Here is a 144,179-nt window from a genome sequence, read left to right as displayed (position 1 = left end):
ATAGATGTGGGCGAAACGCCAGGAGAGAATGCTTCTGGGACATGGTCAGACAGCCCGGAAAACACACAGCAACCCTATTATTATTATTATTATTATTAATTATTAATTATTATTATTATTCCTCACAACCTCTGAGGATGCCTGCCATAGATGTGGGCGAAACGTCAGGAGAGAATGCTTCTGGAACACGGCCAGACAGCCCGGAAAACACACAACAACCCTATTATTATTATTATTATTATTATTATTATTATTATTATTCCTCACAACCTCTGAGGATGCCTGCCATAGATGTGGGCGAAACGCCAGGAGAGAATGCTTCTGGAACACGGCCAGACAGACCCGGAAAACACACAACAACCCTATTATTATTAATTATTATTATTATTCCTCACAACCTCTGAGGATGCCTGCCATAGATGTGGGCGAAACGTCAGGAGAGAATGCTTCTGGGACATGGCCAGACAGCCCGGAAAACATAAAACAACCCTATTATTATTATTATTATTATTATTATTATTATTATTATTATTATTATTATTCCTCACAACCTCTGAGGATGCCTGCCATAGATGTGGGCGAAACGTCAGGAGAGAATGCTTCTGGGACATGGCCAGACAGCCCGGAAAACATAAAACAACCCTATTATTATTATTATTATTATTATTATTATTATTATTATTATTATTATTATTATTATTATTCCTCACAACCTCTGAGGATGCCTGCCATAGATGTGGGCGAAACGTCAGGAGAGAATGCTTCTGGGACATGGCCAGACAGCCCGGAAAACATAAAACAACCCTATTATTATTATTATTATTATTATTATTATTATTATTATTATTATTATTATTATTATTCCTCACAACCTCTGAGGATGCCTGCCATAGATGTGGGCGAAACGTCAGGAGAGAATGCTTCTGGGACATGGCCAGACAGACCCGGAAAACACACAACAACCCTATTATTATTATTATTATTATTATTATTATTATTATTATTATTATTATTATTATTATTCCTCACAACCTCTGAGGATGCCTGCCATAGATGTGGGCGAAACGTCAGGAGAGAATGCTTCTGGAACATGGCCAGACAGCCCGGAAAACGCACCGCAACCCTGGAATTCTTTCCATTCCCCAACAAGGGAGTTTCCATCCGTGTGTTGGAACATGAGAGGAAGACATTGGGGACCAGAGTTCGGGTCTCCCCTAGACCTTGGCTACATACTTCAGGGGTTGGGTGGCCATCTGTGGGAAGGCTTTGATGGTGTTTCCATGGGGTTGGACTAGATGACCCTTGGGGTCCCCACTAGGGTTCTATGACTCTCATTCCAGCCGGATGGAGGGGCCAGTCCTTTTTATTGGACGGAATATCACACAAAGGAAAGAGAAGGAAACGCACCTCAGGGGACCCCAGTGGGTCCGGGTGGAGCCCCCTCCCCATCTTTGCGACCGCACGGACCAAGCCCCCTCCCTTGGAACACTCACAAAGAAGTCAGAAATCTTGTTGTCCGAACTGTGCCCGAGTGTCCGGAAGGTGTCCTTTTGGGGCACGGATCGGGGCCCATGCCAGCCAGGGCCGGACCCCCACCCCCCAAGGGCCCAACCAAGGGGGAGGGAGGGTCTCCAAGTTTGGTCCTGAGGAGGCAGAGGCAGAGTCCAGAGACCCCATCTCCCCCCATCCCCAGCTCTGGTGGAGTCTCCTCAAGGGGCGGGATGGTCATCTGTTGGGAGGGCTCTGGTGGTGGCGCAATGGGGTCGGACTGGACCGCCCTGGGAACAGACGAGAAGAGACAAAGCTCCACGGGGGAGAAAACGGCGAGAAAACGACACCTGTCCAGGTGAAGCTCCAATAAGCTCCAAGTCTCATGTTTAGTTGGGAAGATATGAGAAGAGATGAAGAAGCTCCACTGGGAAAAAACGGTGAAAAAGCTACACCTGTCCAGGTGACGCTCCAATAGCACCTGGTCAAGTCACCAAAGGGTTGCCGGGGAGGAAGTCCTGAGTTCGAGGCCAATGCAGCTCCAGGGACAGAAAGGCGTGTCCTCTCTGATACCGGAGATAAGGTCATCCAGAGGTTGGATGGCCATCTGTTAGGACGGTTTCGATGGTGGCAGAATGGGGTTGGACTGAGCGGCCTTGTAGTCTAGCACAGAAGATACTGAGCCCAGCCGGGGCCTCTGGCGGGTGTAGAATATCCCAGTTGGCAAGAGGAGGCCGTTCTGTGCCAGCCAGAATACCAGAATATTCTCTGCAGCCCATTTATATAGGGGCTCTCACATACCAATGGGTAACTGAGGTTTTACGGCTGGCCCGTCCAAGACACACGCTGGTAGATTCCAACAGGTTTTATTGTACAGAATACCAGAACCTTCTCTTTGGCCCATTTATATAGGGGCTCTCACATACCAGAGGGTCATTGAGGTTTTATGGCTGGCCCGTCCAAGACACACGCTGGTAGATTCCAACAGGTTTTATTGTACAGAATACCAGAACCTTCTCTTTGGCCCATTTATATAGGGGCTCTCACATACCAGAGGGTCATTGAGGTTTTATGGCTGGCCCGTCCAAGACACACGCTGGTAGATTCCAACAGGTTTTATTGTACAGAATACCAGAACCTTCTCTTTGGCCCATTTATATAGGGGCTCTCACATACCAGAGGGTCATTGAGGTTTTATGGCTGGCCCGTCCAAGACACACGCTGGTAGATTCCAACAGGTTTTATTGTACAGAATACCAGAACCTTCTCTTTGGCCCATTTATATAGGGGCTCTCACATACCAGAGGGTCATTGAGGTTTTACGGCTGGCCCGTCCAAGACACACGCTGGTAGATTCCAACAGGTTTTATTGTATAGAATACCAGAACCTTCTCTTTGGCCCATTTATATAGGGGCTCTCACATACCAGAGGGTCATTGAGGTTTTATGGCTGGCCCGTCCAAGACACACGCTGGTAGATTCCAACAGGTTTTATTGTACAGAATACCAGAATCTTCTCTGTAGCCCATTTATTTAGGGGCTCTCACATACCAGAGGGTCATTGAGGTTTTATGGCTGGCCTGTTTTATGGCTGTGTCTGGAGATGTCAAGATCGGAGATCATGACACAAAGGTCTCGTTATTGGCTGATGTCCACCCCTCGGCGTTGGCTGACGTCCACCCCATCGTCCACTGGCCAGAGAGAGACCCCTTGCGGTTCAGTGTGTCCCAGATGTGCGGCGCGGGAAGGAGTCCAAAGCTGCTCTTTGTTGGCCTACAACTCAAGGATGCTGGGAGTTGTAGTCCCGAAACAGCAAGTTCTGGCTCCGTCCCCGCTCGGGTTGCAGGGACAGAATTCAGGGTGTTGCATCTTTTCTGCTCAACGGTCAGCAGCGGTGTCAGTGTGTGTCCTGAGAGAGGGGCACCGGGCCCAAGGTGCGGCTCAGACGCTGGTCCGGCACGTGGTGGTGGGCGCTGGCGGGGGGGCTCCTTTCCCGGCCGAGCTGCTGACCCATCGGTAGCACTGGGTGACGCTCCGAGCCTTGGCCTGGGCGCCGCAGCGGGTGCAGTAGACGATGCCCAGGGCCAGCATGATGACCAGGAAGACGCAGAGCGGCACCAGCAGGGTGACCAGGAGCCAGCGGTCATCCCGCCTCTGCTCGGCGACTAGGGTCGGACTCGGCGGCGGCGGCGGGGTCGGCGTGGCCGGCAGCACCCGCATCCTCCAAACCGCACCGTTCTCGACATCGGGTAAACCGGTCGAGAGCAGTGGAGGTTGAGTTGTTTTCTCAGGAGTGGTCGGGACTGGGCTGGACTGGGATTGAGTGGGATCGGGAGTGTGAGTGGGGTTGTGATTAGTAGTGGCCACAGGGCTGGATTGGGGGGTCCATTCGAGCTCCGCATCGGGGGGCTCTGTGTCCGGCACCATTCGCGGCACCACTCGAGGATCCGGCGCCGAAGACGAGGCGTCCTCTTCGTAATCTTTGACGTCTCGGAAAACCGAGAAAGATTCCGACGCGGCCCAGCGGTCGTCTAAGAAGTCCCGCTCGGGGGGCCAGCCGTGCCCGAAAGGCTGGAAGTAGCCCCCGCCGGCGCCTTCCGGGCGGCTCTCAGCGGTGGCCAAAGCCGGCAGATTGGCCACCAAGAGGCAGCTGATGCCGTCGGCGTCCAGCTCGTATCCCTCGGTGCAATAGCACTCGAACCCACCCACGTAGTTGACGCACATCTGTTGGCAGACACCCGGGAACTGGCACTCGTCCGTGTCCGCGCACTGGCCGGGATCCTCCTCGGAAGGGCCGAAGCCCAGGTGGCAACGGCACAGGAAAGAGCCCTCGGTGTTCTCGCATTGATGTTCGCAAGGCACGTCGGCACATTCGTCAACGTCCAAACAGTCGCGGTGATCGTCACTGGGCTCATAACCAGCGGGACACTGGCAGTGCTGGCTGCCGTCCGGCGAGGCCTGGCACCCGAACGGACAAGGACACGGGTCGTGGTCCGAGGAGGACTCGGCGCAGGAGTGGCCGTCGGGGAGGAGGTAGTAGCCGTCGTGGCATTCGCAGGAGTAGCCTCCGTCTACTCCGTCGTCGTCGGCTTCGTCCAGGCAGAGCTGTTGGCAGCCGCCGTTGTCTCCTTCGCAACCGCCGGGCGTCGGGAATCGGGCGCTCTGCTCCGGGCACGGGAGCCCCGCCGTCTCGGACCACGACACCGAGCCGTCCTCTTTCTCGAGGCAGAGCAGCGAGGCCACCGACGGCCCCGAGGGATCCGTCCCGGCACAGACGACGGCCGCCACCGTCCCAAAGGGCACGAAGGTCAAGCCGGGGCCGGAGGGGCCGAACGGGGTGCTGTAACTGACGGCACGGAGACCCCGGACATCGTCGAGACCCTGGACATCGCCGGACACCCCGTCGAGTCCGGGGCACATCCCGCGGAAGGCGAAGCGGCAAAGGAAGCCGTCCACCGGCACCGTGCAGGACCCCTCGATCCACTCCAGGTCCACGTCGTCCAGCACCACGCACCGAGGAGCCGAGCAGCCCGCGGCGTTGCTTCCGACGGCGGACGAGGCCCAGTTGGTGTAACCGGTGTCCTGGTCGCCGGTGGTCCAGGCGAAGCCCCTGAGTGGGCGCTGGGGGTGGCACTGCCGGGGGGGCCGCTGCAGGCCGATCCAGAACAAGCGCCGGGGCCGCTCCGTCAGGGGCTCAGCCTGGCTCCGGAGCAGATGCCCCACCTGGGAGGCCTCCTGGTCCCGCTTGAGGGTGGCCAGGTTGCCCCCCAGCTCCCGGCAGCTGCGCCAGGCCTCCAGGAAGGTCCTGCGCTGGAAGTAGACCGCAAAGCAGGCCTCGGCGCTGCAGGAGGCGTGGGGCGGGGGGGGCTCCACGGCAGAGACCCCCGGGCCGAGCAGCAAGAGCAGCCCCAGGAGCATGGCTGGGCCGGTCCTCCTCTGCACCGTCCCTGCAGCCGTCCGTCTGGGCCGGGAGAGGCCTCTCCACCCTTCCCTTCACCCGGGGAGGAGCGGCCCTTCCCCGCCTTCTGCCCTTCTAAGGACTCGCGCTGGGCCTCTGCCAAGGGGCTTCCGAGGGGAGGAGGAGGAGGAGGAGGAGGAGGAAGAAAGGATGGAGCCAGATGCAGGACCAGCCCCCTCCTCCAGCCCATCCCTCCTGCTCTGTTTCGCTTCCACAGAGGCTGCATAGCCGTCTGTCAGGAGGGCTTGGATTGTGTCCTGCCGAAAGGGATCTCTCCCAACTCTGAGTCCATGGCGCAATGGGTTAAACCAGGGGTCCCCAAACTATGTCCCGCGGGCCACATGCAGCCCATCGAAGCCATTTATCCGGCCCTCACAGCACAAAGGCAGAAGGGGGTTGGGCTAAATGGCCCAAGGGGTCTCTTAATAATAATAATAATAATAATAATAATAATAATAATGAATTGAACTTCAAAGACTCTGGCAGAAACCAGTGCAGGTGGTCCCGGTGGTGATGGGCACACTGGGTGCCGTGCCAAAAGATCTCAGCCGGCATTTGGAAACAATAGACATGGACAAAATTACGATCTGCCAACTGCAAAAGGCCACCCGACTGGGATCTGTGCGCATCATCCGAAAATACATCACACAGTCCTAGACACTTGGGAAGTGTTCGACTTGTGGTTTTGTGATACGAAATCCAGCATATCTGTCTTGTTTGCTGTGTCATAATAATAATAATAATAATAATAATAATATATCACACAGTCCTAGACACTTGGGAAGTGTTCGACTTGTGGTTTTGTGATACGAAATCCAGCATATCTGTCTTGTTTGCTGTGTCATAATAATAATAATAATAATAATAATAATAATACATCACACAGTCCTAGACACTTGGGAAGTGTTCGACTTGTGATTTTGTGATACGAAATCCAGCATATCTATCTTGTTTGCTGTGTCATACAACGTCGTTGTGTCAATAATAATAATAATAATAATAATAATAATAATAATAATAATAAGTTTATTTGTATCCCGCCTCCATCTCCCCCGAAGGGGACTCGGGGCGGCTTACAGCAAAATCAAAATACAAACAATGATAAAATATAAAACATCTCTTCCAACTATTATTATTATTATTATTATTATTATTATTATGATTATTATTATTATTATTGCACATATTAAAATTTCATTTTTGTTGGCCGGCCAGAATCCTAAAATAACACACAAAACAGCCCTTTTCCTATTCAAAGCCACACAACTGAGAATTGCATATCTGGAATCAATTGGGGTAAACTGTGCAGGTGATGCAGATATTTGACCTGAACGGGGTCTTCTTAACAGCTTGTTTATTTTCACTTCTTTCTTTACCGCGGGTTGTATGTTGTATGTATGTCTATGTGTTAAATGTTTTGATACGGCCGATGGGCTAATCAATAAAACGTGATTTGATTATTATTGCAAACAAGATAGACATGCTGGATTTCGTGTCACAAGTCGCACACTTCCCAAGTGTCTAGGACTGTGTGATTTATTATTATTATTATTATTATTATTATTATTATTATTATTATTATTATTATTATTATTATTATGACACAGCAAACAAGATAGATATGCTGGATTTCGTATCACAAAATCACAAGTCGAACACTTCCCAAGCGTTTAGGACTGTGTGAAGTCAAAAATCAGAAGTTCCTCAAAGCACAGCAGACAAAAAAACCAGTACAAGAAAACCGCACTACAAACTAGAGCTGACAGCTGGCACAACAAAACATTGCATGGAAAGTTCCTTGACAAAATTGAAGGAAAAGCTGATAAGGAGAAGACCTGATTATCATTATTATTATTATTATAAGTATGACACAGGAAACAAGATAGATATGCTGGATTTTGTATCACAAAATCCCAAGTCGAACACTTCCCAAGTGTCTAGGACTGTGTGATGTATTATTATTATTATTATTATTATTATTATTATTATTATTATTATTATTATTAATATGACACAGCAAATGAGATAGATATGCTGGATTTCATATCACAAAATCCCAAGTCGAACACTTCCCAAGTGTCTAGGACTGTTTGATGTATTTTTGGATGATGCACACAGATCCCAGTAGGGTGGCCTTTTGCAGTTGGCAGATGGTGATTTTGTCAATGTCTATTGTTTCCAAATTATATTATTATTATTATTATTATTATTATTATTATTATTATTATTATTATTATTATTATTATTATTATTATTGCAAACAAGATAGACATGCTGGATTTCGTATCACAAAATCCCAAGTCGGACACTTCCCAAGTGTCTAGGACTGTGTGATGTATTTTCGGATGATGCTTGCAGATCCCAGTAGGGTGGCCTTTTGCAGTTGACAGATCGTAATTTTGTTTCCAAATGCCGGATGAGATCTCTTGGCACGGCACCCAGTGTGCCCATCACCACTGGGACCACCTGCACTGGTTTCTGCCAGAGTCTTTGCAGTTCCATCTTGAGGTCCTGAGAGCGGCTGAGTTTTTCCTGTTGTTTTTCGTCAATGCGACTGTCACCTGGGATGGCGACATCAATGATCCAAACCTTGTTCTTTTCCACAACTGTGATGTCTGGTGTGTTGTGTTCCAGAACTTTGTCAGTCTGGTTTCGGAAGTCCCACAGTATCTTTGTCTGCTCATTTTCCAAGACTTTTGCAGGTTTGTGATCCCACCAGTTCTTTGCTGCTGGGAGGTGGGACTTGAGGCATAAGTTCCAATGGATCATTTGGGCCACAGAGTTGTGCCTCTGTTTGTAGTCTGTCTGTGCAATTTTCAGATTGGGTGGCCTCTGGGGGTCTCTTCTGACGATGGGAATCGGACGAGATGGAGCGGAGAGGGAGAGGCGGCCAGGAAATAAGTGGAATTCTTTCTGTGTGGGAAAACGGCAGGGAGACCTGGGAGAGCCTCCTTGTCTGGGCCTTGAAGCAATTAATGCCGGAGCGGAGCACTGAGGCACGGCTCTTCCTGGCCGTGGGGCCCCGCCAGCCTCCACCATGTGTTGGATCCACTGACAGATCGCTGGATGATAGGCCTCGCTGTACGTTCAAGGGTCCCAAACATCGAGTTGTAGTTTGCTGTGATGTCCTGGGAGTTGTAGTTTGTTGTGGTGTCCTGGGAGTTGTAGTTTGCTGTGGTGTCCTGGGAGTTGTAGTTTGTTGTGGTGTCCTGGGAGTTGTAGTTAACTGCGGTGTCCTGGGAGTTGTAGTTTGTTGTGGTGTCCTGGGAGTTGTAGTTAACTGCGGTGTCCTGGGAGTTGTAGTTTGTTGTGGTGTCCTGGGAGTTGTAGTTTGCTGTGGTGTCCTGGGAGTTGTAGTTTGTTGTGGTGTCCTGGGAGTTGTAGTTAACTGCGGTGTCCTGGGAGTTGTAGTTTGTTGTGGTGTCCTGGGAGTTGTAGTTTGTTGTGGTGTCCTGGGAGTTGTAGTTAACTGCGGTGTCCTGGGAGTTGTAGTTTGTTGTGGTGTCCTGGGAGTTGTAGTTAACTGCGGTGTCCTGGGAGTTGTAGTTTGTTGTGGTGTCCTGGGAGTTGTAGTTAACTGCGGTGTCCTGGGAGTTGTAATTTGTTGTGGTGTCCTGTGAGTTGTAGTTTGCTATGGCGTCCTGGGAGTTGTAGTTTGTTGTGGTGTCCTGTGAGTTGTAGTTTGCTATGGTGTCCTGTGAGTTGTAGTTTGCTGTGGTGTCCTGGGAGTTGTAGTTTGCTATGGCGTCCTGGGAGTTGCAGTTTGCTGTGGTGTCCTGCGAGTTGTAGTTTGCTGTGGTGTCCTGGGAGTTGTAGTTAACTGCGGTGTCCTGGGAGTTGCAGTTTGCTGTGGTGTCCTGGGAGTTTGCTGTGGTGTCCTGGGAGTTTGCTGTTGTGTCCTGGGAGTTGTTGTGGTTGGCTGGCTGTGGTGTCCCGGGAGTTGTAGTTTGCTATGGTGTCCTGGGAGTTGTAGTTTGTTGTGGTGTCCTGGGAGTTGTAGTTAACTGCGGTGTCCTGGGAGTTGTAGTTTGCTGTGGTGTCCTGGGAGTTGTAGTTTGTTGTGGTGTCCTGGGAGTTGTAGTTAACTGCGATGTCCTGTGAGTTGTAGTTTGCTATGGTGTCCTGGGAGTTGCCGTTTGCTGTTGTGTCCTGGGAGTTGTAGTTAACTGCGGTGTCCTGGGAGTTGTAGTTTGTTGTGGTGTCCTGGGAGTTGTAGTTAACTGCGGTGTCCTGGGAGTTGTAGTTTGCTCTGGTGTCCTGGGAGTTGTAGTTAACTGCGGTGTCCTGGGAGTTGTAGTTTGCTCTGGTGTCCTGGGAGTTGTAGTTTGCTCTGGTGTCCTGGGAGTTGTTGTGGTTGGCTGGCTGTGGTGTCCCGGGAGTTGTAGTTTGCTGTTGTGTCCTGGGAGTTGTTGTGGTTGGCTGGCTGTGGTGTCCCGGGAGTTGTAGTTTGCTATGGTGTCCTGGGAGTTGTAGTTTGCGATGGGAGTCCTGAGAGTTGCAGTTTGCTGTTGTGTCCTGGGAGTTGTTGTGGTTGGCTGGCTGTGGTGTCCCGAGAGCTGTAGTTTGCTCTGGTGTCCTGGGTGTGCTGGGAGTTGAAGTTTTGCAAGGACTTTGCGATGGAGAAACCCGCTGCTCCTTGAAAGGCCTGCCTTTGAGTCCCCAAAGCGCAAATATTGCTAATATTGTGTATTTTTTTGGAATAACATCACCGAAGCCGGTGTTTCGAAGAGGCGTGAATAAGCGCAGAGGCAGGACAGGGGTCCCAGGGGTTTGGAGGGATGAGGTTATGGGTTCAGAGAACAACTCCGGGAGGTTCGGGAACAAATGGTTTTCTTCTTTTTCTCTTTCTTTCTTTCTTTCTTTCTTTCTTTCTTTCCTTCCTTCCCGCCCTGTGACTTCTTGGGTTCTGCACGATTCTTGCTCCGGTTTGCATCCTGTTTCTCCAGGGAGTTTTGTAGCTCAAGAGCTAGAAACCTTCTGATCTCTTGCTGGTCTTGCTGGTTTTTCATAAGGATTTTTTTGGCAGGAAATTCCTAACCGTTTGACATCATCATGGACCTTGGTCATCTAAATTCTCGGGAGACCCGACCGAAGCAGACCCTTGGGGTCAATGGGATTGACCTGCAAGTTGGATCCAATGGATCTCACAACAGTTAAATGCACAGATGTCTATGATATACAGCAAAACAAAACAAAAGAAAAAGGAAAACGGGGTTGTTGTATGTCTTTCGGGCTGTGTGGCCATGTTGCAGAAGCATTCTCTCCTGACGTTTCGCCCACATCTATGGCAGGCATCCTCAGAGGTTGTGAGGTGTGTTGTCGAAGGCTTTCATGGCCAGGATCACAGGGTTGTTGTGTGTCTTTCGGGCTGTGTGGCCATGTTGCAGAAGCATTCTCTCCTGACGTTTCGCCCACATCTATGGCAGGCATCCTCAGAGGTTGTGAGGTATATATCTCCATGTTCCAGAAGCATTCTCTCCTGACGTTTCGCCCACATCTATGGCAGGCATCCCCAGAGGTTGTGAGGCATGGGAAAGTATGGTATATAATATAATATATATAATATATTATTATATATATTATATAATTATATTATTATATTATTATGTATTATATTATATATAATATATATGATATATATTATATATAATATAATACAAAAGGCCACCCTACTGGGATCTGGGCGCATCATCCGAAAATACATCACACAGTCCTAGACACTTGGGAAGTGTTTGACTTGTGATTTTGTGATACGAAATCCAGCATATCTATCTTGTTTGCTGTGTCATACAATAATAATAACAATAACAATAATAATAATAATAATAATAATAATAATAATAATAATAATTATATATTATTATTATTATTATTATTATTATTATTATTATTATTATTATTAATAATAATAATAATAATAATAATACATCACACAGTCCTAGACACTTGGGAAGTGTTTGACTTGTGATTTTGTGATACGAAATCCAGCATATCTATCTTGTTTGCTGTGTCATACAATAATAATAACAATAACAATAATAATAATAATAATAATAATAATAATTATTATTATTATATATTATTATTATTATTATTATTATTAATAATAATAATAATAATAATAATAATAATAATACATCACACAGTCCTAGACACTTGGGAAGTGTTCGACTTGTGATTTTGTGATACGAAATCCAACATATCTATCTTGTTTGCTGTGTCATACAATAATAACAATAATAATAATAATAATAATAATAATAATAATAATAATAATAATAATAATACATCACACAGTCCTAGAGACTTGGGAAGTGTTTGACTTGTGATTTTGTGATACGAAATCCAGCATATCTATCTTGTTTGCTGTGTCATAATAAAATAATAATAATAATAATACATCACACAGTCCTAGACACTTGGGAAGTGTTCGACTTGTGATTTTGTGATACGAAATCCAACATATCTATCTTGTTTGCTGTGTCATAATAATAATGATAATAATAATAATAATAATAATAATAATAATAATACGCATCATCCGACAATACATCACACAGTTGGCCACCTTTGCAAAATCACGTATTTGGGGGCGAGAGGAGGCCAGGAAATGCGCATTGTTTTGTCTCAGGGGTGGTCTGGGTGGTCTGGGTGCCGAGTGCGAATGTGGGATTTCTGGAGGGGGCTTTGGAAGGGGAGGTGGTCTGGAAGCAGGACGAGGCCCCCGTTCCGCCCACAATCTCCTGGAATGTTCCTCTGCTGAGTTTGCAGAATTCTTTGGAAAGTCAAGCTGAGATCAAGATGCTTATCGGCGTTGAATGCGGTCAGCGTTGTTTCTTTCAACAAAAGGAGAACATCCCACAGGAGACCCCTTTTTGCTAAGGACAAGGACATCAGGCTGGATAATAAGGGTTACGTCTTGTTCAATTTGCAAAGGCACTAACGACAACAAGGGCCCTTCCCATGTTAGATAGTGTGCACATTTAACCAAGGCTGTATGTCCTATATTTCATATATTTATAGCAGAAAGTAACACATTTATTTATATTATAATAAAGTTATTTGACTTTTTCCATCTGAACACAAAGGAGATCAAAGCCCTTTGAACATCTCATGGGACTACCTGCGCCTGTCTCCCAACACATGGGGATGCTGGATCTCGTGGTTCTCCCCCATGGTGAATCCCACATGTCCTATCAATTTTATTTTATTTTAATTATTCTTCTTATTATTATACTTTATGATATCTTGCCCTTATAAAAGAAACACCTCATGGGACTACCTGCGCCTGTCTCCCAACACATGGGGATGCTGGATCTCGTGGTTCTCCCCCATGGTGAATCCCACATGTCCTATCAATTTTATTTTATTTTAATTATTCTTCTTATTATTATACTTTATGATATCTTGCCCTTATAAAAGAAACACCTCATGGGACTACCTGCGCCTGTCTCTCAACATATGGGGATGCTGGATCTCGTGGTTCTCCCCCATGGTGAATCCCACATGTCCTATCAATTTTATTTTATTTTAATTATTCTTCTTATTATTATACTTTATGATATCTTGCCCTTATAAAAGAAACACCTCATGGGACTACCTGCGCCTGTCTCCCAACACATGGGGATGCTGGATCTCGTGGTTCTCCCCCATGGTGAATCCCACATGTCCTATCAATTTTATTTTATTTTAATTCTTCTTCTTATTATTATACTTTATGATATCTTGCCCTTATAAAAGAAACACCTCATGGGACTACCTGCGCCTGTCTCCCAACATATGGGGATGCTGGATCTCGTGGTTCTCCCCCATGGTGAATCCCACATGTCCTATCAATTTTATTTTATTTTAATTATTCTTCTTATTATTATACTTTATGATATCTTGCCCTTATAAAAGAAACACCTCATGGGACTACCTGCGCCTGTCTCCCAACACATGGGGATGCTGGATCTCGTGGTTCTCCCCCATGGTGAATCCCACATGTCCTATCAATTTTATTTAATTTTAATTATTCTTCTTATTATTATACTTTATGATATCTTGCCCTTATAAAAGAAACACCTCATGGGACTGCCTACGCCTGTCTCCCAACACATGGGGATGCTGGATCTCGTGGTTCTCCCCCATGGTGAATCCCACATGTCCTATCAATTTTATTTAATTTTAATTATTCTTATTATTATACTTTATGATATCTTGCCCTTATAAAAGAAGCACGGATGTGAACTTTTGACCAGCACACAATCCTGACCTGAGCACCACCAGGTTGCCCCAGGCTATGTACTACCGGTATGGATTAATCATCTATAATAATCATCATCATCATCTAGAAAATAAAACAACGGACTTCTTCTCAAACCTCCCAAAGGTGACCCTTCTCCTCCCATTGGCTTTTTTCACCATACAGATCAAACAAAGATATGGGATATGGGATCGTGTGGACATTGTCTATCTCTGCATTTCAGAATGATCCATAGATCTTCTTCTTCTTCTTCTTCTTCTTCTTATTATTATTATTATTATTATTATTATTATTATTTTATGACACAGCAAACAAGATAGACATGCTGGATTTCGTATCACAAAATCACAAGTCAAACACTTCCCAAGTGTCTAGGAATGTGTGATGTATTTTCGGATGATGCTGCAGATCCCAGTCGGGTGGCCTTTTGCAGTTGGCAGATCGTGATTTTGTCAATGTCTATTGTTTCCAAATGCCCGCTGAGATCTTTTGGCACGGCACCCAGTGTGCCCATCACCACCGGGACCACTTGTACTGGTTTCTGCCAGAGTCGTCTTATTATTATTATTATTATTATTATTATTAATTTGTTACCCCCAGTGGCACAGCAAGTTAAACCACTGAGCTGCTGAATTTCCTGACCAAAAGGTCGGTGGTTCTAATCCAAGGAGCAGAGTGAGCTCCCACTGTCAGCCCCAGCTCCTGCCAACCTAGCAGTTCGAAAACATGCAAATGCGAGTAGATGAATAGGTACTGCTCCGGCGGGAAGGTAACGGCATTCCGTGTAGTCATGCCCGTGGCCACATGACCTTGGAGGTGTCTACAGACAATAATAATAATAATAATAATAATAATAATAATGTTATTTTTATATCCCGCTCCCATCATCCTGATTAATGATTGAGCCAAGCGATGGAAAAATCTTGAACTATTTCAAATTAAAATATGCCACGAATTTATTTTTGGAGAGACAGATGGAAAAATAAATAGGTGAAAGTGAGGGAAAGATATGAGGTTGTCTAAGAAACAGAAACATGCAAACATTTTATGGAAAGAACTGCCTGTTATAATAATAAATAGAAGGTGGAATCCTTCCAGAAAGACAATCCTTTTCTCTCTCTCTCTGGAATCAGGGATTTGGGCTGAAATGGAAATACCGCCCTCTGGCGACACAAGAATTACTGTATTATTTATAATAAAATATATTTTATTAGTATAATATATAGTATTGATATAGTTACTGTATATACTCGAGAATAAGCCTCGTTTTTCAGCCCTTTTTTAGGACTGAAAAAAACCCTCCTCAGCTTATACTCGGGTGAGGGTCCTGGTTGGCTTATATTCAGGTCGGCTTATACTCAAGTATATATGGTATATTTATTATTTTTCTCTATTATTATTGGTATTGTTACATTTATTATTTTACTCTGTTAATTATTATTATTACATTTATTATTTTACTCTGTTATTATTGTTAGTATTACATTTATTTTACTCCATTTTATTATTATTATTACATTTATTATTTTACTCTATTAATTATTATTATTACATTTATTATTTTACTCTGTTATTGTTAGTATTACATTTATTTTACTCCATTTTTATTATTATTATTACATTTATTATTTTACTCTATTAATTATTATTATTACATTTATTATTTTACTCTGTTATTATTGTTAGTATTACATTTATTTTACTCCATTTTTATTATTATTATTACATTTATTATTTTACTCTATTATTATTATTATTACATTTATTATTTTACTCTGTTATTATTGTTAGTATTACATTTATTTTACTCCATTTTTATTATTATTATTACATTTATTATTTTACTCTATTTATTATTATTATTACATTTATTATTTTACTCTATTATTATTGTTAGTAATACATTTATTTCACTCTATTTTATTATTATTATTACATTTATTATTTTACTCTATTATTACATTTATCATTTTCCTGCATTTATTATTACATTTATTATTTTACTCTATTGTTGTTACTTTTAATTTTACTCTACCTTTATTATTATTATTACATTTATTATTTTACTTCATTTATTATTATTATTACATTTACTATTTTACTCTATTATTGTTGTTACTTTTACATTTATTTCACTCTATTTTTATTATTAATAATACATTTATTATTTTACTCTATTATTACATTTATTATTTTACTGCATTTATTATTATTATTACATTTATTATTTTACTCTATTTATTATTATTACATTTATTATTTTACTCTATTATTATTGTTAGTATTACATTTATTTCACTCTATTTTATTATTATTATTACATTTATTATTTTACTCTATTATTACATTTATCATTTTCCTGCATTTATTATTACATTTATTATTTTACTCTATTGTTGTTACTTTTAATTTTACTCTATCTTTATTATTATTATTACATTTATTATTTTACTTCATTTATTATTATTATTACATTTACTATTTTAATCTATTATTGTTGCTACTTTTACATTGATTTTACTCTATTTTTATTATTATTATTACATTTATTATTTTACTGCATTTATTATTATTACATTTATTATTTCACTCTATTATTATTAAAAGGATACATAAGCACATTTACATTGAAGAAGATGAGAATAATTATTTAATCAGAGTTGGACACTCATATCTTAAATTACAGTTTGATGTAAAGATTCAAAAACATTTAAACTACTGAGGCTTCAATTAATGTAATTTCATTGGTATCTCGGCTTATACTGGGGTCAATGTTTTCCCAGTTTTTTTGTGGTAAAATTAGGTGCCTCGGCTTATATTTGGGTCGGCTTATACTCGAGTATATACGGTAATGTAATTTTATTGGTATCTCGGCTTATACTGGAGTCAATGTTTTCCCAGTTTTTTTGTGGTAAAATTAGGTGCCTTGCCTTATATTCAGGTCGGCTTATACTTGAGTATATACGGTAATGTAATTTTATTGGTATCTCGGCTTATACTGGAGTCAATGTTTTCCCAGTTCTTTTCGTGATAAAATTAGGTGCCTTGGCTTATATTCGGGTCGGCTTATACTCGAGTATATACGGTAATGTAATTTTATTGGCATCTCGGCTTATACTGGAGTCAATGTTTTCCCAGTTCTTTTCGTGGTAAAATTAGGTGCCTTGGCTTATATTCAGGTCGGCTTATACTTGAGTATATACGGTAATGTAATTTTATTGGTATCTCGGCTTATACTGGAGTCAATGTTTTCCCAGTTTTTTTGTGGTAAAATTAGGTGCCTTGCCTTATATTCAGGTCGGCTTATACTTGAGTATATACGGTAATGTAATTTTATTGGTATCTCGGCTTATACTGGAGTCAATGTTTTCCCAGTTCTTTTCGTGATAAAATTAGGTGCCTTGGCTTATATTCGGGTCGGCTTATACTCGAGTATATACGGTAATGTAATTTTATTGGCATCTCGGCTTATACTGGAGTCAATGTTTTCCCAGTTCTTTTCGTGGTAAAATTAGGTGCCTTGGCTTATATTTGGGTCGGCTTATACTCGAGTATATACAGTAATTTTATTGGTTTCTCGGCTTATACTGGAGTCAATGTTTTCCCAGTTCTTTTCGTGGTAAAATTAGGTGCCTTGGCTTATATTCGGGTCGGCTTATACTCGAGTATATACAGTAATTTTATTGGTTTCTCGGCTTATACTGGAGTCAATGTTTTCCCAGTTATTTTCGTGGTAAAATTAGGTGCCTTGGCTTATATTCAGGTCGGTTTATACTTGAGTATATACGGTAATGTAATTTTATTGGCATCTCGGCTTATACTGGAGTCAATGTTTTCCCAGTTCTTTTCGTGGTAAAATTAGGTGCCTTGGCTTATATTCGGGTCGGCTTATACTCGAGTATATACAGTAATTTTATTGGTTTCTCGGCTTATACTGGAGTCAATGTTTTCCCAGTTCTTTTCGTGGTAAAATTAGGTGCCTTGGCTTATATTCAGGTCGGTTTATACTTGAGTATATACGGTAATGTAATTTTATTGGCATCTCGGCTTATACTGGAGTCAATGTTTTCCCAGTTCTTTTCGTGGTAAAATTAGGTGCCTTGGCTTATATTCGGGTCGGCTTATACTCGACTATATACAGTAATTTTATTGGTTTCTCGGCTTATACTGGAGTCAATGTTTTCCCAGTTCTTTTCGTGGTAAAATTAGGTGCCTTGGCTTATATTCAGGTCGGTTTATACTTGAGTATATACGGTAATGTAATTTTATTGGCATCTCGGCTTATACTGGAGTCAATGTTTTCCCAGTTCTTTTCGTGGTAAAATTAGGTGCCTTGGCTTATATTCGGGTCGGCTTATACTCGAGTATACATAGGTTAGCTGATCGTTCATGCCAGCTTTCATATCATAACATAATGATGACTTCCAACTTTAGTTTAATAGTAATAATAATGGAATTATTTTGATGATGATGATGGAGTCTCCTTCTCTGGAGGTTTCTAAGCAGAGGCTGGATGGCCATTTGTCAGGAGGGATTTGATTGTATCCTATGAGGAAGGAACGGGGTTGGACTGGATGTCCTTTGGGGTCTCTTCCAGCTCTAGGATCCCGATGTGCACTCATTCCTTTCCGTTTCAAAGCCGTTCCTTTAGAGGGCAGCAGAGCCTAATTTTTTGACATTTGTTCTTCCTTTGGTTGAAGAACAAACTATTTATTTATTCATGTATTTATTTATTTTATATACCGCTCTTCTCCCTCAAGGGGAGAATTAGATGCCACATATAATACAAAATGTAGTAAAACCAGTCATAAAACAATGTATTGTTATATATAACTATACATTACCTGCCTCTCCTTGAGGCTCAAAGTGGTGTATTATTATTATTATTATTATTATTATTATTATTATTATTATGACACAGCAAACAAGATAGATATGCTGGATTTCATATCACAAAATCACAAGTCGAACACTTCCCAAGTGTCTAGGACTGTGTGATGTATTATTATTATTATTATTATTATTATTATTATTATTATTATTATTATTATTATTATTATTATTATTATTATTATGACACAGCAAACAAGATAGACATGCTGGATTTCGTATCACAAAACCACAAGTCGAACACTTCCCAAGTGTCTAGGACTGTGTGATGTATTATTATTATTATTGTTGTTGTTGTTGTCGTTGTTATTATTATGACACAGCGAACAAGACAGATAAGCTGGATTTCGTGTCACAAAATCACAAGTCAAACACTTCCCAAGTGTCTAGGACTGTGTGATGTATTATTATTATTATTATTATTATTATTATTATTATTATGACACAGCAAACAAGATAGACATGCTGGATTTCGTATCACAAAACCACAAGTCGAACACTTCCCAAGTGTCTAGGACTGTGTGATGTATTATTATTATTATTATTATTATTATTATTATTATTATTATTATTATTATGACACAGCAAACAAGACAGATAAGCTGGATTTCGTGTCACAAAATCACAAGTCAAACACTTCCCAAGTGTCTAGGACTGTGTGATGTATTATTATTATTGTTGTTGTTGTTGTTATGACACAGCAAACAAGATAGATATGCTTGATTTCGTTTCACAAAATCACAACTCGAACACTTCCCAAGCGTTTAGGACTGTGTTGTGTGTTGTTGTTGTTATTATTATTATTATTATTATTTAAATAATAATCATTTAAAGCTGCAGACAATGCAATTGCTGTTGCCCGCTTTTGGTCCAAAACTATTTAGCTGTTTGTGATTCCTTTATTTTATCACTTTTAAACTTATTTATTATGCAATGCTTTTGACATGAAATAAATTATTAATTATTATTATATTATATTATATTATTTTATTATGTCACAGCAAAAAAGATAGATATGCTGGATTATTATTATTATTATTATTATTATTATTATTATTATTATTATTATTATTTAGCTTTAATATCACCCTGTATTTTATCCGAAAGAATCGATTGGTATCTACGAAAGCCGATCCTAATATAGTCCTAAAGTTACGGCTATATTTCTGTTCGTTTCCTTCTTCTCATCTAGAAGTCTCATGAACTCTGCACATGCTCAGAGGCCCCTTTGTCCAATGGAAAACCTAGCTACAGTCACTGTATGATTCATCTGAAACAACGAGGCCTCGGTTTCAGCAAAAAGGAACAACTCACGGTCTGCGTCATCGGAAACCAGAAAAGGCTGCAACTCCTTAAACCACAAAACGTCCAATTCAAGCGCAAAAAAGAAGGAAATGCCTTGTGTTTGGAAATGCCTTGAATCCCAGCTTCGGCCTGGAAGTTCGTTTTGAATTTCCCCAAAGTTTGTGAAACTATAAAAAGTCAAACCTTGTGCATTTTCCAAGAAATAGGAAAAGGGTAAAAAAGAAAACCCTGACAGGGCAGATATTTAAACACATGTTCATGACTCATCCGTTGCTAATGGTGAGTAAAGGCAATTAGTTCTGGAAGGACCGGATCGGCACCAAAAGGTCGCCTTGAACATGATGCGGATTTCCATAGATATCCTGCCTCCGTTACCTGCAAGAACGAAAATGATCTATGGTCTTAGGTCATCTAGATGGTCCTTGAAGGTCTCTTTGCTTACCTATGGTCTTAGGAGATCGTCTAGATGGACTTTGGAGGTCTCTTTGCTTACCTATGGTCTTAGGAAACCGTCTAGATGGTCCTTGAAGGTCTCTTTGCTTACCTATGGTCTTAGGAAACCGTCTAGATGGTCTTTGGAGGTCTCTTTGCTTACCTATGGTCTTAGGAAACCGTCTAGATGGTCTTTGGAGGTCTCTTTGCTTACCTATGGTCTTAGGAAACCGTCTAGATGGTCCTTGAAGGTCTCTTTGCTTACCTATGGTCTTAGGAGATCGTCTAGATGGACTTTGGAGGTCTCTTTGCTTACCTATGGTCTTAGGAAACCGTCTAGATGGTCCTTGAAGGTCTCTTTGCTTACCTATGGTCTTAGGAAACCGTCTAGATGGTCTTTGGAGGTCTCTTTGCTTACCTATGGTCTTAGGAAACCGTCTAGATGGTCTTTGGAGGTCTCTTTGCTTACCTATGGTCTTAGGAAACCGTCTAGATGGTCCTTGAAGGTCTCTTTGCTTACCTATGGTCTTAGGAGATCGTCTAGATGGACTTTGGAGGTCTCTTTGCTTACCTATGGTCTTAGGAAACCGTCTAGATGGTCCTTGAAGGTCTCTTTGCTTACCTATGGTCTTAGGAAACCGTCTAGATGGTCTTTGGAGGTCTCTTTGCTTACCTATGGTCTTAGGAAACCGTCTAGATGGTCTTTGGAGGTCTCTTTGCTTACCTATGGTCTTAGGAAACCGTCTAGATGGTCCTTGAAGGTCTCTTTGCTTACCTATGGTCTTAGGAGATCGTCTAGATGGACTTTGGAGGTCTCTTTGCTTACCTATGGTGTTAGGAAACCGTCTAGATGGTCTTTGGAGGTCTCTTTGCTTACCTATGATCTTAGGAGACCATCTAGATGGACTTTGGAGGTCTCTTTGCTTACCTATGGTCTTAGGAAACCGTCTAGATGATCTTTGGAGGTCTCTTTGCTTACCTATGGTCTTATGAGAGCATCTAGATGTTCTTTTGAGGGTCCCTTTCCTTATCTATGGTCTTCTGATGGCCTGATGAGCTCATCTAGATGGCCTTTGAGAGTCCCTTTCCTTACCTATGGTCTTATGAGACCATCTAGATGGCTTTTGGAGGTCACTTTTCTTACCTATGGTCTTATGAAACCATCTAGATGTCTTTGGAGGTCTCTTTGCTTACCTATGGTCTTATGAGATCGTCTAGATGGTCTTTGGAGGTCTCTTTGCTTAGCTACGACCTTATGAGACCATCTAGACGGCTTTTGGAGGTCACTTTCCTTAAGTATGGTCTTCTGATGGCCCGATGAGATTGTTTAGATGGCCTTTGAGGGTCCGTTTCCTTACCTATGGCCTTATGAGACCATCTAGATGGTCTTTGGAGGTCTCTTTGCTTACCTATGGTCTTATGGCCATCTGTGGGGAGGGCTTTGATGGTGTATTCCAGCTTGGAAGAATGGCGTTGGAAGGGATGGTCCCTAGGGGTCTCCTCGAACTCCATTATTCTATTTCGCCATGAATCTGCAGTGGTCTATCAGACTAGATGGCCACCTGTCGAGAGGGCTTGGATGGTGTCACATTGCATTTAAATAAGGTTTTACGACTTTGTGAAAACCTCAAGCATCCGGCTCCACTTTCACCTGATGTGCTGCAAGTCGAAACTGCCGAAGGAGAGACAGCCAAGAACTTAACTCCAGAAGATCTGATGATTCAGGAAACCCCGCCCTGGACTTTGGCCCAGGTGAGCAGACGGGTCCCACCCAAAACAAGGCACCCGCCAAGAAGCGGGGAAAAAAAACAACACCTTAGGGCAAGAGAATCCAAATAAGTCCAAATACTTCAAGGCTAGACTGCTACTGTCACGTGGCTTATGGAACCCACCCTTGAAGACTGTGCAGAGAAATGTGCTGATTCACCGTGATTCATAGGCTTTATAGAGACTGGGATCTGTAGTTCACCTGCAATCTACCTTAAGAGTACTCTAAACTCTACCAACAATGGACCTGGAAATAAATTGGCTTACAAATTTTTGATGTGCCAAAGGTTGGGGCTGATGGGAGATACAACTCGACAACAAAACATTTGGAAGTATTTACTATATAATACTATAGCACTTTTAGCTTCCCCATGTTTACAAAACTCACTTAGCGCACTTTTGCCCAGTTCACTTTTGACTTTATTGCTGTGTTTTAACTTGTGTTTTAATATTTGTGATTTTGTTATTTTTAATTTTCATTTGCGCGTGGTTTTTTTTGTTATTTGATGTCGTTCTATGGTCAACTCACCATCTTTTGATGTACAGTAGAGTCTCACTTATCCAAGCTAAGTGAGCCGGGAGAATGTTGGATAAGCGAATATCTTGGATAATAAGGAGGGATTAAGGAAAAGCCTATTAAACATCAAATTAGGTTATGATTTTACAAATTAAGTACCAAAACATCATGTTAGACAACAAATTTGACAGAAAAAGCAGTTCTATATGCAGTAATGTTATGTTGTAATTACCAAAATATCACGATATATTGAAAACATTGACTACAAAAATGGCTTGGATATTCCAGAACCTTGGATAAGAGAGGCTTGGATAAGTGAGACTCTCATGTATTACATTTATTATTTTACTATTTATTATTATTACATTTATTATTTTATTCTATTATTATTATTATTATTATTATTATTATTATTATTACTACATTTATTATTTTACTCTTATTATTATTATTATTATTATTATTATTATTATTATTATTATTATTACATTTATTATTTTACTCTATTTATTATCATTATTTCATTTACAGTAGAATCTCACTTATCCAAGCTAAACGGGCTGGCAGAACCTTGTATAAGAGACTATCTTGGATAATAAGGAGGGATTAAGAAAAAGCCTATTAAACATCAAAATAGGTTATGATTTTACAAATGAAGCACCAAAACATCATGTTGTACAACAAATTTGACAGAAAAAGTAGTTCAATACGCAGTAATGTTATGTTGTAATTACTGTATTTAGGAATTTAGCACCAAAATATCACGATGTATTGAAGACATTGACTACAAAGATGGCTTGGATAACCCAGAAGCTTGGATAAGTGAGACTCTACTGTAACTACAGTATTTATTATGATTATTATTATTATTATTCACAAATTTAGCACCAAAATATCACGATGTATTGAAGACATTGACTACAAAGATGGCTTGGATAATCCAGAAGCTTGGATAAGTGAGACTCTACTGTAACTACAGTATTTATTATGATTATTATTATTATTATTCACAAATTTAGCACCAAAATATCACAATGTATTGAAAACATTGACTACAAAGATGGCTTGGATAATCCAGAACCTTGGATAAGCGAGGCTTGGATAAGTGAGACTCTACTGTAATTATAGTATTTATTATTAATATTATTATTTACAAATTTAGCACCAAAATATCACGATGTATTGAAAACATTGACTACAAAAATGGCTTGGATAATCCAGAACCTTGGATAAGTGAGACTCTACTGTAACTACAGTATTTATAATTATTATTAATATTATTATTATTATTGTTTACAAATTTAGCACCAAAATATCACGATGTATTGAAAACATTTGACTACAAAAATGCGTTGGATAATCCAGAACGTTGGATAAGTGAGACTCTACTGTATTTGGACGGTCGTCTCTCAAGAATGCTTTAATTCTGTATTCCTAAATGGTAGAGGATTGGGACTAGCTGGCCTTTTAAAGTCTCTTCCAACACTATGTATTGTTTTGGACAATAACTCCCATCAGCCCCAGCTAGTGAGTGATTATGGAAGCAAACAGTCCTATCCAGCATCCAGAGCCTCCAGTTTGGCAGGTTATGTTTCCTTCTAAACGGGAGCACTTTCTTGTTTTAGAAAGGCACGGCACCCTTGCTATTTCCATCTCAGAATCGTATTTAAACAAAGGCACGGAACATGTTCGCTTTGACTACACTGCAGCAAACTGACCAAAGTTCAAGCCATGGAACTTTTCAAAAGCAAAGTTTCAAAAGCAAGGACTTACAAATAAGGAAGTGAGTGGTTTTATTCCGCCCTGGACAACAGGACACGGCCGAGCCACGTTTCCACGGGACAAAAACCTAAACGCCTGCCTATTTTAAGCAACAAGGAAGTCAAGCTGCACCTCGATTTTCCAGCCCAATGGGACTCAGTTAGGCATTAACCAAAGTTGGCAGAAAAAGAAGCAAAAACCAAGCCCGTGTTTCTCATTTTCTCATTTCCACAAGACCTTAAAAGGTTATTTAGTGGGGAAAAGAAAAGGAAAACATTAACATGTGGGATAAAAAGAAGGATCAACCAGGGGTGTTTTAAACAGGACTTTTCCAGTTTAGTGGGTCTACATACAGTAGAGTCTCACTTATCCAACATAAACGGGCCGGCTGAACATTGGATAAGCGAATATGTTGGATAATGAGGAGAGATTAAGAAAAAGCCTATTAAACATCAAACTAGGTTATGATTTTACAAATTAAGCACCAAAACATCGTGTTATACAACACATTTGACAGAAAAAGTAGTTCAATACGCAGTAATGCTATGTAGTAATTAATGTATTTACAAATTTAGCACCAAAATATCATGATGTATTGAAAACATTGACTACAAAAATGCGTTGGATAATCCAGAACGTTGGATAAGCGAGTGTTGGATAAGTGAGACTCTACTGTAATAGTAAACACAGGACTATTCCAGTTTAGTGGGTCTACATACTTCGAATATGCTTTTATGGATTTTAACTGATTTTTAAAGATACCATTGATATTTTGTTTTAATGTTTGTGTATTTGTAAATTGATAATAGTAAACACAGGACTATTCCAGTTTAGTGGGTCTACATACTTCGAATACGCTTTTATGGATTTTAACTGATTTTTAAAGATACCATTGATATTTTGTTTTAATGTTTGTGTATTTGTAAATTGATAATAGTAAACACAGGACTATTCCAGTTTAGTGGGTCTACATACTTCGAATACGCTTTTATGGATTTTAACTGATTTTTAAAGATACCATTGATATTTTGTTTTAATGTTTGTGTATTTGTAAATTGATAATAGTAAACACAGGACTATTCCAGTTTAGTGGGTCTACATACTTCGAATACGCTTTTATGGATTTTAACTGATTTTTAAAGATACCATTGATATTTTGTTTTAATGTTTGTGTATTTGTAAATTGATAATAGTAAACACAGGACTATTCCAGTTTAGTGGGTCTACATACTTCGAATACGCTTTTATGGATTTTAACTGATTTTTAAAGATACCATTGATATTTTGTTTTAATGTTTGTGTATTTGTAAATTGATAATAGTAAACACAGGACTATTCCAGTTTAGTGGGTCTACATACTTCGAATACGCTTTTATGGATTTTAACTGATTTTTAAAGATACCATTGATATTTTGTTTTAATGTTTGTGTATTTGTAAATTGATAATAGTAAACACAGGACTATTCCAGTTTAGTGGGTCTACATACTTCGAATACGCTTTTATGGATTTTAACTGATTTTTAAAGATACCATTGATATTTTGTTTTAATGTTTGTGTATTTGTAAATTGATAATAGTAAACACAGGACTATTCCAGTTTAGTGGGTCTACATACTTCGAATACGCTTTTATGGATTTTAACTGATTTTTTAAAAATACCATTGATATTTTGTTTTAATATGTGTGTATTTGTAAATTGTTAATAGTATTAACATGCTTTAAGCTGCTATGAATCTCCTTGTGGAGAGAAAAAAGCAAGGATATAAATAAAAATAATATTAATGGTTTCAGCAATTTGTTCTTCCTGCCACCTCAAGAGGAATATTTCAGCAGCTAGTAGAGTCAGGGTGATGTAGTGGGTTGTAAGAAATAAATGTATTATTAGTATTATTTATAAAATATATTTTATTAGTATAGTATATAGTATTGATATAGTTATATTACATTTATTATATTAATATAGTAATATTCTTTTGTATTATTATTTTATAATTGTTATATGTATATATGTATGTGTATGTATATATATATGTTTATATATGTATGTGTATATATACAACATACACATACACACACACATATACATACATAGTATACACACACATATATACACACACACACACATATATATATAACAATTATAAAATAACAAAAATACAAAAGAATATCTATATATGTCTATATCTATATATGGAATTTCTCAGGGTTAGCCTGGCATGAGTTATAGTTAATCCACAACCTTATGCATTTTGTACAATTAAAAACTTACTTTTTCAAATTCCCCAGGTAACACCGGGTACCCAAACTAACATATATATTCTTTTGAATTCCATATGTTATGATTATATTTTAATTGTATTATTTTCTTACATATATTGAGATGTCATTATTACGTTTTTATTTTGTTATTAATTATACTGTATTTTTATATGGTTATTATCATTGGATTATCTGCTCAGCTATGGAAATCCGCTTCCCACATCCCGCCCCCCCCCAGGTACCCAAACTAACATATATATTCTTGTGAATAAAATATAATATCGTAAAACATGCCATTCACAAGAATATATTTATATGTTAGTTTGGGTACCTGGGGGGGATGTGGGAAGTGGATTTCCATAGCTGAGCATATAATCCAATGAGATAATAACCATATAAAATATAGTATAACTAGCTGTGCCCTGCCACGCGTTGCTGTGGCCAATTGGAATTGCAGTGAATAGCCTCGCTGCTTCAAAGCCTGGCCATTTTCTACTAGGGATGTGTAGTTTGTTTGTAAGAACGTAGAGACGTGGATGAGGGGTTGTGTTGTCAATTTTCTAGGTTGGGGGGCCTTTAGTTTTGTTGTTTTGCCCGGTGGAGCGATGCCATTCTCCTTTTATATATATAGATTGCCAGTAACAAAATAAAAGCATGATAATGACATCACAATATATGTAAGAACATAATAAAATAAAAATATAATATAATCATAAAATATGCCTATTTTATTATGTTCTTACATATAGAGTCTCACTTATCCAACATTCTGGATTATCCAACACATTTTTGTAGTCAATGTTTTCACTACATCGTGATATTTTGGTGCTAAATTCTTAAATACAGTAATTACATCATAGCATTACTGCATATTGAACTACTTTTTCTGTCAAATTTGTTGTATAACATGATGTTTGGGTGCTTAATTTGTAAAATCATAACCTATTTTGATGTTTAATAGGCTTTTCCTTAATCTCTCCTTATTATCCAAGATATTTGCTTATCCAAGCTTCTGCCGGCCTGTTTAGCTTGGATAAGTGAGACTCTACTGTATATATGTGTGTGTGTGTATGTATATATATATACACACACATATGGAATTTCTCCATATATATATATACAGTGTTCCCTCACTTATCGCTGTGGTTAGGTTTCTGAACATAATAAAATTAAAATATAATATAATAATAAAATATGCCAATTTTATTATGTTCTTACATATATTGTGATGTCATTATTATGCTTTTATTTTGTTATTGATAAGTATACTATATTGTATATGGTTATTATCATTGAATTATCTGCTCAGCTATGGAAATCCACTTCTCACCCACCCCAAAAAAAACCAAGCGATAGGTTCCCGTCAAGGACACCCATGAGCCAGAAACAACTCAAGAGCAAACGACAACAGTACACAACCTCTGAGGATGCCTGCCATAGATGTGGGCGAAACGTCAGGAGAGAATGCTTCTATATTATGCCTCACACCCTCTGAGGATGCCTGCCATAGATGTGGGCGAAACGTCAGGAGAGAATGCTTCTATATTATACCTCACAACCTCTGAGGATGCCTGCCATAGATGTGGGCGAAACGTCAGGAGAGAATGCTTCTATATTATGCCTCACAACCTCTGAGGATGCCTGCCCTAGATGTGGGCGAAACGTCAGGAGAGAATGCGTCTATATTATAGCTCACAACCTCTGAGGATGCCATAGATGTGGGCAAAACGTCAGGAGAGAATGCTTCTATATTATACCTCACAACCACTGAGGATGCCTGCCATAGATGTGGGCGAAACGTCAGGAGAGAATACTTCTATATTATACCTCACAACCTCTGAGGATGCCTGCCATAGGTGTGGGCGAAACGTCAGGAGAGAATGCTTCTATATTATGCCTCACAACCTCTGAGGATACCTGCCATAGGTGTGGGCGAAACGTCAGGAGAGAATGAGTCTATATTATACCTCACAACCTCTGAGGATGCCTGCCATAGATGTGGGCGAAACGTCAGGAGAGAATGCTTCTATATTATACCTCACAACCTCTGAGGATGCCTGCCATAGATGTGGGCGAAACGTCAGGAGAGAATGCTTCTATATTATACCTCACAACCTCTGAGGATGCCTGCCCTAGATGTGGGCGAAACGTCAGGAGAGAATGCTTCTATATTATACCTCACAACCTCTGAGGATGCCTGCCCTAGATGTGGGCGAAACGGTCAGGAGAGAATGCTTCTATATTATAGCTCACAACCTCTGAAGATGCCTGCCATAGATGTGGGCGAAACGTCAGGAGAGAATGCTTCTATATTATACCTCACAACCTCTGAGGATGCCTGCCATAGATGTGGGCGAAACGTCAGGAGAGAATGCTTCTGGAACACGGCCACACAGCCCGAAAGACATACAACCACCCCGACAACAGTACAGTCCACACCCGGTCTCCAAAGCGGAGGTGAGAAAGGAGCGACATAGGATAGGTAGCATTATTATTTTTTATTGAAGGTCATTGGTGCTGCTTCCATTATTACGATTCATTGTTGTTGCTGTTAATTCCACCCCTGATTGTGAGATGGGCGCAGCTTTCTCCACAATATTTCATTTATACACAGTTATTACAGACAAGCACAAAGCCACTACGGCAGTTAAAGGGGAGGGGGAGTCGGGGAAGGGGGCGGGGGCGGAACACAACTGCCATTCCATATGGGTTTTGTTTTTTTTCTCCAAAAACACACATACGGGGGAGGGACCAATAAAAAAAAATTTACACACTGGGAATGATGGACTAATCCTGGAATTAAGTAAGAGGGGGCCTGGTGTGACCCCCAGCCTCAAATGCCCTTCTCGGCCAGGAGAGTGGAATGGAAGAAGTGGAGGTGGTCCCAATGGGGGGGAAAAAGGAGGAATATGGGGAAAGGTAGGAGCTGGTTTGGCAAGTTTCAACAGCAGCGGCAAAGGTTGGGGGGCGGCTGCTTCTATATATTTTATTATTGTTATTATTATTATTATAAACAGAGGGAGCACCAGAGGGAAATTGGGAAGGGGGGGGGAGATGAGAGAGTAGAAAACTGGGACGTAACTATAAAGGAAACCCCAACCCACAAAACCCCAAAGGGTAGCACAGGGTCATTAGACATGGAAGCTCCGGAGACGCTGGCACGACAGTGGGGAAGGGGGGGCTCACAAGGGCTTGCCCTCCAAGGTGATGACGGAGCTCCCGCCCAACTTCTCGGCCAGGGCGCAGCGGTCCTTCACTTCCTCGTAACAGTTCGCTTGCCACTCGTGCTTGACCCCTGCAAAGGAAATAATAATAATAATAATAATAATAATAATACTAATAATAATAATAATACAGAAGGCCTGATCCTTGCAGCCCAGGAGCAAGCCATCAGAACAAAGGCAATTCAGGCCAAGATTGAAAAATCAGCTGATGACCCAAAATGCAGACTGTGCAAGGAAACCCACGAAACCATGGATCATATCCTCAGCTGCTGTAAGAAAATTGCACAGACAGACTACAAACAGAGGCACAACTATGTGGCCCAAATGATTAATTGCAATTAAGGCCAAGATCGAAAAATCAGCTGATGACCCAAAATGCAGACTGTGCAAGGAAACCCACGAAACCATTGATCATATCCTCAGCTGCTGTAAGAAAATTGCACAGACAGACTACAAACAGAGGCACAACTATGTGGCCCAAATGATTAATTGCAATTAAGGCCAAGATCGGAAAATCAGCTGATGACCCAAAATGCAGACTGTGCAAGGAAACCCACGAAACCATTGATCATATCCTCAGCTGCTGTAAGAAAATTGCACAGACAGACTACAAACAGAGGCACAACTATGTGGCCCAAATGATCCATTGGAACTTATGCCTCAAGTCCCACCTCCCAGCAGCAAAGAACCGGTGGGATCACAAACCTGCAAAAGTATTGGAAAATGAACACGCAAAGATACTGTGGGACTTCCGAATCCAGACTGACAAAGTTCTGGAACACAACACACCAGACATCACAGTTGTGGAAAAGAAAAAGGTTTGGATCATTGATGTCGCCATCCCAGGTGACAGTCGCATTGATGAAAAACAACAGGAAAAACTCAGCCGCTCTCAGGATCTCAAGATTGAACTTCAAAGACTCTGGCAGAAACCAGTACAGGTGGTCCTGGTGGTGATGGGCACACAAAAGATCTCAGCCGGCATTTGGAAACAATAGACATTGACAAAATCACCATATGCCAACTGCAAAAGGCCACCCTACTGGGATCTGCAGCATCATCCGAAAATACATCACACAGTCCTAGACACTTGGGAAGTGTTCGACTTGTGGTTTTGCGAAACGAAATCCAGCATGTCTCTCGTTTGCTGTGCCATACAACGTCGTTGTGTTGATAATAATAATAATAACTCAGCCGCTATCAGGACCTCAAGATTGAACTTCAAAGACTCTGGCAGAAACCAGTGCAGGTGGTCCCGGTGGTGATGGGCACACTGGGTGAAAAAGTACAGTAGAGTCTCACTTATCCAACACTCGCTTATCCAACGTTCTGGATTATCCAACACATTTTTGTTGTCAATGTTTTCAATATGCAGTAGAGTCTCACTTATCCAAGCTAAACGGGCCGGCAGAAGCTTGGATAAGCGAATATCTTGGATAATAAGGAGGGATTAAGGAAAAGCCTATTAAACATCAAATTAGGTTATGATTTTACAAATTAAGCACCAAAACATCATGTTATGCAACAAATTTGACAGAAAAAGTAGTTCAATACGCAGCAATGTTATGTTGTAATTACTGTATTTACAAATTTAGCACCAAAATATCACGATATATTGAAAACATTGACTACCAAAATGGCTTGGATTATCCAGAGGCTTGGATAAGCAAGGCTTGGGTTAGTGAGACTCTACTGTATTGAGGAATTGGTGGTAGTTAAGGTAAAGGGTAAAGGTGCCGGGCTGTTTATGTTGGATAAGTGAGACTCTACTGTATATTTATAATCTTGTATTATCTGCTTAGAACTGGATTATATGAAGCCCCTTCTACACAGCTGTATAAAATGCACCCTAAAGTGGATTATATGGCAGTGTGGAGTCAAGATAATCCAGTTCAAAGCAGATAAGATTATAAATGGGTAATATAGCTGTGTGGAAGGGCCTGGAGTCTACACTGCCATATAATCCAGTTCAAATTTGATAATCTGTATTTTATAGGCAGTGTGGAAGAGGCCTAAGTGAGGCCTAACTGCCTGTCCCCTGGGCTGAGTAGGTTGCTAGGAGACCAAGTGGGCGGAACTTAGCCTTGTAACTGGCAGCAATTGGATAAAAACAATTTCTCTCTAATTAGGACTTTATTTTTCTTTTCTTTTTGTTGTATCAACCTAGAGCTGTGGATGATGGGTTGTGTTGTCAAATTTCGAGGTTTGGGGGCCTGTAGTTTTGTTCGCTGCCCTGATGCCATCACTCTTTTTTATATATAGATTATACTATACTAATATTATAATACATTGTATATACATGTAGTATTAATAATAATATTATGATGTAATACAATGTAATAATTATAATTGACTATTATAAGTGTATATTTATATTACATAAAATATTACTAATAATATTGCAATATAGTTGCATAATATAATATATTGTATGAATATATACTTGTAAACCGCCCTGAGTCCCCTTCGGGGTGAGAAGGGCGGGATATAAATGTCGCAAATAAATAAATAAAGAAATAAAATCTTGGGTTGGCTCCAAAAGGAACTGGGCTGAAATTGCAAATTATGTCGGTGAATAGCTGAGGTTGTCACCCGGTTCAGGACACTGCCATCAGGACCTGGGACACCATTAAAATCTGATGTATTCGTTGGATTAATGTGAAATTGAATACAGACTGGCTCTGACTTTTAGCCCAATGCTACTGGCCCTGTTGTAATGGTCACACAGTGTTTTATTGTTTTAAATGGGGTATGATATTGGTTTTTAAGTGTGTTTTTACAATCGTTTGTTTTACTATATTTTGTATTATATGTGGCATTAATCTTGCCATTATGTAAGACCGCTCTGGGTCCTGCTGGGGGAGAAGAGCGGTATATAAAATAAATAAATAAATAAATAATTTATTTATTTATTTATCGACTCCACTTATATCCCGCCCTTCTCAACCCTGAAGGAGACTCAGGGCGGCCTTACAAAGGCAACTAAAAATAGTCAATGTTTTCAATATATCGTGATATTTTGGTGCTAAATTCGTAAATACAGTAATGACAACATAACATTACTGCGTATTGAACTACTTTTTCTGTCAAATTTGTTGTAAAACATGTTTTGGTGCTTAATTTTATGAATTAGTCTCCTGTTTTAATATTGTATATATTTTGTATGCTTTTTGCTGTTTTTGCTGATTGTTTTATTGCTATTGATGTTTTACAGGTATAATTGTTTTATAGTCGTTCTATTGATATTGTCTTATCGGGCTAGGCCCCATGTAAGCTGCCCCGAGTCCCTTCGGGGAGATGGGGCGGGGTATAAAAATAAAGTTGTTATTATTATTATTATTATTAATTTGTAAAATCATAACCTAATTTTATGTTTAATAGGCTTTTCCTTAATCCCTCCTTATCATCCAAGATATTCGCTTATCCAAACTTCTGCCGGCCCGTTTAGCTTGGATAAGTGAGACTCTACTGTAATAACAAACTGAAGCTCAGGAAATAAAAATATCATAAAAAAATTCATCAACATCAGAAAACCGAACAGTGTGCCTATTGAGAATTGTGAAAGAAAGGCAGGGCTTGTGCAAAATGCAGCACAATAGGAAATCCTGGAATGAGTCTAAGGCCCATAGGGCAGTGGTACACATTAAGGACTTTTTTTTTGCACATTTCCATGGGAGTTTGTTTCCTAACCACCGCAGTTTGAAGCTAACTTTGGACTGCATTAAATGCTGAGTGCAAATGGGAGCCCCGAAGCAAGACCTAGGATGGAAGAACCGGCCCCCAATCTCCCCACGGACAGCAAGCAAGGGCCCATCCTGGCTCTCACCTGGTAATGTCTTCTTCATGCCATCCTTACTACTGGCGTAGATCATTTTGCTCTTCAGGGGTGCGCACTCAGGCGCCCTGCGGAAAGACGAAACAGACACATCAGCACCAAGGGCTAGAGACAAGCTCCGCCAGCCAAAAGCATGCCCTTACAGCCAGTTTGGGAGTGATTTCCTTGCATAAAGGCACATCCTGCTGCCTTGTTCTTGGGTCACCTGCAGTCCTCATTCAATACTAGCAATTCTATTCCTGTACTCTTGTGTCATCCTGTGCAAAGGCAACTATTGGGCAACTGCTTTCCACTCCCTTCAGAAGTTGCAATGTGGACAAGGGGGAAAATATTCCAAGGTTTGGCACACATAAAGGTGCTTGGAGCAGCTTACATACTTCTACCTTAAACAAGAACCCACGCCAGCACCATACGATAAGCTTGGTGTGAGAAGGCTGGGTTGGTACTATATAATTCCCATGTACCTCAAGGAATCCAAGCTCAAAAATAAAGGGAATAAAAAGCCAGGCTTCTCCATGATTCAAGCCCAGTTGCTTGCTTCTAGACTGAAAGGCTGGGATAATAATAATAATAATTATTATTATTTTATTCTTATATCCCGCCCCATCTCCCCGAGGGGACTCAGGGCGGCTTACATGGGACCATGCCCGGGTACGACAATACAAGTCAAATAAAAACATTAAACAAATCACCAAACAATAAAACTACAACATGATTAAAAACAGTCACAGAAAATCAATATACAAAATAATATTAAAATCACGATGTGGGTCAAAAAGATCCAGGCCAAGGTGCAAAGCAATGTCGAATTATCAGGGAGGGATAATTAATTAATAATTATGTAATAATTTAATTTTTATATCCTGCCCCATCTCCCCAAGGGGACTCAGGGCGGCCTACATGGGGACAAGCCCTGGCAACAAACAATATAAAACTCAACAGTAAAAACAAATCATAAACAGATAAAATCACATATACCAATACACAATAAACATACTTTGATAAAATCCTGGGTTGACTCCTAAAAGGGGAAGTGGGCCAGAAAAGTGCAAATATAGTTTTGTACGATGCAATTTGGATGGATATTTGGTCACGAAAATAATGTTGAGACGTTATTATCTCTAACCACCAACTATGATGGCCGGGGGCACTTGGGATTGCAGTTAAACACATGGAGAACCACATTCAAAAACCTTTCTCAAGCAGGAACAGCCTTTGTTTCCAAACACTGCAAATCCAGGAAGAACAAAACTGCCCCAAGGAGCAGGAAAAGACTGAACTGGGATGCTTCAGGTAGAGGTGGAGTAAATGGCCAATTGCCCTAATCCCTTGTTCAGACGTAAACAATACTTGTGCATCAAAGAAAGAGGTCACCAAGCAAGAGTTACACATGGGCCAGAACCTTAATTCCATCTTCATTCATCAGCATTACACTATAATTAGGTGCTTGCAAGCAACTACATGGAGATAGGTCTGGAGAAGATGAGAGGTTGTAATTCTAGGACGGTTTTTGAGGGCTCTCACCAGAAGATAAAGACGAGGTCCTCCTTTTTGCTCTCCTTGGTCTCATAGGTGGCATCGTAGAGGGCGTAGCGGCAGTCGCGGTCAGGCAACATCTTGATGAAATGCAAGTAAGGGTCTTCGATGCTGACGCCCACATCGCCCACGAGGATTTCCTTCCCCTCCTCCAGGATGATCGTCTTCTTGTCTTCGCTGAGGCAGAAAAGAACGGCCTTCTTGCGCTTCTTCACCTCCTCCGGGCTGGAAGCTTTGCGTACCTTCATCTCATTGAAAACCTTGATGACTGCATCGGAGACGGCGACACCGGATGCCTGATGAGAGAAGGAAGACGGGAAGGAAAGGGGGTCAACCGCAGTCACAAGGAGAAGCTGGATGGAGGGCATTCATGGTGCAGAGGGGAAAAGAATCTCTCACTCATAACAACAGAGCACAAAGCTAGTGAATGATGCCAAATAGAGATTCAAGCCAATTAGAAAACCAGACTTTGAAATATACCATTGGCAGAACCCATTGCCTTAAAATGCACTGAGGGCCTCCAGCTTATAATAATAATAATATTACTGGCTGTGCCCAGCCACGCGTTGCTGTGGCGTTGTCTGGTGGTGTTGGTGAGAAATTGTTGAGGTAGTGGTGGTATTGAATGTCTGTTGTATGGTTGTCTTTATGTTTAGTATGCACACTGAAGTGGATTATATGGCAGTGTGGAGTCAAGATAATCCAGTTCAAAGCAGATAATATAAGATTCTAAATGGGTTATATAGCTGTGTGGAAGGGCCTTGAGTCTACACTGCCATATAATCCATTTAAAATCTGATAATCTGTGGAAGAGGCCTAAGTGAGGCCTAACTGTGCCTGTCCCCGGGGCTGAGTAGGTTGCTAGGAGACCAAGTGGGCGGAGCTTAGCCTTCTAACTGGCAGCAATTGGATTAAAAACTATTATTCCTCTCCCTGTAATTAGGACTTTATTTTTCTTTTCTTTTTGTTGTATGAACGTAGAGGCATGGATGAGGGGTTGTGCTGCCAAGTTTAGTGTTTCTGGGATGTGTAGTTTTGTTGTTTTGTCCGCTGCCCTGATGCCATCACTCTTTTATATATAAAGATTCTTGTACCCCGCCTCTATCTCCCCGCAGGGACTCAGGGCGGCTTACAAATGCAAAACAAGTATACATACATAAAACATCAAATCCCGAAAACGCACGAATGAAAATTAAAACATACAATTAAAATAAAACCATTAATAAGACAAAGCTAAAACGCAGCAATAAAACATAAGGATGGGCTGATCAAAGTGCATTAAGTGAGACTTGTAAACATGAAGTTAAGAACATGGGGGAGAACCCAAAAGTGAGTTGAACCCTGAGGCTATGTCAAGAAATTACCCATGCGGATACAACCGATCAAGGATAAGCATTTGTACAAGAATTTAACATTCAAGAGGGTGGTACTTATTCAAAAGCCTGTGTGAACAGTCAAGTTAGAGAGCCAGGTTCTACTCCTCACCACAGTCCTGAAACCCAGTCTGAGCCATTTTTTGCCTCAGATGATTGTTGTCAAGCTCAAATGAGAGGGACAATAACACATACACCATCTTGAGTTCTTAAAGAATCATCAGGGTTTTAAGCAGAGCTACTAAGCAAAGTTATTAAGGCTAAAGCTTTCCTGCCAGAGGAGCAATCATCTCCATGTTTCAAAGGCATGGATAAGAAAATATGGGCCACTGTCTTCAAGTTGTGATTATGGACATCTGGTTGGCCAGTGAGGGAAACAAGGATACTGGGATAAAGAGCCCTTTGCTCTAACTGTTCAGTTATTCCTCGCTTGGCCATGGAAACACACTGGTCAACTTGGGCAAGTTTGCACACTCACAGGCCCAGAAAAACCCAAGACAGCCATTAAGTTGGAAATTACTTGAAAGCACAGAGAAACCGGGTTCTGCAGATTAATGATCCACAAAATCAGATCTGCTTCCATACTGGACTCCAATGTATAAGTCTTCACTGTACTTCAGAAGTACAGTATGACATGAAGGAAGAAGGTAAGTTAATAATTTTTAATCTGATTTATAGTGTATTGTATCATTCTTATATGTGTGTTTATTGTAAGCTGCCCTGAGTCCCCTCTCGGGTGAGAAGGGCGGGATATAAACGTTGTAATAAATAAATAAATAAAAATCATTCAAACCCTTCATTTTGAAAAATACTTCTATCCTACCCTTTATCAAAAGATCTCACGGCAGCTCACAAGTAAAATAAATGCAAATACATCAAAACAATAACTTATTGTGTTGGAACACACTTGGGAGCATCTCCAAAGCTCTCTGTGAGAAATTAAACACCCATCAATTTAGGAGACATGGTAATCACAGATTTGGTTTTCTATGGGGAGCAAAGGAAGACTGTGATAAGGTTGCTGTGAGTTTTCCGGGCTGTTTGGCCATGTTCCAGAAACATTTTCTCCTGATGTTTCGCCTATATCTGTGGCAGGCATCCTCAGGGGTTGTGAGGTCTGCTGGAAAATAGGCAAGTGAGGTTTTATGTACAGTAGAGTCTCACTTATCCAACACTCGCTTATCCAACGTTCTGGATTATCCAACACATTTTTGTAGTCAATGTTTTCAATACATCATATTTTGGTGCTAAATTCGTAAATACAGTAATTACTACATTAGCATTACTGCCTATTGAACTACTTTTTCTGTCAAATTTGTTGTATAACATGATGTTTTGGTGCTTAATTTGTAAAATCATAACCTAATTTAATGTTTAACAGGCATTTCCTTAATCTCTCCTTATTATCCAACATATTCACTTATCCAACGTTCTGCCAGCCCGTTTACATTGGATAAGCAAGACTCTACTGTATCTGTAGAAGGTCCAGGGTGGGAGAAATAAAACTTGTCTGTTGGAGGCAAGTGTGAATGCTACAATTAATCACCTTGATTAGCATTGAAAAAAACAATCAGCCAAATAACACCTCCCAACAAAAGATTCCCCTAGGCAGGAATCAGCCAGGCTTTGAAGCTACAAGGCCACTCAATGCTAATCAAGGCGATTAATTGCAGCATTCACACTTGCCTTGAACAGACAATAATTTTTTCTCCCACCCTGGCCCTTCCACAGATATATAAACTCCACTTGCCTAATTTCTAACAGACCTCACAACCTCTGAGGATGCCTGTCACAGAAGAGAGCGAAACACCAGGAGATAATGCTTCCAGAACATGTCCACAGAGCCCGGAAGACTTGCAGCAACCCAGTGATTCTGGCCATGAAAATTTGGTTCCTGTGCCTCGATCCCATGTGATATCTCTGAAGTGTGAACAATGGGATTGAAACACAGGAATCAAACTTTCTCTCCCAATCTGCTCTGTGTTGACTCTGATCTTGACGCCCGTGTTGTGTCATTTGAAGTGGCCCTCATAAATGTTTTATGAGGATGCCAAACAATGATTACACAATTAAATGTACCTGTCCAACCAGAAAGCAATCAACCTTGAAGCCAAGTCAAAAGTCTTACTCCTGGGAGGAGAGATCAAGTGAGATGGAACTGGGAGAGGAGTTCCTTCTCTTTTGGGATGAGAAACAGATCTGGCACCCTCTTGGGTGGTTTAACATCTCAAAACTACAAATTATGGAGCTAAGAAATCTGGTCCCCTGGATCTCATGCCAGGAGCCAAAACACCCAGAATTTAGTACCGTGTTTACCCGAAAATAAGACAGTGTCTTATATTATTTTTTACTCCCAAAGATACACTAGGTCTTATTTTCAGGGGATGTCTTATTTTTCCATGAAGAAGAATTCATATTCATTGTTCAACAAAAAAAATGAACATTGATTCTATACTGTACAGTAGTTACCATCACAAACCAATATACAGTAGAGTCTCACTTATCCAAGCCTCGCTTATCCAAGCCTCTGGATAATCCAAGCCATTTTTGTCATCAAAGTTTTCAATATATTGTGATATTTTGGTGCTAAATTCGTAAATACAGTAATTACAACATAACATGACTGCGTATTGAACTACTTTTTCTGTCAAATTTGTTGTATAACAAAGTTTTGGTGCTTAATTTGTAAAATCATAACCTAATTTGATGTTTAATAGGCTTTTCCTTAATCCCTCCTTATTATCCAAGATATTCACTTATCCAAGCTTCTGCCGGCCCGTTTAGCTTGGATAAGTAAGACTCTACTGTAACTAAACCAGACAAACTGTGACTCCTGTCAAGAATTTCTTGTTACTACCATTATTTCCATATACAAGTGGTATGTAAGCCGCCCCGAGTCCCTCTGGGGAGATGGAGGTGGGGTATAATAATAATAATAATGTACATTTACCAATCCTGCATGCTATGGTGTTTTGTTTGGCGGGCGCCGGACATGCTTCCAAACAAAAACTTTGCTAGGTCTTACTTTCGGGGGAAGCCTTATATTAGCAACTAGCTGTGCCCGGCCACGCGTTGCTGTGGCGTTGTCTGGTGGTGTTGGTGAGAAATTGTTGAGGTAGTGGTGGTATTGAATGTCTGTTGTACGGTTGTCTTTATGTTTAGTATGCACACTGAAGTGGATTATATGGCAGTGTGGAGTCAAGATAATCCAGTTCAAAGCAGATAATATAATATTCTAAATGGGTTATATAGCTGTGTGGAAGGGCCTTGAGTCTACACTGCCATATAATCCAGTGCAAATCAGATAATCTGTGGAAGAGGCCTAAGTGAGGCCTAACTGTGCCTGTCCCCTGGGCTAAGGAGGTTGCTAGGAGACCAAGTGGGTGGAACTTAGCCTTCAAACTGGCAGCAATTGGATAAAAACTATTATTCCTCTCCCTGTAATTAGGACTTTATTTTTCTTTTCTTTTTTGTTGTATCAACCTAGAGCCATGAATGATGGGTTGTGTTGTCAAATTTCGAGGTTGGGGGGCCTGTAGTTTTGTTGTTTTGTCCGCTGCCCTGATGCCATCACTCTTTTATATATATAGATTCAGCAAAACTTCTACTAGGTCTTATTTTTTGGGGATGTCTTATTTTCAGGGAAACAGGGTATCAGCTTCCTGGAGAAAATAATAAAATGAGAGAGGAGCAGATGCCCTAGCATGGAAGGAGGTGCTTGGGCCGCCAGCTCCAGAAAAGGAAGTCGAATTGTGCCGCATGGGGTTGGGTGGAAACAGAATGCAAGAGAGGAGGTGAAGGGATGGAGGCGGGAGGGGAGCGGGTGATAAGAGATCTATTGTCAGTAGCAGAAGCTGGGAGAGCAGAGCTTTTCTTTTGAGGGGCACAGAGGCTCAGCTGTTCCATCACTCCAAAGGGATGAAGCAAAGAGCAAAAGACACAGTTCAAGGCAGCAATGAATATGAGGCAAAGCACAGGAGACTGCCTGCCTTTGTAACAAAGGCAAGCACTTATTTAGAGCAGCTTATAGTACAGACCGTTCAAAAGGAAATCGCTGCCAGGAAGGATGGAGAAAACCCAACCCTGCCGAGAGGAGGTTATATTTTGGGAAAAACCAACGTTTAGGGAACCTTAAGAGCAAGCCAGGAGGTTGATACATATTTTTGACACCAAGTGTCATACAGTAGAGTCTCACTTATCCAAGCTAAACGGGCCGGCAGAAGCTTGGATAAGCGAATATTTTGGATAATGAGAGATTAAGGAGAAGCCTATTAAACATCAAATTAGGTTATGATTTTACAAATTAAGCACCAAAACATCATGCTATACAACAAATTTGACAGAAAAAGTAGTTCAATACGCAGTAATGCTATGTAGTAATGACTGTATTTACGAATTGAGCACCAAAATATCACGATATATTGAAAACATTGACTACAAAAATGTGTTGGATAATCCAGAACGTTGGATAAGCGAGTGTTGGATAAGTGAGACTCTACTGTACTTCATAATTCTATTCTGAATGTTATTAGGTTCCTTTCATTGGGGTATTTTAATCTAATGATTTTATCTGATATTGCTGCTATAGTCCCCACCCCACCCCCCACCTTTGAAGTTGACTGAATTGCATTGGTGGTTGTTTGATATTATTACTGTTGTATAAACCTTTGTTTTAACTTTTGTTTAATCATCTTCTTGTGTTTTAAACTGTGTATATTGTTAATGTATTTGTGCTGTTACTTTTGTAACATTGTGAGCTGCCCCGAGTTCCAACTGGGAGATGGTGACGGGGTATAAATAAAGTTTTATTATTATCATTATTATTTGATACAGTGTATTTGATCATTTTAACAGTTTTTCAAGGGATTGTCATTGAGGGCTTAGTTTAACTTTATTTCAAGTACAGTAGAGTCTCAATTATCCAAAATAAATAGGCCGGCAGAACATTGGATAAGCAAATATGTTGGATAATAAGGAGGGATTAAGGAAAGGCCTATTAAACATCAAATTAGTTTATGATTTTACAAATTAAGCACCAAAACATCATGTTATACAAATTTGACAGAAAAAGTAGTTCAATACGCAGTAATGTTACGTTGTAATTACTGTATTTACTAATTTAGCACCAAAATATCACGATATATTGAAAACATTGACTACAAAAATGCGTTGGATAACCCAGAACGTTGGATAAGTACTCTACTGTATTTGCATGGGCAAAGAAGTATGCTGCCTCAGAGCTGGGAGTCTCTCTCTCTCTCTCTCTGGAGGTTTTGAAGCAAAGGCTGGCTGGCCATGTCAGGAATGCTTTGTGTTTTCCTGCCGGGCAGAAGGTTAGACTGGATAGCCCTTGGGGTCTCTTCGAAGTAATGATTAAATTACACTTTTAAAAATGTTGTGAATTACTTTGTTTCTAAATCAAGATATAAACAAAGGATATAAATAAATACTAATAATAATACCCGAAGAGGGAGAGCACAAGACAGATGCCTTCAACCTGGGGGTCAATAGAGAGACTAAGGCCCCTTCCGCACAGCTGTATAAAATCCACTTTGAACTGGATTATATAGAATCACAGAATAATAAGAGTTGGAAGAGACCTCATGGGCCATCTCTCCTATTAATACAGTAGAGTCTCACTTATCCAACACTCGCTTATCCAATGTTTTCAATACATCATGATATTTTGGTGCTAAATTCGTAAATACAGTAATTACAACATAACATTACTGTGTATTGAATTACGTTTTCTGTCAAATTTGTTGTATAACATGAAGTTTTGGTGCTTAATTTGTAAAATCGTAACCTAATTTGATTTTTAATAGGCTTTTCCTTAATCTCTCCTTATTATTCAACATATTCACTTATCCAACATTCTGCTGGCCCGTTTATGTTGGATAAGTGAGACTCTACTGTATTGTCTTTCCTCTCCTGTCTGAAGATGTAAATGGATGGGGAATGAAGGCTATAGAGGAGGCCAGTTATGTCTCTGCATGTAAGGCGTGTGTTTAGAATTCATATGGTGCAGGAAATGGCAGCACTAGGGGCCCTGGGGTTGTTGTATGTTTTCCGGGCTGTATGGCCATGTTCCAGAAGCATTCTCTCCTGACGTTTCGCCCACATCTATGGTAGGCCTCCTCAGAAGTTGTGAGGTATATGGCAAAAGTAAGTAAGGAAGTGTTGACGAAGCTTTCATGGCCGGGATCACAGGGTTGTTGTATGCTTTCCGGGCTGTATGGTCATGTTCTAGAAGCATTGTCTCCTGACGTTTCGCCCACATCTATGGCAGGCATCCTCAGAGGTTGTGATGTCTGTTGGAAACTAGGCAAGTGGGATTGATAATATATCTGTGGGAAGTCCAGGGTGAGGGAAGAACTCTTTGTCAGTTGGAGGCCAGCATAAATGTTGCAGTTAGGACCGGGCTGTGGCGCAGGCTGGAAAGTAAGCCAGCTGCAACAAATCAATCTGACCAAGAGGTCATGAGTTTGAGGCCAACCCGGTGCCTGCGTCTTGTCTCTGTTCTATGTCATGGCATCGAATATTTGCCTTTATGTGTGCAATGTGATCCGCCCTGAGTCCCCTTCGGGGTGAGAAAGAAGGGTGGAATATAAATGCTGTAAATAAATAAATAATAAATTAATCAGTAAAACAATACGATTGAGATCCACTTATGTGGGGCTGATAGGGGTAAATTGTAGGTGTGACAATGACATATGATGTACACACCCAGTTTTACTATATTTATTTATTGTATGGTTACAAGTGTTTTCTTTAATACTAGCTGTGCCCAGCCACGCGTTGCTGTGGCAAAGTGGTGGTGGTATTGGTTAAAAATTGTTGTGTAATTTTTATTTATTATATTTTATTATTTTCTTGTATTATTTTTAGTTATTTTCTGTTATTATAGTATATTATTGTATTAATTTTTCAGTGTTTTTTATTATTTTTTATTGGGTTGCTAGGAGACCAAGTTGGAGGAGCTTAGCCTTCTAACTGGCAGCAATTGGATAAAAGCAATTATTCCTCTCTCTCAAATTAGGACTTTATTTTTCTTTTCTTTTTGTTCTATCAACCTAGAGGCGTGGATGATGGGTTGTGTTGTCAAATTTCGAGGTTGGAGGGCCTGTAGTTTTGTGGGTTGCCATGATGCCATCACTCTTTTATATATACAGTAGAGTCCAACACTCACTTATCCAACATTCTGGATTATCCAACGCATTTTTGTAGTCAATGTTTTCAATACATCGTGATTTTTTGGTGCTAAATTAGTAAATACAGTAATTACTACATAGCATTACTGCGTATTGAACTACTTTTTCTGTCAAATTTGTTGTATAACATGATGTTTTGGTGCTTAATTTGTAAAATCATAACCTAATTTGATGTTTAATAGGCTTTTCCTTTATCCCACCTTATTATCCAACATATTCACTTATCCAACGTTCTGCCGACCCGTTTATGTTGGATAAGTGAGACTCTACTGTATAGATTTTGTATAGAATGTAACCAGGTCTTTTCGAGCCTGGTTGTTTGGCTTGGTACAGTAGTCTCTCGCTTATCCAACGTAAACGGGCCGGCAGAATGTTGGATAAGCAAATATGTTGGATAATAAGGAGAGGTTAAGGAAAAGCCTATGAAACATCAAATTAGGTTATGATTTTACAAATTAAGCACCAAAACATCATGTTATACAACAAATTTGCCAGAAAATGTAGTTCAATACATAGTAATGCTATGTAGTAATTACTGTATTTACGAATTTAGCACCAAAATATCATGATGTATTGAAAACATTGACTACAAACATGCGTTGGATAATCCAGAACGTTGGATAAGCAAGTGTTGGATAAGTGAGACTCTACTGTACTTTGATATGGCCTAAGGGCTAATCTATAAAATGTTCTTCTTCTAATCAATTAATCACCCTAATTTGCATTGAATGGATACATCAATGCAAACTAGGGGCCCTTTCTCACCGTCATATAACCCAGACTATTAAGGCAGATAAAACCACAATATCTGCTTTGAACTGGGTTATCTTGAGTCCACACTGCGATTCCTGAGGATGCCTGACCTAACTGTGGGCGAAACGACAGGAGAGAGTGCTTCTGGATCACGGCCATACAGCCCGGGAAAACCTCACAGGAACCCAAGAGGGAGTGGGGTTCAGGAGACCCACCTAGGCCCAGAAGAAGGGAAGCCAAGGAGCCCGCCCTTCTTCGCCCCGAGGCTCCGGGCTCCATCCCTCACGAGTCCCCCACAAAATGGCGGCCGCGAGACAAGATGGCGGCCAGGCGGCGCGTGAGGCGGGAGGGGGGGGGGGTCGGCGAGGAGGCGCCGCGAGCCTTCTTACCATGGCGCTGGGATTCAGGCAGGGCGAGGAGGCGGCAGCGGGTTCGGGAGGCTGCTCTGGGCCTTCGGGGCGGCGAAGAGGGCTCCTGGGTCTTCCTCGGCGGCGGCTCCGAGCCCGTCTGCGCGTCAAGCGAGGCCCGAAAAGGAACTGCTGCCCCGCCCGGCTTCGCGCTTCCGCTTTAAGGCGCCTCGCCGAGGAGGAGCCGCTTCCGGCTTGCGGCGCGGGGCATCACGGGAAGGCGAGTCCTGGCCCGCCTCGTTTCCCCGGCGAGGCCTACATCCGAGGCAGCGGTTGCCATGGAGACGGAAAAAAGGGCGGGGGAGGAAAAAAAAAAGAGGAGCTCGCTTTCCTCCCAAGCAGGCCTTGCCTCCTCAGCCTGCTTTTGCAGCCTGGCGTGAGTTATTGATTTATTTACAGGAGAGTCTCGCTTATCCAACGTTCTGGATTATCCAACGCATTTTTGGAGGCAATGTTTTCAAAGCATCATGATATTTTGGTGCTAAATTCATAAATACAGCAATTACAGTAGAGTCTCACTTATCCAACACTCGCTTATCCATCGTTCTGGATTATCCAACGCATTTTTGTAGTCAGTGTTTTCAAAACATCATGATATTTTGGTGCTAAATTCATAAATACAGCAATTACAGTAGAGTCTCACTTATCCAACGTTCTGGATTATCCAACGCATTTTTGGAGGCAATGTTTTCAATATATTGTGATATTTTGGTGCTAAATTCGTAAATACAGTAATTACTACATAGCATTACTGCACATTGAACTACTTTTTCTGTCAAATTTGTTGTATAATATGATGTTTTGGTTGCTTAATTTGGAAAATCATAACCTAATTTGATGTTTAATAGGCTTTTCCTTGATCCCTCCTTATTATCCAAGATATTCGCTTATCCAAGCTTCTGCCGGCCCCTTTAGCTTGGATAAGTGAGACTCTACTGTACTTTTTCAGTCAAATTTGTTGTATAACATGATGTTTTGGTGCTTAATTTGTAAAACCATAACCTAATTTGATGTTTAATAGGCTTTTCCTTAATCCCTCCTTATTTTCCAAGATATTCGCTTATCCAAGCTTCTGCCGGCCCCTTTAGCTTGGATAAGTGAGACTCTACTGTACCAACTATACCGCTCCAGGGCATTGAACATGTTTTAATTGTTTTTAAATTGTTGTTGTAGTATGCTTTTTCTTCATATAATAATAATAATAATAATAATAATAATAATAATAATAATAAAACTTTATTTATATACCGCCCTATCTCCCAGATGGGACTCAGGGTGGCTTACAGTCATAAAAGCAAACACAAACATTACATAACAACACAATACACATTATTAAACAAAGTAAAACAATACAATTATAACAATAAATCACACTTACATGACCAGATCAAGGGAACGGGAACCATAAAACCAATATATTAAAATGTATCATTTTAGGCTAGGGAAATCTTGTGCCATATATTCAGGCCCAGAAATCGGCGGTAGTCCAATGTAATTACTCAAAAACCTGCCGACACCACCAGGTCTTCAGTTCCTTACGGAAATTGGATAATGTAGCGGATTGCCTGATCTCTTTTGGCAATGCATTCCAGTATGTATTTATTGCTGTGTTTGGATTTGTTTTTACTGTTGTATTTTTATATTGTTTGGGCATGGTCCCTTTGTAAGCCGCCCAAATCCCCTTGGGGAGATGGGGTGGGATATAAGAATAAATTATTATTATTATTATTATTATTATTATTATTATTATTATTATTATTATTATCTACATCTACAACATATATATAGATATATAAGGTTTGCCTAGAAATGGGAAGAGATTGATTATAATTCCAAGGAAATTTCCTTCATCTTGCAAAGAGATCAGACTGATTTGGGTCTCTAGCTGCCCATAAAAAGTCATTTCTTTTGGCTCCGAATACGGAAACCCTTTGCAAAAAGGATGTGTGTGTTTGTATTGGAAATCAGGACTCCGACCATCAAATAACTTGGCAGCATTGCAATCCGTAACGTTAGCCTCCCACCAAAGACACACACACACAAAGTGCATTTGTTTAGTGCTTTTGCTTCTATGCGCTAGGTAAGAAAATAAGAAAATATGGGGGAAATGTTGCTTTTTAGAAATAGAACGCACCAGGGATATTTTTCTCTCTCTGCATAAAAGAGCCTAAGTGAGACAGAATAGGCTTTAATACATGTATATGACCATTTTAGGCAATGAAAGGGTTGGAGAAATAGGCTTTAAGAATGAGGGGGAGAGAATAATTCTTCCTCTGTGGAGTACTGCCTCAATCCTGACTTGTTTAGTGGCCTAAACCATTTATCAAGAACTGAATAATAATAGTATATTATTATTATAAATAAATAAATACTAATATTTATTACCCTGCATAGTAAGCAGCTGGTTCAACAGATGAAGCTGAACCATCTATTATGTAGGTATGTATGTTTGTTTATTTGTACCCCAAAGGTTCCTCCGTGGCTTGATGGAATTGGTCCAAACTTGGCTCACATATTCTTCGTCATTCAACTTAAAATAATGGAGAGGTCTGAAGTTTTTAAAAAACACTCCAGCGCGGAGGGAAAGGAAAGAAGGGGATTGGCTGCTGCTAGGGTAAGGTGGCCCTTGGTGATGTCACTGGGAAAGAAAGGGAAAGGAAAATAATAAAAGGGGGGAGAATGGGGAAAAGGTATGAGAGGAAGGGTAGAAAGAGAAAGACAGGAAGAAGAAAAGGGACCCAAAAAGGAAAGCGAAAGGAAGAATAGAAAAAGAAAGTGGAAGGAAAAGAAGGGGAAAATGCATGATATTCCACTTAGGCAGAAAAAAAATGAAATGGAAAGATAATAATAATAATAATAATAATAATAATAATAATAATAATAATAATAATAATAATTTATTTTTATACCCCGCCTCCATCTCCCCAAAGGGACTCAGGGCGGCTTACATGGGGCCAAGCCCAGATAAAACAATAAAACGTAGAGAAACATCAAAATGCAAACAGTTATTAAAATCCAACATTCCAAAACAAAACAAGTAATCATGTTAAAAGTATATTAAAACGTGGATTTGGCACCCAAGTAAACGGATACAGAATGGGAAACGATTAGTTCGACAGTAGGACATGTGAAAAAGATCTTGGGAGTCCTCGTGGGGAGGAAGGGGAACATGAGGCAACAATGTGATGCGCAAGCAAAAAAAAAGCCAATGGGATTTTGGCCTGCATCAAGTTGTCTAGTGTCTAGATCAATGATGGGCAACCTTTTGCGCTTGGTGTGTCAAAATTCACCACAAAACGTAGCATGACTTGGGTGGTGTGTCACTTTGAGGAAAAAAAACATAATTTCACAATATATATAGTTTAGATAACAAAAACATGTAATTGTAATATATAACTGTATTTAATAAATCAAAAACTATTTACTACCATTATTTCCATGTACAACATGGAGTTTCCACACTGATTTCTCTCTATTGTAGTTTCAATGTAGTCATGAATAATGAATAATATAATAATAATATAATAGTAATAATATAATAATATACTACAATAATAGAATGAATATATATATATATATATATATATATATATATATATATATAAAAATGTAATGTGCATAATTCCCATGGAGTAAACAACAAAACCACTGGACCAAATCACACCAAATTTGGCCACAAAAGGCATTAGTCATCCAATCAATGTGCATGCGGCAGCGTGTCAGCAAAAATGGCTAGGCGTGTCAGTGCTGACACACGTGTCATAGGTTGGCCATCACTGATCTAGATCCACCCCTGTATTCTGCCTTGGTCAGACCACTTTACCTGGAATCACACTATGTCCAGTTCTGAGCACTACAGTTGAAGGGAGATGTTGGTCAATTGGAACGTGTCCAGAGGAGGGCAATGAAAATGATCAAGAATCTGGAGAACAAGCCCTATGAGGAGCGGCTGAAAGAGCTGGGCATGTTTTTTTTTCCATGTCAGGAGCAACCTGAGTTGCTTCTGGTGTGAGAGAATTGGCCGTCTGCAAGGACGTTGCCCAGGGGACATTGCCCAGATGTTTTGATGTTTTTACCATCCTTGTGGGAGGCTTCTCTCATGTCCCCGCATGGAGCTGGAGCTGATAGAGGGAGCTCATCCGCGCTCTCCCTGGGTGGGATTCGAACCTGGCAGCCTTCAGGTCAGCAACCCAACCTTCAAGTCACAAGGCATGTGAGCTGGGCATGTTGAGCCTGCAGAAGAGAAGGCTGAGGGGAGACATGAGGGGAGCCATGGATATTTTTTTTATCAATGTTTAATGTATTTAATTTTAATTGATTGAATTGTAATATTTTTATGTTGTGTTTTATTGTAAGCCACCCTGAGTCCCCTATGGGTGAGAAGGGCGGGATATAAGTATTGTAATAAATAAATAAAATAAGTACGCGAGGGGAAGTCACAGGGAGGAGGGAGCAGGCTCGTTTTCTGCAGCCCTGGAGACTAGGCCACGAAACAATGGCTGCAAACAACAGGAAAGAAAGGAGATTCCACCTGAACATTGGGAAGAACTTCCTCACTGGGAGAGAGAATAATAATAATAACAATACTTTATTTATACCCCGCCTCCATCTCCCCGGCGGCTTACAAGAGATGTTCGGCTGTGGAACTCTTTCTGCGCCGGAGTGTAGTGGAGGCTCCTTCTTTGGAGGCTTTGAAATAGACAGCATGGCCAACTCTCGAGGGTGCTTTGAATGAAATTGTCCTGCTTCTTGACAGAATGGAGGCCTCATGAGGTGTCTTCCAACTCTGATTCTCTTTCAAACGCGGCAGAGGCCTCGTAATGATATTCAGGCCTTGATGTTGGCCTCTTGGCCATCAGTGTCATTCAGCAAAACAATGCCTCACAACCTCCGAGGATGCCTGCCATAGATGTGGGCGAAACGTCAGGAGAGAATACTTCTAGAACATAGAGATATATTCCTCACAACCTCTGAGGATGCCTGCCATAGACGTGGGCGAAATGTCAGGAGAGGAATGCTTCTGGAACATGGAGATATATTCCTCACAACCTTTGAGGATGCCTGCCATAGATGTGGGCGAAACGTCAGGAGAGAATGCTTCTGGAACATGGCCATATTTACCTCACAGCCTCTGAGGATGCCTGCCATAGATGTGGGCGAAACGTCTGGAGAGAATGCTTCTGGAACATGGCCATATTTACCTCACAACCTCTGAGGATGCCTGCCATAGATGTGGGCGAAACGTCAGGAGAGAATGCTTCTGGAACATGGAGATATATTCCTCACAACCTTTGAGGATGCCTGCCATAGATGTGGGCGAAACGTCAGGAGAGAATGCTTCTGGAACATGGAGATATATTCCTCACAACCTCTGAGGATGCCTGCCATAGATGTGGGCGAAACGTCAGGAGAGAATGCTTCTGGAACATGGAGATATATTCCTCACAACCTTTGAGGATGCCTGCCATAGATGTGGGTAAAACGTCAGGAGAGAATGCTTCTGGAACATGGAAATATATTCCTCACAACCTTTGAGGATGCCTGCCATAGATGTGGGCGAAACGTCAGGAGAGAATGCTTCTGGAACATGGAGATATATTCCTCACAACCTCTGAGGATGCCTGCCATAGATGTGGGCGAAACGTCGGGAGAGAATGCTTCTGGAACATGGAGATATATTCCTCACAACCTCTGAGGATGCCTGCCATAGATGTGGGCGAAACGTCAGGAGAGAATGCTTCTGGAACATGGAGATATATTCCTCACAACCTCTGAGGATGCCTGCCATAGATGTGGGCGAAACGTCGGGAGAGAATGCTTCTGGAACATGGAGATATATTCCTCACAACCTCTGAGGATGCCTGCCATAGATGTGGGCGAAACGTCAGGAGAGAATGCTTCTGGAACATGGAGATATATTCCTCACAACCTCTGAGGATGCCTGCCATAGATGTGGGCGAAACGTCAGGAGAGAATGCTTCTGGAACATGGCCATATTTACCTCACAGCCTCTGAGGATGCCTGCCATAGATGTGGGCGAAACGTCTGGAGAGAATGCTTCTGGAACATGGAGATATATTCCTCACAACCTCTGAGGATGCCTGCCATAGATGTGGGCGAAACGTCAGGAGAGAATGCTTCTGGAACATGGAGATATATTCCTCACAACCTTTGAGGATGCCTGCCATAGATGTGGGCGAAACGTCAGGAGAGAATGCTTCTGGAACATGGAGATATATTCCTCACAACCTCTGAGGATGCCTGCCATAGATGTGGGCGAAACGTCAGGAGAGAATGCTTCTGGAACATGGAGATATATTCCTCACAACCTCTGAGGATGCCTGCCATAGATGTGGGCGAAACGTCGGGAGAGAATGCTTCTGGAACATGGAGATATATTCCTCACAACCTCTGAGGATGCCTGCCATAGATGTGGGCGAAACGTCAGGAGAGAATGCTTCTGGAACATGGCCATATTTACCTCACAGCCTCTGAGGATGCATGCCATAGATGTGGGCGAAACGTCAGGAGAGAATGCTTCTGGAACATGGCCATATTTACCTCACAGCCTCTGAGGATGCCTGCCATAGATGTGGGCGAAACGTCTGGAGAGAATGCTTCTGGAACATGGCCATATTTACCTCACAACCTCTGAGGATGCCTGCCATAGATGTGGGCGAAACGTCAGGAGAGAATGCTTCTGGAACATGGCCATATTTACCTCACAGCCTCTGAGGATGCCTGCCCTAGATGTGGGCGAAATGTCAGGAGAGAATGCTTCTGGAACATGGCCACACAGCCCGAAAGACAGACAACAACCCTGTGATCCCGGCCACGAAAGCCTTCGACAACACATTAAATCCTGTTTATACCGGTTGTAAAAAAAAATGCCTGCGCGAGGATCTGATTTGGCTTCACAAAGAAGGCCTGACGAATTCGACTAGGCCGTTTCCTTTCAAAGCTCTCTGTGGTTCGGAGACGCCTAGAACGCCCTCTCTCCGCGAGCCAGACAAAGGCCGTTGGCGCCCAAACCACCCCCTCTTTGGAGGCCTCAGTGCGCCTGCGCAGACGGGCTCCCTCTTCGCCTCTTCCAAATAAGGCCTCGAATGAGCCAAACCCGCAAGCCACGCCCCGCTTGCAACTTGATTTGCCCTTATATGGGCATATGAAGCGATGCAGCGCGGGCGGGGGGAGGAGGGAAAGGAGCAAAGCTCGGGCGCGCCCTCTAGCGGCCCTGGGAGGGCATGGCAGCGCTTCCGGAAACCTTGGAATAATCGCAGAACTGAGACTCTCATCTAAAAGGCACCCAGGCATTATTATTTATTTATATTTATTTATTTACTCACATTTATATCCCGCTCTGCTCACCCCGGAGGGGACTCAGAGCGGCTTACAAAACAAATGTACATACAATATATTATTAGCATAGCACAATATAAGCATTAAATTACTATATTGTACTATGTCATTATAGGGTAATATTATTAGTAATATTTATTTATTTATTGACTACATTTATATCCCGCTCTGCTCACCCCAGAGAAGACTCAGAGCGGCTTACAAAACAAATGTACATACAATATATTATTAGCATAGCACAATATAAGCATTAAATGACTATATTGTACTATGTCATTATATGGTAATATTATTAGTAATATTTATTTATTTATTGACTACATTTATATCCCGCTCCGCTCACCCCAGAGCGGCTTACAAAACAAATGTACATACAATATATTATTAGCATAGCACAATATAAGCATTAAATTACTATATTGTACTAAATCATTATAAGGTAATATTATTAGCAATATTACATTTAATATATAATATATAATTAATATTATTATATTGTATTATTAGTAGTATAATATTATATTACATTATATTATTATCAATTTTATAAGTATATACAATATATATGTATAAATTATTGTATATTATATACAGTATAATATTATATGTATTAGTATAATATTGTATTACATTATAATATCAATTTTATAAATATATATAAATTATTGCATATTAAATATATGTATATAAAATTAGCATATATTGTATTATTAGTATAATATTGTATTACATAATATTATCAATTTTATAAGTACAGTATCTACAATATATTCTATATAAATTATTGTATATTACATATCTGTATATAAAATTAGCATATATTGTATTAGTATAATATTGTATTACATTATAATATCAATTTTATAAGTATCTACAATATATTATATATTTATAAATTATTGTATTATATATGTATATAAAATTAGCATATATTTTATTAGTACATTGTATTACATTATAAGTATCTACAATATATTCTATATTTATAAATTATTGTATGTTAAATATATGTATATAAAATTAGCATATATTGTATTATTAGTATAATATTGTATTACATTATAATTTTATTATCAACATTATAAGTATCCACAATATATATATTTATAAATTATTGTATATTATATATATGTATATAAAATAAGCATATATTGTATATTAGTATATTAGTATAAATTAGTAATAATATTAGTATATTGTATAAATTATTGTATATTATCTATATGTATATAAAATTAGCATATATTGTATTATTAGTATAATATTGTATTACATTATAGTATTATCAACATTATAAGTATCCACAATTTATTATATATTTATAAATTATTGTATATATATATATATATATGTGTATATAAAATTAGGATAGCATAATTAGACTGAGTTCTAAGCCTGCAATGCAGTTTGACATGCTTTCCATCCCATGATCCCATTGAGCAATTAAAGTGGTGTCAAACTGTATTGTAATAATACTAATATATCTATATTAAAATTGTTGTAATATATATTATATATTATATTATATATATTATACACTACAACTTACGATATAGTACAATATATTATATATTACCAATAGTATAATATACTCTCCTGCAAAGGATCTATTTCTATTTTCTATTTCCTGCAAACATCTATTTTTATTTTATTGAATACGTATATACAGTACAGTATATCTTTGTTTCTTGCTATCATCCATGAGAATATTGCGCATGCGCACATCGAGTCCCTCTCGGGTTCTTCGCTAGCTCTGCAGTTTCAGCTTTCGGCCGCTGAGCGCGAACTGAGCATGCGCACATGGAGTCGTCTCTTTTTACGCCACCACGGGGTACGAAATGCGCATGCGTGCACCCGTTTTTTGGCGGCCTGTTCGATTTCCTTACACTTCCGGCCATTCTGAGGCGCGGGAACCGGAGAGGAACCCAACGAAGTCCTCGGAACGTAGGACAAAAAGATGCCGAAGCCTCACCCGGTGTGTCCGAATCCTTTATTTATGCGGTGGCTCCAGGAATGGCGCGACGAAGCCGCCGAACGCGGGCGGGCAAGAAGCCAACGGGCCTATGAGCGGGTAAGCCACGCCCCCTTGCCGAGAAGCCACGCCCACACGAAGGGAGAAAGAGCTTAGCCACGCCCACACCAAAAGACTGACCTTGTAAAACTACAACTGCCAGAATCCCATAGCATTGAACCATGGCTGTTAAAGTGGTGCCAAACAGCATTATTATTTATTATTTATAAAAAATAAATAATATTATACTATTATAATATATATAAATTATATGAATAATATTATGTATATAAATTTTTATATATTATAAATATTATAATTTTACAATATATATAATATATATATAAATTTATATACATAATATTATTCATATATTTATAAATAAAATAGTGACATTTATATCCCGCCCTTCTCACCCCGAAGGGGACTCAGGGCGGCTTACAAGTTATATATACATACAATATATTATATTATTAGGATAGCACAATATAAGCACTACATAAGCATTATATATTATTATATTGTACTATACGACTATACTATAATATTATTAGTAATATTACATGTAATATATACAATTATAATAGTGTATTATTATTATTACATTGTATTACATCATAATATTATTACCAATATTATATGTATATACAATATAGTATTAGTATTAGTATACATACAATAAATTATATTATTAGTATAGCACAATATAAGCACTACATAAGCATTATATATTATTATATTGTACTATACGACTATACTATAATATTAATATTACATGTAATATATACAATTACAATAGTGTATTATTACATTGTATTACATCATAATATTATTATCAATATTATATGTATATACAATATACAGTAGAGTCTCACTAATCCAAGCTAAACGGGCCGGCAGAAGCTTGGATAAGCGAATATCTTGGATTATAAGGACTGATCAAGGAAAAGTCTATTAAACATCAAATTAGGTTATGATTTTACAAATTAAGCACCAAAACTTCATGTTATACAACAAATTTGACAGAAAAAGTAGTTCAATACGCAGTAATGTTATGTTGTAATTACTGTATTTACGAATTTAGCACCAAAATATCACAATATATTGGAAACATTGACTACAAAAATGGCTTGGATTATCCAGAGGCTTGGATAAGCGAGGCTTGGATTAGTGAATAATAATATTATGAATATTATATGTATATACAATATGTTATAATTATATATTATTGTAAATTATATTGTGTGTGTGTGTGTGTGTGTGTGTATATATATATATACAAGCTGTGCCCAGCCACGCGTTGCTGTGGCGAAGTATGGTGGTATGGGAAATAAAGTATTGAGGAATTGGTAGTAGTTAAGGTAAAGGGTCCCCTGGGCTGAGTGGGTTGCTAGGAGACCAAGTGAGCGGAGCTTAGCCTTCTAACTGGCAGCAATTGGATAAAAACAATTATTCCTCTCTCTCTCATTCGGACTCTATTTTTATTTTATTTTTGTTGTATCAACCTAGAGGCATGGATGAGGGGTTGTGCTGTCAATTTTCGAGGTTGTGGGGCAGGGGTCCCCAAACTAAGGGCCGGGGGCCGGATGCGGCCCACCGAAGCCATTTATCCGGCCCCCATGGCACAAGGGCAGAAGGGGGTTTGACTAAATGACCCAAGGGTTCTCTTCTTCTCTTACAACCATTATTATTATTATTATTAACATTAAGGCTGGGTGGCCATTTGTCAGGGGTGCTTTGCTTGTGCTTTTGGTCCGCAGAGGCAGAAGGGGGTTGGACAAAATGGCCCAAGGGGTCTCTTCCAACCCTCTTTATTATTATTATTATTATTATTATTATTATTATTATTATTATTATTTATTAACATTGAGGCTGAGTGGCCATCTGTCAGGGGTGCTTTGCTTGTGCTTTCGGTACACAAAGGCAGAATGGGATTGGACTCAATGGCCCAAAGGGTCTCTTCCAACCCTGTTTTTATTATTATTGCTATTATTATTATTATTGACACAACGACGTTGTATGACACAGCAAACAAGATAGACATGCTGGATTTCGTTTCACAAAATCACAAGTCGAACACTTCCCAAGTGTCTAGGACTGTGTGATGTATTTTCGGATGATGCGTGCAGATCCCAGTAAGGTGGCCTTTTGCAGTTGGCAGATCGTAATTTTGTCAATGTCTATTGTTTCCAAATGCCGGCTGAGATCTTTTGGCACGGCACCCAGTGTGCCCATCACCTCCGGGACCACCTGCACTGGTTTCTGCCAGAGTCTTTGAAGTTCAATCTTGAGGTCCTGAGAGCGGCAGAGTTTTTCCTGTTGTTTTTCTTCAATGCGACTGTCACCTGGGATGGCAACATCAATGATCCAAACCTTGTTCTTTTCCACAACTGTGATGTCTGGTGTGTTGTTGTTGTTATTATTATTATTATTATTATTATTATTGTTGCTCGGTGGTCAACTATAGTCCGGCCCTCCAATGGTCCGAAGGATTGTGAACTGGCCCCCTGTTTAAAAAGTTTGGGGACCCCTGTATGTGGGGTGTTTACTTTTGTTGTTTTGTCCACTGCCGTGATGCCATCCCTCTTTTATATATATAGATATAACTAGCATAAGCTGACCCAAGTATAATCCAACCAGGATCTTCACTCGAGTATAAGCCGAGGGGGGCTTTTTTAGTCCTAAAAAAAGGGCTGAAAAACTAGTCTTATACTCGCGTATATACAGTATTCTCTCTCCATTCACAGGCGCTGAGCTCCCTCCGCAAATACCCGTTGCCTTTGCACAGCGGGCGCGAGGCCCGGATCCTTCAGTACTTTGGGGAGCAAATCTGTCGGCAGCTGGAGGAGCGCCTGGAGAGACACCGGGAAGACACGGCCACCACTGGTTCGTGCTGGGAGAAATTGCGGGGTTTACTACCCTGTTTCCCCGAAAATAAGACAGGGTCTTATATTAATTTTTGCTCCCAAAGATGCACTAGGTCTTATTTTCAGGGGATGTCTTATTTTTCCATGAAGAAGAGCTCACATTTATTGTTGAACAACAAAATGAACATTTATTATATACTGTAAAGTAGTTGTCATCACAAACCAGCATAACCAGACAAACTGTGAATCCTATCAAGAATTTCTTGTTACTACCATTATTTCCATGTGCAACAATCTATGGTACCTCTTGCAGTTTAGGTTTCACAAGGTTTCCACGGTGATTTCTCTCTATTCTAGTTTCAATGTAGTCATGAATGATGAATAATATAATATACTATAATAATAATATGATAATATAATAATAATATAATGATATACAATATATTAATTAGATAATATAATAATAGGATAATATAATAGAATAATAGAATGGAATAGAATGATATAAAATATATTAATAGGATAATATAAAATGGAATATTATAATAATAAAAGAATATGCTAATAATGATAAAATAATAATATGATAATATAATTGAATAATAGTATAGAATATAATGATATAAAATATATTAATAGGATAATATATAATGGAATATAATAATAACAGAATAATAATATGAAAATATAATAGAATAATAATAGAATAATAATATAATGATATAATAATAATAATAGAAAAATATAATATAATGATATAAAATATATTAATAGGATAATATAATAATGGGATATAATAATAGTAACAGAATATGATGATAATAATATGGCAATAGAATAATAGTATAAAATAATGTTTCAGGGCATAGCATAGGAATAAGGATGAGAGGAGAATCCCAATGCGTCCTGTACCTTTAAGAAGCAGAAAGAGCAGGACGAGTGGAAAGGCAAGGCAAGGCCAGGTGTGTGTATGAGTGCTGCTTTAGCCCTGCAGCCATGCTTCCCAATGGAACTCTGCTGCAGCCTTAGTTGCTAGGTCTTACTTTCAGGGGAGGCCTTATATTTGGCAATCCCCCCAAAACCCTGCTAGGTCTTATTCTTTGGGGAGGTCTTATTTTCGGGGAAACACGGTACTTGATTCTATTAACCAGGCTATAGAAAGGGTTAGTGGCTTGAAAACCAGCATATGGGATTTTGGAAAACAAACATCTCCATGACCTTTATTGTCTTTTAATCTGTTTTTACCACACTGTTACTATTTAATTGGGTTTTTTTATACCATTTATATTGCAGTTTTAAAACTTGATTAAGTGTGGAATTGTTATCCACCTTGAATCCCCATAGGGAGAAAAGGCAGGGTATAAATAAAGTTAAATAATAATACAGTAGAGTCTCACTTATCCAACGTTCTGGATTATCCAACGCATTCCTCAATACTTTATTTCCCAGACCACCAGACTTCGCCACAGCAACGCGTGGCCGGGCACAGCTAGTTCCTTATAGGGTGCTTGGCTTCCAAACCTTTGGACATTTTGGCCGCCCTTCTCTATTATTGTTATTATTACAGTAGAGTCTCACTTATCCAACATAAACGGCCCGGCAGAATGTTGGATAAGTGAATATGTTGGATAATAAGGAGACATTAAGAAAAAGCCTATTAAACATCAAAATAGGTTATGATTTTAAATTTAAGCACTAAAACATCATGTTATACAACAAATTTGACAGAAAAAGTACAGTAGAGTCCCACTTATCCAACACTCGTTTATCCAACGTTCTGGATTATCCAACGCATTTCTGTAGTCAATGTTTTCAATGCATCATGATATTTTGGTGCTAAATTCGAAAATACAGTAATTACTACATAGCATTAATGTGTAATGAACTACAGTAGAGTCTCACTTATCCAAGCTAAATGGGCCGGCAGAACGTTGGATAAGCGTATATGTTGGATAATAAGGAGGCATTAAGGAAAAGCCTATTAAACATCAAATTAGGTTATGATTTTACAAATGAAGCAGCAAAACATCATGTTTTACAACAAATTTGGCAGAAAAAGTAGTTTAATACGCAGGTTCGGTTTTTCCCCCCAAATGATAATTCGGCCCCTCAACAGTCTGAAGGATTGTGGACCGGCCCTCTGCTTTAAAAGTTTGAGGACCCCTGGGCTAAGGTTTCAAAGAAACGCCTTTAAAAAAAATAATTTTTATTGGTAGTTTTTAAAAATTGTGATAGACATAGATACAAACATGAAATCCAATATTATTCCGGCCCGTTTATATTGGATAAGTGAGACTCTGCTGTAATCTATATATATAAAAGAGTGATGGCGTCATGGCGACCCACAAAACAACAATCTCATCTATCTCATTGGCCAGAAGCAGGCCCACGCTTCCCATTGAAATCCTGATAGGTTTATGTTGGGTTACAATTGTTTTTATTTTTAAATATTGTATTGTATTGTTCTTTCATAGTTGTTGTTTTGCACTACAAATAAGACATGTGCAGTGTGCATAAGAATTTGTTCGGGTTTTTTTTCCCCAAATGATCATTTGGCCCCTCCACAGTCTGAAGGATTGTGGACCGGCCCTCGGCTTTGAAAGTTTGGGGACCCCTGCTCTAGATTCTCAGTCCAGGCTCTTTTGTGCTGTGAATTTCAGATCTGCCGCCCCAAGCCTCAACGTTGAAGACCCCAAACGATGCTGAACCATCAAGTTATGGGGCCACATCCACAGATCGTATCCCGGGGCCACAGTCTGATCTGGCGCAGTGTCCAGAGTCGCACATAAAAGTGAGTGTGCCGTTTGGAGTATGGAGCCCTTACTTATCCATGGGTCAATGAATTGTGTAAGTAATACACAAATTGTAGTTGGACGTAGTTCAGCACAGACTTGCGCAATCTAGCCCTTAAGTTGTGTCGACAAGAGCCAGAAGGGATAGGAAGGAGAATAATGATGATGATGATGATAATAATAATAATAATAATAATAATAATAATAATAATAATAATTTAAATGAAGTTCAAATGAAGGAAAACTAATACTCATAATATAGCAATGTAATATAGCCTCTGTAATTTGGACTATTGTTCTAGGTTTTCTTGATTGAAAGACATATTTTGGATGACTATGTCTTTTGTGGCCAAATTTGGTGTGACTGGGCTCAGTGGTTTTGCTGTTTACTCCATAGTAAAACGAACATTACATTTTTTATATATATACATACGCACATGACCACACCAATATAATAATAATAATAATAATAATAATAATAATAATAATGTATTAACCACCTCTCCTTACAACTTGAAGCAGAGTACAACAAGTTTAAAATACAGTAGAGTCTCACTTATCCAAGCTAAACGGGCCGGCAGAATCTTGGATAAGTGAATATCTTGGATAATAAGGAGGGATTAAGGAAAAGCCTATTAAGCATCAAATTAGGTTATGATTTTTCAAATTAAGCACCAAAACATCATGCTATACAACAAATTTGACAGAAAAAGTAGTTCAATACACAGTAATGCTATGTAGTAATTACTGTATTTATGAATTTAGCACCAAAATATCATGATATATTGAAAACATTGACTACAAAAATGTGTTGGATAATCCAGAACGTTGGATAAGCGAGTGTTGGATAAGTGAGACTACTGTATATGGTATATAATATACAGTAGAGTCTCGCTTATCCAAGCCTTGCTTATCCAAGCTTCTGCCAGCCCGTTTAGCTTGGATAATTGAGACTCTACTGTACAACATAATTTACAATAATATATAATAATATAATATATTATATATACATATAATATTGATAATATTATAGTGTGTTACGGTATAATACTGATAATAAAATATAATAATATTAATTATATATTATATATTAAATGTAATATTACAAATAATATTACGATATAATGACATAGTACAATATAGTAATTTAATACCAGTATTGTACTGTGCTAATAATATATGTATTGTATGTAAATATAATTTGTAAGCCGCTCTGAGTCCTTGAGAAGGGCGGAATATAAATGTAGTAAATAAATAAATAACAGTAACAACAATATAGTGATAATAACAACATAATATAATAGTAATGATAATAATATAATGGTCATAATAATAACAACAAATTTATTAACCGCCTCTCCTTGTGGCTCGAGACAGAGTATAACAAGGTTAAAGCAGGGAGGTAAAACACGAAACTATTAAAATACATATACAGTAGAGTCTCACTTATCCAACATAAACGGGCCGGCAGAACGTTGGATAAGCGAATATGTTGGATAATAAGGAGAGATTAAGGAGAAGCCTCTTAAATATCAAATTAGGTTATGAATTTACAAATTAAGCACCAAAACATCATGTTATACAACAAATTTGACAGAAAAATTAGTTCAATTTGCAGTAATGCTATGTAGTAATTACTGTATTTATGAATTTAGCACCAAAATATCACGATGTATTGAAAACATTGACTACAAAAATGCGTTGGATAATCCAGAACGTTGGATAAGCGAGTGTTGGATAAGTGAGACTCTACTGTACTGTAATAACATACGCACATGACCACACCAATATCATAATGATAATATTCATAATAATATTAACTACCTCTCCTTACAACTTGAGGCAGACCACAACAAGTTTAAAATATATATAACAACATGCACACATGACTATATAACAACACCAACAAATTGTAGGTTAAAATACACAAGTTAAAAATTGGGTGAAACGGGAACGTCCTTTCCGTTTTAGTGGCTTCCTGTTTGAACAAAGCTCAGGAGACAAACTGGACTTGAGCCCATGGCTTCGTTCAGATCTTGGAACTCTTATGCTTAAAGCAGGGGTCCTCAAACTTTTAAAGCAGAGGGCCGGTCCACAACCCTTCCAACTGTGGAGGGGCCGAATTATCATTTGAAAAAAAAACCGGACAAATTCCTATGTACACTGCACATGTCTTATTTGTAGTGCAAAACAGCAACAACAATGAAAGAACAATACCATATTTAAAAATGAAAACAATTGTAACCAACATAAACCTATCAGGATTTCAATGGGAAGTGTGGGCCTGCTACTGGCCAATGAGATAGTCAGGTTAATTAGGATTGTTGTTGTTGTTGTGTGCCTTCAAGTCATTTCAGACTTTGGGTGACCCTAAGTCTAAAATTATTTATTTATTCATTTACTACATTTATTTACTACATTTATATCCCGCCGTTCTCACCCCGAAGGGGACTCAGAGCAGCTGTATGTACATACAATATATTATATTATTAGCATAGCACAATATTGGCATTATATATTACTATATTGAACTATACCACTATACTGTAATATTATATGTAATATATAACATATAATTAATATTATTATATGGTATTATTATCAATATTATATGTATATACAATATATTATATTATTAGCATAGCACAATATTAGCATTATATATTACTATATTGAACTATATCACTATACTGTAATATTATATGTAATATACAACATATAATTAATATTATTATATGGTATTATTATCAATATTATATGTATATACAATATATTATATTATTAGCATAGCACAATATTAGCATTATATATTACTATATTAAACTATACCACTATACTGTAATATTATATGTAATATATGACATATAATTAATATTATTATATGGTATTATTATTAGTATTATATTGTATAACATTATAATATTATTATCAATATTATATGTATATACAATATATTATATTATTTAAAATGATATAAAATATTATATTATAAAACTGAGGGAGGGGGCCATGTAAATGACCTTGGAGGGCCGCATCCGGCCCCCGGGCCTTAGTTTGGGGACCCCTGGCTTAAAGAAACAAAGAAATTGAGCAACCGATTTCTTTTTTCCTTTTAGAAAAAGCAACTTGTATCCCGCCGCCGCCGGGCTCGGATCCCAACCCAGCGATCTGCAGCGTATGCCGTGCTGGTGGCTCTTTACCGGGACACGAGGGTAAGCTGTGGTTGGGGCAAAACCCCTCAAAGAAGGGATGGGAATCCAAAAAATATTAAATATAAGGTTCCTTATGAAACCGGAATCCTATCTACTGGGTATTCTAGATCCGGCACTAAACTGGGACTTAAACGATGACAAATCTATATATATAAAAGAGTGATGGCATCACGGCGACCCACAAAACAACAAAACTACAGGCCCCCCAACCTCGAAATTTGACAACACAACCCATCATCCACGCCTCCAGGTTGATATAACCAAAAGAAAAGAAAAATAAAGTCCTAATTAGAGGGAGAGGAATAATTGTTTTTATCCAATTGCTGCAGGTTACAAGGCTAAGTTCCGCCCACTTGGTCTCCTAGCAACCTACTCAGCCCAGGGGACAGGCACAAGAGTTTGGAGAGACCCCTAAGGGACATCCAGCCCAATCCTTTCTACTATGCAGCAGGACACAATCCAAGCATTGGTCTCCTAGCAACCCACTCCGCCCAGGGGACAGGCAGAGTTAGGACTCACTTAGGCAGCTTCTGCCAACCCTAAAGTTCAAAAACATACAAATGAGAGTACATGAATAGGTACTGCTCCGGTGGGAAAGTAACGGCGCTCCATGCAGTCATGCTGGCCACATGACCTTGGAGGAGTCTACAGACAACGCCAGCTCTTCAGCTTAGAAATTGAGACCCCCAAAGTCAGACACGACTGAACTTAATGTCAGGGGAAAACCTTTACCCTTTACTTAACTACCACCAGTTCCTCAATACTTTATTTCCCAGACCACCAGACTTTGCCACAGCAACGCGTGGCCGGGCACAGCTAGTTATTTATATATACAACAACTGCTGCCAGAATTGTACTGGCCAAAAAATGGAAACTTGAACAGATTCCTAACTTAGATCTTTGGTTAGAGAAGGTGAAAGAAATCAGGGACATGGACCAACTCACTTTCTATATGAAAGAACTAAGAGACAAACCCGTTAAGAGGACAAATTGGGAAAAAGTGGACATGTATTTCAAAACAAAAGCACAAACTAAAATAATAGGAGGACCCGGACACAAATTATGACTTACTTAAATCGATTTAATTAGAGGAATAGTCTGTATCTATGTATTTCAATTCCCCTTCCCTTCCCTTTTTTCCCGTTTCCTCACCGCTTCCCCAATGTATTTTTTCTTCCCTGTTTTTATCCACAAGTTTGTATGTTTGCATCACAAAAATAAAAAATAAAATTTTTTAAAAAGAAGGGATGGGAACAACCCCCCCCCGTATCTGTTCACTCATTGTTCAGAATGGCATGCCTGCCAGTATCATAGAATACTGTATATACTCGAGTATAAGCCTAGTTTTTCAGCCCTTTTTAGGACTGAAAAAAACTTCCTTGGCTTACACTTGGGTGAGGGTCCTCGTGGGCTTATATTCAGGTCTGCTTATACTCAAGTATATATGGTATATTTATTATTTTTCTCTATTGTTATTGGTATGGTTACATTTATTATTTTACTCTATTCAGTATTATTATTATTATTACATTTATTATTTTACTCTATTCAGTATTATTATTATTATTACATTTATTATTTTACTCTATTATTGTTGTTACTTTTACATTTACTTTACTCTATTTTTATTATTATTAATACATTTATTATTTTACTCTATTTATTATTACTATTACACTTATTACTTTAATTTATGTATTATTATTACATTTATTATTTTACTCTATGTATTATGATAATTACATTTATTATTTCACTCTATTATTACTAAAAGGATACATAAGCACATTTACATTGAAGAAGATGAAAATATTTATTATTATTGTTATTATTATTATTATTATTATGTTAGTCTGGCCTGCTTTTTCGATCCCTTTCCTAGAATCCGGAATCCCGGGGTTACTTGACAAAGCCGGAGTTACAACGAGCAGCTCAACCACTCTGCGATAAATCTTTCTGTCTGGTGAGTTGGTTCCAAAAGCTGGGTTTTTATGTATAGATCAGGTTGTGAAATATCTCTATTAGCCACTCTTTTCTCTAATCGATCGCCCTGTGCTTACTGGCGTTGCTTCTTCTCTCTTCCAGGCTGACCCGGGCGATAAGAAGACGGCTTGGTCTGCAGTCTGCAATCTAATCCGCAAGGAGCTGGTCCTCAAGACCAGTATCCCAGCCAGGTATGGATCCCAGGCCAGTGCCATGTAGCCATGTTTTAATATGAGAAAAGATCATTGTAATGAAGTGTGAATTTTTAGTTTACAGATGTTATGTTTAATTGTGAGTTTTAAAAGGGTCAATAATTCAGTTATTGCACCTCTGCACTCAGGAGTTGGTTGCCATGGAGAAGTAGGCGGAGCCAACTGCCATTTTGTTGGAGAAGTGCACGTTTAAAGAGAAGCAATTAGTCTGTGCTCTGATGAGGCACAGGGAAGACTGATCCTCAGTTGAAGGGATCAGGGAGGCTACTGATACTAATCGAAATCTAATGTTGCAAATTTTGAAAGGTTTTTAAAAAATCTGCTCTGTTCTTTCAGATATTCTCTGACGGAGTCTGGCTTGTCCTTGGCCCGAGAGCTGGCCGCCTTGGAAGACCCGAAGGATGATGCCCGGAAAACATCACCAACCACGTCAACCAGAAGCAGAGAATTATGTGCTCTTTCGGAGGGTGAAGGTGAAGACCGGATGGAGAAGGAGGATTTCCCAAGGTAAAGAGGGGAACTGCCGGATGCCATAATGTACCATATATACTCGAGTATAAGCCGGCCCGAATATAAGCCAAGGCACCTAATTTTACCACAAAAACCTGGGAAAATGTTTTTTAAATTGTTGATTTTAGCCGGTTCTTGTAAGCCGCTCCGAGCCCTAGGGGAGTGGCGGCATATAAGTTTGAAAAATAAATAAATAAATAAATAAATAAATAATATTGACTCCAGTATAAGCCAAGATACCAATCAAATTACATTACCATATATACTCGAGTATAAGCCGACCTGAATATAAGCCGAGGCACCTAATTTCACCCCAAAAACTTGGGAAAATATTGACTCGAGTATAAGCCGAGAGCGGTAAATTTCAGAAATAAAAATAGATACCAATAAAATTACATTAATTGAGGCATCCGTAGGTTAAATATTTTTGAATATTTACATAAAACGGTAATTTAAGATAAAACTGTCCAACTCTGGTTAAATCATTAGTCTCACTTTCTTCAATGTAAATGTGCTGATGTATCCTTTTAATAATCATAGAGTAAAATAATAAAGGTAATAATACTAATAAATACAGTAAAATAATAAATGTAAAAATAAATAGAGTAAAATAATAAATGTAATAATAATAATAAATAGAGTAAAATAATAAATGTAATAAATTGAGTAAAATAATAAATGTAAATAATCATATCAGTGAAATAATAAATGTATTAATAATAAAAATATAGTAAAATTAATGTAATACAGTAGAGTCTCACTTATCCAACATAAACGGGCCAGCAGAATGTTGGATAAGCGAATATGTTGGATAATAAGGAGACATTAAGGAAAAGCCTATTAAACATCAAATTAGGTTATGATTTTACAAATGAAGCACCAAAACATCATGTTAGACAACAAATTTGGCAGAAAAAGTAGTTCAATATGCAGTAATGCTATGTAGTAATTACTGTATTTATGAATTTAGCACCAAAATATCACGATATATTGAAAACATTGACTACAAAAATGCGTTGGATAATCCAGAACGTTGGATAAGCGAGTGTTGGATAAGTGAGATTCTACTGTAAATGTAAAAATAAATAGAGTAAAATAATAAATGTAACAATAAATAGTAAATGCAATAAATAATAATAATAAATAGAGTAAAATAATAAATGTAATAAATGGAGTAAGATAATAAATGTAAATAATCATATCAGAGTGAAATAATAAATGTATTAATAATACAAATATAGTAAAATTAATGTAATAGTAACTATATTAATGAGTAAAATAATAAATGTAATAATGGTAATAAATAGAGTAAAATAATAAATGCAATAATAATAATAATAGAGTAAAATAATAAATGTAATAATAATAATAATAATACTCAGCTTATACTCGAGTATATAAGGTAATTATAATTAGGTCATTTGTGCCGCAAATTATGTGGTTTGTGTGCCTCTTTGAAGGATCCCATTCTTCCCATTCTTTTGCAGGTCAATTGATAAGGAACCAGAAAGAGAGCTGCTTAAGCCCCAGTTCACCCTTCAGCCTGGCCAGTTTGACGTGGTCCTCTGCGTGGACGTCATTGAGACCACCGGGTGAGTGTAGAATAGCGTTGAGGCTAGTTTCATATCAACTTGGCACAATATCTTGTACAAATCTTACGATGTGTAGAGACGAGGACTCTCCCACCTCTGGCTTCCATTGTTTCTCATTATTATTATTTTTCATTATGGTTCATTATTTTTCATTATTGTTTTTCATTATTATTATTGTTCATTATTGTTCATTATTTTTCATTATTGCTTTTCATTATTATTATTTTTCATTGTTGTTCATTATTTTTCATTATTGTTTTTCATTATTATCTTTTTCATTATTTTTCATTATTGTTTTTCATTATTACCTTTTTCATTATTGTTCATTATTTTTCATTATTGTTTTTCATTATTATCTTTTTTATTATTGTTCATTATTTTTCATTATTGTTTTTCATTATTAATCTTTTTCATTATTGTTCATTATTTTTTATTATTGTTCATTATTGTTTTTCATTATTTTTTATTATTGTTCATTATTTTTCATTATTGTTCATTATTTTTCATTATTGTTTTTCATTATTAGTTTTCATTATTGTTCATTATTTTTTATTATTGTTCATTATTGTTCATTATTATTTTTCATTATTGTTCATTATTTTTTTCATTATTTTTATTATTGTTCATTATTTTTCATTATTGTTTTTCATTATTAGTTTTCATTATTGTTCATTATTTTTTATTATTGTTCATTATTGTTCATTATTATTTTTCATTATTGTTCATTATTGTTCATTATTTTTTTCATTATTTTTATTATTGTTCATTATTTTTCATTATTGTTTTTCATTATTATTTTTCATTATTGTTCATTATTGTGTTTCATTATTGTTTTTCATTATTATTTTTCATTATTTTTCATTATTATTGTTCATTATTTTTTTTCATTATTATTATTTTCATTATTGTTCATTATTTTTCATTATGGCTTTTCATTATTTTTTCAACCCCCTTCCTGTCAGGGGTCCTGCGTCCCGGAAACAGGAGCTGGTGGAGGAACTCCGGCGTCACCACGTCCCCTTCAGCGTCCGGAAGCTCCACGTGGGCGACTTCCTTTGGGTGGCCCGGGAGCGAGTCTCTCCAGCCACAGGTGGGATTCCGGGATGGCGGGAAGTGTTTTGGGCCGGAGGTTGGACACAAAGGCTTCTGGGTTGCCACAAGTTGGGACGTACAGTGCAGGCAGTCCCCAAGTTACAAACATCTGACTGTAAAGGACGTCTAAGGTTCGTTCAGGCAGGTGGAATCTTTTTATCCCACCCGCTGCCCCAAATTTGTAAAGAATTAATAACCACTGCCACCAATTTGCGAAGATGCAACCACCAAAGACTCAGAGAGGAGACCTTTAAAAAAAAATTTTTTTAGACCAAGTGGCAGAGAAGGTAGACTTAGGGGCAGAGATGGTAGACCTAGTGCAGAGATGGTAGAGCAGGGGTCCCCAAACTTTTTAAGCAGAGGGCCAGTCCACAATCCTTCAGACTATTGAAGGGCCAAATTATCAGTTGAAAAAAAAAATACAAACAAATTCCGATGCACACTGCACATGTCTTATTTGTAGTGCAAAAACAACAAGAACAATGAAAGAGTAATACAATATTTTAAAATAAAAACAATTTTAACCAACATACATTTATCAGGATTTCAATGGGAAGTGTGCTCCTGGTTCTGGCCAATTAGATAGTCAAGTTCATTAGGATTGTTGTTATTGTTGCGTGCCTTCAAGTCATTTCAGACTTTGGGCGAGCCTAAGTCTAAAATTTATTTATTTACTATATTTATTTATTACATTTGTATCATACCCTTCTCACCCCAAAGGGAACTCAGAGTGGCTTACAAATTATATATACAATATATTATATTATTAGCATAGCACACTATTAGCATTATATATTACTATATTAAACTATACCGCTATACTGTAATATTATTAGTAATATTATTAGTAATATATAATATATAATTAATATTATTATATGGTATTATTATTAGTGTTATATTGTATTACATTATAATATTATTATACAATATATTTTATTATAAAACTGAGGGCGGGGGCCAGGTAAATGACCTTGGAGGGCCGCATGTGGCCCCCGGGCCTTAGTTTGGGGACCCCTGTGGTAGAGTCTCACTTATCCATGACTCGCTTATCCAAGTGTCATGACCTCCAATCTTATGACATCTCCAGACACAGAGCAAGCGCTGGCAAAGAACAGATGCCAGCCATAAAACGGGCCAGCCATAAAACCTCAATGACCCTCTGGCATGTAAGAGCCCCTATATAAATTGGCTACAGAGAAGATCCTGGTATTCCATACAATAAAACCCAGCGTGTGTCTTGGTGCTTTCTTCTGGGGAGGACTTACGCACAGCACAACTGGGAGAAGGGAACCTAACGATCCATAAAACCTCAATGACCCTCTGGTATGCGAGAGCCCCTATATAAATGGGCCAAAGAGAAGTTTCCGGTATTCCGTACAATAAAACCCAGCGTGTGTCTTGGTGCTTTCTTCTGGGGAAGACTTACGCACAGCACAACTGGGAGAAGGGAACCTAACGATCCATAAAACCTCAATGACCCTCTGGTATGCGAGAGCCCCTATATAAATGGGCCAAAGAGAAGTTTCCGGTATTCCGTACAATAAAACCCAGCGTGTGTCTTGGTGCTTTCTTCTGGGGAAGACTTACGCACAGCACAACTGGGAGAAGGGAACCTAACGATCCATAAAACCTCAATGACCCTCTGGTATGCGAGAGCCCCTATATAAATGGGCCAAAGAGAAGTTTCCGGTATTCCGTACAATAAAACCCAGCGTGTGTCTTGGTGCTTTCTTCTGGGGAAGACTTACCCACAGCACAACTGGGAGAAGGGAACCTAACACCAAGGTTCTGGATTATCCAAGGCATTTTTGTAGTCAATGTTTTCAATATATCGTGATATTTTGGTGCTAAAGTTGTAAATACAGTAATTACAACATAACATTACTATGTATTGAACTGCTTTTTCTGTCAAATTTGTTGTATAACTCCAACCACGTTCAGCGCAAGAACTGGTGCTCGACTACGTTGTGGAACGGAAGAAGATGCCCGACTTGTGCAGCAGCATCATCGACGGCCGCTATCGTGAACAGAAGGTATGCTGCTCGTCATGTCAGAGTTTTGGGAAGACATACTTTCGATCATCAAGGTGTTAGAACCTACCGTATATACTCAAGTACAAGCCGACCCGAATATAAGCCAAGGCACCTAATTTTGCCACAAAAAAACTGGGAAAACATTGACTCCAGTATAAGCCGAGATACCAATAAAAAATACATTACCGTATATACTCGAGTATAAGCCCACCCGAATATAAGCCGAGGCACCTAATTTTGCCACAAAAAAACTGGGAAAACATTGACTCCAGTATAAGCCGAGATACCAATAAAAAATACATTACCGTATATACTCGAGTATAAGCCCACCCGAATATAAGCCGAGGCACCTAATTTTGCCACAAAAAAACTGGGAAAACATTGACTCCAGGATAAGCCGAGAGACCAATAAATTTACATTACCGTATATACTCGAGTATAAGCCCACCCGAATATAAGCCGAGGCACCTAATTTTGCCACAAAAAAACTGGGAAAACATTGACTCCAGGATAAGCCGAGATACCAATAAAAATTACATTACCGTATATACTCGAATATAAGCCGAGGCACCTAATTTTGCCACAAAGAAACTGGGAAAACATTGACTCCAGTATAAGCCGAGATACCAATAAAAATTACATTACCGTATATACTCGAATATAAGCCGAGGCACCTAATTTTGCCACAAAGAAACTGGGAAAACATTGACTCCAGTATAAGCCGAGATACCAATAAAAATTACATTACCGTATATACTCGAATATAAGCCGAGGCACCTAATTTTGCCACAAAGAAACTGGGAAAACATTGACTCCAGTATAAGCCGAGATACCAATAAAAATTACATTACCGTATATACTCGAATATAAGCCGAGGCACCTAATTTTGCCACAAAGAAACTGGGAAAACATTGACTCCAGTATAAGCCGAGATACCAATAAAAATTACATTACCATATATACTCGAGTATAAGCCGACCCGAATATAAGCCGAGGCACCTAATTTTGCCACAAAGAAACTGGGAAAACATTGACTCCAGTATAAGCCGAGATACCAATAAAAATTACATTACCGTATATACTCGAGTATAAGCCGACCCGAATATAAAACTGGGAAAACATTGACTCCAGTATAAGCCGAGGTACCAATAAAATTACATTAATTGAGGCCTTAGTAGTTTACATGTTTTTGAATCTTTACATCAAACTGTAATTTAAGATATGAGTGACCAACTCTGATTTAATCATTTTCATCTTCTTCAATGTAAATGTGCTTATGTATCCTTTTAATAGTCATAGAGTGAAATAATACATGTAATAATCATAATAATAACAAATGCAGTAAAATAATAAATGTAATAATAAATAGAGTAAAATAATAAATGTAATAATAATAATAATTAAAATAATAAAATAATAAATGTAATAATAAATAGAGTAAAATAATAAATGTAATAATAATAATAATTAAAATAATAATATAATAAATGTAATAATAGAGTAAAATAATAAATGTAATAATAATAATTAAAAGAATAAAATAATAAATGTAATAATAAATAGAGTAAAATAATAAATGTAGTAATAATAATAAAGTGAAATAATGTAATAGAGTAAAATAATAAATGTAGTAATAATAATTAATAGAGTAAAATAATAAATGTAACAATACCAATAATAATAGAGAAAAATAATAAATATACCATATATACTTGAGTATAAGCTGACCTGAATATAAGCCCACCAGGACCCCCACCTGAGTATAAGCCGAGGAGGTTTTTTTTTCAGTCCTAAAAAAGGGCTGAAAAACTAGGCTTATACCCGAGTATATACAGTATATGTTTTTATTATTACTATTATGTTGAGAATGTTAATTTACTTTTTGTTTGTATTTTCTGATGTTATTGTGTGTTGTTTGCTGTTTTATCCGGGCTTGGCCCCATGTAAGCCGCTCTGAATCCCTTCGGGGAAATGGGATAAGGAGGGTTTTTTTCAGTCCTAAAAAAGGGCTGAAAAACTAGGCTTATACTCAAGTATATACTGTATATTTTTGGATCTAATATTTGTTGGTCCTCTCTATAGCCATTATATATATTATATATGAGGCCCCTTCTTCACAGCTGGATAAAATGCACACTGAAGTGGATTATATGGCAGTGTGGAGTCCAGATAATCCAGTGCAAAGCAGATAATATAAGATTCTAAATGGGTTATATAGCTGTGTGGAAGGGCCTGGAGTCTACACTGCCATATAATCCAGTTCAAATCTGATAATCTGTATTTTGTAGGCAGTGGAGAAGAGGCCTAAGTGAGGCCTGACTCTGCCTGTCCCCTGGGCTGAGTGGGTTGCTAGGAGACCAAGTGGGCGGAGCTTAGCCTTCTAATTGGCAGCCATTGGATAAAAGTAATTATTCCTCTCTCTCTAATTAGGACTTTATATTTCTTTTCTTTTTGTTGTATCAACCTAGAGGCGTGGATGATGGGTTGTGTTGTCAAATTTCGAGGTTGGGGGGCCTGTAGTTTTGTTGTTTTGTGGGTCGCCGTGATGCCATCACTCTTTTATATATATAGACTAGCTGTGCCCGGCCACGCGTTGCTGTGGTGTTGTCTGGTGGTGTTGGTGAGAAATTGTTGAGGTGGTGGTGGTATTAAATGTCTGTTGTGTGGTTGTCTTTATGTTTAGTATGCACACTGAAATGGATTATATGGCAGTGTGGAGTCAAGATAATCCAGTTCAAAGCAGATAATATAATATTCTAAATGGGTTATATAGCTGTGTGGAAGGGCCTTGAGTCTACACTGCCATATAATCCAGTTAAAATCTGATAATCTGTGGAAGAGGCCTAAGTGAGGCCTAACTGTGCCTGTGCCCTGGGCTGAGGAGGTTGCTAGGAGACCAAGTGGGCGGAGCTTAGCCTTCTAACTGGCAGCAATGGGATAAAAACTATTATTCCTCTCCCTGTAATTAGGACTTTATTTTTTTTCTTTTTGTTGTATCAACCTTGAGGCGTGGATGATGGGTTGTGTTGTCAAATTCCGAGGTTGGGAGGCCTGTAGTTTTGTTGTTTTGTGCGTGGCCGTGATGCCACCACTCTTTTATATATATAGATGTGGAGAAGCATCTGTCACGCCCGTGATCAGGCTTGGGCCACGCTTTCTCTCCCGGTTGTTTAGTTCCGCTTGCGGCAGTGCGGCCTCTCCCACCCCATCTATTTGATGGAAGACGCAGGCTCCGTGGGGCACCTCAGTCTGCCTGAGAAGACCCTGCAGCAGGCCGTGGTCAACACCCAGGTAGGCATTCGCGAAAAAGGCCACCCTCCGATTCAGGCCGCTCTTCTCTCCCCTGATTGTGGGTTTCAGTGGCTTCTCTGTGTCGTCTGACATGGTGGTTGTCAGAGTGGTCCACCCTGTCCGTGTTCTCCAAGAATAATATTCTGTGTCCAGGTGGGTTCATCAAGTGCCTTGCTATGGCTGACTTCTCTGCCTGAATCAGCCTGCAGTGCCTTCCGTGTTCCTTGATTCTATGTGTCTGGCCAATGCTGTGTTTGGAGCTCCCTAAGTAGACTTGTCCACAGCTGCATGGTATTTCTTTCTTTCTTTGATTTATTTACTACATTTTTGTTGTCTTGCCATTTTATACCGCACTTTATTGTCCATTCAACTGTGAAATTTCCTTTTCCCATTTCGTAACACTCTGCACTTTGCCTGGGATCTACGAATTAGTCTCCTGTTTCAATATTGTATGCTTTATGTCGATTTTATCGATTGTTTTACTGATAATTGAGGTTTTATTGGTATAATTGTTTTATTGTTGTATCATTGATATAATGATAATAATAATAATAATAATAATAATAGAACCACAGAATCCTAAGGTTGGAAGGGACCCCCAACAGCCATCCAGCCCAACCTCCTGACATTAATAATAATGCATAGTACTTATTAATACATAATAATAATAACCAGAAATAATACTATTAATAAAAACTAATAATATTAAATATTATTAAATAATAGTATCAGTTAGAATAATAAATACAAAAATAGTAATAAATACTAATACTACATATACAGTATACATACATACAACTAAATAATAATAAATACATTCTGTTCTGGATTTTATGAATTAGTCTCCTGTTTTAGTATTGTATGTTTTTCGTATGCTTCTTGCCGATTTTAACGATTGTTTTATTGCTATTAATGTTTTACTGGTATAATTGTTTTATAGTCGTGTTACTGATATTGATTGTTTTATCGGGCTAGGCCCCATGTAAGCCGCCCATCCCACTCTTCTCACCCCGAATAAATAGTAAATAGTAAATAAATAAATAGTAAATAAATACTAAATAGTTTTTGATTTATTATATACAGTTCTACATTACAATTACAGTAGAGTCTCACTTATCCAACATAAACAGGCCGGCAGAAGGTTGGATAAGCGGATATGTTGGATAATAAGGAGGGATTAAGGAAAAGCCTATTAAACATCAAATTAGGTTATGATTTTTACAAAACATCATGTTATACAACAAATTTGACAGAAAAAGTAGTTCGATACGCAGTAATGTTATGTTGTAATTACTGCATTTATGAATTTAGCACCAAAATATTATGATAAATTGAAAACATTGACTACAAAAATGCGTTGGTTAATCCAGAACGTTGGATAATAATAATAATAATAATAATAATAATAATAATAAGTTTATTTATATCCCGCCTCCATCTCCCCCGAAGGGGACTCGGGGCGGCTTACAGCAAAATCAGATACAACACAATGATAAAATATCAAACATCAAAGAACAATAATAAAAACCAATAATAATATAAGTGAGTGTTGGATAAGTGAGTGTTGGATAAGTGAGACTCTACTGTAAATGGTAAATTGTTTTTGATTTATTATATACAGTTCTGTATTACAATTACAGTAGAGTCTCACTTATCCAACATAAACAGGCTGGAAGAAGGTTGGATAAGTGGGTATGTTGGATAATAAGGAGGGATTAAGGAGAAGCCTATTAAACATCAAATTAGGTTATGATTTTACAAATTAAGCACCAAAACATCATGTTATACAACAAATTTGACAGAAAAAGTAGTTCAATATGCTGTAATGCTATGTAGTAATTACTGTACAGTAGAGTCTCGCTTATCCAAGCCTCTGGATAATCCAAGCCATTTTTGTAGTCAATGTTTCCAATATATCGTGATATTTTGGTGCTAAATTCGTAAATACAGTAATTACAACATAACATTACTGCGTATTGAACTACTTTTTCTGCCAAATTTGTTGTATAACATGAAGTTTTGGTGCTTAATTTGTAAAATCATAACCTAATTTGATGTTTAATAGGCTTTTCTTTGATCAGTCCTTATAATCCAAGCTATTCGCTTATCCAAGCTTCTGCCGGCCCGTTTAGCTTGGATAAGTGAGACTCTACTGTATTTACGAATTTAGCACCAAAATATCACGATATATTGAAAACATTGACTACAAAAATGCCTTGGATAATCCAGAACCTTGGATAAGTGAGACTCTACTGTAGTTCAATACGCAGTAATGCTATGTAGTAATTACTGTATTTACGAATTTAGCACCAAAATATCACGATATATTGAAAACATTGTCTACAAAAATGCCTTGGATAATCCAGAACCTTGGATAAGTGAGACTCTACTGTAGTTCAATACTCAGTAATGCTATGTAGAAATTACTGTATTTACGAATTTAGCACCTAAATATCACGATCTATTGAAAACATTGACTACAAAAATGCCTTGGATAATCTAGAATGTTGGATAAGTGAGACTCTGCTGTATATATTTTTGTTATTTAAACTATATATATTGTGAAATTATGGTTGTTTTTTTTTTCTCTCAAAGTGACACCCCACCCAAGTCATGCTAGGTTTTTTGGTGAATCTTGACACACCAAGTGCAAAAGCTTGCCCACCATTGGCTTAAGTGGATCTGTCGATAGTTGTAGGTTGTGTTTCTTGATCAGCTTTCCTATGCGGTCAGTGGTTCCGTCTTCTGCAGGTGGTGGACGGCTTCTTTGTCAAACGCACCCGGGACATCCGGGAATCCGCGGCCTACCTGACCGTCATGACCCGTCACCTGGCCCGACTGTATGGGGTGAGTCTGACTCTCTGGGGAGACCCTCTCCCATGGGCAACTTTGGACTGACCCTCGGAGAATAATGCCCACTCTCACAGGAGAAAATAAATAAACCAATCCATTTTGTCTGCTCCAAAAAGTCCGCTTGGGCCGTGCTTCTCAAACGGTGGGTCCCGACCCCAAATGGTGCTGGGATCATTGCAAAAAATGATTCCTGGGAGCCACGAATTTCGACAGATCTGAGCAACAGCATGCCATGTTGACCGTGGGCTCTGCGGAAGATGCTTCTGTTTCACAAGCTTTGGAAAGGCCGGCTTCTCAGTCAATGTTTGATTTTGATACCTATCTATATATATAAATGAGTGATGGCATCACGGCGACCCACAAAACAACAAAACCACAGGCCCCCCAGCCTCGAAATTTGACAACACAACCCATCATCCACGCCTCTAGGTTGATGCAACAAAAAGAAAAGAAAAATAAAGTCCTAATTAGAGGGAGAGCAATAATTGTTTTTATCCAATTGCTGCCCACTTGGTCTCCTAGCAACCAACTCAGCCAAGGGACAGCCAGGGTTCAGCTAGGGGACAGGCAGATTTAGGCCTCACTTAGGCCTCTTCCACAGATTATCAGATTTTAACTGGATTATATGGCAGTGTAGACTCCAGGCCCTTCCACACAGCTATATTACCCATTTAGAATCTTATATTATCTGCTTTGAACTGGATTATCTTGACTCCACACTGCCATATAATCCATTTCAGTGCTTTTCTTGCACGGCAGGGGGTTGAACTAGACCTCCAACTGATTCTGTAGCCCATCGTTCCCCCTTCCCCATCTAAAATCAGGACAGTAAATAAAGAACCACACACAGAAAATAGAAGAATTCCAGGCACGAAGCAATCAGGGCCAGCTAACACCTCAGAACAAAGGATTCCCCCCAGGCAGGAAGCAGCCAGGCTTTGTAACAGCAAGGTGTTTCAGTGTGGGCAAAATGTCAGGAGAGAATGCTTCTGGAACATGGCCAGACAGCCCGGAAAACCCACGGCGACCCAAACTTTATGAGCGCTTGTTCCGTCTCGGCAGGACCGGACCCTCGTGAGCTGCACCCGGGAAGAGCTGCAGCCGGAACGCCCTCCACAGACGGACAGCCGCTCGTCCCGCCTCCTGACCTTCGCCGAGTTCAACGAAAGCGCCGTGAAGAACAAGGTGCGGGGACCACACCCCGGGCGGGGACCAGGGGCCGGCCCATAGACACGCAGGCAGGCAGGCAGACCCCCGTCACCCACAAGACCTGTAGGCTCTGTCGGTTTGTTCTTAAGTTGAATTTGTACGTAAGTCGGAACAGCCCCTTGCACCTTCAGCCCCCCAAACTCAGCCCCTCTCAGTTCCCACTTTCTTGGGAGAACAAAATGAATGGAAGGAAGGAAGGGAGGGAGAAAGGTTGCCTTCTTTGATCCCTGCGTTCTTTCTTTCTTTCTTTCTTTCTTTCTTTCTTTCTTTCTTTCTTTGTTCCTTCTTTTCTTTGTTCCTTCCTTCCTTTCTTTCCCTTCTTTCTCTTCTTTCCTTTGTTTCCCTTCCTTCTTCCTTTCCCTTCTTTCTCTTCTTTCTCTCCTTTCTTCTTTCCTTTTTTTCTTCCTTCCTTCCTTCTTTCCTTTCCTTTCCTTCCTTTCCCTTCTGTCTTCCTTTCTCTTCTTTCTCTCCTTCCTTCCTTCCCTTCCTTTTCGCCATCTTCTTTTCCCTTCTCTCCTTTCTTCTTTCCTTCCTTCCTTTGTTCCTTTCCTTTCTTTCCTTCTTTCCTTCCTTTCTTCTTTCCTTCCTTTGTTCCTTTCCTTTCTTTCCTTCTTTCCTTCCTTTCTTCTTTCCTTCCTTTGTTCCTTTCCTTTCTTTCCTTCTTTCCTTATTTTCTTCCTTCCTTCATTCCTTTCCATTCCTTCCCTTCCATTCCTTCCTTTCCCTTCCTTCCTTTCTTTCCTTCTCCCTTCCTTTCTCCCTCCTTCCTTCCTTCCTTTTCTTCTTTCTTTCTTTCTTTCTTTCTTTCCTTCTCCCTTCCTTTCTCCCTCCTTCCTTCCTTCCTTTTCTTCTTTCTTTCTTTCTTTCTTTCTTTCTTTCTTTCCTTCTCCCTTCCTTTCTCCCTCCTTCCTTCCTTCCTTCCTTCCTTCTCTTCTTTCTCTCCTTTCCTCTTTTCTTCCTTCCCTTCTTCCTTCCTTCCTTCCTTCCTTCCTTCCTTCCTTCCTTCCTTCCTTCTTTCCTTTCCCTTCCTTCTCTCCTTCCTTCTTTCCTTCCTTCCTTCCTTTCCTCTTCCCTTCCTTCTGTCCTTCTCCCTCCCTCTTCCCTCTTTTCTTCTTTCTCTCCTTTCTTCTTTCCCTTCTTCGTTCCTTCCTTCTTTCCTTTCCTTCTGTCTCTCCCTCCTTCCTTCCTTCCTTCCTCTTCCTCTTCCTCTCCAGGCCCAGACGGTGAGAGAGGTCTTTGCCCGGCAGCTCCTCCAGCTCAGCGGCATCAGCGGGGACAAGGCCACGGCCCTCCTGGACCGATTCCCCACACCCGCCAGGTGAGAATCACCTCCGACTCCCCTCTTATCCAGACCCCAGATCCCGATTAAATCTCCCTCCAATGGAGAGATTCCCCACACCCGCCAGGTGAGAATCACCTCCGACTCCCCTCTTATCCAGACCCCAGACCCCAATTAAATCTCCCTCCAATGGAGAGATTCCCCACACCCGCCAGGTGAGAATCACCTCCGGCTTCCCTCTTATTGTATCCCGATTCAATCTCCCTGCCGTTGCCTTGGCCTTTCCCACCTCCACACACTCCACTCGGGGCCTGCGATGGTGCCTGGGTCCCTTTCACAAGCCAGGCCTCCCCACTCAGAGATACATCTCTGCATTTCATTTCCATGGCTTGATATTTCGCTTAATATTTCTCCCCGTAAGGACACTTCGTACTCCCATCCATGGCACAATCGCCTCACCTGGTACCATGTGCTGGGCAATTTGGACAAGGTGGTTGTATGTCTTTCGGGCTGCATGGCCATGTTCCAGAAGCATTCTCTCCTGACATTTCGCCCACATCTGTGGCAGGCATCCTCGGGTTGTGAGGTCCATACCTCACAATCCTATTATTATTATTATTATTATTATTATTATTATTATTATTATTATTATTATTATTTCTCACAACCTCTGAGGATGCCTGCCCTAGATGTGGGTGAAACGTCAGGAGAGAATGCTTCTGGAACTTGGCCACACAGCCCGGAAAACATACAACAATCCTATTATTATTATTATTATTTCTCACAACCTCTGAGGATGCCTGCTCTAGATGTGGGCAAAACGTCAGGAGAGAATGCTACTTCTGGAACATGGCCACACAGCCCGGAAAACATACAACAATCCTATTATTATTATTATTATTATTATTATTATTATTATTATTATTATTTCTCACAACCTCTGAGGATGCCTGCCATAGATGTGGGCAAAACGTCAGGAGAGAATGCTGCTTCTGGAACATGGCCACACAGCCCGGAAAACATACAACAATCCTATTATTATTATTATTATTATTATTATTTCTCACAACCTCTGAGGATGCCTGCCCTAGATGTGGGCAAAACGTCAGGAGAGAATGCTACTTCTGGAACATGGCCACACAGCCCGGAAAACATACAACAATCCTATTATTATTATTATTATTATTATTATTATTTCTCACAACCTCTGAGGATGCCTGCCCTAGATGTGAGCGAAACGTCAGGAGAGAATGCTACTTCTGGAACATGGCCACACAGCCCGGAAAACATACAACAATCCTATTATTATTACTATTATTATTATTTCTCACAACCTCTGAAGATGCCTGCCCTAGATGTGAGCGAAACGTCAGGAGAGAATGCTACTTCTGGAACATGGCCGCACAGCCCGGAAAACATACAACAATCCTATTATTATTATTATTATTATTATTATTATTATTATTATTATTATTATTTCTCACAACCTCTGAGGATGCCTGCCCTAGATGTGGGCGAAACGTCAGGAGAGAATGCTACTTCTGGAACATGGCCACACAGCCCGGAAAACATACAACAATCCTATTATTATTATTATTATTATTATTATTTCTCACAACCTCTGAGGATGCCTGCCCTAGATGTGGGCGAAACGTCAGGAGAGAATGCTTCTGGTTCTGGAACATGGCCTGGAAAACATACAACAACCCTGTGATCCTGGCCATGAAAGCCTCCGACAACACAATTTGGACAAGTTTTACATTTCAAAGTCCCGAATCCATCCCGAATCCCTGCCTCTCTCTCTTTCCTCAGCCTTCGGGATGCTTTCGCCGCTTGCCCCTCGTCCCAGGCCCAGGAACAGATGCTCAGCGGCACCAAATGCGGGAAACTGCAGCGGTGAGTGTTTCCCGACAACACCTTCATTTCAACCCCAAGAACATCCAGAGTCTTATCCCTTGAACAACAAACCAGCAGAGAGGGAAGCCCATAGAGAACCGTTGGCTTCACCATCATTTATTATTATTATTATTGTTATTGTTATTGTTATTATTTTATTGTATGACACAGCAAACAAGATAGGTATGCTGGATTTCGTATCACAGAATCACAAGTCAAACACTTCCCAAGTGTCTAGGACTGTATTATTATTATTATTATTATTATTATTATTACTATTATGACACAGCAAACAAGATAGATATGCTGGATTTCATATCACAAAATCACAAGTCGAACACTTCCCAAGTGTCTAGGACTGTGTGATGTATTATTATTATTATTATTATTATTATTATTATTATTATGACACAGCAAACAAGATAGACATGCTGGATTTCGTATCACAAAATCACAAGTCAAACACTTCCCAAGTGTCTAGGACTGTGTGATGTATTATTATTATTATTATTATTATTATTATTATTATTATTATTATTATTATTATTATGACACAGCAAACAAGATAGACATGCTGGATTTCGTATCACAAAATCACAAGTCAAACACTTCCCAAGTGTCTAGGACTGTGTGATGTATTATTATTATTATTATTATTATTATTATTATTATTATTATTATTATTATTATTATGACACAGCAAACAAGATAGACATGCTGGATTTCGTATCACAAAATCCCAAGTCGAACACTTCCCAAGTGTCTAGGACTGTGCGATGTATTATTATTATTATTATTATTATTATTATTATTATTATTATGACACAGCAAACAAGATAGACATGCTGGATTTCGTATCACAAAATCACAAGTCAAACACTTCCCAAGTGTCTAGGACTGTGTGATGTATTATTATTATTATTATTATTATTATTATTATTATTATTATTATTATTTTATTGTATGACACAGCAAACTAGATAAAATAATAATAATAATAATTACTATTATTATTATTATTATTTGGAATGTAATTCCAAGGGCCATCCAGCCCAACCCCTATTCTGCTAAGCAGGACACCATCAAAGCCCTCCTGACAGATGACCATCCAGCCCCTTCTTAGACACCTTCCAAGAAGGAGACTTGCATCACCATCATTTATTATTAATAATAATAATAATAATAATGATAATATGATGTAATACAATGTAATAATAATTATAATTATTATCACATTGTATTACATCATATTATTATTATAGTTCTGGAGCCTCCGGTGGCCTAGGGGATAAAAGCCTTGTAACTTGAAGGTTGGGTTGCTGACCTGAAGGCTGCCAGGTTTGAATCCCACCCAGACAGAGTGAGGATGAGCTCCCTCTCTCAGCTCCAGCTTCAGGCAGGGACATCCCACAAGGATGGTCAAAACATCAAGACATCTGGACAACGTCCCCTGGGCAACGTCCTTGCAGACGGCCAATTCTCTCACTCCAGAAGCAACTCAAGTTGCTCCTGACATGAAAAAAAAATATGATTATTATAATTCACTATTATAATTGTATATTTATATTACATGCAATATTACTAATAATATTGCAATACAGTCGTATAATATAATATATTGTATGTATTATATATACTTGTAAGGTTGGGGGGCCTGTAGTTTCGTTGTTTTGTGGGTCGCCGTGATGCCATCACTCTTTTATATATATAGATTATTATTATGGTATGACACAGCAAACAAGCTAGATATGCTGGATTTTGTATCACAAAATCACAAGTCAAACACTTCCCAAGTATCTAGGACTGTGTGATGTATTTTCGGATGCTGCTGCAGATCCCAGTCGGGTGGCCTTTTGCATTTAGTTCTTCCTAATGCTTTGGTGGAATCTTTTTTTCGTGCCTCCACCCATTCTATAACCCTTTCTTTCTCTTTCTTCTTCTGCTTCTTCTTCTTTCTCTTTTCTCCAGAAACCTGGGCCCCGTCCTGAGCAAGTCTTTGGCCCAACTGTATTGCACGCCCGGACCGTTGCCTTGAGCCCGCGTTCGAGATAATCATTCGAAAATGATGGCAAGATGACTATTCCAGTATGTATGTATATATGTGTGTGTGTGTGTGTGTGTGTGTGTGTGTGTGTGTGTGTGTATATATATACACACACACATATATACACACACACACACCCTTCCCTATTTGTGGACAAATCCCTTCTGAAAATGGCCTTTCCGAGGTTGATTTCTTTTATAAATATATAAAATTTTATATATATATATATATATATATATATATATATATATATATATATGCGCGCGCATGTTAATATTCTAATAAAAACCTCAGGTTCTGTTTTTGCAAAGGCTCTTTGGGTTTTCAGTCTTAGGAAGGCACAGAAAAGACCCCAATTTATATATATATTATATATAAATATAAATTTATGTTAATATTCTAATAAAAATCTCAGGTTCTGTTTTTGCAAAGGCTCTTTGGGTTTTCAGTCTTAGGAAGGCACGGAAAAGACCCCAATTTTTATATATATATATATATATATATATATATATATATATATATATATATAAAAATATAAATTTATGTTAATATTCTAATAAAAATCTCAGGTTCTCTTTTTGCAAAGGCTCTTTGGGTTTTCAGTCTTAGGAAGGCACAGAAAAGACCCCAATTTATATATATATATAAATATAAATTTATGTTAATATTCTAATAAAAATCTCCGGTTCAGTCTTAGGAAGGCACAGAAAAGACCCCAATTTATATATATATATATAAATATAACTTTATGTTAATATTCTAATAAAAATAATATTCATTTCATATATTTTTATATATATATATATATATATATATATATATATATATATATATATATATAGACCCCAATTTATATATATATATATACATTTATAAATATAAATGTATATATATATAAATTTATAAATATAAATCCAAGCCCCTTCTGCTCTGCAGGAAGGCACAACCAAAGCCCTCTCGACAGATGACCATCCAGCTTCTGCTTAAGGAGGTGGTTTGGTGATCCCTCAAGGGTGAGAGAAACTGACCTTCAGCTCTGGAGGCCGGTGGGTCAGGACCCAAAGGAACACATTCAGGCCTTTTAAATTCATTTTAAAAATCCAAACGCTTTCCATAGTAAATGGCATTTAATTTGTTGTTTAAACCATTGGCCTAATAGTTGGGCCAACCTTTCCAAACCCCCTTTGTGTTAAATAAAAGAAGGGGTGAACATTATCGGGTATTTCAATTTGGGGGGGGGGGGGGGTCATGGCTGCTTTTACTTATGTATTTTAATGGATTGCTGTGAGTTTTCCGGGCTGTATGGCCATGTTTCAGAAGCATTCTCTCCTGACGTTTCTTCCACATCTATTGACTCAAACCACCATTTGCAGTAAATCTTGCCAATGGAAAGGTTGACCGTTTGAAGCCTGGGTCAGGGTGAGCTCCTGGTCTTCAGCCCAGCTTCTGCCTATCTAGCCGTTCGGAAGCAAAATGCGAGTAGGTAAATAGGTATTGCTTAAAAGCGGCACCCATAAGAAAATGCCAGAGATTTGATAATGGAGGTGAGAAGGACGGAATATAAATACTGTAAATAAATAAATAATGTTCTCTTTTTTTAAAAAAAAAAAAAAACAACAATTTTACTAAATATTCTTGGTTTTTTTTTTTCTTCCTTTGTAAGAACAGAAAAAGAGAACTTTGCTGCTAAGTTCCCAAAAAAAGTCCTCTCCGCGGTCAATTTTGAACCCAGGACTCTGTCTTTTGGAAGCCGCGTTGTAGTCCTGGCTCAGGAAGTCGTGGGACCACGGATCCCCTCGGGGCTTCGGCCCGGCCCGGCCCGGCCCTGGCAGACGTAGTCCAAGCCTCTTCTGTAAAAAGAGGTAAACAAGCAATCAAAAAATCATAGAGTTGCAAGGGAACCCCAAAGGCCATCCAGCCCAACCCTCTTCTGTAAAAAGAGGTAAACAAGCAATCAAAAAATCATAGAGTTGCAAGGGAACCCCAAAGGCCATCCAGCCCAACCCTCTTCTGTAAAAAGATGTAAACAAGCAATCAAAAATCATAGAGTTGCAAGGGAACCCCAAAGGCCATCCAGTCCAACCCACTTCTGTAAAAAGATGTAAACAATCAATCAAAAATCATAGAGTTGCAAGGGAACCCCAAAGGCCATCCAGTCCAACCCACTTCTGTAAAAAGATGTAAACAATCAATCAAAAATCATAGAGTTGCAAGGGAACCCCAAAGGCCATCCAGCCCAACCCTCTTCTGTAAAAAGATGTAAACAATCAATCAAAAAATCATAGAGTTGCAAGGGAACCCCAAAGGCCATCCAGTCCAACCCTCTTCTGTAAAAAGATGTAAACAATCAATCAAAAAATCATAGAGTTGCAAGGGAACCCCAAAGGCCATCCAGCCCAACCCTCTTCTGTAAAAAGAGGTAAACAATCAATCAAAAAATCATAGAGTTGCAAGGGAACCCCAAAGGCCATCCAGTCCAACCCACTTCTGTAAAAAGAGGTAAACAATCAATCAAAAAATCATAGAGTTGCAAGGGAACCCCAAAGGCCATCCAGCCCAACCCTCTTCTGTAAAAAGATGTAAACAAGCAATCAAAAAATCATAGAGTTGCAAGGGAACCCCAAAGGCCATCCAGTCCAACCCTCTTCTGTAAAAAGATGTAAACAATCAATCAAAAAATCATAGAGTTGCAAGGGAACCCCAAAGGCCATCCAGCCCAACCCTCTTCTGTAAAAAGAGGTAAACAATCAATCAAAAAATCATAGAGTTGCAAGGGAACCCCAAAGGCCATCCAGCCCAACCCTCTTCTGTAAAAAGATGTAAACAAGCAATCAAAAAATCATAGAGTTGCAAGGGAACCCCAAAGGCCATCCAGTCCAACCCTCTTCTGTAAAAATACATCTAGATCGAGGGAAGGAAGCCCATTTTGTCAGATGTGGGTAGAAATAATAATAATATAATAATAATAATAATTTAATTTTCTATCCCACCACCATCTCCCCGAAGGGACTCAGGGAGGCTCACAATAATAATAATAATAATAATAATAATAATAATAATAATAATAATAATAATAATATAAAGTAATAATAATAATAATAACAACTTTATTTTTATATCCTGCCTCCATCTCCCTGAAGGGACTTGGGGAGGCTCACAATATTTTTATTATTATTATTGTTATTATTATTATTATAACAACTTTATTTTTATATCTCGCCTCTATCTCCCTGAAGGAACTCAGGGAGGCCCACAATAATAGTAATAATAATAATAATAATAACTTTATTTTTATATCCCGCCTCCATCTCCCTGAAGGGACTTGGGGAGGTTCACAATAATAATAATAATAATATAATAATAATAATAATAATAATAATAATAATAATAATAATAACTTTATTTTTCTATCCTGCCTCCATCTCCCTGAAGGTACTTGGAGTGGCTCATGATAATAATAATAATAATAATAATAATAATAATAATAATAATAATAACTTTATTTTTATATCTCGCCTCTATCTACCCGAAGGGACTTGTGGAGGCTCACAATAATAATAATGATAATAATAATAACAACTTTATTTTTATATCCTGCCTCCAACTCCCCAAAGGGACTCTGAGAGGCTCACAATAATAATATAATAATAATAATAATAATAATAATAATAATAATTTATTTTTATATCCTGCCTCCATCTCCCTGAAGGGACTCGGGGAGGCTCACAACAATAATAATAATAATAATAATAATAATAATAATAATAATAATAATAATAATAATAATATAATTTTATTTTCATACCCCGCCTCCATCTCCCTGAAAGGACTCTGAGAGGCTCACAATAATAATAATAATAATAATAATAATAATAATAATAATAATAATAATAATATAATTTTATTTTCATACCTGCCTCCATCTCCCTGAAAGGACTCTGAGAGGCTCACAATAATAATAATAATAATAATAATAATAATAATAATAATAATAATAATAATAATATAATTTTATTTTTATATCCCACCTCCATCTCCCCGAAGGGACTCAGGGAGGCTCACAATAATAATAATAATAATAATAATAATAATAATAATAATAATAATAATAATAATAATAATAACAACAACAACAACTTTATTTTTATATCCGGCCTCCATCTCCCAGCTTACATGGGGAACAAGCCCAAATCCATCAGGAATAAAATCAACCGTAGATTAAAACATAACTCAAAAAACCAACAACATTACAAAAGACAATAACATAAATCAGCATCATCAACAATCAGAAATCTGTCTTCCTGCCTGGCAGGCCCTTCGGGTCTAAGGTTCTACGAGGCTAGATGGCCATCTGTCGGGAAGGATCAGGTTGTGTCTCCCTGCATGGCAGAAATGGGGTCGGACTGGATGGTCTTTGGGGTCCCTTCCAACGCGAGTGAAATGCAGACTCCCTTGTGGTCCAGGTTCCCAAATGGAGGCGGGATGGCCATCTGCAGGGAGGGCTCGGACCAGGAAAAGGAGACCCGCCAATCTCGGGCTTACCTGTCCGTTCCGTGGCCGGGTGCTAGAAGGAGTGGGCGCCCACGAAGACGGTGAGCCGCAGGACGGAGCTGGAGCGGAAGCTCATGAGGGTGTTCATGGTGACCATCTCCAGGTCCAGCACAAACTCACGCGGACCCGTCACCGGCCGGGCCAGGACCAGCATGGCGCTCAGGTTGTTGATTTGCTGGGAAAAGGGACACAAGAGACCAAGGGTCACTCCAGGGGCTGCCTGGCCATCTGCCGGGAGGGCTCGGGTGGTGGTTTCCTGCCTGGCAGGAGAGGATGGACCGGGTGGCCTTTGGAGTTGCCTTCCAACTCCAGCGTGGCATAGACTGCCTGGGATGGAGTCAGAGGCTGGGTGGCCATCTGTCGGGAGGGCTTTGATGGTGCCTTCCTGAATGGCAGGGAGTTGGACTGGATAGCTCTTGAGGTTTTTTTTCCAACTCTAGGATTCAATAATAATAATAATAGTAATAATAATAATAATAATAATAATAGAAAATAATAAATATAATAATAATGTGAGTGTCTCGTTCTTTGGAGGTTTTTAAGTAGAGGCTGGGTGGCCATCTGTCGGGAGGGCTTTGATGGTGCCTTCCTGAATGGCAGGGAGTTGGACTGGATAGCTCTTGAGGTGTTTTTTCCAACTCTAGGATTCAATAATAATAATAGTAATAATAATAATAATAATAATAATAGAAAATAATAAATATAATAATAATGTGAGTGTCTCGTTCTTTGGAGGTTTTTAAGTAGAGGCTGGGTGGCCATCTGTCGGGAGGGCTTTGATGGTGCCTTCCTGAATGGCAGGGAGTTGGACTGGATAGCTCTTGAGGTGTTTTTTCCAACTCTAGGATTCAATAATAATAATAGTAATAATAATAATAATAATAGAAAATAATAGAATAAAAATAATAATAAATATAAATAAAATAATAATACTAATAAAAGAAAATAATAATAGAAAATAATAATAAATATAAATAAAATAATAATAATAGAAAATAATAATAGAACATAATAATAAATATAAATAAATAAATAATAATAATAAAAGAAAATAATAATAGAAAATAATAATAAATATAAATAAAATAAATAATAATAGAAAATAACAATAATAAATATAAATAAGATAATAATAATAATGAAAGAAAATAATAAAAGAAAATAATAAATATAAATAAAATTAATAATAATAATAAAAGAAAATAATAATAATAACAGAAAATAATAATAGAAAATAATAAATATAAATAAAATTAATAATAATAGAAGAAAATAATAATAGAAAATAATAATAATAAATATAAATAATAATAATAAAAGAAAATAATAAATAAAATAAAAATAAAATACAGTAATAGAAAATAATAGGAAATAATAATAATAAATATAAATAAAATAATAATAATAACAACAACAACAACAATAATAATAATAATAGAAAATAATAAAAGGGGCCTGGGGGGGGGTCCCTTCTAACTCTAGGATGATGGGATCTTCTTTTCCGCCTGGGCCGTGTCCATGTGTCTTACCCGGATGTAGAACTCTCCTTGTTCGTTTCCCGAGCGGATCTGGAAGGTGTTGTAGGCTCCGGGGTAGACGCTGGTGGCCTGGATCTGGAAGATGTCGGAGGGCACCGTCCGGTCCGCGGTGAGGCTCATGTACCGGTGGACGACGGACGAGGGCTTCTCCCGGCAGAGCGGGTTCGTGGCCGGGCACAGGCAGCGGCTGCAGCGGAGACAAACCGGCCGCAGAGTGGCATGCGGCCCTGTCAATCACTCTGCTGCGCTTGGGTCTCATGCGCCGCCAGCACCGCTTCTCACACTCACACTCACTTTTCGGAGACTTGGACGTAGGGCTCCTGGCAGCGGTTCTTCTCCACGCAGCGGTATTCCCCGTGGAAGTTGATGCAGTTCTGGGTGTCGGTGCACTGGTGGGACCCGGTCTCGCATTCGTTGATATCTGGGGTCGCGGAAGACCAGAGAGGGTCAGAAGGGAACCCAAAGGCCATCCAGTCCAGCCCCCTCCCATAAAGTAAGGCATATAAGTCCTCCCGAATATAATAATAATAATAATATTACGATAATAATAATTATTATGATCCTTGCAGCCCAGGAGCAAGCCATCAGAACAAATGCAATTAAGGCCAAAATTGAAAAATCAGCTGATGACCCAAAATGCAGACTGTGCAAGGAAACCGAAGAAACTATTATTCATATCCTCAGCTGCTGTAAGAAAATTGCACAGACAGACTACAAACAGAGGCACAACTGTGTGGCCCAAATGATTAATTGCAATTAAGGCCAAGATCCAAAAATCAGCTGATGACCCAAAATGCAGACTGTGCAAGGAAACCGAAGAAACCATGGATCATATCCTCAGCTGCTGTAAGAAAATTGCACAGACAGACTACAAACAGAGGCACAACTGTGTGGCCCAAATGATTCATTGCAATTAAGGCCAAGATCCAAAAATCAGCTGATGACCCAAAATGCAGACTGTGCAAGGAAACCGACGAAACCATTGATCATATCCTCAGCTGCTGTAAGAAAATTGCACAGACAGACTACAAACAGAGGCACAACTACGTGGCCCAAATGATCCATTGGAACTTATGCCTCAAGTCCCACCTCCCAGCAGAAAAGAACTGGTGGGATCACAAACCTGAAAAAGTATCGGGAAATGAGCACGCAAAGATACTGTGGGACTTCCGAATCCAGACTGACAAAGTTCTGGAACACAACACACCAGACATCACAGTTGTGGAAAAGAACAAGGTTTGGATCATTGATGTTGCCATTCCAGGTGACAGTCGCATTGACGAAAAACAACAGGAAAAACTCAGCCGCTCTCAGGACCTCAAGATTGAACTTCAAAGACTCTGGCAGAAACCAGTGCAGGTGGTCCCAGTGGTGATGGGCACAGTGGGTGCCGTGCCAAAAGATCTCAGCCGGCATTTGGAAACAATAGACCAGGGGTCCCCAAACTTTTTAAAGAGGGGGCCAGTTCACGGTCCCTCAGATCGTTGGAGGGCCGGAATAGAGTTGGAAAAAAAAACCATAAACAAATTCCTATGCACACTGCTCATCTCTTATTTTGAAGTTTAAAAAACCCCAAACGGGACCAAATACAGCCTCAATGTTAATAACAATCATAATCATAATAAAAATCATAAAGAAGGTTAGAAGAGACCCCTTGGGCCATTGAGTCCAACCCCCTTTTGCCTCTGGCACCAAAAGCACAAGCAAAGCACCCCTGACAGATGGCCACCCAGAATCAATGTTAATAATAATAATAATAATAATAATAATAATAATAATAATACGTCACACAGCCCTAAACGCTTGGGAACTTGTGATTTTATGATATAAAATCCAGCATATATATCTTGTTTGCTGTGTTTGCTTGTTTGCATATATACTGTGTCTTTGTGTCAATAATAATAATAAAGAGGATTAGAAGAGACCCCTTGCGCTATTTAGTCCAGCCCCTTTCTGCCTTTTTGCACCAAAAGCACTAGCAAAGCACCCCCCTTGATAATTAATTATTAATTAAATACTAATTCAAATACTATTATGAACAAGAAAAACTCTGGAAGGCACGCACCGGGCGAGGGAGGGGCCGGGGGCCGGATAAATGGCTTTGATGGGGCCGCATCCGGCCCCCGGGCCTTAGTTTGGGGACCCCTGCAATAGACATTGACAAAATCACCATCTGCCAACTGCAAAAGGCCACCCTGCTGGGATCTGTGCACATCATCCGAAAATACATCACACAGTCCTAGACACTTGGGAAGTGTTCGACTTGTGGTTTTGTGAAACGAAATCCAGCATGTCTATCTTGTTTGCTGTGTCATAAAATAATAATAATAATAATAATAATAATAATAATAATAATAATAATAATAATAATACATCACACAGTCCTAGACACTTGGGAAGTGTTCAACTTGTGGTTTTGTGATACGAAATCCAGCATATCTATCTTGTTTGCTGTGTCATCATAAAATAATAATAACAATAATAATAATAATAATAATAATAATAATAATAATAATAATAATAATATACATCACACAGTCCTAGACCCTTGGGAAGTGTTCAACTTGTGATTTTGTGAAACGAAATCCAGCATATCTATCTTGTTTGCTGTGTCATCATAAAATAATAATAATAATAATAATAATAATAATAATAATAATAATAATAATACTGACCTTGGCAGAGGCGGGTGCTGAGCAGCTGGTATCCTTGGGGGCAGGCGCAGGAGAAGTGGCCGGGCTCATTCACGCACTGGTGTTGGCACAAGTAAGTTGAATAGCTGCATTCGTCAACATCTGCGGGAAAGGAAGGACGTGTTATTTACATCCAATGTCCTAAAAAACCCCTAAAACACATGAATCCAATTCCGTCCTAAAGAAATCCAGCCGAGAATCCAGTGTCTTCCTGCCTGGAATCCGCAGCCAAACACCGCCCTCTGGTGGCCATGGCGGAAGCATCACAATCTCTATCTCTACGGCTCCCACAGGCCACTGCGATGCCCACCAGTGACGGAACTGGGCCTAACTGGGCACACCGAACCCCCATGAACCCCTTTCCGTCCTGGGGCAGATTGGGGGAGGATGCACCAAGTAGCTTCACTCACTTCTTGGGACAACGTCTCAAGGGACAACGTCTCGGAACCCGATTCAAAAAGCAAGAACAATCCGAAATAATTCCGATATAAGAATCAAAACGATTTTTTGGACAACCCTAGTACTTAGGCTCTGGGAGTTGTAGTTCACTCTTACACAGACAGCACTGGACCCAGCCGACGTCGGATCTGGACCAAACTTGGCTCACTGCCTCATCATGCCCAACTGTGCCTACACCCAAGGTTTCAGGGTGATTGTACTTAGTAGGCATGTCCGATCGATGGAAAAAATGTTTCAATTCTCGTTTCTAAAGTAGAGGGTGCCGGCGCTTCGATATAGAAAGTATTTCCGAATTTTTCACCCAAAAATTTCGGATTTTTCCGAAAATTCGTAATGATTCTAAATGTTTCTAAAATGGCGGACGCGCATGCGCAGTCTCAAAAAAGAAAAAACAGGAAACTGGGGGGGGGGGGGGACTTTTCCAGGGCTCTCCCGCCCTCATTTCTGGAGCTATCCTCATCAAATTTGGTACAATGGGAGATCACATTCAACAGTCTTTGCTCAACAAATTGCAGAACATTTCCTGTCTTTTATGATTTTTTGGGGGAAAAAATTAACGAAACATTAAGACACATTTAGAGAATGGGCCAACGATGGTTCAAATTACATTGCTGGTTGCGCCCAGGAACAACGTCTCGGAACTCAATTCAAAAAGCGAGAACAATCCGAAATAATTCCGATATAAGAATCAAAACGATTTTTTGGACAACCCTAGTACTTAGGCTCTGGGAGTTGTAGTTCACCCTTATACAGACAGCACTGAACCCAGCCAACTTCGGATCTGGACCAAACTTGGCACACTGCCTCATCATATCCAACTGTGCATACAGGCAGAGGTTCAGGGTGATTGTACTTAGGCTCTGGGAGTTGTAGTTATTTATTTATTTATTTATTTATTTACAGCATTTATATTCCACCCTTCTTTCTCACCCCGAAGGGGACTCAGGGCGGATCACATTACACATATAGGCAAACATTCAATGCCTTTTAACATAGGACAAAGACAACAACATAGCTCCGAGCGGGCCTCGAACTTATGACCTCCTGGTCAGTGATTCATTGCTCTCCCGTCTGCGCCACAGCCCCGGGTTTCGGGTTGATTGGCCTTTGCTCTGGGAGTTGTAGTCCACCCTTATACAGACAGCCCTGAACCCATGACCCATTCTACATCCTGGCCCTGTTTGGAGGGGGATGGACCATGGATGATGTGACTTGCATATGGGAGTTGTAGTTCACCCACTGAATCCGGCTGACATTGGGTTTAGACTAACACAGACAAACCATGCCTTTCTCAAATGACCCGGGCATCGCCGGCTCCCCAAGCTAGTTATAAATAATATTCAGTATTGGGACTGATATAAAACAGGTGATATGAACGAGATGGGAGTTTTGTAATGATTGGGAAATTAATGAGAATGCGAAGGGCCTGGGAAGGGTAGCATTGGGGCCCCGCCCGCAGGTACCTTTGCAGGTGAATCCGTCCTCGTCCAGCTCGTACCCCTGGCCGCAGCGGCAGATGAAGGTGCCGTAGGTGTTGAAGCAGCGCTGCTGGCACGGGGCCCCCATCTCGCACTCGTTCACGTCTGCAAGAGGAGAGCAACACCGTGTCATGATCTCCAATCTTTGACATCTCCGGTCAGCTGACAAAGAACGGATGCCAGCCATAAAACGGGCCAGCCATAAAACTTCAATGACCCTCTGGCATGTGAGAGCCCCTATATAAATAGGCCAAAGAGAAGGTTCTGGTTTTCTGTACGATAAAACCTGTTGGAATATGCCAGCCATAAAATGGGCCAGCCATAAAACCTCAATGACCCTCTGGTATGTGAGAGCCCCTATATAAATGGGCCAAAGAAAAGGTTCTGGTATTCGGTACAATAAAACCTGTTGGAATCTACCAACTGGTGGAAGACTGACCCACAGCACAACTGGGAAAAGAGAAGCTAACAATCCATAAAACCACAATTGCCCTCTGGTATGTGAGAGCCCCTATATAAATGGGCCAAAGAGAAGGTTCAGGTATTCTGTACAATAAAACCTGTTGGAATCTATCAGCGTGTGTCTTACAGATACCAGCCATAAAACGGGCCAGCCACAAAACCTCAATTACCCTCTGGTATATGAGAGCCCCTATATAAGTGGGCCAAAGAGAAAACCTGTTGGAATCTACCAACTGGTAGACTGACCCACAGCACAACTGGGAGAACCCGACACACCGTCATGCTGGAAGAGCCCTCGAGGGACAACGGATACAACTCGTATCATGTTCACAAGGAAAACACAGTCAAAGCCTTCCCGGCAGATGGCCATCCGGCCTCCTCTATTGGAATCCTATTCTATTGGAATTCTCAGAGGCGATTGCCAGGGGTTCATTCTGAGATTACTTATTATTTTAATACCCTTAGATGGAGTTCACCAGGTCCTGGAGATTTGGGTCCATATATATTAGCCAGATATCGCTGTACTGCCTCTTTACCTATTCTGTGTTGCCTTTCCCCTATGGTATCATCTGGCCTTAAGATACTTGGATCCATTTAGAAAATAATAATAATAATAATACTTGGCAGAATATGTAAAGCAAAGTGAAGAACCTGCTTTGATTGAAGTCAAAAATCAGAAACTCCTCAAAGCACAGCAGACAAAAAACCAGTACAAGAAAACCGCACTACAAACTAGAGCTGACAGCTGACACAACAAATCCAGCAGGTCTATCTTGTTTGCTGTGTAATAATAATAATAATAATAATAATAATAATAATAATAATAATAATTTATTTATATGATGCCCTGTCTTCCCGAAGGACTCAGGACAACTTCCAACAAAAATGGCAAACATTCAATGCCATAATACATTAAACAAAGACAGTACCTAGAGAAGACAAACTTAAATAAAATCTCAGACTACCATAGAGAAATTCTAAATAAAGAAATGACAGCCCAGGAAATTCAAAGAGCAATAAAAAAAACTAGAGCCATTCTTCTCCACCCGTTTGTTTCTTTGAGTTAAAGAATCCAAAACGGGGGAAAGACCTGGCCCGGATGGAACACATACAACTCCTTATCTGCCGCTCTGGAATTGGCGTCTAAGCACTTGATGCTCTGGAAATAAGCTATGACATGGGAAAAATGAAGCAAAGAAGTGCATTTACCAACTTGTAATTATTTACTCGTCTTTTCAGGCAACGGATGTGCCTCAAAAGACTTGTGTGCACACGGGAACATTATCCCATGCATGTTTGTGGGCTAGAAACTGATTTAGAGGCAGGGTTCACCTTTCCAAAGTAATTTTAATGTAACTCCTGAAATCTCTCAGGCAACACAAAGTGGCTGGGGGATTATGGGAGTGTGAGTCCACAAGAACTTTTTCCAAGAGTTCTTGGAAGATTAGGCAGACATTCCTGCCCTGCCTCTGTACCTATTCCGTGCTGCATTTCCGCATGTGCATCACACAGACTTAAGAGACTGAGATCCATTCGGAGCAGACGGATCGGGGACATTTCTTACCCACGCAAGAGCGGTTGTTGCTGGCGAGCTGGAAGCCCGGTTCGCACTGGCAGGAGAAGGAGCCGGGCGAGTTCACACAACGGTGCTGGCAATAGCGGTAGCGGCACTCGTCGATGTCTAGAACGGAGGGCGGAAAAGAGAAGAAATGCTGCCCAAGTTGGTGCTTTTCATGGCCTGACCCTCCAACATTTCTGCAGCCGAGCAACGTCAGAGTCGGGGTCAAGGTGGCCAAAGGAACTCCAGATATAGAGCTCTACAAGGGTCCCCAGACTTTTTAAACAGGGGGCCAGTTCACGACCCTTCAGCCCATTGCAGGGCCGGACTATAGTTTTTAAAAAGAACGATGAACAAATTCCCATGCACATTGCACAGATCTTATTTTGAAGTAAACAAACAAGACGGGAACAAATACAGCCTTAATGTTAATCATAATCACTCCTTGGACCATTTAGTCCAACCCCCTTCTGCCTTTGTGCACCAAAAGCATAAGCAAAGCACCCCCAACAGATGGCCACCCAGCCTCGATGTTAATTAACAATAATATTAATAATAATAATAGGGGCAGAGGGCTCTTACAAGTAAAACAAGCAGTCAAAGAAGAAGAACATGCCCTGGCAGAAGATGTAAAACAAAGTGAAGAACCTGCTTTGAGTGAAGTAAAAAATCAGAAACTCCTCAAAGCACAGCAGACAAAAAACCAGTACAAGAAAACCGCACTACAAACTAGAGCAGAATCAGTACAAGAAAACCGCACTACAAACTAGAGCTGACAGCTGGCACAACAAAACATTGCGTGGAAAGTTCCTTGACAAAATTGAAGGAAAAGCTGACAAGGAGAAGACCTGGCTCTGGCTCACGAATGGGACCCTGAAGAAGGAGACAGAAGGCCTGGTCCTTGCAGCCCAGGAGCAAGACATCAGGACAAAGGCCATTAATAATAATAATAATAATAATAATAATAATAATAATAATAATAATAATAATAGAAGACCTGGCTCTGGCTCACAAATGGGACCCTGAAGAAGGAGACAGAAGGCCTGATCCTTGCAGCCCAGGAGCAAGACATCAGGACAAAGGCCATTAATAATAATAATAATAATAATAATAATAATAATAATAATAGAAGACCTGGCTCTGGCTCACGAATGGGACCCTGAAGAAGGAGACAGAAGGCCTGATCCTTGCAGCCCAGGAGCAAGACATCAGGACAAAGGCCATTAATAATAATAATAATAATAATAATAATAATAATAATAATAGAAGACCTGGCTCTGGCTCATGAATGGGACCCTGAAGAAGGAGACAAAAGGCCTGATCCTTGCAGCCCAGGAGCAAGACATCAGGACAAAGGCAATTAATAATAATAATAATAATAATAATAATAATAATAATAATAGAAGACCTGGCTCTGGCTCACGAATGGGACCCTGAAGAAGGAGACAGAAGGCCTGATCCTTGCAGCCCAGGAGCAAGACATCAGGACAAAGGCCATTAATAATAATAATAATAATAATAATAATAATAATAATAATAATAATAGAAGACCTGGCTCTGGCTCACAAATGGGACCCTGAAGAAGGAGACAGAAGGCCTGATCCTTGCAGCCCAGGAGCAAGACATCAGGACAAAGGCCATTAATAATAATAATAATAATAATAATAATAATAATAATAATAGAAGACCTGGCTCTGGCTCACAAATGGGACCCTGAAGAAGGAGACAGAAGGCCTGGTCCTTGCAGCCCAGGAGCAAGACATCAGGACAAAGGCCATTAATAATAATAATAATAATAATAATAATAATAATAATAATAATAATAGAAGACCTGGCTCTGGCTCACAAATGGGACCCTGAAGAAGGAGACAGAAGGCCTGATCCTTGCAGCCCAGGAGCAAGACATCAGGACAAAGGCCATTAATAATAATAATAATAATAATAATAATAATAATAATAATAGAAGACCTGGCTCTGGCTCATGAATGGGACCCTGAAGAAGGAGACAAAAGGCCTGATCCTTGCAGCCCAGGAGCAAGACATCAGGACAAAGGCAATTCAGGCCAAGATCGAAAAATCAGCCGATGACCCAAAATGCAGACTGTGCAAGGAAACCGACGAAACCATGGATCATCTCCTCAGCTGCTGTAAGAAAATCGCACAGACAGACTACAAACAGAGGCACAACTACGTGGCCCAAATGATTCATTGGAACTTATGCCTCAAGTACCACCTCCCAGCAGCAAAGAACTGGTGGGATCACAAACCTGCAAAAGTATTGGAAAATGAGCACGCAAAGATACTGTGGGACTTCCGAATCCAGACTGACAAAGTTCTGGAACACAACACACCAGACATCACAGTTGTGGAAAAGAACAAGGTTTGGATCCTTGATGTCGCCATCCCAGGTGACAGTCGCATTGACGAAAAACAACAGGAAAAACTCAGCCGCTCTCAGGACCTCAAGATTGAACGTCAAAGACTCTGGCAGAAACCAGTGCAGGTGGTCCCGGTGGTGATGGGCACATTGGGTGCCGTGCCAAAAGATCTCAGCCGGCATTTGGAAACAATAGACATTGACAAAATCACCATCTGCCAACTGCAAAAGGCCACCCGACTGGCATCTGCAGCATCATCCGAAAATACATCACACAGTCCTAGACACTTGGGAAGAGTTCGACTTGCGATTTTGTGATACAAAATCCAGCATATCTGTCTTGTTTGCTGTGTCATAATAATAATAATAATAATAATAATAATAATAATAATAATAATAATAATAATAATATATCCCACAGTCCTAGACACTTGGGAAGTGTTTGACTTGTGATTTTGTGATACAAAATCCAGCATATCTATCTTGTTTGCTGTGTCATACAACAACAATAATAATAATAATAATAATAATAATAATAAAAAGAGTGTTGGAAGAGACCCCGTGCCATGTAGTCCAACCCCTTCTGCCTTTGCGCACCAAAAGCACTCGCAAAGCACCCCTTAATAATTATTTATTAAATAAAAATTAAAATACATTAAAATATAAATATACATAAAAATAATTAAAATATAAAGAAGCAAAGCTTTGGAAGGCGCGGGATCAATGGCTTCAACGGATCAATGGCCCGGGCCGTATTCTGGTGACCCTTGGACCAGATGACCCTCCAGAGCGGCCAGTCTTTCTGCCGATGCCCCGGACTCACCCACGCACTCGGTGCCAATCTTCCGGTATCCGTCGGGACACTGGCAGTGGAATCCGCCCGGTGTGTTGACGCACTCCTGGCTGGGTTGGCAGTCGTGCACATCGTATTCGCATTCGTCCACATCTGTGCGCAGAAGCAAAAACGGAGAATCAGGCCGAATCCGAGATTTTAAGAGAACCCCAGGGCCAGACGGTCCAACACCGAGGGGCCAGACAGGAATTGATCCATTTGGTTGATCCGTGGATTGAATCTCCCTGCATTCCACAGTCCATGACGAATGTTCCGTCCATGCGGAAGTCTTGACCTATTGGCCCGGCAGGCAATCAATCAGGGCTGGCATGTAATTAACTCCTTTGCTGCTGGAAAGCTTGCCGGAACACACAGACACAATCCAACAGCAACAATTGATTTAACATTTCGCACTGTGACAACAAAAACACTGACAGGACTCACCCGAGCAGGCCCCGTGTCGGTCCGGTTCGTAGCCCTGGGGGCACGAGTTCTGCCCGGGGATGGCGTGGGGGGGTCTCGGGGGCCTCGGCCGGGGAGGGCTCGGGGCAGCCCCCCGCTCGGCATTGACGTCGTTGATGACGGAGGCGGAACGCGGCAAACAAAGGTACCCGCCGTAGTGGTTGATGCACTTCATCTCTCCTTTGCAGGCCTGCGGAATGGTTTCACATTCGTTGATGTCTGGAGGGCAAGAGAAAGTCATCAGAATGCTGCTGTTGTTGTTGTTGTTGTTGTTGTTGTTGGGGACTGCCCAGAGAGGAAGTAAAGGAGAGAATTCCAAGAGAGCAATAAAAGCATGTCGCAGCAAACAAAGAATATATACCTTTGACTTATCTACTATTGACCAACGGCTGAGGATCTTCCTCACCTTCCACACCCACTTTGGCATAAGTGATACCTGTGACCTCAGTTGTTGATTTCAAGCTAACTTTTGGTCTTGGAACTTCCTGGAGAAAGGCTCCAGCTCGCAAGAAGGGAGGGGCAAAAGTTTATTATTTTCTGGTCGTTGTTGTTGTTGTTGTTGTTGTTGGGGACTGGCCCGGAGAGGAAGTAAAGGAGAGAATTCCAAGAGAGCAATAAAAGCATGTTGTAGCAAACAAAAAATATATACCTTTGGCTTATCTAATATTGACCAATGGCTGAGGATCTTCCTCACCTTCCACACCCACTTTGGCATAAAGGATACCTGTGACCTCAGTTGTTGATTCCAAGCTAACTTTTGGTCTTGGAACTTTCTGGAGAAAGGCACCAGCTCGCAAGAAGGGAGGGGCAAAAGTTTACTATTTTATGGCTTATGGTCCCTTCATTATTATTATTATTATTATTATTTATTTTATTATTATCATTGTTGTTGTTGTTGTTGTTGTTGAGGACTGTCCCGGAGAGGAAGTAAAGGAGAAAATTCCAAGAGAGCAATAAAAGCATGTTGCAGCAAACAAAGAATATATACCTTTGGCTTATCTAAAATTGACCAATGGCTGAGGATCTTCCTCACCTTCCACACCCACTTTGGCATAAGCGATACCTGTGACCTCAGTTGTTGATTTCAAGCTAATTTTTGTTCTCGGAACTTCCTGGAGAAAAGCACCAGCACACAGGAAGGGAGGGGCATGTGCAGAGGCAAAGCTACGTAGGCAAAAGTTTACTATTTTCTGGCTTATGGTCCCTACAAAAGGCCCATCCTCTCTTTGAATATCAGCCAGCAAGCCAACATCTTAAATCAAGAAACTGCTTCCTAAATCTACAGAGATACTCGCACAAACACCTCAGCAAGCAAGAGTCCAAAAGTGGCAGGCTAAAACCCGGAAACCCCATTCTGCCAAGAAGCAGGAAATCTATGATTTTTTGAGTCTATGATCTATTTACCTTTACAGTGCTGGCTCTCCGCATCCCACTGGTATCCGTCTGTACATTCCTAGGACAGAAGGACAAATGTAAGAGGTATAATAATAATAATAATAATAATAATTATTATTATTATTATTATTATTATTGACACAACGACGTTGTATGACACAGCAAACAAGATAGCTATGCTGGATTTCGTTTCACAAAACCACAAGTCGAACACTTCCCAAGTGTCTAGGACTGTGTGATGTATTTTCGGATGATGCTGCAGATCCCAGTAGGGTGGCCTTTTGCAGTTGGCAGATCATAATTTTGTCAATGTCTATTATTTCCAAACGCCGGCTGAGATCTTTTGGCACGGCACCCACTGTGTCCATCACCACCGGGACCACCTGCACTGGTTTCTGCCAGAGTCTTTGAAGTTCAATCTTGAGGTCCTGAGAGCGGCTGAGTTTTTCCTGTTGTTTTTCGTCAATGAGACTGTCACCTGGGATGGCAACATCAATGATCCAAACCTTGTTCTTTTCCACAACTGTGATGTCTGGTGTGTTGTGTTCCAGAACTTTGTCAGTCTGGATTCGGAAGTCCCACGGTATCTTTGCATGCTCATTTTCCAAGACTTTTGCAGGTTTGTGATCCCACCAGTTCTTTGCTGCTGGGAGGTGGGACTTGAGGCATAAGTTCCAATGGATCATTTGGGCCACATAGTTGTGCCTCTGTTTGTAGTCTGTCTGTGCAATTTTCTTACAGCAGCTGAGGATATGATCAATGGTTATTATTTATACCCCGATTCCATCTCCCCCGAAAGGGACTCGGGGAGGCTCACAGATAATACCAGATAAAAATAATAACAATATACAGTACATCAGTGAGCACAACATACCCAAATGATAAAGGATCTTGATTATGACTTCACACCGTATTCCTCCTTTTCCACATTTTCCAAATCAAGCGAATGGCCGCAAAGGACAACGGCTACTTGGTGCTTATTTATTTATTTCGTGTCAAAAGCATGGCATGGTAAATACATTTTAAAATGACGAAAGAAAGGAAAATAAAGGTGCTGAAGCCGTGCCACTTGCTCACCGTATACGTGTCCGGCTCCTCCGGTTCTTGCGAAACTGCAACTCCCAGAAGAGTCACCAGAAGGAGGCTCGAAACGGGCTTCATTGTTCCGCCTGAAAGAAAAGAGAACGAAGCTTAGAGATAGGACATTACGGCACCCAGCAGTTCCCCTCTTCACACTGGACCCAAAAACAAAAAAGGAGACAGATGACATTTTGCCCCAATATTGACGCTGAAGCCTCTGAGTGCATACAGAGTGCAAATGCAAAGACATAATGGAAAGGTACTTAATATCTATATATATAAAAATGTAATGTACGTTTGTAGGACTGAGTAAACAACCACTGAACCAAATCACACCAAATTTGGTCACAAAATAATAATAATAATAATAATAATAATAAAACTTTATTTATACCCCGCCACCATCTCCCCAATGGGGACTCGGGGCGGCTTACATGGGGCCATGCCCAAGACAATACAATAAACCATAACATAATACAATTAAATAATACATTACATAAAATAAACAGTACAACATAAGATCAAAACAGCAATATAACACGAGCGGGCCGCATGAATACTACATTTAAAAACAAAAGACATAGTCGTCCAATCTATGTCTTTCAAACAAAAAAAGCTGGAAAATAAAGTCCAAATTAGAAAACAAGGAAGAGCCGTTTTCAACCCTGGTTGCTGGTCAGAAGGGTAGGCCCTGCCCCCTTTAGGCCCCGCCCACTTCGTCTCCTAGCAACCCCCTAGGCCACCATGGCGCCAGAGTACGGCCAGGGTTCAGGCTTTTGAGGCTGCAAGGCTATTCACTGCTATTCCATTTGGCCAACAAAGCATTCCCATAAGCCACAGCAACGCGTGGCCGAGCACAGCTAGTAAACAACAAATTAAAAAAGGAATAATAATAAAATAATGATAAATTAAAAGACGGAATAATAAACAACAAGAATAATTGGGTTGTTGTGAGTTTTCCGGGCTGTATGGCCATATTCCAGAAGCATTCTCCCCTGACGTTTCGCCCACTTCTATGGCAGGCATCCTCAGAGATTGTGAGGTCTGTTGGAAACTTTGAAGCGGCAAGGCTTTGAAGCTGCAAGACTATTTAGTAGTAAACAAGGAGGCCAATGGCAACATCCACACTTGCCTCAAGACAAGAGTTCTTTCTCCCACCCTGGACTTTATTTCCAATGTACCGTATATACTCGAGTATAAGCTGACCCAAATATAAGCCAAGCAGGACCCTCACCCGAGTATAAGCCGAGGGGGCCTTTTTCAGTCTTAAACTAGGCTTATACTCAAGTATATACAATATATAAACCCCACTTGCCTCGTTTCCAACAGATGGGTGAAACGTCAGGAGAGCATGCTTCTGGAACATAGCCACACAGCCCGGGAAACTCACCGCAACCTAGTTAATCATAATTGTCTTTTTTTTTTGTCCCTTTTCCCTTGAAGGCAAGGTAACCTTTGTTCACTTATAAAGGGCAAGCTGAGTGTGAGCCAAGGGTGTGATGCGGCAGCGAAAGAGGCCAATGCGATTCTAGGCTGCATCAAAAGGAGCCTAGAACAGAAAATATTCAGGGATAAACAAAACAAGAGAAACTCGGAGAAGAAGGATAAAGCTGCCCTTTAGAGATATGCAGGACTATAATTCCCAGCATCCAGAGAAGAGCTGCGAGGCCCATCGTCCTCAAATTCTAACATGTCTATAGTTTTCCAAAGAATCAGGAAAGATTAAAAATTCAGGTTGGATGTCAGGGATCCGCCTTCTTCCCGGGATGAATGGAGCCTGTGTTGAGTTTTCCTTCAAAGGCTCAACAAGGTCTAAATATAGCCGAATGGTTTGGCCGAATGTAAATATATATATATTTTAAGCCACAGAGTTTATCCTTCAACCTCATCGTCAAAGGTCTCCGAAGGTTCAAAGTGGATGTCAATTAAAACAAAGTCAAGGCAACTGGAATAGAACTGGGAACACTGGTCAGTTTCTAAAGGCTGAGTTTGGTGGCCATCTGTCCGGAGGGCTTTGATGGTGCTTTCCGGCCTGGCAGGGGGTTGGTCTAGAAGACCCTTGGGGCCTTCTTCTAACTCTAGGATTTAATAATAATAATAATAATAATAATAATAATAATAATAATAATAATAATAAATGTTGATGATGATGGAGTTTCATTCTCTGGAACTTTTAAGCAGAGGCTGGATGGCCATCTGTCGGGAGGGCTTGGATGGTGTTCCTGCCTGGCAGAATGGACTGGATGACTCTTGGGATCCCTTCCAACTCTAGGATAATAATAATAATAATAATAATAATAATAATAATTATAATTATAATAATAATTATAATAATAAATGTTGATGATGATGGAGTCTCCTTCTCTGGAACTGTTAAGCAGAGGCTGGGTGGCCATCTGTCGGGAGGGCTTTCATGGTGTCATGGAGTTGGACTGGAAGATCATTGGGGTCTCTTCCAACTCTAGGATTAAATAATAATAATAATAATTATAATTATTATAAATGTTGATGATGATGGAGTCTCCTTCTCTGGAACTGTTAAGCAGAGGCTGGGTGGCCATCTGTCGGGAGGGCTTGGATGGTGTTCCTGCCTGGCAGAATGGGCTGGATGGCCTCTGGGGTCCCTTCCGGCTCTAGGATCCACGGAATGGGCAGGGACCGTTGTGCAGGCCCCTGGGCCTCCCCCGGATTCCCTCTCCCATCATCCCCAGGCCAGGAAAGGCCAGAAGTGCCCCCGGTGCTCACCCCGGGCCGGGCTGTTCTCTGGGCTGGCTGGGCTGGTCCTGGCCGGCTGCAGAGCGAGGCTCCTTCTGGCTCCGGGAGAGAAAGTGTGCGCTGGCCCACATTCCTGCCCCCCCGCCGGGCGGCCCACGGATTCCACCCCACATCTGGTTCCACTTAGTTCCCAGCAGACACCGCTTCCCGGGCCAGCTGTTCCCGGCCGTCAAGCCCAAAACCCCTCCTTGCAAAACACACAGGAACTTTTAACCCAACAGGCGCTGCACCGCCGTGCCTCTTTGGATGCTCATCCACAGGTGTGGGCATTGCAAGGAACAACGTGCACGGATTTAATTCAGACTGCGTCCAAGCCAACACGTACTTTTTATCACTGGGAGGCTATTATTATTATTATTATTATTGATTTATTACCCACTTCTATCCTCCTTTAGGGTGATAAAAAAAAGGTTTAATGGAACTCAATAAATCATGCTGATTGAATTATAACATATTGTATATACATATAATATTCATAATATTATATTGTAATACCATATAATACTAATAATACAATACAATAATATTAATTTTATATTATATTTTACATGTAATATTACTAATAATATTACAATATATCAATACAGTACAATATAGTAATTTATTACCAGTATTGTACTATGCTAATACAGTAGAGTCTCACTTATCCAACATAAACAGGCCGGCAGAATGTTGGATAAGCGAATATGTTGGATAATAAAGAGAGATTAAGAAAAAGCCTATTCAACATCAAATTAGGTTATGATTTTACAAATGAAGCACCAAAACTTCATGTTAGACAACAAATTTGACAGAAAAAGTAGTTCAATATGCAGTAATGCTATGTAGTAATTACTGTATTTATGAATTTAGCACCAAAATATCACGATAAATTGAAAACATTGACCACAAAAATGCGTTGGATAATCCAGAACGTTGGATAAGCAAGTGTTGGATAAGTGAGACTCTACTGTACATATAATATTCATAATATTATATTGTAATACCATATAATACTAATAATACAATACAACAATATTAATTATATATTATATTTCGCATGTAATATTACTAATAATATTACAATATATCGATACAGTACAATATAGTAATTTATTACCAGTATTGTACTATGCTAATACAGTAGAGTCTCACTTATCCAACGTTCTGGATTATCCAACGCATTTTTGTAGTCAATGTTTTCAATACATCATGATATTTTGGTGCTAAATTTGTAAATACAGTAATTAATACATAACATTACTGCGTATTGAACTACTTTTTCTGTCAAATTTGTTGTCTAACATGATGTTTTGGTGGTTCATTTGTAAAATCATAACCTAATTTGATGTTTAATAGGCTTTTCCTTAATGCCTCGTTATTATCCAACATATTCGCTTATCCAACATTCTGCCGGCCCGTTTATGTTGGATAAGTGAGACTCTACTGTAATACTAATAATACAATACAATAATATTAATTTTATATTATATTTTACATGTAATATTACTAATAATATTACAATATATCGATACAGTACAATATAGTAATTTATTACCAGTATTGTACTATGCTAATACAGTAGAGTCTCACTTATCCAACACTCGCTTATCCAACGCATTTTTGTAGTCAATGTTTTCAATACATCATGATATTTTGGTGCTAAATTCGTAAATACAGTAATTAATACATAGCATTATTGCATATTGAACTACTTTTTCTGTCAAATTTGTTATATAACATGAAGTTTTGGTGCTTAATTTGTAAAATCATAACCTAATTTGATGTTTAATAGGCTTTTCCCTAACCCCTCCTTATTATCCAACATATTCGCTTATCCAACATTCTGCTGGCCCTTTTATGTTGGATAAGCGAGACTCTACTGTATAATATTGTATGTAAATTTAATTTGTAAGCTGCTCTGAGTCCCCTTCGGGGTGAGAAGGGCGGGATATAAATGTAGCAAATAAATAATCTATATATATAAAAGGGTAATGGCGTTTCGGCCTAGGACAAAACAACAAAACTACACATCCCAGAAACACTAAACTTGGCAGCACAACCCCTCATCTATGCCTCTACGTTCATACAACAAAAAGAAAAGAAAAATAAAGTCCTAATTAGAGGGAGAGGAATAATTGTTTTTATCCAATTGCTGCCAGTTTGAAGGCTAAGCTCTGCCCACTTGGTCTCCTAGCAACCCACTCAGCCCAGGGGACAGGCAGAGTTAGGCCTCACTTAGGACAAAACAACAAAACTACACATCCGAGAAACACTAAACTTAGCAGCACAACCCCTCATCCAGGCCTCTACGTTCATACAACCAAAAGAAAAATAAAGTCCTAATTAGAGGGAGAGGAATAATTGTTTTTATCCAATTGCTGCCAGTTAGAAGGCTAAGCCCCGCCCACTTGGTCTCCTAGCAACCCACTCAGCCCAGGGGACAGGCAGAGTTAGGCCCCACTTAGGCCTCTTCCACACTGCCTATAAAATACAGATTATCTGATTGTAACTGGATTATATGGCAGTGCAGACTCAAGGCTATATAACCCATTTATAATGGACTTAATGTAAGGTAAAACCTTGACCCTTGACCTTAACTACCACCAATTCCTCAAGACTTTATTTCCCAGACCACCAAACTTCGCCACAGCTAGTAAATAAATGAATGAAGGAAGGAAGGAATCGTAAGCCACAAAACGAGTTGGTTTAGGGTCCGGCATCCTTTATTTGTTACCTTGATATCCAGGCATTGATTTCATGGCTCCTTCCCTTCCCACCTTTATCCTCACAACATCCCGGCGAGGGAGGCCAGGGAAGGGCTCTTTTATTTCTCCCAAACAGAAGGAAGCAGAGAAGCGAGGCCTGGGCCAGGAGGGAAGCGAGAGCCTTGAAAGTTGTGTCTTCTACGTACTCTAAGGCCCAGAATCCCACAGCCTCCAGCCAGGATTCGGGGAGTTGTCCTCAAAGGGTAACTTCTGGCACAAGAGCATGAATGACAATGTCCTCCTGCCGCAGGGGAGGCTCAGACGTCTATGGCCCCTCGCATGGGTCTCGCCTCAAAGGCGACAGAGAGTTTAGGAATCCAAAATAAATAACTGGACGTGAAAGACGAGGCTCAGTCGTGGTAGATCTTCAAAAGGCAGGCCTTGAGGGTCCCCATGTAGCGCTCCCACAGGGCCTGGTGCCTGCAAGCAGAGAAGAATCGGGAAGCAAGGTCAGAGAAAAAAGGTTCAGGAAGGAGGAAAGGAGGAAGGAAGGAAGGAAGGAGGGAAATAAGAAAGGAAGGAAAGAATATAATAATAATAATAATAATAATAATAATAATAATAATAATAATAATAATAATAACTGGCTCTGGCTCACGAATGGGACCCTGAAGAAGGAAGGAGACAGAAGGCCTGATCCTTGCAGCCCAGGAGCAAACCATCAGGACAAAGGCAATTCAGGCCAATATCGAAAAATCAGCTGATGACCCAAAATGCAGACTGTGCAAGGAAACCGACGAAACCATGGATCATATCCTCAGCTGCTGTAAGAAAATCGCACAGACAGACTGCAAACAGAGGCACAACTCTGTGGCCCAAATGATTCATTGGAACTTATGCCTCAAGTCCCACCTCCCAGCAGCAAAGAACTGGTGGGATCACAAACCTGCAAAAGTCTTGGAAAATGAGCACGCAAAGAGACTGTGGGACTTCCGAATCCAGACTGACAAAGTTCTGGAACACAACACACCAGACATCACAGTTGTGGAAAAGAAAAAGGTTTGGATCATTGATGTCACCATCCCCAGGTGACAGTCGCATTGACGAAAAACAACAGGAAAAACTCAGCCGCTCTCAGGACCTCAAGATTGAACTGCAAAGACTCTGGCAGAAACCAGTGCAGGTGGTCCCGGTGGTGATGGGCACACTGGGTGCCGTGCCAAAAGATCTCAGCCAGCATTTGGAAACAATAGACATGGACAAAATCACCATCTGCCAACTGAAAAAGGCCACCCTGCTGGGATCTGCACGCATCATCCAAAAATACATCACACAGTCCTAGACACTTGGGAAGTGTTCGACTTGTGATTTTGTGATACGAAACCCAGCATATCTATCTTGTTTGCTGTGTCATACAATAAAATAATAATAATAATAATAATAATAATAATAATAATAATAATAATAATACATCGCACAGTCCTAGACACTTGGGAAGTGTTCGACTTGGGATTTTGTGATACGAAATCCAGCATATCTATCTTGTTTGCTGTGTCATAATAAAATAATAATAATAATAATAATAATAATAATAATAATAATAATAATACATCGCACAGTCCTAGACACTTGGGAAGTGTTCGACTTGGGATTTTGTGATACGAAATCCAGCATGTCTATCTTGTTTGCTGTGTCATACGATAAAATAATAATAAATATAATAATACATCACACAGTCCTAGACACTTGGGAAGGGTTCGACTTGGGATTTTGTGATACGAAATCCAGCATATCTATCTTGTTTGCTGTGTCATAATAAAATTATTATTATTATTATTATTATTATTATTATTATTATTATTATTATTTTATTCTTGTACCCCGCCTCTATCTCCCCACAGGGACTCAGGGCGGCTTACAAATGCAAAACAAGTATACATACACTAGCCGTGCCCGGCCACGCGTTGCTGTGGCAAAGTGGTGGTGGTATTGGTTAAAAATTGTTGTGTAATTTTTATTTGATGTTATTTGTAATTTGTATTAATTTTATTGTAAGTTATATTTTTATTTATTATATTTTATTATTTTCTTGTATTATTTTTATAGTATTTTATTGTATTAATTTTTAGTGTTTTTTATTATTTTTTATTGGGTTGCTAGGAGACCAAGTTGGAGGAGCTTAGCCTTCTAAGTGGCAACAATTGGATAAAAGCAATTATTCCTCTCTCTCTAATTAGGACTTTATTTTTCTTTTCTTTTTGTTGTATCAACCTAGAGGCGTGGATGATGGGTTGTATTGTCAAATTTCGAGGTTGGGGGGCCTGTAGTTTTGTTGTTTTGTGGGTCGCCGTGATGCCATCACTCTTTTATATATATAGATTGGGTTACTAGGAGACCAAGTGGGCGGAGCTTAGCCTTCTAACTGGCAGCCATTGGATAAAAGTAATTATTTCTCTCTCTCTAATTAGGACTTTATTTTTCTTTTCTTTTTGTTGTATCAACCTAGAGGCGTGGATGATGGGTTGTGTTGTCAAATTTCGAGGTTGGGGGGCCTGTAGTTTTGTTGTTTTGTGGGTTGCCGTGATGCCATCACTCTTTTATATATATAGATAAGGAAGGAAGGAAGGAAGGAAGGAAGGAAGGAAGGAAGGAAGGAAGGAAGGAAATGAGAGCTGGTGCCTCTGAGAATGGGAAGGAGACCACGGGAGCCTGGCCGCAGCCCCCGACCCACCTGAATGCGTCCAGGGTGTGGGCACAGGCCGTGTATTGCGTCAGGAAGAGGCGCACGTCGTTCGGGCTCCACTTGTCCGACCGGAAGGGCTCCACAAACTGAAGAAGAAAAATAAAATAAAGGTGGGGGGGCATCAAAGTGGAGGCAAGACACCCCTCAAGTCAAGGAGAAGGTGTGACGCCAACAGGAAACTGAAAGTTACCTGGCAAGGCCAAGAGCCCAAACACTGTTTCCATCCTAAATATCTCCGTGTCGCCTTAAAACTACAGACAATGCAGTCGCTGTTGCCCATTTTTGGACAAACATTCTTTAACAGCTTGTGTTCCTTTTATTTTTATCAGTTTAATACTTATTTATTTACTAGCTGTGCCCGGCCACGCATTGCTGTGTTGTTGTCTGGTGGTGTTGGTGAGAAATGGTTGAGGTCGTGGTGGTATTGAATGTCTGTTGTGTGGTTGTCTTTATGTTTAGTATGCACACTGAAGTGGATTATATGGCAGTGTAGAGTCAAGATAATCCAGTTCAAAGCAGACAATATAAGATTCTAAATGGGTTATATAGCTGTGTGGAAGGGCCTTGAGTCTACACTGCCATAAAATCCAGTGCAAATTAGATAATCTGTGGAAGAGACCTAAGTGAGGCCTAACTCTGCCTGTGCCCTGGGCTGACTGGGTTGCTAGGAGACCAAGTGGGCAGAGCTTAGCCTTCAAACTGGCAGCAATTGGATAAAAATTATTATTCCTCTCCCTGTAATTAGGACTTTATTTTTCTTTTCTTTTTGTTGTATCAACCTAGAGCCGTGGGTGATGGGTTGTGTTGTCAAATTTCGAGGTTGGGGGGGCCTGTAGTTTTGTTGCTTTGTCCGCTGCCCTGATGCCATCACTCTTTTATATATATAGATTTACAGTATTTATATTCCGCCCTTCTTTCTCACCCCGAAGGGGACTCAGGGCGGATTACAATGAACACATATAAGGCAAACATTCAATGCCAACAGACAAACAACATTCAGTTTTAGACAGACACAGAGGCATTTTTAACATCTTTCCAGCTTCACGATTCCGGCCACAGGGGGAGCTGTTGCTTCACCGTCCATTGGTGGCTGTTCTTCCTCATTCCTTTCCTCGTGAGCAGTTTTATGGTGTTGTAGATTAGTTAAATTAGCCTCCCGCATAAAGCGTACCTACATTTTCCCTACTTGACAGATGCAACTGTCTTTCGGGGCTGCTAGGTCAACAGCAAGCCGGGGCTATATATATATATATATATATATATATTTAATGGTCGGAGGCTTAACCCGACCTGGGCTTTGAACTCATGACCTCTCGGTCAGTAGTGATTTATAGCAGCTGGTTACTAGCCAGCTGCGCCACAGCCCGGCCCAAATAAAAAAGGGGAGGGGGGGACAGTACTTTGGTGTCGCCCCCCCCCCCCCCGGGGTTCAAAATGGCCCCACCAGCGATGGGAGACGGCTCACCTTCTCGACCAGGTCCACAAAAAAGTCCCGGACGTCTTTGCTGTGGGTGAGCTTGGAAGCGATGTTGATGAGGGACCGGGAGAGGTTCTGGAAAGGAGAGCCGTGGAGAAGAGCGGGTCAGAGAAGGGGCCTTCCAACTCCATCGCTCCCTCCCAGGCAGGGGATTATGGGATGCAAGGGGGTGCTTGCGATGGGGATTGCACTGCACACCTTAAAATTGGCTTCCATCTCACCAAACACCGAGATCTTTCCCCGCAACGACGTACACACCAAGCTAGGCAAAAAAGAAAAAAATAAAGAGGTTGGAAAGATACCATTTTCCTCAAAAAACATAGAACGAGGATCTGGATCTACCAAACAGGGTGGAGAACCAAAGGCCTTCCAAAAATTATCGGACTCCCATTATCCTTATCCTTATAATAATAATAATAATAATAATAATAATAATAATAATAACAGGAAAAACTCAGCCGCTATCAGGACCTCACGATTGAACGACAAAGACTCTGACAGAAACCAATTCAGGTGGTCCCAGTGGTGATGGGCACACTGGGTGCCGTGCCAAAAGATCTCAGCCGGCATTTGGAAACAATAGACATTGACAAAATCATGATCTGCCAACTGCAAAAGGCCACCCTACTGGGATCTGCACGCATCATCCGAAAATACATCACACAGTCCTAGACACTTGGGAAGTGTTCGACTTGTGGTTTTGTGATACGAAATCCAGCATGTCTATCTTGTTTGCTATGACATAATAATAATAATAATAATAATAATAATAATAATAATAAAGATCTCAGCCGGCATTTGGAAACAATAGACATTGACAAAATCACCATCTGCCAACTGCAAAAGGCCACCCTACTGGGATCTGCACACATCATCAGAAAATACATCACACAGTCCTAGACACTTGGGAAGTGTTCGACTTGTGGTTTTGCGAAACGAAATCCAGCATATCTATCTTGTTTGCTGTGTCATACAACGTTGTTGTGTTGATAATAATAATAATAATAATAGATACATAGCCACTTTGAGTCTCTTTCAGGAGATATAAAGCAGAATATATAATAAAATAATAATAATAATAATAATAATAATAATAATAATAATAATACATCACACAGTCCTAGACACTTGGGAAGTGTTTGACTTGTGATTTTGTGATACGAAATCCAGCATATCTATCTTGTTTGCTATATCATACAATAATAATAATAATAATAATAATAATAATAATAATAATAATAATAAATCACACAGTCCTAGACACTTGGGAAGTGTTCGACCTGTGATTTTGTGATACGAAATCCAGCATGTCTATCTTGTTTGCTATGTCATAATAAAATAATAATAATAATAATAATAATAATAATACAAAATACATCACACAGTCCTAGACACTTGGGAAGTGTTCGACTTGTGGTTTTGTGATATGAAATCCAGCATGTCTATCTTGTTTGCTATGTCATAATAAAATAATAATAATAATAATAATAATAATAATACAAAATACATCACACAGTCCTAGACACTTGGGAAGTGTTCGACCTGTGATTTTGTGATACGAAATCCAGCATGTCTATCTTGTTTGCTATGTCATAATAAAATAATAATAATAATAATAATAATAATAATACAAAATACATCACACAGTCCTAGACACTTGGGAAGTGTTCGACTTGTGGTTTTGTGATACGAAATCCAGCATGTCTATCTTGTTTGCTATGTCATAATAAAATAATAATAATAATAATAATAATAATAATAATAATAATACAAAATACATCACACAGTCCTAGACACTTGGGAAGTGTTCGACTTGTGGTTTTGTGATATGAAATCCAGCATGTCTATCTTGTTTGCTATGTCATAATAAAATAATAATAATAATAATAATAATAATAATAATACAAAATACATCACACAGTCCTAGACACTTGGGAAGTGTTCGACTTGTGATTTTGTGATACGAAATCCAGCATGTCTATTTTGTTTGCTGTGTCATTATAAAATAATAATAATTTTATTTTTATACCCTGCCCCATCTCCCTGTGGGGACTCGGGGCGGCTCACATCAACCAGCATAATTTACAAAAACAACAGCATAAATATGATGCACAATATAACAATAATATAATAATAATAAACTTTATTTATACCCCGCCACCATCTCCCCAATGGGGACTCGGGGCGGCTGACATGGGGCCATGCCCAGAACAATACAATATAACAAAATATAATAGAACAACAAGTCATAACACATTAAACAACACAATAAAAGAAAATATACACAACATTTAACAAGACCAAAAGAACAATAAAACCAAGGGCAGTTTTATTATTATTATTTATTTTATTATTATTATATACAAATAATAATAATAATAAAACATGGTAAGACAATAAAACAGGAGTTGATACAGCGGCAATAATACCAATCAACCACCAAGTACAATTCAGTCGACTTCATTGGTGGGGGGGAACTGCACAGCAATATAAAAATAGCATCATCAGTTAAAATACCCAAATAAAAGGGAGCTAATCAATTATCCTTGGAGAGGGCGGCCAAGCTCCCACTTTGTTAGCTTTTAGGAAAGACCTGAAAACATGGCTCTTCCGCTGTGCTTTTGGTGAGTAACTTCTGTTATATATTTCTGTGTTACTCCCCCCAAACATCTATCCACTAAACTGCCCCACTCTCATATGTCCCTGTACACATTGGAGTAATAATAATAATAATAATAATAATAATAATAATAATAATAATAATAAAACTTTATTTATACCCCGCCACCATCTCCCCAATGGGGACTCGGGGCGGCTCACATGGGGCCATGCCCAGAGCAATACAACATGATAAAATATAGAAACAACATATCATAACACCATTTAAAATACAATAAATAATAATAAACAGAACATCAAGAAATCAAAAAAAAAAAACAATAAAGCAAGGGCAGGCCGCTTGAACACAGAGATAAAACCCGGAGTGAGAGGGAGTACCCCTCTGTCCTTCACACTCCGGGTTTTATCTTTGTGTTCATGCGGCCTGCTCTTGTTTGACTGTTTCTTGATTTCTTGATGTGATGTTTATTATTATGTATTGTACTATTTTTAATTATGTTATGATATGCTGTTTTATATTTTATTATATTGTATTGCTTTGGGCATGGCCCCATGTTAGCCGCCCTGAGTCCCCGCTGGGGAGATGGTGGCGGGGTATAAATAAAGTTTTATTATTTTTATTATTATTATTAAGGACCGGCAGGGATGGGAAGTGAAGTCCAGCCCCGTTATTCCGGCCGGTCTCTCCCGTGCCGGTGGCCCGGACGTACCTCTTGTGCAGGTCTAACAAGTCCTTGTCGGTGACCAGGATCTTCAGCTCTTTCAGGCCTTGCAGAAACTCCTTATCGAGGTCGACATCCATATCGTCCACATTGCTATCTGCCAAGAGAAGACAACAGGATCAGAATAATAATAATAATAAATAAACACTCTGTGGAGAGCGCCAGGGCATTCCGTGGGCTTCTGAGGCTGCCCGATGTAGCCAGGAATGATTATTTCATAGAATCGCGTTGATCTTACCCACAGCTCCCAAGGTCCAGTTCTGGATCATCTGTTCCGCACAGAAGGAGAAATCCTCAAAGGTCAGGTACTGCAGCTTCTTTTTGCCCGTCTCAAAGCGACTGTTGGCAAAGAAGACGATGGCCGCGTAATCCCTATCAGGACATCGTTAATGAATTAATTAGCGTCTTGGAGAAAAAGATTTAAAGGCACTTATAAGTTACTAGCTGTGCCCGGCCACGCGTTGCTGTGGCAAAGTGGTGGTGGTATTGGTTAAAAATTGTTGTGTAATTTTTATTTGACGTTATTTGCTTTTTTATTAATTTTATTGTAAGTTATATTTTTATTATATTTTATTATTTTCTTGTATTATTTTTAGTTATTTTCTGTTATTATAGTATTTTATTGTATCAATTTTTTAGTGTTTTTTATTATTTTTTATTGGGTTGCTAGGAGACCAAGTTGGAGGAGCTTAGCCTTCTAACTGGCAGCCATTGGATAAAAGCAATTATTCCTCTCTCTCAAATTAGGACTTTATTTTTCTTTTCTTTTTGTTGTATCAACCTAGAGGCGTGGATGATGGGTTGTGTTGTCAAATTTCGAGGTTGGGGGGCCTGTAGTTTTGTGGGTCGCCGTGATGCCATCACTCTTTTATATATATAGATGCTTTTCTTTGGGGCCTATATGACCACACCACTAACAGAAACTAACTAACAAAGAAATCAAGGAAGAACGGACAAAAGCAGGTGAACATTAAGAAAACAAATATAAGGACCATAGATGGCTTACATAAATTGAAAGGACGTGAAGAATTGAAATACTGTATATACTCGAGTATAAGCCGACCCAAATATAAGCCAAGGCACCTAATTTTACTACCAAAAAAACTGGGAAAACATTGACTCCAGTATAAGCCAAGAGCGGTAAAACTCAGAAATAAAAATAGATAATAATAAAATTACATTTTTGAATATTTACATAAAACTGTAATTTAAGATAACACTGTCCAACTCTGATTAAATCATTATTCTCAACTTCTTCAGTGTAAATGTGCTTATGTATCCTAATAATAATAATAATAATGTAAAATAATAAATGTAATAATAGAATAAATACAGTAAAATAATAAATGCAATAACAATAATGTGAGCCGCCCCGAGTCCCCGTGGGGAGATGGTGGCGGGGGTATAAATAAAGTCTTATTATTATTATTATTATTATTATTATTATTATTATTATTATTATTAGAACGAAATAATAAATGTATTATTATTATTAATAATAATAATAGATTAAAATGAATGGAATAGTAGCAATAATAACAAGAGTAAAATGATAAATGTAATAATAATAATAATAATAATAATAATAAGTAGAGTAAAATAATAAATGTAACAATGCCAATAATAATAGAGGAAAATAATAAATGTACCATATATACTCAAGTATAAGCCGACCCGCATATAAGCCAACCAGGACCCTCACCTGAGTATAAGCCAAACGGGGCTTTTTCAGTTCTAAAAAAGAGCTGAAAACCCCGGCTTATACTCGAGTATATACAGTATATTTATTATTTAATAATAATATTTAATTATTATTATTTAATGCGATAATGATAAAAGTATATGATACCTAGAATGATCATTTAATATTTAATAACAATAATCATAATCATTTTATTAGTTCCAACAAACGTCTAACTGCATTCCTTAGCAAACTAGGAGATCATGGTTTGTTTGTGTTGATAAAGTCTGTGTGCAACAGGCCAGAATTCATGAGTTGTGGCCACTTTAATAATAATAATAATAATAATAATAATAATAATAAAACTTTATTTATACCCCGCCACCATCTCCCTGCGGGGACTCGGGGCGGCTTACATGGGGCAGAGGCCCAAACAACATAGGACAAAATATAGGCAACATAATACAAATCACACTATAAAAAGATAAAACAGTAATACAATATATTTATTATTTACAGTATTTATATTCCGCCCTTCTTTCTCACCCCGAAGGGGACTCAGGGCGAATTACAATGAACACATATATGGCAAACATTAAATGCCAACAGACAGACAACATATATAGACAGACACAGAGGCATTTAACATATTTTTCCAGATTCACGATTCCGGCCACAGGGGGAGCTGTTGCTTCACCGTCCACTAGTGGCTGTACTTCCTCATTCCTTTCCTCGTGTTTTGCTGGCAGTTTTATGATGTTGTAAATTAGTTAAATTAGCCTCCTGCATAAAGCGTACTTAAATTTCCCTAATTGACAGATGCAACTGTCTTTCGGGGATGCAAAGGTCAACAGCAAGCAAAGCTATTTAATGGTCGGGGGCTTAACCCGACCCAGGCTTCGAACTCATGACCTCTCGGTCAGTAGTGATTTATTGCAGCTGGTTACTAGCCAGCTGTGCCACAGCCCGGCCCAATATATCAATTAAAACAAAAATACAGGATAAAAAATTGCATTTAAAACACATAAATAGTAAAATTGTAATAAAGCTACCCCCCACTGACCCCTCACCTGGCCAGCCGGTCTGAGAGCAAGAAGTGCTGCTGGATGTTTTCCACCAGTGACCCCCGGAGCTCTTCGACTGCCTTGAAGACCCTCTTGAAATTGTCAAACTGGAACAAAACGGAACGGAAACTGTCACAGCCAGTCTGTTATAGCCCTCCTGATTCCCAACCCTTTGCTCTACCTCGTAGGGTTGTTGTGAGGCTAAACCGAGGAGCAGAGGCTTCATGTTGGGAGAGCGTACCTGCCGGCGGCAGCTCTTGAGGGTCACGCCGGTCTTGACGCTGATGTCGTCCAGGTCTTTCTTGGTGCCTTTGGAGAGTTTCTTGCCCAAAACCTCCCGCACGAAGGCCTCGTCGAAGGCATAGTACCTGCAGCCGGGAGAAGGGAAGCAAGGAGACCGAGAGGCAGCTCATTGGAGGGAAAAAGCTGAAGACCTGGCTTGGGCACCACGCATTTGGCATATAAGCCAACCATATATATATGAGTGTGTGAGTTTATATATATATATTTATATATACAATATAACTTACAATAATATATAATAAATATAACATATTGTATATACATATAATATTCATATTATATTGTAATACGATATACTAATAATACAATATTAATTATATATTATATTTTACATGTAATATTACTAATAATATTACAATATATGGATACAGTACAATATAGTAATTTATTGACAAGTATTGTACTATGCTAATAATATAATGTTGTATGTAAATTTAATTTGTAAGCCGCTCTGAGTCCCCTTCGGGGTGAGAAGGACTGTATTACATTTTACATGTAATATTACTAATAATATTACAATATATTGATACAGTACAATATAGTAGTTTATTACCAGTATTGTACTATTCTAATATAATATTGTATGTAAATTTAAATTGTAAGCCGCTCTGAGTCCCCTTCGGGGTGAGAAGGACTGTATTACATTTTACATGTAATATTACTAATAATATTACAATATATGGATACAGTACAATATAGTAATTTATTGACAAGTATTGTACTATGCTAATAATATAATGTTGTATGTAAATTTAATTTGTAAGCCACTCTGAGTCCCCTTCGGGGTGAGAAGGACTGTATTACATTTTACATGTAATATTACTAATAATATTACAATATATGGATACAGTACAATATAGTAATTTATTGACAAGTATTGTACTATGCTAATAATATAATGTTGTATGTAAATTTAATTTGTAAGCCGCTCTGAGTCCCCTTCGGGGTGAGAAGGACTGTATTACATTTTACATGTAATATTACTAATAATATTACAATATATTGATACAGTACAATATAGTAATTTATTGACAAGTATTGTACTATGCTAATAATATAATGTTGTATGTAAATTTAAATTGTAAGCCGCTCTGAGTCCCCTTCGGGGTGAGAAAAAAGGGCGGCATATAAATGTAGCAAATAAATAATAAATAAACCAGGACCCTCACCCGAGTATAAGCCGAGGGGGGCTTTTTCAGTCTTAAAAAAAGGGCTGAAAAACTAGGCTTATACTTGAGTATATACAGTATTCTCAGTTTGGAGTGGGTGAACTACAGTTCCCTCCCCGGCCCAGTGCCCCTTTCCGAGGCCACTTCACCCTACCTCTCAATCAGCATGGTCTGGCGATAGGGAGGGATCTGGAAGAGCAGCTGGTTGAGCAGCTTGGGGGGCGAGTGCAGGAGCCGCTCCAGCATGTAGAAGGTGCGGTAGTGGTCCATGGTGTCGCTCTGGAGCACGTCCACCGTGGCCCCCGTCTGCTCCAGGATCCCGCTCCGCAGGCGGAGACCCACCGCATCGTTCACTACGGGAAAGCAACACTTTGGGGGCACGTCTAGGGCTACTCTGCTCATTGGCTCAAAATGTACCTCTAAAAATCATACCATCCTGTCTCCTGTCCCATCGGCTGGCAGCCCCTCCCACCAAGGAATAACTGCCACCCTGGGACCAGAGTGAAGAACCGGGGGGCCCGGAAGACATCATACCAACCTGAGAGCCAGGAAAATGGTTCCATCTTGTCTCCTGTGCCATAGCAACAGGCTATGCTAATTTTACATACGCATCTATATATATAAAAGAGTGATGGCATCACGGCAGCGGACAAAACAACAAAAGTAAACACCCCACAACCTCGAAAATTGACATCACAACCCCTCACCCATGCCTCTAGGTTGATACAACAAAAAGAAAAGAAAAATAAATTCCTAATTAGAGGGAGAGGAATAATTGTTTTTATCCCATTGCTGCCAGTTAGAAGGCTAAGCTCCGCCCACTTGGTCTCCTAGCAACCCACTCAGCCCAGTGTTAATAAAATAATGATAAAAAAATAAATACAAATAATACAATAAAAAATTATGAAAAACACTAAAATAATTAATACAATAAAATACTATAACAAAATGACTAAAAATAATACAACAAAATAATAAAATATAATAAATAAAAAAGATAAGTGACAGTAAAATTAATTTAAAAAAATACAAATAACGTCAAATAAAAATTCCACAACAAGTTTTAACCGATACCACCACCACTTTGCCACAGCAACGCGTGGCCGGGCACAGCTAGTATATATATAATTTATAAATATATAATATATTGTATATACTTATAACATTGATAATAATATTACAATGTAATACAATATTATATGAATAATAATATAATATACTAATATAGTAGTCTCTCACTAATCCAAGCCTCGCTTATCCAAGCCTCTGGATAATCCAAGCCATTATTGTACTCAATGTTTTCAATATATCGTGATATTTTGGTGCTAAATTCATAAATACAGTAATTACAACATAACATTACTGCGTATTGAACTACTTTTTCTTTCAAATTTGTTGTATAACATGAAGTTTTGGTGCTTAATTTGTAAAATCATAACCTAATTTGATGTTTAATAGGCTTTTCCTTAATCCCTTCTTATTATCCAAGATATTCGCTTATCCAAGCTTCTGCAGGCCCGTTTAGCTTGGATAAGTGAGACTCTACTGTATTAATTATATATTATATATTAAATGTAATCTTTATTTATTTATTTACTACATTTATATGCCGCCCTTCTCACCCCAAAGAGGACTCGGAGCGGCTTACAAATTACATTCACATACAATACATTATATTATTAGCATAGTGCAATACTAGCATTAAATTACTATAATGTACTATATCATACTATATCATTACATTGTAATATTACTAGTAATATTACATTTAATATATAATATATAATTAATATTATTAAATGGTATTATTATCAGTATATCATAATACATTATAATATTATCAGTAGTATATGTATACACAATATATTATACTATTATATATTATTATACATTAAGTTGTATATAATATATATATATATATATATATATATATATATATATATATAAACATGCTATGCCAATTATACACACACACACATATATATGTATGTGTGTGTATATATATATAAACACACATATATAACTAGCATAGCATGTTACTGGAGGGAAAGGCCTCCAACTGATGCCAAAGGAGACAAGATGGAACTGTCTAATAATACTAATAATATTACCATATAATGATATAGTGCAATATAGTAATTTAATGCTTATATTAATATATATTTAATGCTAAAAACATGGGCTCTTCCGATGTGCTTTCGGAGAGTAACTGTTACACACTTTTTGTTACTCCCCCCATCATCTATCCTCCAGACTGTTTGCTATTTTATGTCTCTGCTCCCCGTGGTTTTATTCTTATCTTTTTCTCACCCCAGGTTTTAACTGAGTGTTCATGCGGCCCGCCCTGTTATATTGCTTTTTTGATTTTGTGTTGTACTGTACATGATTATTTTTGTATTGTTGTAATTGTATTATGATAGGTTGTTTTTATATTTTGCTATATTGTATTATTCTGTGCATGGCCCCATGTAAGCCGCCCCGAGTCCCCGTTGGGGAGATGGTGGCGGGATATAAATAAAGTTTTATTATTATAATTATTATTATTATATTGTGCTATGCTAATAATATATTGTATGTTCATTTGATTTGTAAGCCGCTCTGAGTCCCCTCCGGGGTGAGAAGAGCGGGATATAAATGTAGTAAATAAATAAACAAAAATAAATCAAGTGACGAAAAGAAAGAATGTATTTCGTCGATTCTATATATTGCATATCTTGCTTTGGACTGCAGTTCCCAAGCAACGTATGGCCACAGTTAGAGATTGTGTTCAACCCCAAAACAAAGAAAAGACCCATGTCTTTCCGTCTCACCAGAATATCCATCCAGCCAGAGCTGGTAGACCTCCTCATCGATGAGCGTGGTGTTCCCCACAAAGATGTCCAGGTTGCTGGCCATGCTGCCTTGGGGCTCCAGACGGTGAAGATGGAAAAAGAAGCTGCAAAAGGGAGGTAAAGTATAATTCATTCAAAATCTGGGTGCATTTACCTACTGGCTGTTAGGAATTGTGGGCGCTGAAGTCCAAAACACCTGGAGGGCCCAAGTTTGCCCATGCCTGGTGTAGATGCAGGCCAAGATCTTGTGAAACTACAACTCCCTTGTAGCTATGCCTTGAACTATTATTATTTTATTATAGAATCATAGAATCATAGAATCATAGAATAGTAGAGTTGGAAGAGACCTCAAGGGCCATCTAGTCCAACCCCCCGCTAAGAAGCAGGAAATCGCATTCAAAGCACCCCCGACAGATGGCCATCCAGCCTCTGCTTAAAAGCCTCCAAAGAAGGAGCCTCCACCACGGCCCGGGGGAGAGAGTTCCACTGCCGAACAGCCCTCACAGTGAGGAAGTTCTTCCTGATGTTCAGGTGGAATCTCCTTTCCTGTAGTTTGAAGCCATTGTTCCGTGTCCTAGTCTGCAGGGCAGCAGAAAATAAGCTTGCTCCCTCCTCCCTATGACTTCCCCTCACATATTTGTACATGGCTATCATGTCTCCTCTCAGCCTTCTCTTCTGCAGGCTAAACATGCCCAGCTCTTTAAGCCTCTCCTCATAGGGCTTGTTCTCCAGACCCTTCATCATTTTAGTCGCCCTCCTCTGGACGCTTTCCAGCTTGTCAGCATCTCCCTTCATCTGCGGTGCCCAAAACTGGACACAGTATTCCAGGTGTGGTCTGACCAAGGCAGAAGAGAAAGAGGGGGAGCAGGACTTCCCTGGATCTAGACGTTATTCCCCTATTGATGCAGGCCAAAATCCCATTGGCTTTTTTAGCTGCCGCATCACATTGTAGGCTCATGTTTAACTTGTTGTCCACGAGGACTCCAAGATCTTTTTCGCACACACTGCTGTCAAGCCAGGCATCGTCCCCCATTCTGTATCTTTGATTTCCATTTTTTCTGCCGAAGTGAAGTATCTTGCATTTCTCCCTGTTGAACTTCATTTTGTTAGTTTCGGCCCATCTCTCTAGTCTGTCAAGATCGTTTTGAATTCTGCTCCTGTCTTCTGGAGTGTTAGCTATCCCTCCGAGTTTGGTGTCATCTGCAAACTTGATGATCGTGCCTTCTAACCCTTCGTCTAAGTCGTTAATAAAGATGTTGAACAGAACCGGGCCCAGGACGGAGCCCTGCGGCACTCCACTTGTCACTTCTTTCCATGATGAAGACGACGCATTGGTGCGTTATATTATGACACAGCAAACAAGATAGATATGCTGGATTTCATATCACAAAATCACAAGTTGAATTATTATTATTATTATTATTATTATTATTATTATTATTTGCATTTCTATACCGCTTTTCTCACCCCTGGGGGGACTCAAAGCAGTTTACAACATAATAAATGCCAAAATTCAATGCCTCCCATAAATATAAAAATATATCACATAACTAAATCAAAAACATACAACTGTATTATGTATGCCTCACATATACGTAAAAAATATATCACGTATCTAAATCAAAAACATACAACTGTATTATGTATGCCTCACATATATGTAAAAATATATCACGTATCTAAATCAAAAACATACAACTGTATTATGTATGTACATAAAAATATATCACGTATCTAAATCAAAAACATACAACTGTATTATGTATGTATGTACATAAAAATATATCACGTATCTAAATCAAAGATACAACTGTATTATGTATGTTCGTAAAAATATATCACGTATCTAAATCAAAAACATACAACTGTATTATGTATGTACATAAAAATATATCACGTATCTAAATCAAAAACATACAACTGTATAATGTATGTACATAAAAATATATCACATATCTAAATCAAAAACATACAACTGTATAATGTATGCCTCACATATATGTAAAAATATATTGCATATCTAAATCAAAAACACAACTGTATTATATATGCCTCACATATATGTAAAAATATATTGCATATCTAAATCAAAAACATACAACTGTATTATATATGCCTCACATATATGTAAAAATATATAATATATCTAAATCAAAAACATTCAACTGTATTATGTATGTATGTATGTACGTAAAAATATATCACATATCTAAATCAAAAACATACAACTGTGTTATGTATGTATGTACATAAAAATATATCACATATCTAAATCAAAAACATATAACTATGGCAATTCTAAGTGCTACTAAACCGCATGAATTTCCCAGTGTAGATGCACCCTCTAGTTTGTTCAGAGTCATTAGCCGTCCCTGGAGCTCCTCTGCCCTCAGGGTGTTGGTTCCCATCGACTGTTCTGATTTTTAAGTTTTTTAATACTGGGAGCCAGATTTTATTCATTTTCATGGTTTCTTCCTTTCTGTTGAAGTTGTCCGCAAAGGATGCCCCCCAGGCAAGAGACAAACCTTTCCAATGCTAATTACGGTGATTAACTGCAACATTCACGCTGGCTTCCAACTGACAAAGGACTCTTGTCACACCCTGGACTCTCCACAGATATATACAAACCTTCCTTGCCTAGTTTCTCCATGCCTCACAACCTCTGAGGATGCCTGCCATAGATGTGGGCGAAACGTCAGGAGAGAATGCTTCTGGCACATGGCCCTACAGCCCGGAATACATACACCCAGCAACTCAAGGCCCCTTATCCCAGAAAACCCCTCCCCTTGCAGGCCCCAGGCCCCAAGCTCGGCCTCCTTTTTCTCTCCGCTCACCTTTTCTCTTCCGAACCACAATCGCGTCTCTTCTGAGGTAAATAAAGCCTTTTGACCTCCTTCCTGGCTCAACTGGGGCTCACGCATGCGCAGACCTCGAACGTCATGCTCTGGCCGCCATCTTGGCTCTTGGCACTACCACACCTCACCTGCAAGAGACCATTTTACGCATGCGCACACAGAGAACGACACCCGCCTTGGGCAAGAGTTGGGAGCCGCGAAGGCGCAAGAGCAGCCAGGCGGCGCATGCGCAAGCATCTCTGGCGAGGACGGAGCCCGAGCGGATGGTGTGCGCAGGCGCACTCGAGGCGGGGAAGATGGCGGCTGTGGTCCAGAATGTGGTGAAACTGTGAGTGGAAATTTTCTTGTTGTTTCCCCCCCTTTTTGGTCAGAAGTGATCCGGCCCGAACCTTTGCGAAGCGGGAACAGAGGGCGGGTTCATTCTACCCGAGGGGGACGATATTTGTTGAGGGAGAATAAGGATAGTTGTGAGGTATTTTTTCTTTTCATTGTTTCCTCAAGTTTGTGGTGAAGCAAACGGAGTGAAACACGCGTGTACTCGTGCCTTAAAGTTTCCAAAGTGAGGTTTGTGGAAGGCATCCCTTTCGAAATAAATTTTTTATTGGGTTTCTGTGAGTTTCCCGGGCTAACCCATGTTTCAGAAGCATTCTCTCCTGACATTTCGCCCACATTTATGATGGGCATTCTCAGGGGTTCTGAGGCCTGTTGGAAACTAAGCAAGTGAGGTTTATGTATCTGTGGAATAATGTCAATAATAATACATATATAATATATATGTATTATATATATATATATATATATATATATATATATATATATATATATTACATATATATTATATATGTATTATTATTGACATTATTCCACAGATACATATATACCGTAGAGATATATATACCGTAGAGTCACTTATCCAACATAAACGGGCCGGCAGAATGTTGGATAAGCGAATATGTTGGATAATAAGGAGGCATTAAGGAAAAGCCTATTAAACATCAAATTAGGTTATGATTTTACAAATTAAGCACCAAAACATCATGTTAGACAACAAATTTGTCAGAAAAAGTAGTTCAATACGCTATGTTATGTAGTAATTACTGTATTTATGAATTTATGAATTATGAATTTAGCACTAAAATATCATGATATATTGAAAACATTGACTACAAAAATGCATTGGATAATCCAGAACGTTGGATAAGCGAGTGTTGGATAAGTGAGACTCTACTGTATATATATATAATATATATATATATATAATACATATATACAATATAATTTACAATAATACATAATATTATAATATATATGTGTGTGTGTATATATATACATATATATACAATATATTTACAATAATATATTAATATTAATTATATATTATATATTACATGTAATATTATTAATAATATTACAATATATAGATATTGTACAATATGGTAATTTATTGCCAGTATTGTGCTATGCTAATAATATAATATTGTATGTAAATTCAATTTGTAAGCCGCTCTGAATCCCCTTTGGAGTGAGAAGGGTGGGATATAAATGTATTAAAAAATAAATAAATACAGTAGAATCTCACTTATCCAACATAAATGGGCCGGCAGAACGTTGGATAAGCAAATATGTTGTATAATAAGGAAGGATTAAGGAAAAGCCTATTAAACATCAAATTAGGTTATGCTTTTACAAATTTGACAGAAAAAGTAGTTCAATACACAGTAATGCTATGTAGAAATTACTGTATTTACGAACTTAGCACCAAAATATTACGATGTATTGAAAACATTGACTACAAAAAAGCATTGGATAATCCAGAATGTTGGATAAACGAGTGTTGGATAAGTGAGACACTACTGTAAATAAAATGTCCAAGGTGAGAAAAAGAACTCTTGTCTGTCTGAGGCAGGAGTGAATGTTGCGGTTGGCCACCTTGATTAATAATAATAATAATAATAATAATAATAATAATAATAATAATAATAACTTTATTTTTATACCCCGCCTCTATCTCCCCAAAGGGGACTCAGGGCGGCTTACATGGGGCCAAGCCCAAATAAAAACAGTAGCAGTATAAAACACAGCAATAGATTAGCATTGAATAGCCTTGCAGCTTCAAGGCCTGGCTGATTCCTGCCTGGAGAAATCCTTTGTTGGGAGGTGTTAGCAGGCCCTGCTTGTTTCATGTCTGAAATTGCCCTGTTTTCAGAGTGTTGTTTTTTATTTATTGTCCTGATTTTAGAGTTTCTTTTAATACTGGTAGCCAGATTTTGTTCATTTTCATGGTTTCCTCCTACACAGAGAAGCCATTGAACTCAACAAGCATGTGGACAATTTCAGCAGAAAGGAGGAAACCATAAAAATGAACAGAATCTGGCTACCAGTATTAAAAAAACTCTAAAATCAGTAACCCAGTTACTCACAGCAACCCAATGATTCCAGCCATGAAAGTCTTCAACAACACAAAAACTAAATTGTTTTTACTCCTTTTGTTCAAATCAGGTACAAAATGAGTGTTTGAAAAAACACTGGTGGGTGAATTTAGGAGAATCAAAAGGTCTATAACTAGTAGGAGGGATCAAATGTGCACAAAAGAAAAGAACACCTTCACATAAGGTTTTTAAGACAAAAGAGGGTCTCTGCCAGTCGGAATTTCTGGAGAAGAATTTCTGTTTTAATTGCCACAGATTTCAACAGCATTATGCACCTTAACTACCTTCGTGGTAGTTCGTGGTGGCTTGCTTTCTTGATTTACTGCTCGGGTTATTGAGTCAAGTATGAAATAATGTGAATACAGTGAGCTTTCAGGATAATTACCTTATTTTCTTCTTCTCCCCTCCTAGATTTTTCTTAGCAGGAATGGTATAGGATTATTCCTTCCCTCTGAGCAAATTGACAATCATTGATTTCTATGCCCTCCTTCTGTTACTTTGTTCAGCAAGGCTTAAACACCGGCGTTACTGTAATTACAGCCTCTTAAAAGAGGCTTCGTAGGTGCCGAAACACAGATTTAAAAAAGAACAAGAAGGAAAATGCAAAGTGGGTTATTTTTCCTGCTCCTTCCTTTCACCGCCCTTCTGAGAAGTTTCCGTTTGAGCCATTTGACTAATGGAATTATTGAACAGAATTGGCTATTTTCTTTTTCCGTAGTTTTGATAGGTAGAAAATCAGATGCAGTGATATAAAATGCTAGCTTTGGAAATGGCCTTTGGTTACTAAAATGGGAGCCTAATGGCATTTTGACACTGGCACCTTAAAACTTTGAAATATGACAGGAGTTTGCTATGTGCCAGATCCTTTAAGAGAGTTAAGTACTTTAGAAAGCTGTTGTATTGCTGTGGTTGAGGATTCCTGCTCAGAATAATAGAATCCTAGAGTTGGAAGAGAACCCAAGGGCTATCCAGATCAACCCTCTCTCAGGCAGGAAGACACAATCAAAGCCCTACCAATAGATGGCCATCCAGCCTCTGCTTTAAAACCCCCAGAAATGGAGACGCCTCCAAATTTCAAGCTGCTGGGCAGCTCTTACTGTCAGGAAGTTCTTCCTAATATTTTATTTAAGTGAAATCGCTTTTCCTGAAATTTGAATCCAATCTGAGTTCCCTCAGGGAGATAGAGCGGAATATAAATAAAGATTATTATTATTTGAAACACAGCAAGATGAGTCCACAGCAGACACTCTGCTGGCTGTTGTATTGGATCACACATCGGACTCTTCCCAAGTGTCTATTATTATTATTATTGTTATTGTTATTATTATTATTTATTTGAAACACAACAAGATGAGTCCACAGCAGACACTCTGCTGGCTGCTGTATTGGGTCACATGTCGAATTCTTCCCAAGTGTCTATTATTATTATTATTATTATTATTATTATTTATTTGAAACACAACAAGATGAGTCCACAGCAGACACTCTGCTGGCTGTTGTATTAGATCACACGTCGGACTCTTCCCAAGTGTCTATTATTATTATTATTATTATTATTATTATTATTTATTTGAAACACAACAAGATGAGTCCACAGCAGACACTCTGCTGGCTATTGTATTGGATCACACGTCGGACTCTTCCCAAGTGTCTATTATTATTATTATTATTTTATTGTTATTATTATTATTTGAAACAGAACAAGATGAATCCACAGCAGACACTCTGCTGGCTGTTATATTGGGTCACACGTCGGACTCTTCCCAAGTGTCTATTATTATTATTATTATTATTATTATTATTATTTTATTGTTATTATTATTATTTGAAACACAACAAGATGAATCCACAGCAGACATTCTGCTGGCTGTTTTCTTGGATCACACGTCGGACCCTTCCCAAGTGTCTAGGACTATGTGATGTATCAACGAATAATGTGTGCCGATCCCAGTAAGGTGGCCTTCTGCAGCTGACCAGTGGTCATTTTGTCAGCACTGATTGTGTTTAAGTGCAGGCCAAGGTCTTTAGGCACTGCACCCAGTGTGCCGATCACCACTGGGACCACCTTGACTGGCTTGTGCCAGAGTCTTTGCAATTCGATCTTTAAATCCTCATATCGTTCCAGCTTTTCCAGTTGTTTCTGATTATTATTATTATTATCATCACTATTATTATTATTATTACTCCCCTTTTATGCATGTTTCCTCCTTTCCAGTCTTGGCGAACAATACTATAAGGACGCAATGGAACAGTGCCACAACTACAACGCTCGGCTCTGTGCTGAGAGGAGTGTTCGCTTGCCCTTCCTCGACTCGCAGACCGGAGTGGCCCAGAGCAACTGCTACATCTGGATGGAGAAGCGGCACAGGGGACCAGGTTGGCCTTAGTGTTGACATTGTGGAGATCATGAGGCATAGCGATTGCAGTTTGGTTTTATTTTGTGGGGTTCAACATGCGACAGCAGTATTCTGTTTCATTTCTTGTCAGCCAACAGCTAATTTGTACTAGCTCAGTGGACAGCCACAACTATGATAGAATGCAGAATGTGTGCATTGCAATTCAGTACCTGGAGAGAGACAAATTATTTCTCCCAAAGTTGGGACTGGTCATGTGGAGTCTCTGAAAATAGAGCCTTTAAGCTATGTTAGTTTTGTTTTATGTGTTGTCGAAGGCTTTCATGGCCGGGATCACAGGGTTGTTGTATGTCTTTCGGGCTGTGTGGCCATGTTCCAGAAGCATTCTCTCCTGACGTTTCGCCCACATCTAGGGCAGGCATCCTCAGAGGTTGTGAGGTGTGTTGTCGAAGGCTTTCATGGCCGGGATCACAGGGTTGTTGTATGTCTTTCGGGCTGTGTGGCCATGTTCCAGAAGTATTCTCTCCTGACGTTTCGCCCACATCTATGGCAGGCATACCTCCATACCTCACAACCTCTGAGGATGCCTGCTATAGATGTGGGTGAAACGTCAGGAGAGAATACTTCTGGAACATGGCCACACAGCCCGAAAGACATACAACAACCCTTAGTTTTGTTTTGTTTTTCCTGAAAATATGTTCCTCCCACTCTTCTTTTTTAAAAGACCCTGTTTAGTCACTCAAAGTTGTTGTTGTTGTTGTTGTTGTTATTGTTATTATTACTAGCTCCCATTGCCAAACACAAGAGTTGAGTGGGCTCTTGCCCCATGTGAGCCGCCCCTAGTCCCTTTGGGGAGATGGAGGTGGGGTATTAGAATAAAGATTATTATTATTATTTTATTATGACACAGCAAACAAGATAGACATGCTGGATTTCATATCACAAAATCACAAGTCGAACACTTGCCAAGTGTCTAGGACTGTGTGATGTATTTTTGGATGATGCAGAAATACTATTATTATTATTATAAAATAATATTATATAAATTATTATTATTATTATTATTATTATTATTTAATCCTAGAGTAAGAAGAAGGCAGGCCTTCTAGACCAACCCCCTGCCATGCCGGAAAGCACCATCAAAGCCCTCCGGACAGATGGCCACCAAACTCAGCCTTTAGAAACTGACCTATTATTATTATTATTATTATTATTATTATATGCACTTTCACTGGCCCAGTTCATGTGTATGTTTCCCACCCCTTGATCGAAGGCTGTCACTGCGATTGTTTTTTAACTGAAATTGCTGTGTTTTATCTATGATGTATTTTTGTTATATTTTATTGTATGTTGTTTTGTATTTGTATTTGTACTCTTTGGAAACCGCCCTGAGTCCCTTTGGGGAGATAGAGTGGTATATAAGTAAATTATTATTATTATTATTATTATTATTATTATTGTAATAATGGGAAAGCAGCCCTTTGTAAGACCCTGTTGAATTCCCCAAAGTAATTATTATTATTATTATTATTATTATTATTATTATTATTATTATTATTGTAATGGGAAAGCAGCCCTTTGTAAGACCCTGTTGAGTTCCCCAAAGTAATTATTATTATTATTATTATTATTATTATTATTATTATTATTATTAGGGACATTTTCTTGGGTCTTGTGCTCCACTTTTTGTATTTTTTTCAACCTCAGCCCCCTTCCCTTATATTTTACATGAGCGTTAACAAAATTCACAGATAATAACAGCTCAACCAATTTTTTTTCTTGATATCTTCGCTTTTAGGGTTTCCTGGAGTTATTTGGGGTGCTGATTCAGAAAATTGTATTAGATAGACCACATCAACTCTAGATTTTTAAATATTAGATATAGTTGTGGACTAGCCATAACTAAGATAGAATGTGTGAATTGCAATTCAGTGCCTGGAGAGACACAAAGTGTTTGTCCCCAAAGTGTGGAGTCTCTGAAAATAGAGCTTTTAAGCTATGTTAGTTCTGTTTTTTTCTGAAAATATGTTCCTCCTACTCTGCCTTTTTTTTAAAGGTTTGGCATCTGGCCAGCTCTATTCGTATCCGGCGCGGCGCTGGAGGAAAAAACGCCGTGCTCACCCTCCTGAGGATCCCAGGCTTTCCTTCCCTTCTATTAAACCAGGTTTGTACCTGACAACAGCTTGATTTAATGAGATGGAACAAGCTTGTTTTCTTCTATTAGGACCTAAGCCAGGGATTCAAATTGTAAACAATGAGATGCCCATTAAATATTAAAAAGAACTTTCTGAAAGTAGTATCTGTTCAACAGTGGAATGAGCTACCAGGGAGGATGGTGGACTCTTCCTTGGTTAGAGATATTCAAGGCAATTCCTCTCTAGTTCTCTATAACTATGAGGACAATTATTTATTTTTATCCCGCTTTTCTCCCATGGGTGGGATTCAAAGCAGCGTACAAAGTCAAAACAGCAAAAATGAACAACATGAAATACCATATATACTCAAGTATAAGCCGAGTTTTTCAGCCCTTTTTTAAGACTGAAAAAGCCCCCTTCGGCTTATACTCGGGTGAGGGTCCTGGTTGGCTTATATTTGGGTCAGCTTATACTCGAGAATATATGGTACATTTATTATTTTTCTCTATTATTATTGGTATTATTACATTTATTATTTTACCCTATTTATTATTGTTACTATTACATTTATTTTACTCTATTCTTCTTATTATTAATACATTTATTATTGTACTCCGATATGATTAGTGCTACATTTATTATTTTACTCGTATTTATTTTTACATTTATTATTTTACTCTATTTATTTTTACATTTATTATTTTACTCTATTATTATTAAAAAGATACGTAAGCACATTTACATTGAAGAAGATGAGACTAATGATTTAACCAGGGTTGGACAGCTTTATCTTAAATTACAGTTTTATGTAAATATTCAAAAATATTTAACCTGCCGATGCCTCAATTAATGCAATTTTATTAGTATCTATTTTTATTTCTGAAATTTACTGCTCTCGGCTTATACTTGAGTCAATGTTTTCCCAGGTTTTTGTGGTAAAATTAGGTGTTTCATATTCAAAATATTCAAACATATTTAACCTGCCGATGCCTCAATTAATGCAATTTTATTAGTATCTATTTTTATTTCTGAAGTGTACCGCTCTCGGCTTATACTTGAGTCAATGTTTTCCCAGTTTTTTGTGGTAAAATTAGGTGCCTCGTATTCAAAATATTCAAAAATATTTAACCTGCCGATGCCTCAATTAATGCAATTTTATTAGTATCTATTTTTATTTCTGAAATGTACCGCTCTCGGCTTATACTTGAGTCAATGTTTTCCCAGGTTTTTGTGGTAAAATTAGGTGTTTCATATTCAAAATATTCAAAAATATTTAACCTGCCAATGCCTCAATTAATGCAATTTTATTAGTATCTATTTTTATTTCTGAAATTTACCGCTCTCGGCTTATACTTGAGTCAATGTTTTCCCAGGTTTTTGTGGTAAAATTAGGTGTTTCATATTCAAAATATTCAAACATATTTAACCTGCCAATGCCTCAATTAATGCAATTTTATTAGTATACTATTACTACTATTAGTAGGCTTATACTTGAGTCAATGTTTTCCCAGTTTTTTGTGGTAAAATTAGGTGCCTCGGCTTATATTCGGTTCAGCTTATACTCGAGTATATATGGTACTTCAAAACCAACATAAACCAAATGAACAAATAACACACCATATAAACCAAATTTAAACAAATAATTAATAAATTAAGATGTAAATAGCCGCTGTTGCTATTTGTTTTGATCAGCAAGAAAACATAAGATATAATCTGTTTTTAAGATGCCAGAGAGGCCCTTGTTTGCTAATGTAGCCCTTCATGTGGACTTTCCCTCCGCAGACACTGAGCAGACGCTCAAGAAAGAGGGCCTGATCTCTCAGGATGGGAGCAGCTTGGAGGCTCTCTTGCGGACAGACTCTCTCGAGAAGCGCAGCCTGCCGGACCCGCGCACCGACGAAGACAGCCTTGGTGAATTCCCCGTCACCAACAGTCGTGCACGGAAGGTACTGGTTGAGGAAGAATACAGCTTTGTGCTGAAAGAAATGACCTTTTTGAAGCCGCAGCTCACAAATCTGTGGGTCTGGTGGCTGGAGAATTCTGCACGGCGTGTCTTTGAGCAAAGTGCATAAGCACCTATGAAAAAGTGCCCCTTATTCATGTCAAATCCATGCACTATGTGGGGTCAGAATTCAAAGACAGGTCACTTGCTTTGTGTTCAGAATAACCAAGGGTCAACTCTTGCCATCTGCAATTAAAAGGATTGAGAGTCCAGTCGTTGATGAGGAAGACAGTTCTGTGCCTAATAGTCTGGAGAGCATCTAGACCAGGGGTCCTCAAACATTTTAATCCGAGGGCCGGTCCACAATCCTTCAGACTCTTGAGGGGCCGGATTATCATTTGAAAATAAAATACAAACAAATTCCGATGCACACTGCACATGTCTTATTTGTAGTGCAAAAACAACAACAAGAAGAAAATGAAAGAACAATACAATATTTAAAAATAAAAACAATTTTAACCAACATACATTTATCAGGATTTCAATGGGAAGTGTGCTCCTGCTTCTGGCCAATGAGATAGTCAAGTTAATTAGGATTGTTGTTGTTGTTGTTGTTGTTGTTGTTGTGTGCCTTTCAGACTTTGGGTGAGCCTAAGTCTAACATTTATTTATTTAATATTTATTTATTTACTACATTTGTATCACACCCTTCTCGCCCCAAAGGGGACTCAGAGTGGCTTACAAATTATATGTACATACAATATATTGTATTATTAGCATAGCACAATATTAGCATTAAATATTACTATATTGAACTATACCACTATACTGTAATATTATTAGTAATGTTATATGTAATATAGAATATATAATTAATATTATTATATGGTATTATTAGTGTTATTTTGTATTACATTATAATATTATTATCAATATTATATGTATATACAATATATTATATTATAAAACTGAGGGCGGGGGCCAGGTAAATGACCTCAGAGGGCCGCATCCGGCCACCGGGCCTTAGTTTGGGGACCCCTGATCTAGACCAACGATGGGCAAGCTTTTGCATTTGGTGTGTCAAAATTCACCAAAAAACCTAGCATGACTTGGGTGGTGTGTCACTTTGAGAAAAAAAACCCATAATTTCACAATATATATAGTTTAAATAACAAAAATATATAATTGTAATATATAACTGTATTTAATAAATCAAAAACTATTTACTACCATTATTTCTATGTACAGTGATCTATGGTATCTCTTGCAGTTTCCACGCTGATTTCTCTCGGTTGTAGTTTCAATGTAGTCATGAATAATGAATAATATAATAATGATATAATAGTAATAATATAATCATATACTACAATAATAATAGAATAGTAATAAAATGAATGAATATATATATATATATATATATATATATATATAGTGTGTGTGTGTGTGTGTGTGTGTAATGTGCATGGAGTAAACAATAAAACCACACCAAATTTGCCCGTGCAATACCTTGTATGTGTGTGAGCACAGCAGCGCTCTGGTTTTCATCATATTATTAGCGTGATGAGCTGCCGAATCTCATAACTGCGTTGGCCATCTTCCAGCCTCAACTTCAGTAGCCTAGTAAGGCATCTGAAGAAGAAAAGTTGTAGCTTGTTTTCCAAAAGCCAGGGAGACAGAACACATCGTGCGAAAGGGAGGAGGGAATTGCTGCCTAGTCAAACTTAATATCCCTCCTCAGCTAAAATAATATTATTTCCTTTTTCCAGCGCATTTTGGAACCCGATGATTTCTTGGACGACTTGGACGATGAAGACTACGAAGAAGACACTCCAAAACGAAGAGGCAAAGGCAAAGCCAAGGTATCGCTAGCATATTTTGGCTAAGAAATGACTGTCAGTGACCTGCACAGCCCTAAGACAGTGTTATCTACATGTTTGGATTGTTCTGGATGGGCGGCAGAGGCTTTGAAATGGACACTTTGGACCAGGGGTCCTCAAACTTTTAAAGCAGAGGGCCGGTCCACAATCCTTGAGACTGTGGAGGGGCCGAATTATTATTTTAAAAAAACCAAACAAATTCCTATGCACACTGCACGTGTCTTATTTGTAGTGCAAAACAACAACAACAATGAAAGAACAATACAATATTTAAAAACGAAAACAATTGTAACCAACACAAACCTATCAGGATTTCAATGGGAAATGTGGGCCTGCTTCTGGCCAATGAGATAGTCAAGTTAATTAGGATTGTTATTGTTGTGTGCCTTCAAGTCATTTCATTTATTTATTCATTTACTACATTTATTTACTACATTTATATCCCGCCCTTCTCACCCCGAAGGGGACTCATAATAATATATAATATATTATATTATTAGCATAGCACAATATTAGCATTATACATTACTATATTGAACTATACCACTATACTGTAATATTATATGTAATATATAACATATAATTAATATTATTATATGGTATTATTATTAGTATTATTAGTATTATATTGTATAACATAATATTATTATCAATATTATATGTATATACAATATATTATATTATTTAAAATGATTTATTTATTTATTTACAGCATTTATATTTATTTACAGCATTTATATAAAATACTATATTATAAAACTGAGGGTGGGGGTCAGGTAAATGACCTTGGAGGGCCGCATCCGGCCCCCGGGCCTTAGTTTGGGGACCCCTGCTTTGGACCATTCACAAATATTGCAAGCACTTCTTCCCTGCGGGTCAGTAGAGATCTCATAATAATAGCCATGCACTTGATTTGCATTCTGCTTTATCTCCCCAGAGGAACTTAGAGCGGATTACAGTATACACATATAAGGCAAACATTCAATGCCTTTTACAAAGTAAACAACAGCATACAATACACAAAATTAAAGGCCTTCCCCTTTCATCTCCGGCGTCTGGAGACAGTGCTCAATTCCGGCCATGGAGGGGGGCTCTTGTTTCATTTTTCCATCCCAAGGAGCCTGTTTTCCATAGAAATCTCTGATTGTATTGCCTGCATGTCTGCATGGGATGCCCTTTTTACCTTCTTGCCAAGGTGGTACCATAGCAACATGCTATGCTAATTTTATATGCATATATATATATATATAAATATATATATACAATAATTTATAAATATATAATACTAGCTGTGCCCGGCCACGCGTTGCTGTGGCAAAGTGGTGGTGGTATTGGTTAATAATTGTTGTGTAATTTTTATTTGACGTTATTTGTATTTTTTTATTAATTTTATTGTAAGTTATAGGAACAAGGGAGAGGGCCTTTTCCGCTGTGGCCCCCCGTTTGTGGAACTCATTGCCCATTGAAATCAGGCAAGCCCCCACTCTTTTAGACTTTAGGAAAGATCTAAAAACATGGCTCTTCCGATGTGCTTTCGGAGAGTAACTGTTACACACTTTTTGTTACTCCCCCCATCATCTATCCTCCAGACTGTTTGCTATTTTATGTCTCTGCTCCCCGTGGTTTTATTCTTATCTTTTTCTCACCCCAGGTTTTAACTGAGTGTTCATGCGGCCCGCCCTGTTATATTGCTTTTTTGATTTTGTGTTGTACTGTACATGATTATTTTTGTATTGTTGTAATTGTATTATGATAGGTTGTTTTTATATTTTGCTATATTGTATTGTTCTGGGCATGGCCCCATGTAAGCCGCCCCGAGTCCCCGTTGGGGAGATGGTGGCGGGATATAAATAAAGTTTTATTATTATTATTATTATTATTATTATTATTATTAAGTTATCTTTTTATTTATTATATTTTAGTATTTTCTTGTATTATTTTTAGTTATTTTCTCTTATTATAGTATTTTATTGTATTAATTTTTTTAGTGTTTTTTATTATTTTTAGTGTTTTTTATTATTTTTGATTGGGTTGGAGGAGCTTAGCCTTCTAACTGGCAGCAATTAGATAAAAGCAATTATTCCTCTCCCTCTAATTAGGACTTTATTTTTCTTTTCTTTTTGTTGTATCAACCTAGAGCCGTGGATGATGGGTTGTGTTGTCAAATTTCGAGGTTGGGGGGTCTGTAGTTTTGTTGTTTTGTGGGTCGCCGTGATGCCATCACTCTTTTATATATATAGATAATGCAATAATAATAATAATTATAATATAATGCAATATTATACTACTAATAATAAAACAATATAATAATATCAATTATATATTTTATATTAAATGTAATATTACTAATAATAATATTATCATATAATGATATAGTGCAATATAGTAATTTATTGCTTATATTGTGCTATGCTAATAATATATTGTATGTACATTTGATTTCTAATGCTGAGTAAACTGTCCAGGATGACACTGGCCTTTTTTTGAGGCAATTTTGTAACTTCCTCCTTTCTGGACTCTCTAGGGGAAAGGAGTCGGGTCCGCCCGGAAAAAGTTGGATGCTGCTATTTTGGAAGATCGAGACAAACCTTATGCCTGTGACAGTGAGTAAAACCAAAAAAGGCGAGCTCTGTGGCAGCGCTGTGAAAAAGCATGCATGGCTTGTTTATGGGTAGGTCGGCTGATGCTGTGATTGGATCTCTTAGGAAAAGGCATGGAAGATCCGGGTCCAATTCATACCTTGTGTTTCAGGCACCTTTTCTGAAGCTGGTGCTTTGAGGTCTGTTTTGAGGGTCTGTGCAATGACCGTGATAAGAGTTTACTGGGTTGGTTTGTCATGCGAAACTAAGCCAAGAAAGCCATATATTTGCTTTGCAAATGGGCAACATTTATTTTTATTATTTATTTATTTGCTACATTTATATGCCGCCCTTCTCACCCCGAAGGGGACTCAGAGCGGCTTACAAATTAAATTTACATACAATATTATATTATTAGCATAGCACAATACTGGCAATAAATTACTATATTGTACTATATCAATATATTGTAATATTATTAGTAAAATAATATATGTAAAATATAATATATAATTAATATTATTATATTGTATTATTAGTATTATATCGTATTACAATATAGTATTATTATTATTATTATTTTATTGTATGACACAGCAAACAAAATAGATATGCTGGATTTCGTATCACAAAATCACAAGTCAAACACTTCCCAAGTGTCTAGGACTGTGTGATGTATTATTATTATTATTATTATTATTATTATTTTATTGTATGATGCAGCAAACAAGATAGATATGCTGGACTTCATATCACAAAATCCCAAGTCGAACACTTCCCAAGTGTCTAGGACTGTGTGATGTATTATTATTATTATTATTATTATTATTATTATTATTATTATTATTATTTTATTATGACACAGAAAACAAGATAGATATGCTGGATGTCATATCACAAAATCACAAGTCAAACACTTCCCAAGTGTCTAGGACTGTGTGATGTATTATTATTATTATTATTATTATTATTATTATTATTTTATTATGACACAGAAAACAAGATAGATATGCTGGATTTCATATCACAAAATCACAAGTCGAACACTTCCCAAGTGTCTAGGACTGTGTGATGTATTATTATTACTATTATTATTATTATTATTATTATTATTTTATTGTATGATGCAGCAAACAAGATAGATATGCTGGACTTCATATCACAAAATCCCAAGTCGAACTCTTCCCAAGTGTCTAGGACTGTGTGATGTATTATTATTATTATTATTATTATTATTATTATTTTATTGTATGACACAGCAAACAAGATAGATATGCTGGATTTTATATCACAAAATCACAAGTCGAACACTTCCCAAGTGTCTAGGACTGTGTGATGTATTTTCGGATGATGTGTGCAGATCCCAGTAGGGTGGCCTTTTGCAGTTGGCAGATCGTAATTTTGTCAATGTCTATTGTTTCCAAATGCCGGCTGAGATCTTTTGGCACGGCACCCAATGTGCCCATCACCACCGGGACCACCTGTTTATTATTTATTTATTTATTTATTTATTGTTATTATTGTTGTTGTTGTTGTTTGCAAAGCCAGGTAAAGACCTGGCTTTGCGAACAAGCGTTTAATGAATGAATTATTATGGCTTTAACTCGGTCCGGACTAAGATTTACGTGCAAGGTTTATGTGGACGAATGGATTAAGTATTTTATTATACTGTTTTAAATGTATTTATTGGATTGTTTTAAATTGATTGTTTTAATTGCTATGTTTATTTTTGTACTGTATACCGACATCGAATTTGCCAGATTGTGAGCCGCCCTGAGTCCCTTCGGGTGAGAAGGGCGGCCTATAAATGATGGGGAAAAAAATAATAATAATAATTATATATATATATATATATATATATATATATATATATAATATAAGCATTATCACCTTGGGCGCTTTAACTGCCTAGTCGTTGGAACTTGGGCCCGATTATGTGACTTTTCTGTGCCATATTCTATATTAGTTCATTATTATGTGATTTTTTTCATTGCCTATGTATTAATCTGGACATTTAATGCCCATGCAAACTTGGAAATTGGTGTAAACCTTGGGGTGCTATTGGCAAGCCTTTATGAGTTTTTGAAATTACTTTTCTTTCTCTCTTCCTTTACTGTTCTTCAAGAATCCCGCCTTTTAATTTACGGTTAACACAGATTAGCCTTTTTTAAATTCCTTTCCTCCTTTTAACCCCCTTGTATAGGTTTACTGTGTGCATGTTAACGTGCGTGATCTAGAATGTGTTCACCTTTCTCTCATTCTCTTTCTATATTTCAGATAGTTACAAACAAAAGCATACCTCGAAACCTCCTGACCGAGGTAGTCATTTCTCTCTCTCTGCTGTTTTAATTTCTTTTCTGACCTTGTTCTTCTGAAATGTTAGTTTTAAAAACTCTTTTTCTCCCCAAAGTGGGTTTTAGACAAAATGGGTTTCTTGGATGCAGGGCACCAAAAATATAGCCTACCTTGTGCATGAAGTTAACTTTGTATTTGTTGTGGTGAACATTTTTTTTCCTTGGGAATTAGGGATTTGCGTTTTTTATTCAGGCTTTGGTGGGGCAGATGCTGAACAAAAACACCTATAGAAAAATGCTGTGTTTCATCAATCACTTTATTACTTACTAGCTGTGCCCGGCCACGCGTTGGTGTGGCAAAGTGGTGGTGGTGGTATTGGTTAAAAATTGTTGTGTAATTTTTATTTGACATTATTTGTATTTTTTAAAATTAATTTTATTGTAAGTTATCTTTTTATTTATTATATTTTAATATTTTCTTGTATTATTTTTAGTTATTTTCTGTTATTATAGTATTTTATTGTATTAATTTTTAGTGTTTTAAATTATTTTTTAGTGTTTTTTATTATTTTTATTGGGTTGCTAGGAGACCAAGTTGGAGGAGCTTAGCCTTCTAACTAGCAGCAATTGGATAAAAGCAATTATTCCTCTCTCTCTAATTAGGACTTTATTTTTCTTTTCTTTTTGTTGTATCAACCTAGAGCTGTGGATGATGGGTTGTGTTGTCAAATTTCGAGGTTGGGGGGCCTGTAGTTTTGTTGTTTTTTGGGTCGCCATGACGCCATCACTCTTTTATATATATAGATTACAGTAGAGTCTCACTTATCCAATATAAACGGGCCGGAATAATATTGGATTTCATGTTTGTATCTATGTCTATCACAATTTTTAAAAACTACCAATAAAAATTATTTTTTTTAAAGGCGTTTCTTTGAAACCTTAGCCCAGGGGTCCTCAAACTTTTAAAGCAGAGGGCCGGTCCACAATCCTTCAGACTGTTGAGGGGCCGAATTATCATTTGGGGGGAAAAACCGAACCAATTCCTATGCACACTGCACATATCTTAAATGTAGTGCAAAACAACAATAATAACAATGAAAGAACAATACAATATTTAAAAATGAAAATAATTTTAACTAACATAAACCTATCAGGATTTCAATAGGAAGTGTGGGCCTGCTTCTGGCCAATGACATAGTCAGGTTAATTAGGATTGTTGTTGTTGTTGTTGTTGTTGTGTGTCTTCAAGTCATTTCAGACTTTGGGCGAGCCTAAGTCCAAAATTAATTATTTATTCATTTACTACATTTATTTACTACATTTATATCCCGCCCTTCTCACCCCAAAGGGGACTCAGAGCAGCTGTATGTACATACAGTATATTATATTATTAGCATAGCACAATATTGGCATTATACTATATTGAACTATACCACTATACCAGGGGTCCTCAAACTTTTGAAGCCGAGGGCCGGTCCACAATCCTTCAGACTGTGGAGGGGCCGAATTATCATTTGAAAAAAAATACAAACAAATTCCGATGCACACTGCACATGTCTTATTTGTAGTGCAAAAACAACGACAACAACAACAAGAACAATACAATATTTAAAAATAAAAACAATTTTAACCAACATACATTGATCAGGATTTCAATGGGAAGTGTGCTCCTGCTTCTGGCCAATGAGATAGTCAAGTTAATTAAGATTGTTGTTGTTGTTGTTATTGTTGTTGTGTGCTTTCAAGTCATTTCAGACTTTGGGTGAGCCTAAGTCTAAAATTTATTTATTTATTATTTACTGCATTTATTTACTACATTTGTATCACACCCTTCTAACCCCAAAGGGGACTCAGAGTGGCTTACGAATTATATGTACATACAATATATTATATTATTAGCATAGCACAATGTTAGCATTATATATTACTATATTGAACTATACCACAATACTGTAATATTATTAGTAATATTATATGTAATATAGAATATATAATTAATATTACTATATGGTATTATTATTAGTGTTATATTGTATAACATTATAATATTATTATCAATATTATATGTATATACAATATATGATATTATAAAACTGAGGGCGGGGGCCAGGTAAATGACCTCGGAGGGCCGCCTCCGGCCCCCGGGCCTTAGTTTGGGGACCCTTGCACTATACTGTAATATTATATGTAATATATAACATATAATTAATATTATTATATGATATTGTTAGTATTGTATTGTATAAAATGATAATATTATTATCAGTATTATATGTATATACAATATATTATATTATTAAAACGGATATAAAAATATTATATTATAAATGATGGCGAGGGCCAGGTAAATGACCTTGGAGGGCCGCATCCGGCCCCCGGGCCTAAGTTTGGGGACCCCTGCCTTAGCCCAAGGCAGAGGAGCCCTTATCCTCTTTTCCAAGGTTGTCCTTTGGAAACCAGTTGGGATTTTCTAGAAACTAGAGCAAAGCAGTAGCTGTTTTGGAGAGAAGGATCTTGCCAGCACAGGCTCTTACATCCTCAGCAGTGTTTATACAACCCTAAGAGAGACATTACTTTCTTTTCCTGGCAAATTAGCTCCTCTGTCACTTTGCAGAGAAGCGCACTTGGCTTCAAAGGCTCTAGAAAGGATCTGTCTTGGTTTCCCATCGTAGTTGATCCCTTATATAAGGCTAGAGAATCAGAAAGTGTGGGTGCTGCTCTATATCTTGTCTCTTAAGAACTTCTTCCAGCACTTTTCCCCTCTTTCAATGGCCTTATTCCTTGTTTGCAGCCTCTTTGGAATGACTTGGCCCCTGGCAATAGATTAAGGTTATTATTAAGGTTATAAGATTAAGTCAGCTCTTTGAAGAATTTTTCTTTTGTTTGCCAAAGAGTATATGGGGAGAATGTGGATGTGGGTAGTGATGGCCAACCTACGACACGCGTGTCAGCACTGACACGCCTAGCCATTTTTGCTGGCACACTGCCGCATGCAGATTGATTGGATGATTATGTCTTTTGTGGCCAAATTTGGTGTGATTTCGTCAAGAGGTTTTGTTATTTACTCCATAGGAATTGTGCACATTACATTCATATATATATATATATACTAGCTTTGCCTGGCCACGCGTTGTTGTGGCTTATTGGAATCCTTTGTTGGCCAGGTGGAATAGCAATGAATAGCCTTGCAATCTCAAAGCCTGGCTGTTTTCTGGAGTAGCTGGAGCTTTTCGTTGTATGAACGTAGAGGCATGGATGAGGGGTTGTGCTGCCAAGTTTAGTGTTTCTGGGATGTATAGTTTTGTTGTTTTGTCCTAGGCCGAAATTTCATTACCTATATATATACTAGATGTGCCCAGCCACGCGTTGCTGTGGCTTATGGGAATCCTTTGTTGGCCAGGTGGAATAGCAATGAATAGCCTTGCAGTCTCAAAGCCTGGCTGTTTTCTGGAGTAGCTGGAGCTTTTCATTGTATGAACGTAGAGGCATGGATGAGGGGTTGTGTTGCCAAGTTTAGTGTTTCTGGGATGTGTAGTTTTGTTGTTTTGTCCTAGGCCGA

General features: G+C 38.9%; 6 protein-coding genes across 9 annotated transcripts in view; 2 read left to right on the top strand and 4 right to left on the bottom strand.

Annotated features, from left to right (window-relative positions):
* Nucleotides 1-1,347: 1,347 nt before the first annotated feature.
* cd248 (CD248 molecule) lies at nucleotides 1,348-5,544 on the bottom strand. Its single transcript, XM_008125309.3, has one exon. It carries the CDS (start codon nucleotides 5,404-5,406, stop codon nucleotides 3,430-3,432), a length of 1,977 nt encoding a protein of 658 aa, XP_008123516.2. The 5' UTR covers nucleotides 5,407-5,544; the 3' UTR covers nucleotides 1,348-3,429.
* Nucleotides 5,545-29,105: 23,561 nt separating this feature from the next.
* Nucleotides 29,106-45,099, bottom strand: cfl1 (cofilin 1). The gene is made up of 4 exons (XM_062964849.1): nucleotides 44,944-45,099; nucleotides 35,206-35,513; nucleotides 33,673-33,749; nucleotides 29,106-29,917 (listed from the first exon to the last, which is right to left on the bottom strand). Exons 1-4 carry the CDS (start codon nucleotides 44,944-44,946, stop codon nucleotides 29,805-29,807), a joined length of 501 nt encoding a protein of 166 aa, XP_062820919.1. The 5' UTR covers nucleotides 44,947-45,099; the 3' UTR covers nucleotides 29,106-29,804.
* Nucleotides 45,100-53,983: 8,884 nt separating this feature from the next.
* mus81 (MUS81 structure-specific endonuclease subunit) lies at nucleotides 53,984-84,414 on the top strand. The gene is made up of 17 exons (XM_062965199.1): nucleotides 53,984-54,391; nucleotides 57,079-57,217; nucleotides 59,859-60,032; nucleotides 61,988-62,052; nucleotides 63,107-63,202; nucleotides 65,085-65,165; nucleotides 65,288-65,376; nucleotides 65,734-65,904; nucleotides 67,395-67,499; nucleotides 68,462-68,589; nucleotides 70,536-70,627; nucleotides 73,802-73,918; nucleotides 76,670-76,765; nucleotides 77,834-77,956; nucleotides 79,195-79,298; nucleotides 81,072-81,155; nucleotides 83,124-84,414. The coding sequence occupies exons 1-17, from the start codon at nucleotides 54,278-54,280 to the stop codon at nucleotides 83,188-83,190; spliced, it is 1,845 nt and encodes a 614-aa protein (XP_062821269.1). The 5' UTR covers nucleotides 53,984-54,277; the 3' UTR covers nucleotides 83,191-84,414.
* Nucleotides 84,415-84,804: 390 nt separating this feature from the next.
* efemp2 (EGF containing fibulin extracellular matrix protein 2) lies at nucleotides 84,805-110,375 on the bottom strand. Of its 3 annotated transcripts, none has more exons than XM_062964845.1 (12): nucleotides 110,278-110,375; nucleotides 102,082-102,173; nucleotides 101,014-101,062; nucleotides 99,592-99,828; nucleotides 99,139-99,261; nucleotides 95,945-96,061; nucleotides 93,904-94,023; nucleotides 91,964-92,083; nucleotides 89,583-89,709; nucleotides 89,280-89,475; nucleotides 87,742-87,925; nucleotides 84,805-85,049 (listed from the first exon to the last, which is right to left on the bottom strand). In XM_062964845.1, exons 2-11 carry the CDS (start codon nucleotides 102,163-102,165, stop codon nucleotides 87,764-87,766), a joined length of 1,335 nt encoding a protein of 444 aa, XP_062820915.1. In that variant the 5' UTR covers nucleotides 102,166-102,173; nucleotides 110,278-110,375; the 3' UTR covers nucleotides 84,805-85,049; nucleotides 87,742-87,763. The 3 variants fall into 3 exon arrangements, with proteins under 3 accessions (XP_062820915.1, XP_062820913.1, XP_062820914.1); XM_062964843.1 differs by lacking the exon at nucleotides 110,278-110,375 and adding an exon at nucleotides 107,576-107,707; XM_062964844.1 differs by lacking the exon at nucleotides 110,278-110,375 and adding an exon at nucleotides 104,830-105,163.
* fibp (FGF1 intracellular binding protein) lies at nucleotides 107,543-122,259 on the bottom strand. The gene is made up of 10 exons (XM_062964848.1): nucleotides 122,135-122,259; nucleotides 119,479-119,677; nucleotides 118,094-118,220; nucleotides 117,859-117,959; nucleotides 115,346-115,479; nucleotides 115,096-115,204; nucleotides 111,965-112,028; nucleotides 111,755-111,841; nucleotides 110,278-110,375; nucleotides 107,543-108,026 (listed from the first exon to the last, which is right to left on the bottom strand). The coding sequence occupies exons 1-10, from the start codon at nucleotides 122,217-122,219 to the stop codon at nucleotides 107,957-107,959; spliced, it is 1,074 nt and encodes a 357-aa protein (XP_062820918.1). The 5' UTR covers nucleotides 122,220-122,259; the 3' UTR covers nucleotides 107,543-107,956.
* Nucleotides 122,260-125,231: 2,972 nt separating this feature from the next.
* dpf2 (double PHD fingers 2) overlaps nucleotides 125,232-144,179 on the top strand; it is a 33,997-nt gene continuing 15,049 nt past the window's right edge. The window contains exons 1-7 of one of the 2 annotated variants that reach the window (XM_062964846.1): nucleotides 125,232-125,338; nucleotides 129,655-129,815; nucleotides 131,850-131,957; nucleotides 133,711-133,874; nucleotides 135,637-135,729; nucleotides 138,272-138,350; nucleotides 140,604-140,645. In XM_062964846.1, coding sequence (XP_062820916.1) covers nucleotides 125,274-125,338; nucleotides 129,655-129,815; nucleotides 131,850-131,957; nucleotides 133,711-133,874; nucleotides 135,637-135,729; nucleotides 138,272-138,350; nucleotides 140,604-140,645 — 712 coding nt within the window. In that variant the 5' untranslated portion in view covers nucleotides 125,232-125,273. The remainder of the gene's footprint in view (nucleotides 125,339-129,654; nucleotides 129,816-131,849; nucleotides 131,958-133,710; nucleotides 133,875-135,636; nucleotides 135,730-138,271; nucleotides 138,351-140,603; nucleotides 140,646-144,179) is intronic. The other variant, XM_062964847.1, reaches the window with a different exon arrangement.

The sequence above is a fragment of the Anolis carolinensis genome, unplaced genomic scaffold (genome assembly GCF_035594765.1).
Source record: "Anolis carolinensis isolate JA03-04 unplaced genomic scaffold, rAnoCar3.1.pri scaffold_14, whole genome shotgun sequence".
Classification (NCBI taxonomy): domain Eukaryota; kingdom Metazoa; phylum Chordata; class Lepidosauria; order Squamata; family Dactyloidae; genus Anolis; species Anolis carolinensis.
Note: the sequence above shows the minus strand (reverse complement) of the source record. Positions and strands in the feature narration are given on the sequence as shown.

Bases quoted from the DNA above. Each gene is read 5' to 3' on its own strand.
- cfl1 (XM_062964849.1), bottom strand. The intron at 33,750-35,205 runs GTGAGAGCCCTC...GTCTTTCCGCAG, and splicing joins GACCTCGTCTTTATCTTCTG to GGCGCCTGAGTGCGCACCCC. The intron at 29,918-33,672 runs GTGAGAGCCAGG...TTTCCTTTGCAG, and splicing joins CATGAAGAAGACATTACCAG to GGGTCAAGCACGAGTGGCAA.
- fibp (XM_062964848.1), bottom strand. From the start codon at position 122,219: ATGGCCAGCAACCTGGACATCTTTGTGGGGAACACCACGCTCATCGAT. The intron at 115,480-117,858 runs GTGAGGGGTCAG...ATGTCCTGATAG, and splicing joins CTCTCAGACCGGCTGGCCAG to GGATTACGCGGCCATCGTCT. The intron at 110,376-111,754 runs GTGAGCCGTCTC...TTTCTTCTTCAG, and splicing joins TTGTGGACCTGGTCGAGAAG to TTTGTGGAGCCCTTCCGGTC.
- cd248 (XM_008125309.3), bottom strand. From the start codon at position 5,406: ATGCTCCTGGGGCTGCTCTTGCTGCTCGGCCCGGGGGTCTCTGCCGTG.
- mus81 (XM_062965199.1), top strand. From the start codon at position 54,278: ATGCCGAAGCCTCACCCGGTGTGTCCGAATCCTTTATTTATGCGGTGG. The intron at 62,053-63,106 runs GTCCTCAAACTT...TTTTCCTTTTAG, and splicing joins CTCTTATGCTTAAAGCAGGG to AAAAAGCAACTTGTATCCCG. The intron at 73,919-76,669 runs GTAGGCATTCGC...CGTCTTCTGCAG, and splicing joins AGGCCGTGGTCAACACCCAG to GTGGTGGACGGCTTCTTTGT.
- efemp2 (XM_062964843.1), bottom strand. From the start codon at position 107,600: ATGAAATCAATGCCTGGATATCAAG. The intron at 92,084-93,903 runs GTACCTGCGGGC...CCTTTCCCGCAG, and splicing joins GGACGGATTCACCTGCAAAG to ATGTTGACGAATGCAGCTAT. The intron at 87,926-89,279 runs GTAAGACACATG...CCCTTTTCCCAG, and splicing joins AAGGAGAGTTCTACATCCGG to CAAATCAACAACCTGAGCGC.